Genomic DNA, 105978 nt, shown 5'->3' with positions numbered 1-105978 from the left:
CGGTGCATCAACAATAAGAGAAAGCTATAGTAAGACTCTTGCCTTATTTGTGTCTCGTTAAATCAGTCGTACATACAGTAGCTATGGTGTTGCTACAGTGTTTGTTTGCGCTAAATAGCGCATCGTGCATTGTTATCAACTGGTATTGCTAACAATGGCTTACTTGGCTAGAACTACAAAGATCAGGCTCAAGTGGGTTTTTCGCCTTATGTTTCTGGAACGCAGTCAACGCTGGTGTGACGTCAATCCCGACTCCAAGTTCCTACTTCCCAGGCAACTGAAACACAGCATATGTTCTGGAAGCTCTGGCAAGGATGGTCCACCTGAACTTTGAATCATGTTAAGAGAAAAGTGATTGAGAGCAGTGTTCACCTCTGCCATCAAACTGAGAAATTGACCCCTCGCCCAAAAGGGCACTTTGCCTCACAGGCCCTCTAGGAGGCCATTACAAATAGTACTGTTAACTCCAAAAAGACACAGAGACCTGACATTTGATCTTGTGGCAAGCAGTAGATCTTGGTTGGAACTGACTCACTTTGGTATTGGCACAGTAGCACAATGCATAACACGGTTGCCTCACAGCAAGAAGGCCCTGAGTTTGATTCCCACTTGGGACACTGTTAGCACTTGTGGGTGAGTTCTCCCCAGGGTTGTCAGGTACCCAGGTGGGGTATCTCCCAGGCCTTTCTGTGTGGAATTTGCATGTTCTTCCCATGTTCACAAGGGTTTCCCCCATAAAAGAAACAATACAGTAAAAAACATGCAGCTCATTGTCCGTCCCTGACGAAGACGGACAGGAGCACTTGGATTGGTCCCCATGCGCGGCTCATGCATGTGCCTACTGTCTGCTCCCGGCTGCCCTTGAGGGAAGGACGACTGGATGGGTCAAGAGCAGAAGAAGCATTCCATCTGCAACGCTAATGTGTGTGTGTGTTTCCTGTGTCACCCATTACACTACACGTGTGTTGAGTCAAGTGCACTGCATACTGTATGATGAATGAATTGTTCTTCACCCTAATGGATTCTTCATGCAGGAGTAGATCCAAGGTGAGTAAAATGTAACTCAGCTGGTTAGGTATGACCTGTCTGTGATCTGGTCTAGAATTATGGGCAGGAGTGGTCAACTTGATTAAACTGTATTCTTAGTACCTGTAGGCCTACCAGTCACTTAGAAATTGTGTATAAATTCATAATGTCATAATCCTATCTAGCATATCTGTAAATTTTCGAACAAAGTCAGGAACCATACTCAAAAGAAGCTCAAAACTGCCATTTTCTGGAGAGTAGGGAGAGATTTCAGTCTTTTCATCTCTTCCTAAAATGGTGGACAGCAGCAGCTGACTTTTCAGCAAGTGTTCACCTAGTGGTGGTTATCAAGCTTTCTCCACATGCCTTCTCCACACCCAAGCCCCAGAAACAATAACCTTGGCGGGTTTAACAGAAAAAAAGACGTGATACATTTGCATAGAACTGTGTTCTACTCGTGCATGGATGTGTCCAGCACACATCCACAGCATGGCAAAACTGCCTGCTCCGGTGCAAGGGCGCCATTTCACAGGCTTGCAGCTGCAGTGCTGTAGTAGGACACTGGCGCAGCAGCAGGCGTGCTCAGTGCGTTCTTCATGAAGCCGCGAGGTGGATTGAGCGCACAAACGGTGCCGCGCAGCCAAAGAACGCAGAGGGGCGGTTCCTTGTAAGGTTCTCCTACCATCTTATTGGTTCTCCAGCGAACTTCCAGTTTCCTGTGCCCAAGGTTCAGACACATTGTTCAGGCACATAATGCGCAAACAAGAGAGAAAGTACTGCCACATTGCTCTGAAATAAAACAATACATTGAGATTATCTATTGTAAAGAGTATGTGGTAGCGTTATATGATAGTCTAAACAACTGCCAGAAGGACTGTGGAACAGGATCGACGAGAGAACCGGAGAAACGACGGACGGTGCATCTTCAGAGTGGTGAGGGTCTGAAGTAGCTAAACGTTAAATCGAGTTGTTGCCGAGAAGCCATTTGTAGTTCGTTGTTGCTAGCTAGCCCACGGCTAGCCAGCATGATATATAGCTAGTAAGCAGTTTAATCTGAACGGTAGCCTAACGTTGCTTCCTGATATAGCAAACGTTAACTTACACATGTATCCTGGTCATAACAACGCGGACTGTCCAGAACATTATTTAGGGCCACGTCCTTACACTCACGCATACCATCTACGTTATGCTACTGTAGACGGATGATGCTAACGTTAGGTAGTTAATCATCACAATTTTGGGGCAAAGGCCAGTGGCTGACCACATCGCAACGATGCTGCTGGCTGTGCTACCTTATGTAAAATAGAATGAAATAACGTTACGGTCGAGTCACATCAAGTTGTCGGATTTGTCTTTGTGCTACTTATAATTGAAATTAAATGTTTGGTAGCTAGCTATCTGAAATCCAGCTAGCTAGCAAGTATGTGATTGCTACAGTGCATGTCACTCTCGCAATGTAACCTGGCGGGCTCAACCTCTTCTGACTTTGATGACTCTTGTTCACAGTGGCATTGCAGTCCCTGTTTTAGTTGTAAGCTATAGCTAACTGGTAGCATTATTAGTGTTCATGTTTGTTATATCCTTATTTTCAGTTGCTGATTTGTGCATTGCCTTCTTGTTTTATAATTGACTAGCCCATCGTGTGGTCAGTGATCTTCAGGGGTGTGTGTATGCATATATAGACAACCACTAGATATCCATCTTAGCCCTTAATGCTTCAATTAACATATACATAAATATCCTTACAATGTTAAAGGCCTGTTTTTATCATCCTGATCAAGTAAACTAACAAATAACCTATTACTGCATGCTTAATTCTATTGCTAGCACTTAACTGTCAACTGAGTTGTTTCTGATCATGTTGTTAAGTAGCCTAGTATTTGCATGGAACAATGTTGTTTGTTGTAAGGAAACTTTAAAATGACGTGATTGTCTAGCCTACCTACTTTGGAATGAGACACAAACCAGTTGGCTATTAGTTTTAGGTGCCTCTATGCATTAGGTCGTATATGGATTTGTGAATGTTGAATAAGTCTATAATAGGCCTACCCGTTTCCCAGTGGACAAAAAATCCACTAGCACCCAATAACATCTGGGTTTTGTCTTCATTGAGTAAGGGTGCACTTAGCCTCGCGTCACCAGTCTCTCCTCGGGGAGAAGAGCCTGGTGTCTATTTACTTCACTGCCTTAAGCCCGCCCCTTCTTCCGGCTCGAGCCTGTAGAGCCCGCCTCCTACTTCCGCTTGCTTTATTGTTAGTAGTTCTCCTCGCATCTTCTTTTACAATTTTCGTCGGTGTTACGCCTGGTGATGCCATCGCGAATGTTATCTACTCGAAACTTCACCGTGGGCAGCCTACAGTAAAAACATTACAACAACTGTTCTTCCGGTCCAGACCGGATTATGCGATGCGTCATCGCGCTTCTGCTCTAGACCGGCGAACGAGACAGGCCCCAGACTAGGGTGCACTCGGTATTCAATCTCGTGTCTGCCGACTCTGCAGGAGGCACAGGTATTTCTCAGCTCCAGCTCTGATCTGCAGCGATGTAAACATGAACCCCGGGTAGACCTGCTGATTTTCACCACTTTTCCGCTTGTTGAAGTTGTCTGTGCGGAGGCAAATTGCATAGTAGACAATCATATTCCCGTGTTGTTCAAATGAGCCACTTTTGCCTCCTGTAGATTCTAAGCTTGTTTATTTTATCATGTGTAGGCTAGGCTTGTAAGGGAGGGAAAGTGAAAACATGCGCCCCTAGCGGATTTGTTCCTATCGGAGAGGAGTTTCTAATGTAAACTCCCATAGACCGGATTTTCTAATAATTACTACGAAGCCATTACGGTGAAGTTATCAAAACAAAAACTTGAGTGTCTACAGTAATAACCTACTAACCGTGAGAATTTCAAACAGTATTTCGCCTTCTTTCAAATTTTCGAAATTGCTCCATTCCTCCAGTCAAAGTCAATGGAATTTAAGAAAAATATTTTCATAATTTCGGATTGTGATTGAAAATCAACTATGATCACCAGAATCATTAAGTTTGTCTCCAAGTATTTGCCATTTAAGGCATTCTACTAACTTTTCGGTGTCGACCAAGATATCATTTTTCAAAAGACGTGTCTATGAAATCCCATTCATTCTCTCGGCATTAGGAACGCTACCACTAGGGGGCGATGAGATTACTTTCCCTCCCTATGCCGACCTTACTTTCACTTCACTTTCGAATAGCTGTTAATCTATAACTCTTGAAAACCACTTCCAGTTCGGTTTTATAAAATATATTTTGTACCATGATAAGCTAGAGGCTGGTAGCCTACCAAAATCAATCAAAAACTTGAAATGGCTTTTAAAACATTTTTGGCAGTTTGCTACCAAATAGCCTAGTCTAGGGCTGTGTCTGAATGTCCATACTGCATGCTACATACTATATAGTACATACTGCAACTCACCTGCTACATGCTATTTAGTACATACTACTCCACGAAAACATGTTTAGTATGCAAGATAAATGTAGCATGCTTCTCGAGTCATCCAGCGAAAGTGACGGGCTAGGGCTGGCATACGATTCATGTTAAACTTACAACAATATTGAGCCAGCCAGGCATTGGAATTGGTCATCCAACAGGCTCGATCCTCACTTATCTGTATTCCAAACTGTGGAATGGCTGTGATAATAATCCACAAAATTATGTTCATTTGCCTCATTTAGCACCAGCTGCAACACTCCTCCAAATTCATTATCTCCGTTAGCAGGGCTAACGTTGCATTCAGTAGCTTGTGCTTATTATTATTGGGGTTGGTGAGAAGCTTATGCAGTGGAGGGGTTCTTTTGGGGGAGTTAGCCGTTGGATTGTTATGCTTAAATTATGCTAGCCAGCTATTTCTCAAGATTGTTTGATACCGTTATTTGATTCAGACATAACGTAGGCTGTCTTGTACAGTCCACTGACCAGAACTGATTAGCTACAGTATGAGAGGCAGGATCCCAGCCGACCGTTGAATCCCCCCAACCTCCAACGGAGGGTTATCAACTGGGCTGGGACTCCCCCTATCATTGCTAACCAGCAACTGAGCCAATTGAGCTAAAGGTAGTTAGCTAGCTCGATCGTAAATTACTCAAACTGAATAAATATGACACCGATAAGCACGACACCGATAATCACATCGATGCGAATAGTTATCTTAATCTTGATAAACTAAGACATCTCCCCCCCAAAAAAAAATCCACCGACAGATTTAGCTACAATGTCCACGAACATTTAAGATAGGTTGGCGAATTACTGTCGCCTCAACTAGGGCTGCTCGATTAATCGGATTTTAATCTAGATTAAGATTTGGGCTGTCAACGATCATTAAAACTAAATAATCGCCATAAAACTATTTTGCACAAATCAAGTGCACCCTACACTGCAGAGCTATACTGTGCTTGACCCCTCCCCCACTCCCCAAAGCCCCAAAACAAACACTTGACGAGTTGTCAAGCGAGGCGCACGCATCCTCCTCTCGAACAAAACACGACAAGAAGAAGATTATGGCAGCAGAACGAGAGGTGGACAAGAGAGCTAAAACAACGTCAGTGGTGTGGAAACACTATGGGTTCGCGGAGACAGATTTGGACCAAGTTGACAGGTGTGTAAAATTTGGTACGCAGTCGTAGCTGCCCCTCAAAGTAGCCCTTCTCAGTCCCGTTGTTGCATTACGCTCGCTCATGCCAGACAACAGTCCTTTCCCGCTCCATTCACTTTGCCGTCAAAATAAATCGGTGTCGGCCTATTTAGGAGAGGCGCTCATATTTACAAGTGTCAGATAAACATGAAACGTAACTTACCTAAGCAAAAGGGTCTATTTGAACAAATGCTTTGAAGCCTCGGCGCTAGCATTAAATAACTTATTTAGACGTGTTCTGTCCTAGTGAAATTATTTTTCCGAGGTAGTCTTCTTCTGTGGTGGTGGTGGTGCTTTGAAGCTTCTTTATTTATCAGTTTTGGCACTTTTATTAATTTATTTATCAAGGTCAAGGTTCACTATTTGTCTCCCATGGGAGAAATGTATATAATCCAAAGAACATTGTTCAAAAGAAAAGCCACTGTCAACATTTAATAAATTAATTGTTTGTCAATAATTTGATTTGTTAAGAAAATAAGTTAAGAAAATGTTAACTTTTGATTAAAATAAATAAATAAATGAATAATCGTGTTAAATAATCGTGATCTCAATATCAATCAAAATAAGTGATTCTGATTTTTGCCATAATCGAGCAGACCTAGCCTCAACTTCCATCAGTTTAATCAAACTGAACTCTACGGTGATGTGCTGCGACATTTCACTCAAATCGGCATCTTGTTTCCGGAATAGCATCCTCTCGATGCCTGCTAAATTTTGGGGGTAATTTTGTGAATATGTAGTATATATTATATAGTATGCCAGATTTAGTAGGTGAGATTTTTATGTAGCATGCTGCATCTGGCGTACTATATAGTATGTACTGCATACATAATATGGACATTCTGACATGGCCTAGGACTTTTCACAAGCTGTACTACACTACTGCTCACTCGAACACTTGCCCCTCAGAACTGATGCTGCTGTACCTTCTGGTGGGAGGGGGAGAAGAGTGAGTGTGCAGGGGGGATTTTGTCCATGGTGACGCCACATGCCATGTGGAAGAAAACTCTTCACTATTTGTGGCTTCAGGTAGGCCTAATAGAATACAAAAAAGACAATGTCTTTTGTCAATGCAAAATCTCTCTGAAGAGTACTTCCCCTTAAGATTACAATACAGTAGCACAAACAAGATTCTCAGCTCTACAATAGTTATCAAAAGCAGATAGTGGTAGTGGGTACATTTAATCAAGGTCACATATTTCTCATTGGAGTAGATGTCCTTTACGGGTGGAGCCGGCCTCCCGTGATGGACTGGGCCAATTTCACCACCCCCTGCAGTGCAGTATTGTGGGTGCAGTAGTTACTGTACCGTACCCTGTAGGCCTCCCTTTGGTGGAGACATAGGAAATTCCCTCAGCTATCTGAGGAAGTACGGACGTTTGGTGGGAGGGACCAGTCCAGGTCATTGGTAATATTGACTGCAGTGTTTCCCCTAGGATTTTTTCAGGGGGGATGGTAGGCCCCCCGAAACTAATGTTGTTGAGGGGCTGGCATGTTACATGGTCTCAACAGTGTTGTTATCGGTGAATTTCTCTACACAAAGGAAATGAGTGCACATAATTTGGGTAAATATATGTGAACAATGTTAACCATATTTATTTACAAAAAATAAAAAATAACATTTCTAGGGATGCACGATATTATCGGCATTAAAATGCAAGACCGGAGATCGGCCAACACGCCGATCAACTCCGATCTTATTTTGCACCAAGAATGAATATTACATAATTTTAAGCTTCATTTGCATTTGCTGGTGGGCCAACACGATAAGAATATGCATAATAATAATACTGTAGGCCCTATGTTAATTCCACTACAGAAGAGATTTTATGATCTCTGCAATTAGGTGTAGGGATCGGTATCTGTTATCGGCCAAATGAGTTGGAACAGATTGGCGGATCGGATATCGGCCGAAAATCCAGTATCGTGCATCCCTAAACATTTCCTGTGGAAAATGTGTGTGAATGCTGACCAGCTGAGAAGAAATTGCAAAAGCATTGCAGAAAATGCATAGCCATGGAGAAAAAGGGAACTGACCCATTTAGTCCACAACACATAGCTAATGTTAGATTACAATGTATGCTCTACTAACATCAGAAGACATACATTTAAGTGTGGCTACAGTAACAAAATTTTTTTTCATTTCATCATCTGTCACTCAGTCAGAAAGTGACCACTAGCCGTGCTGCTAATTTTCTCTATGTTAAACTCCAATGATTTATGCCAAAAATATACCATCTAAAAGGCATTTTTTTTGGTCTTTCATGAGGGGCAGACCGCCCCTCCAAGGCAATGGTAGGGGAAACACTGGACTGTGACACCCAGGAATTTAAAGGTGGTCTTGATCTTCACTGCTGCCCCAACAATATGGAGGGTAATGTGCTTGCTCCTGCTTCCTCAAGTGGACAATCTGCTTTTGAGAGGTGTCTCATTTGTGCTCCACATATTTTTATATTAATTTTGGCCTGTGGAAAGTATGAACCAAGGTCCCTATACCAATCAGTTTGGGCCAGATGCATACCGTTACTCCCCCATGAATGGGGGATAGTGTTCTTTTGCAAGACATTAATTGGGTTCCAGCAAAATACTTGGCATTAAAGTTTGCTGACCTGAGTTTGGCTGTGACGACTGCATGGGCTACCCCTCTGTATTGTGTCACCTGTAGTGTATCCCACCTTGAGGTGTCTGCCACATGTGGTGCCCCCTCTCTTCTGTCCCTCTCTGTTTGTCTTTCTGTGCTTCCCATGCTATTCCCCCAATCTGCATACCTCACTGACTGCCATACTGCATTCAGTCAGGTATGACTGCAGTGTGAATGTAAAATATCCTATTTCAACCTGTAGGCCTATAGCAATGTGTCAAGTTAATAGCCTACCTCACTCGTGAGCTTGTTGTTAGCCTCTGGTTCTAGCTAGCTAGCTAGCTAGCTAATAGATGTGAGAATCTTTTGTAAAAACAAAAAGGATGACGGCAACAGTTTTAGCTATCAGTAGCTAACTAATGTTAGCTAGCAGCATTCTGCTCTCATAGTTAACGTGCCTGACAGGGCTAAGCCCAGCCAAGTGACTCCTACACTATATGGACTGAAGTATTGGGATACCTACACATTACACATACAGGATCTTTTATGACATCCCATTCTAAATTCATTAATATGGAGTTGGTCCCCCCTTTGCAGCTATAACAGCTTCCACTCTTCAGGGAAGGCTTTCTACAAGATTTTGGAGTGTGTCTGTGTGAATTTTTGCCCATTCATCCTGAAGAGCATTTGTGTGGTCTGACACTGATGTTGAACGAGAGGGCCTAGCTCGCAATCTCCATTCTAGTTCATCCCCAAGTTGTTCAATTGGTTTGAGGTCAGGGCTGTAGTAACTAGTACTGTCGCCTCACAAGAAGGAGGTCTCCGGGCCTTTCTGTGCAGAGTTTGCATGTTCTCACCATGTTTGCAAGGGTTTCCTCCCAAAGAACCCAATATGAAAAACATAGCTAGCTACTAGATAGCTAGCTTGCTTTTGCACTTCAACAAGAACCTTATTAGCTGCTTAAACTAAACTAACGTTTGCTGACTCATTTCTACCTTTCCTTTGGATTCGTCTAAGTGGCTTAGTTTCCTTTGCCATTTGCCTGACCAATCAGTAGTCTGCAGTGTTTTCACGTCACCTTTTGGCTTGCCTCAGCTCACTTGGAACCTTGAAGGAGGTGATGCGAAAAAAGGCTGCTAATGATGGATAATGTCATTGTTTGTCCCATACCAAAGCGTTTCTGTTGTTTTCTGCCGTATGTACATTTGTAAATGAGGGCCAATATGATCAGCCTCATTGCCACAAGGGCCGATGCATCATTCGTGGGGGACAACATGTTTACTCTTTTTTTTTTTTTTGTCTCATTTTGCAGGTTCCCCGTGTAGATGAAACTCCAACTGTAACTTGGACCCTGTGCATGCCAAAGCGGACGTGGTAAGTATGCTCTTTATGAGATATGTAATACGGCCAAGAGAAACTTATCCAACCACTCATCCAATAGCCTCATCACTCTCCATGAAAAGATCCTTGCAGTCCCGGAAAACCCTCTTGCGTCTCACAAGCTCGTAGAGGTCTTCTACAGAGCCAGATCTACCATTGCTGAGATTTGATGACTGTCAAAGCTCTTGTTTAAATAAGTGACTGAATACACGTCTAACCTGTCACATTGCGAATCCGTTGGCCTACCCATTGCTTTTAATTTGTTAATTTTGATCAGCAGGGTAAAACTGTAAAAAAAAACTTTTTACACTTGCTTCCACTAGCTCATTGCCACCAGGGCCGATGCATCATTCGTGGGGACATGTTTACTGTTTTTATTTATTTGTCTAATTTTGCAGGTTCCCCACGTAGGTGAAACTCCAACAGTAAGTTGGACCCTGTGCATGCATGCCAAAGCAAAAGGGGTGAGTATTTAGGTCCGCCAATCATGTGCATTATAAAACAAACTATCATCAGTTTTTAAACTAACCAGCTCCATATTTTGTTCTAGCTTCTATGATGCAACTCGACCACCAACATAGGACCATCCCACACATGCTACACTAGTAGTAAGTAGTTTAATTTGCATTCTTAAAAAGACTGCCAATAACCTTGTTAAATTTTCCAGTCTTGTAATTTTTCTGTGGCATTAGATCTTATCTGTTTCCAACATAACCTTAACCTTTTGCCGCGTACATTCTAGATCTTATTAACAGTGTACATTCTAGATATTAATACGGTCCTCCCAGCAGTTCCTTTGTTGTCACTTTGTCACCTTTGATTGTCAGTGTTTATCATCATCAGTTCTTCAAAGTCAGTTCTTATCAATCAAAACGTATCCGCCTATTGGCATTGGCATATCAGGGCATATATCAAAACTGCAACCAAATTGGTGGCATTTGCAACCTTTTTTTTTGGTAGTGTGATATAAAATTTGAATGGGTCGCACCTGTGCGAGTAACAAAAAAACGGTCCATCTCTCACCCTGGAGCCGTATTCACAGTGATCATCTGTGCAAAGAGCTGCGCAGATTCACTGATATTTACAGCATCTGATCACATTTGTTATAACGGGGATGTTGTAAAGATCAAAGAATCTGCGTGAGACCGCTCGTAGGCTAAAGTTAACTAATTGCAATTTGGCTAACTTCATTTTAGAATGATTGTCAATGATCGCAAACATTGCACAGGCTAACTTAGAAAATAGAAATAGAAAATCACATTTTTGGCCCCTTCGTTGATTTTATCCCACCCCTTGATAGTAGAGGACCTGGCTTAGATGTATGGGCTTAATTTAGGAGAGAATATCTCAACTGTTATAGACTAATATGAACCTAAGGAACAACGTGGGATGTGTGCAAAAATCTATCAGGGATGAAACACCTGAAAATGACCACGCCCTTTTTAAGGGGAGACACTATACAGGTGAATAGTTTTGTTCCCTTTATTTTCCTCCAATATCTCATGAAATATGCGTATATTTGCATATATTTCAGTACCAAATATCTAAACAATGGATAAACTGTTATAGGCTAATATGACCCTAAGGAACAACTTGGAATGTGCAGCAAAATCTCTAGGACTTGGAGCTGTAGATTTTCTGAGGTGCTCAAAATGTTCAAAGGAGCATGGTGTCATCTAGTCTCGCATAGCCAGACCAATCTCCACACTTCCCTGTAGAGCAGGAAGGGGCGTGTCAGCACACTGTTGGCAGCACGTAACTCGAGAGGTAGAGCGAGTTACATGCGGCCGGCTGAGCATCGCAAGGTTCCTGATTAGAACCCAGCTCCCGGCAGTGTGCCAAAGTGGAAGACACTGAACCCCAAAATCACTTAGGTGCGGCACGGTGGCGTAGTAACTAGTACTGTCGCCTCACAAGAAGAAGGTCTCTGGGCCTTTCTGTGTGGAGTTTGCATGTTCTCACCGTGTTCGCAAGGGTTTATTCCCCCAAAAAACAATAAGAAAAAAATTCAGAACATGCTCTTCAGTCCGGTCCCTGGCCAAGACCTGGACTGGGCACTTGGACTTGGTTCCCGGGCACCATGAACGATGGCTGCCCACTGCTCCTGGCTGCCCATGGAGGAGGACAGCTTGGATGGGAAAATGCAGGGAACAATTTCCACCAACTACACCTGTTGTGTGCCATGTTGCCATCACTGTGAAATGTGTCACTGAGTGGCCAAAATAGAGGCACTGCCTGTGAGTGTGCTGGTGTGAGCTTCACTAAGGTTGAGGCTGAGGTGTATTACTTCCTGTATTAACTGTAGACACTGCGGGAGCTGTCCCAACACCTTTACTGGTTGTCTCCTCAGAAGCCAGTCCCTGGACAGCTTGGAGGGGACTTTAATTTCAAGATTAGTGCTGTTGAGCTCATCTTGAGAGAGTGTCATGGAATTTTAATTATAAAGGGAGATTGAAACCTAGGGGTTTTCAGGGGACTTGATGAATAGAAAAGATATGAATCTGAATAGTCTTGAGACTGTGTGTTAAATTCCATGACAAGAGACCCCAGTGATATTTGTAGTTGAAGAAGAGGTTGATAGGGAGGTCAGTGCTGTGACACTAACAGGCAGTTACCACATCCCTGGTGTGCTGGGCTGCAAGGTCCCGTTTTTGGTGGAAGTTTCTGCCTCAGTCAATTTAGGCTGGAGTGTGGTCGCAGTTTGAGAAAGTTTTGCTTTTGAGAGCCTGACTGCAGACTAATAGTCTGCCCCTTGTGTTAAATGAGCATGTTAAATGGCATATATTTATGTGCAGCCTCTCCCTATGCCCTTACTGCCCTCTAGGACAATAAGAGTGCTACAGCAGTGCTAGGCAGGCCAGGATTAGTTATGATTGTTAGTTTAAAATCACATACTTTTAATACGGTTTATTAGTGGGTCCAGTAAGGAATGACGCTATCTCTGTGGGAAGTATGGAAGGTGTGTTGCCTCTTGAGAGTCTGTGAGTTTGAGTATGTCACTGACCTGGCGCATCCCCGATAAAGAAGGCACCAGGTGAGCTAATCAGAGAGCTAGGGCTGCTCGATTAATCGGATTTTAATCTAGATTAAGATCTGGGCTGTCAATGATCATTAAAACAAAATAATCGCCATAAAACGATTTTGCACAAATCAAGTGCACCCTACACTGCAGAGCTATACTGTGCTTGACCCCTCCCCCACCCCCCAAACCCCCAAAACAAACACTTTAGTTCAGAGCGAGACAAGTTGTCAAGCGAGGCGCACGCATGCTCCTCTCGAACAAAACACGACAAGAAGATTATGGCAGCAGAAAGAGAGCCGCTGGTGGACGAGAGAGCTAAAACCACGTCAGTGGTGTGGAAACACTATGGGTTCGCGGAGACAGATTTGGACCAAGTTGACACGGTGTGTAGCCCTTCTCAGTCCCGTTGTCGCATTCCGCTCGCTCATGCCAGACAACAGTCCTTTGCCGGTCCATTCACTTTGCCGTCAAAATAAATCGGTATCGGCCTATTTAGGAGAGGTCAGATAAACATGAAACTTCACTTACCTAAGCAAAAGGGTCTATTTTAACAAATGCTGGGTTTTGAAACCTCGGCGCTACCATTAAATAACTTATTTAGACGCTGTTTTTCCGAGGTAGTCTTCTTCTGTGGTGGTGGCGGGGCTTTGAAGAAGCTTCTTTAATTATCAGTTTTGGCACTTTTATTTATTTATCAAGGTCAAGGTTCACAATTTGTCTCCCATAGGAGAAATGTATCTAATCCAAAGAACATTGTTAAAAAGAAAAGCCAGTCAACATTTAATAAATGAATTGTTATCAAAGTCAATGTATAATTTGATATGTTAAGAAAATTTTAAAACTTTTGATTAAAAAAAATAAAATTCAATGAATAATCGTGATCTCAATATCAATCAAAATAATCGTGATTATGATTTTTGCCATAATCGAGCAGCCCTACAGAGAGCTGAAAGTCAAGTGGCGTGAGCCGAGTGTTGAATGGTGCCGACCAAGGCAGTGAGCGTCGCAAGGAGCGACTCTTTTGATCACTCACAGGGACTATTCTATGGAGGCTTATTTCTTACTGGACCTGGAGCTGAACCTTTTAAGGACGGATTTTAATAAACCCTGAACTTACTGAGACAGAAGATGGTGACCAGCCCGAGGCGCTGAGACAGAGGACGCAGGGCTGTGACAGGGAGGAGGAATACTGAGGTGGTGTTCTAGCTGTATCATATTCCTTAGATGGACATAGTCAGGCCTTGTATCAGATGGGAGAACCCAGCCCCTGTCACGTTATTGTTGGGTGTGGTCATTAAGAAAAAGGGCGTGGTCATTTTTGGGTTGTTCATCCCGGATAGAGATTTTGGCACACATCCCAAGATGTTCCTTAAGGTCATATTAGTCCATAACAGTTGAGATCTCCTAAATTAAGTGCATACCTAAGCCAGGTCCTAGACTGAGTCCAGTGAGGCGTAGCAATGTACCTAGGTCTAAAATGTGATATCTAAACAATTACAAAAGCAAAACAATCTAGATTGTTATACCAAAGACTGTAATTTAGACCATGAATTCGGACTGCAGAGATAGGCTTGAGTGAATGCCTAAATGATCTCTTGCAAAGGCATGGATTCCTTTGTGGCATACAACAGGAAGAACTGCATCGTTGCAGTAAGTAAAACCATAGGAAAACATTTGGTAATACTAGGAGATGCCTACACCAGAAGCATTTGTTGCGTAATCTGAATATTCTGTTCCTAATGTTCCAATCACACGTGTGATCATATGCTGCAAGGACCACTCTAGAATGATCACACGTGATCATGCGCGTCCAAGCATTAAACAGGATTCTTCATTTTTTTAATTGTTTAAATGTAGCTAATATTAATTCTAATGCTGTCCTCTTGTTTTGTGTTAATTGTCTTTAAGGAAAGGGTGAATGTAGACTCTTGTTTTGTGTTCAATGTCTTTAAGGAATGGGTGAATAACGACAAAGACGGAGAGATCCAATACGCCTTTGGAAGTTGAGTATGGCTCATGGATGGAATTCTTTTATTCAGTCTCTATCATCGGACACAAGTACTTTGAGAGTGCCTTTGGATACAGAGGAGAATCTGGCCCAACACATAGAGAGCCTCATCGAACATAATGACCTTTCCAACTTAGTGGACTCACAAGAGGCCCCGTCTCCTGAAACAAGCTTGAATTCAAACTTCTACTCAGACCCCAGCACTAACTCAGACTTGGCACAGCAGAAATACTACAATGACCTCCCATGGCCTGAAGAAGGGGGGCAACAAGCAGTTCAGCAAGACTGTGATATGTTAAACCCATCTTTTCTGGAGGAGTACTCCGATGTTAGCAGCTCCTCAAAGTCAGATGTTGATGACATCAAGCCTTTCTGTGATGAGTTAAATAATGAATCACATAAGCCACCTAAATCCCAAGAAATTGGCAATACTAAGAATGTTTCGCTCAAGGAAAGTTTATGTTCTGGCGTGAGATCAGAGTCAGGGTGGGCAGAAGGACTGTCTGTCCTAGAATGTGAGCAAAAGGAAGCTCTGGATGGTGCACAGGAGATAGATGGGGAAGAAGAGACATGTACACAAGAAGATCAGCCCTCCTCTGCTTCATACAGTCCATGCAGCTTGGAGAGTGAGAAAGGAGATCAGCCCTCCTCTGCTTCATACAGTCCAAGCAGCTTGGAGAGTGAGAACAACAACTGTGTGGAGGAAAAGGAACAGGAGGAGGTGGAGGACAGGAAGGAGTCACACATGAAAGATGAACTTCCAGATACTCTATCAGCAGCCTTGGGATACACATGTGCCTCAGAAAGTGGCAGGGGAGAGGATATGGACGATGTGTCACAGGACTGGGAACAGGAGGAGAATGACGGTGTGGCAGAGAAGGAAGAAACACATGTGCAAGCTGACCACACTCCCTCTGTTGCCATCAAAAACTTGTCTGCCTCGGAGAGTGAAAAAGATGCAGAAGTGCTTGATAATGCACAAGAGAGGGAGCAGCAGGAGGTGGATTGTAAAAAAAAGAGCATGCAAGAGGAACACGTTTCTGACTCTGTCTCAGGAACTTCAGCAAGCAAGTCTGTCTCACAGAGTGAAGTGGATGACGACAAACAGGAACAGCAGGTGGAGGACCAAATATGGGTGAGACGAGATGATATACACCCGATGACCTCCTGTAGTACCCGAGAAAGCCTGACCGCATCTGTCGGCGAGACGAAAGGAGATTCTAATGGCAATGAGCCAAAGGATCAACAGGTGGCATGCAGTAAGCAAGATGATCCATACTCAGATGTCGGCTTGAACTGTGAAAATGAAGAGTCCATCATGGGAGAGTGTCAGAAAGAGGAATATATGCCTTCATCAATCCGAGAACATGTGGATTCGCAGACTATCAAGATCTCAGATGACCAAGATTCTGCTCAAGAATTGAACGACAGTAAAAAAAAATCTTTAGAGCACTCTTTAGGCCCATGCAATTCAGAGCGTCAGTCCCAGCCGGAACATGAGTGGATTAGCCCTATTGAGGAGATGGATACATCCTCACATTTGAAAAGGGACCAGAACCAGACATTGCAAGAGCACTATACGTATCACACAGAGCCGCCAGACCTTTTCAGAGCTGATATCGAAAATGCAAGGGGGCCATTTCCTGAAGAACACTTAACAGATGATGGTCAAGAACCCCCCTTTCTGAGTGTATGCTATGGTGAACCATTGTCAGGAGAGGATTCTGTCAGTGGGCCTGAGAGCAATAGTGAGGCAATATCTGAATCCTGCCACGATGAAAGAGAATATATTGCTGTAGACAACACGAAACACAAAAATCATTTAAAAGACCTGGCACCTCAGTTGAAGTCTTCAGGGGAAATGTCAAAATGCTTGTACCCTATTGTACTGCTGAAGACCATGGAAGTGAGGAATAACACTGAGGCATTTCACTGTGCAGAGTGCCAACATGCTACACTAAATGTAGACCATATAATTGAACATCAGCATAGTAAACACTCACAGTACAAATTCCAGTTTTGTCAGACCTGTGATACCTACTTGACAAGTAATGAACTTGCCGAGCAACATTTGTGTGGTGTTTGTGATGCAACTCATCGTGTCTCCTTAAATACTACACCACAATTGAGAAAACTGGCCTTGCCTGTTACTTACAACTGTAGATATTGCAGCAAAACATTTACTGGACGTAGAGAGCTCATTACCCACTCAAGGAGCCACAGACAGGGAGGTAACAGGCGCTCAACCCCAACACCATACAAGTGTCACAAATGTGGCTATTGTTTTGCACAGAAAGGTAACTTGAACAAACACAAACGTTTGGTTAATTGCCTGCCTTCAAGTTCACAATTAGCTACAGAGAAATTGGTTGATCAAGACGTGGGTTCCATTAACAAAATCCAGGCTGTGAAGCCCCATGTTCTTCCAAACGACAGCCCCAATGATGATCTTCCTGATTGTTTTGTGAAGCTTATTGACATCTGCAAGAACAACTTCTGTCATCTTTGTTTGAAAAGTTTCCCAACCAAAACAAAGCTAAAGAAACACGAATACAATGTACATAGGAATACGTTTGAAATGCCATTCACCAAAGCTGAAAAACAAGAGAGTGTTCCCAACAGGACTGAGCAAAGGAGCGTTCCCGAAGAGACAGAGAAAAGTGAGAAATACAAGTGCCCCCTCTGTCTTCGAATCTTCAAATATTCATACAACAGGGCCCGGCATATGCGTGAGCAGTGTATTAAGAACTTTACACGTGGGGACAAGGGAAGAGTTGGCAAGAAATTTAAATGCCCCTTGTGCTATGCCACCTTTAATCATTCATCAAACAGATGTAGACACATAAAGTTGACATGTATGAGGGAATATAATACCAAGCAGTTCAAGACAAGGACAAACTCTATAAGGACAAATTCTGAGCACAAAGAAGACAGGCAGCAGACTGAACAGCAAAGGTCACCATTGATGACACCCCATCACAATGAACTCTATAAGTGCAAACTGTGCCCTGCCGTGTTTGCTCACTATTCTGGGCTTTACAGACACATAAAGAAACATGAGCTATTCAAAATCACAGGGAAAGTGGTGAAGTACCGAAGATCATTTATTGCCGAGCAGTCGAAAGATACTGATGCATCTCAAAATGTTCTGTCTTTGAAGGAAGACCATAGCCTGTCTATCTCCTGTCAATTCTGCGGGAAATGCTTCAACACCACCTACTCTCTTAAGAAGCATATGCGTAAACACAGGGGTGGGAAACCTTACCGTTGTCTGGAATGTGGGAAAGGTTTCCGGAAACAAACATATCTTCTTGCTCACAAAAAGGTTCACCAGAGAAGGATACAGTGCACTGTCTGCAAGAAGATTGTTCCAACCATTACGGAACTAATTCAACATAGACAATCTCACATTAAGAAAGGTGTGCTTCAGTGCCCAGACTGTCCAATGCAGTTTCAGTACCCTATCTATTTACTTCGACATATGGCATCACACCAACCCAAGGGAACAAAGCAAGATCAAGCAAAGCAAGATCAAGCAAAGCAAGAGGGAGTACCAAGGAATTGCCCCATATGCAAAGAAGTGTTTGAAAGTGCCAGAGCACTGAGAATTCACTGTCTTAAGCACGCTGCATCCACTTCACGTGATTGTCCATTCTGCAAACGCCGCTTCACTCAACGACAGTCAATGATCCGCCACATGAGTCTGCATACAGGGGAGAAACCATATTCTTGTCAGATTTGCAAAAAAATGTTTCACCGCAAAGTATCTATGAAAATCCATCAAAAGAATTGTCCAGGTCCTGAAGCCAGTCCTGCAGTCATTGTGAGCAAAGGTCTTCAAGCCAAGCCTGCAGTCACTGTGAGCAAAGGTCCTCAAGCCAAGTCTGCAGTCACTGTGAGCAAAGGTCCTCAAGCCAAGCCTGCAGTCATTATAAACAAAGACAATAAAGGGCGCAAGAAATTCAAGTGTTCATACTGCCCCCGGGAATTTGAACGAGTTAATCGATATAAGAAACACCACCTTAGCCACAAGTTGAATTCATTAGTCGCCTGCCCAAAATGTGGCTCTTTCTTTGGGAAAAACAAATTTAAGAAACATGAAGAAAATTGCAATACTATTTTGCATCCTTGCAGAGGTTGTGGGAAATGCTTTTCCCGAAAGTGCAACCAGATTATTCATGAAAAGACTTGCAAATCCTTGAGTTTATCACAGAACTCTGTCAGAAAAGGGACTCAGAGCAAAGACAAGCTCCAGCACAAATGCCCCCACTGTCCAAGCATGTTCAGGTACAGGAGTTATCTCCTAAGGCATCTTCAGACACATAATAGAGAACAATTTTCCTGCATGCACTGTGGTCAGAGGTATACAAATCAGTATAGGTATTTACAACATGAAGCTTTCTGTGATGGTGTCAAGAAACAAAAATCTAGTAGTGTGACCACAAAAACATCGCCTCCTCCGTCAAGTTTCAAAGAGGCAAAAAAGCAGTCCCAAGGAGATGTTGAGGGTGAATACAGGTGCAAATTCTGCACAAAAACCTTTATGAAATCTCGATACTTAAGGCGGCACATTCTAACGCACAATGAAGTCAAGCCATATCGCTGTAAGGCCTGTGACAGCTGCTTCTCCAGACACGATCATCTTAAGCTACATCAGACCCGGTGCAAAGGGAAAAGACGACGATTAGAAGTGTGCATTGCCAAAGTTAGTCTTGATGACATTGGAAGAGGTTGGCAAAATAAAGTGAACATGTTGAACAAAGATCAGCTAAATGAATTAAATTGCAGCTCATGTTCAAGACGCTTCTCAAGCCAGACAAATTTAGCCAGGCATTTCTCCTTGCAACATGCTACTTCAAAGCCATTCAGGTGCACCCGCTGTGGCAATTCATTCACTCAGGAGAAATCTCTTCGAAGACATAAGAAGCTCAACACATGTGTAAGGGCATCAACTAAAACAGGATCTTTGCTGCAGTGCTTAAATTCAGTAAAAGAAAGTACCAGGATTAGAGAGTTGCCAAGTAGAGAGACAAATGGACTTCTACAGAGGAACCAGCTGCCATTTAAAAGTAGGCTAAAATACTCCTGTAAATACTGCCCTCGTGCTTTTAAAGGTTGTGAGGCATTGAAGGTGCACCTCCGCTTGCACACTGGGGAGAAACCATTTGGCTGTGCCGATTGTGGAGAGAGATTTATTCGAAGGGACTACTTGCAACGGCATTTGATCAAGTGCAACTTCAGAGGAGGACATCTGGATACAGCTCTCTGTGAAAGATGCGGTGGGGTGTTTTCATCAGACAAACTTTGTGAACATCAAAATACCTGTACTGTCAAATCTACAGCACCCAGACCCAACTCATGTGACACTACGTATAGAAGCCCACCAAGGGGTTTCTCCTGTGCAAATTGCAGCTCCCGTTTCCTGTTGTTCTCACAGCTCCAACAGCATTTTCTTAACACACACAGAGAGGAGCCACCTCTGAAGTCAACTAATCAGACTCTGCCTCTACATCAGCAGTTGTCCAACATGAGGACCATAAAGGAAGAGCCTTTGGATGACGGATTTGGGGACACAAACCTGAGTATAAATAATGACCTTGTGTTCAATGAAGATGTTGATTCAGGTGAAGCGATGGCCAAACCCTTTTCATGCCCACAGTGCAAACTTCTCTTTGTAAATAAAGGCGGGTTGAGCATGCACATGCACGTACATTCAGGAAAGCTTCCATTTAATTGCAAAAGATGCAGGAAAGGCTTTTGGAACAGAACTTTTTATCGTAAGCATCTTGGGAAATGCAACAGACTTGGAAATATGATCAAAGTAGAGCACAGCACTGACATTGTGATGACCTCTGAGATAGGTTCAACTCTAAACGATACTGTCCTAGTCTTCAACCAAGGTTCGCAAACAACAGGTACAGGGGTTCTGCAGACAAATTTCTCATGTAAAGATGAGTTGAATGCAACTCAAGATGATTCGACAAGAAATCAAAGGAAAGGAAGCTCATCTGATAAGAATAAAGCTGTCCAGTACCAGTGCTCAGAATGTGATCAAAGTTTCACAGATGGACTAATGCTCATAAGTCACCTTGAGGACCATGGGCGAGAGGAGCAACAGCAAAAACTTGCTATCTGCCAGAGGTGTGGAAAGAAATGTTCCAGTCCAGCAAATCTAGAAAGGCATATGAAGGTGCATGCCAATGATAAATCCTACTCTTGCCCAGAATGTTCAAAGAATTTCTTCTCTTCTTCTGAACTTGATATTCATAGAACCTGTCATGACCCAAATAGACCATTTGCCTGCATAGAGTGTAAACAGAGGTTTTGGAATAGTCAGTCTTTAGGAAAGCATTACACCGAAGCTCACTCAGCAGACGCATATACTTGCCATTTTTGTAATAAGAGTTACAAAATGAGGGGTTCCCTTGCTAGACATTGTAGGATGAGGCATCAAACCCAACTGAGTGATGAAGCTGATGGTCCTATTAAGGAAAAGGAGACTACAGGTCAAGGATTTGGCATTAAGGTAAATGAAAAAAAGGATACAAGTGACGTAGATGAAACGAGCAATGAAGATGAAAATGATGGCAGTGAGGACAATGACTCAGACTCTGCACCCTATTTCCCCTGCCATGTGTGCGGCAAGACATTCCTCACATCAGAAAGCCTAGAGGATCATCAACGGTGTCACCTTGGCGAGAAACCCCATGAGTGTGCTGAATGTGGGAAATGTTTTTTCCAGGCAGCTCAACTGCAGCAGCACCAGAGGAGCCACAAATCTGAGTTTCAGTGTCAGACGTGCGGCCGAGGCTTTGTGTCACTCTTTGCTTTGCGCAAACACAAGCATACGCATGGAAAGAGTCGTCCACACCGCTGCCCAAAATGCCATCTCAGCTTTACAGGACCCTCACAACTTGCAGAACACTTAGCCACCCACCGTGAGGACAACTTCCCCTGCGATATATGTGACTGCACCTTTTCATGTAAAATGAGTCGAGCTGAGCACCGGAAAATTCACACTGAGCAAGAGGATGCTCCACCATCTGTAACTGCACCAGAAAAAACAGTAGAACCCTCACCTCCTGCATCCTCCTCTGAAGTTGAAGACCTCAAATATCACTGTAGTGTGTGTCATGAGCATTTCAAAGATCCAGAATTGCTCTCAGAGCATGATTGTATGGCTGCCGGAGAGGGATCTTCAGAGGACATTCATGCCCACAGCCTAGAGAGTAATAAGCATTCCCTGACTGGATCCTCATCATCTCACCAAAATAAACCTTCATCACAACCATACATATATACATGTAATCAATGCCACATGAGTTTTGCATATCGTAGACACTTCCTCAATCATTTAAAAAGACACAGTGATAGTCAGGCTACAGCAGAATTCCTTGGAGGAGGTACAGAAGCAAAAGCAGCAGAAGCTGGGGGAACAGCTGCTAAGATTTACAAATGCCCAATTTGCCCTCACAGTTTTGCCCAAGCCATGGAACTTTGTGCTCATCTTTCAGTACATTCTGAGAACATTTACGAATGCAAAATTTGCAAATTGACGTATCCTTCCAAAAGCAAACTTGCTGAACATGAGCGCTGCCATATGACTGCAGCTACACAATATGAATGCACAGAGTGTGGCAAGAGCTTCTTGGGAAGGGATGCGTTCCGCCAGCATCACTGTTCTCGTCGACAGCGTGCAAGTACAGACAGTGGAAGTCCGCATCCTTCTACCAGTAAGTCCACAAAGACTTCAAAACAAGCAACTGAAGAGGAGGAGTTGGATGTTGGTGAGGACTTCTTTAATTGTCTTGACTGCTCCAAACGATTCTTTTTAAAACATGATCTCCTGGAGCATCAAAAGAAATATCATCCAAGTGAACTGCTGTTCAAGTGTAAACATTGTGGAAAAACTTTCCCTCAGAAGAGATACCTTAGAGACCATGAGCGCAGGCAGCATAAGACAAAGGCAGATCAAGCACTGCATAAGGAAAATAATCTATTAAAGTGCTCTCACTGTCCCAAATCATTTGACTTGCCACAGGACCTGCAATTGCATATGAGAATGCATGCAGAACAGGAAGTTGGAGAACATCGTTGTGACATGTGCTACAAATCCTTCAGTCTGTTGTCTCGTCTAAGGCAGCACCAGGAAAGTCACGTGGGGCAAGTTGTATATGAATGCACAGAATGTGACAAAGCTTTTGCTTTCCCCCATCTCCTGGATGAACACCAAAAGACTCACATTGTATCCAATATATAGCCCTTTGTCCTTACCTCCAAATCTTATCACTGACTTGTTCAAACAAGTATTCTTGTTTGAAAGCCTTCTCCTCTGTCTGTTGCTCATCATTGTTTATAATACTAGTACTGTATCAAGTAATATTTGATGTACCATGTAGTCATGGCAGTTTTGTCTCCTCCCATGTTGGTTTCATGCAAGAATGATAGAGGTTCCGAAATGTTGCAAGTGCTTTATTTTCGCTTTTTTTATATTTACCACCTGCTCTGCAGATTTTCAATGGGTTCTACTGAACTTTGTATACAATATGTCCCAAACTGCTATTGTTTTCAGGCTGTTAAAATCCTTACTGTAGAGCTGTAGGCTACCTTGTAAGACATGATACTTGTGTACAGGTGTTAAAATGTTTTTATGTGTGTACTAAACAAATCATTTTGGTGACGACAGAGAGGATAGATTGATTTGTTTTTGTTTTTAACTGTAATCTAGTTACTGTTCTAAATTTTATTTGAAGTATGTTTCTGTTCTCCTTTTCTCTACCAATTTTTCTAAAACATTTTGACTGGACAGTATTGGGGCATCGTGATTTTTACCTATGTCAAACTAGTGTTCTCAAAGTGTACTCGTATATGATGTAAATATGATTGTAATTCATGTGTTTACCATGATATTTGCTACTGTACGTCAAATGCCTTATCTTGGTCCCACTTAATGGAGGGACATATTGGTTTAGGCCAACATTTGTACATATTGTTAACATTTAGAAATCATCTTCCCACCTTTGGTATTACTATTTGTATGAAGGGATAATGATTGACATTCATGTATATTAGCTAAATAAACCAGTCATATGGAAACATTCTTAATTGTCTTTGTTTTGACAACATACCCTGGTCCATACAGTAAGGTGTCTGCATATGGCCCCACCCAACGTTCTTAAATTGGCGGCAGTTGTTAGAATGCTGGAAGGTTAAAATTCAGCTGCAAAATCCATCCAACGCCAACAGTCACCAACATGGCATACCAATCCAACGTTGGTGTTGGTTGCCGTTGGTTGGGGCAGTGTGCAGACACCTTTAGAGTTATACATTTTAGCATTGTCATGGTTAACCCAATTCATATATTGAATAGAGTAATTATTGTGGGATAGGTTCTCAACCTGTCAGGTATGACCCCTACAGTTGTAGTATGAATAGCAGCATAATGATAACCTACTATAGAATCTAGATATTTTGCAGAGGTTGTTTCTTGTGGTGTTACTCCTGATAAAGGTGAGGTGGGTGAATGGCTAAAGCAGTTTGAGACCACACTATCAAGAAGAAATGGTGCTCGTCGTCAATTTTAAGTCTATACAAGTTTATTTCAGTTTAAAGTACACTTTACAAAACACTTTACAAGAGGTTAAAAACTTTTTAAAGGACAAAGGAAACAATCAAAAGAGGGGTGATAGATTAAATCACACTGTAATACCAATGATAAATAAAACTGGAGTCACAGGGAAGAGGGTGGTTAGGTGTAGAAGTGGGTCATGAGTGTGGGTCTCCCTGGCACAAGCTGTAGAGATGGGTCTTGAGTTTGGTATAAAAATGTAGACTCAGATTCCCTGATATTGATAAGACAGACTTCCAGAAAATGGGCTCTAAACAGAAGAACCTGCCACACATGTATTTTTATCGGTGGGTAAAGTTAGGAGCCTGGTGTCGCTGGAGCATCATAACAGTCTTACTGAACTGCTTGGCCCCCCTTCTCGCCATGGGAGGTCAGGTCATTGTAGCCTAGTAGCCTACATCTGCTATGAAATAAAACTTCTGATCTTTAGCAATGATTAATGATTTTTTCTCTGTAAAAAAATGCTCAGCCAGTGGTTGTCATTTCATGGTAGCCTTTAAAAGAAAATTACAATGGTATGAAATGAATAAAAACGTTGGATCATTAGCTGAATCAGAATTTGTTTATTGCCATTGTACTTCACATATGATTTTTTTTTAGACACTGGTGCTTACAACAATACAACAATGGACAAGTGCAAGGACAGGACAAGACAGGACTCAAAGTGCAGTGATACAAACATAGTGCAAAAAATAGTGGTGCAATTGGACTACACGAGTCATTGCAGTAGTCAGTTAACTGCAGGGGAGAGAGACCAATGGGATCCATTTTGATAAGGTTGGTGACTGTGGGGGGAAAAGTTGTTCCTGTGTCGAAGTTTTAGACTTTAACGACCGCAGCCTCCTGCCAGAGGGGAGCGATGTGAAGAGCCTGGGCGGGAGGGGTCGGCCATGATCTTTCTGGCCCACTTCAGTGCCCTGGGCTGCGTTCCGAATCGCATACTTCTACTTCTTACTACCAGTACCTACTACAGCTGCGCTTAGAAAGTACGTACTTTGCAAGCAGTAGGCATCCAATTGGGACATACTACCTTGTCATAACATTGCGCCTTGAAATTAGCCCACATCCGTCGCTGTCTATAACGCGACATTCGTCTACAGCTGTCAACTCGCGCATGTGACGCACATTACCGCTGCGCAAAGGATTGTGGGTCAGAATAGCCAGAAAAGCCTGCTGGCGTGCATACTGCAAAATACGACCGGATGTAGTAGGTCATCCTGGTACTTTTGCCATACTGCATGTGGCATACTATGTATTGGGACATACTACATTCTGTTTTGGCATACTATATAGTAGGGTAGTAGGCGATTCGGAACGCAGCCCTGGAGTCATGCGGGGCCTGGAGGGAGGGAAGGGCGCACCCTCTCCGCAGAGCATATCACCAGCTGCAAATTAGTCTTGTCCTTGACTGTAGCGGAACCAGGTGGTAAGGATGGACTCGATGATGGAGGTGTAGAATTGTACTATCATGGTCCGTGGCAGAGGGGGGGGCTGAGTTCTTCCTAAAGTCGACCACCATTTCCACTGTCTTTAGAGCATTAAAGGACAATGCTCGTTTTTGACAACCTGGACCTTATTTACGGCATATTATAAGACGTTTGACTCACCGAGATCACTTTGGTGTAGTTCGGAGGCATGTAGAAGAAATTTAAAATCCAGCGCGAGCCAGTATATCCATGTAATGTCGGTGGTCGGGGGAACCTAGAATGCAGTTTCTAAAAATCTATTTTCTGCCGCGAAACGGTTTCCATCAATCTGTCTTCATGAATCGCTAGTTGTGCTTACATAGAGCATAATCCTGTGGTGGTTTTTCACATGCCTCTGTAATATGATCTTTAGAAACGTCTTTCAAACGAAATGGCTTCCTCGCACAGCGCGCAATCGTTGCTCCAGCACGCTGTGCGCATGCGTGCTGGAGCAAGTGAGGAAGCTATATCGTTTCGAAAGACGTTTCTAAAGATCATATTACAGAGGCATGTGAAAAACCACCACAGGATTATGCTCTATGTAAGCACAACTAGCGATTCATGAGGACAGATTGATGAAAACAACCGTTTCGCGGCAGAAAATAGATTTTTAGAAACTGCATTCTAAGTGCCCCGACCACCGACATTACATGAATACACTGGCTCGCGCTGGATTTTAAATTTCTTCTACATGCCTCCGAACTACACCAAAGTGATCTCGGTGAGTCAAACGTCTTATAATATGTTGTAAATAAGGTCCAGGTTGTCAAAAACGAGCATTGTCCTTTAAGCTCCAGGTTGTTCCGGCAGCACCAGGTCAGCAACTGTTCAATCTTCCACAGGCAGACTCGTCCCCCTTGGAGATGAGTCCTATGAGGGTGCACAAACTTCAAGAGCTTCATGGACTGATGGCTGGAGGTACAGCTGTTCGTGTACAGTGAGAATGGTAGGAGGGAAAGAACACAGCCACTGCTTTTATATATTAAATACTGTAGCCTATGCTATGTTGGCTAAGCTACTAATAATAATAGCATCAATATAGTGTTTTTTGTGAATTCATTTGTTTTCTTGAGTAGAAGGATGCTTGGAGGACAGTTCGTTGCATATATCTGCTCCCTCAATAGCAGGCAAGTCTTTCAGTTCAGTTCATGTCTAACTCTAAACCAAAAGAGTACGGGTTGTCCTCATCTTTGCTCCATTCGTCCATTCTGCTGTTCACTTCCTGACCAGACCATTCTGGCGCGCCAGATGAGGAATGAAGAATCCTTTACCGCCGTCTGGATTTCGCGCGTCATCGGAATCACGTGATTGCAAACAACCTATTGGATCGCGCAAGTCAATTCGAGGGGTCGAATGTCTTTAGTAGGCTATGGATAAAATTGATGATAGACGCAGAGTTTCAAAGACTATACACGTTTACATTTGGAGGCAGTTGTCAGAACGTGTTAAAATCTCTTTATAATAATACTTAATTACAGCACAGGTTTACTAGCGCAAGTAGAAAATCGAGACCGGCCCACTTGCTGTTCTGGTCTCCTCGACGGAGCTCCCCGGGGCACGCCTGCTTTTCGCACGGACGCATTCAACATAGGATGACGGTAGTACACTAGAAGACTACTGCTAAGAAATTCTAGTCAAGTAAGTTATGTATGAGAAGAAATGTGTTTTACCCGTCTGGATAGGTATCTTGCACCGAAGGGTTTCCAGTCATATATTACGTTTATTGATGTAAACAGCTGAACGTGGTAGCTCGCTAGTTACGTTAGATAGTACTGCATATCTAGCTAACGTTAGCTAGGCTAGTAGCTAGCTTGCTAGTAGTCGGTCACATCAGGCTTGACTTGCTAATGTTGCTAGCTAGCTGGTGCAGGCATGTTTTGGCAACCTTGTTGTCATTGTTCCCTGTACTCTTGGCTTGCATTTGCACAACGTGATAGCTAACACGCGTTATCTAGCTAACGTTAGCTAAGATAGATTTCTCGACGTCAGAAATTGCATTCTCACAGATTTAAAGCTAGGTCGGCCTAGCTTTAACGTTATGTTCCAGTGTTGCATTGAACTGCATCAACGATTAGTAGGCTGCACACACGACGTTAGAAAATGTAGGCCTGTGTTATTTTTATCCACCGTTTTACCACAGTACATTGTGTAGTCCGGCACCTAGATTACCAATCAGAAATCTGAATTCTGATAGCTTGATGAATACTTTCCCTGAAATATCAAATTCAGACTTATTTTTATACCCCATTTTCGCCACGTTCTACCGCTGTAACAAGGTATAGGAGCAGACGGCACGCGACTCAGGTCCCGGTTCTATCAGACGGTTCCTTGTCATAGTGTTTTAAATGTCTTAATTCGCGGGAAAGTTTCATATTCTAATATGAATCGGAGTGCATACACGCCGCCTCTAGAAGGGACATGATCAGGGACATGATCAAACTATGCACGTAACACGTTACCCAGTCACAGTGAGCAAACTGTTTTGAATGCTGAGATTACTGAAGGAGTATCGGTAGGCCTAGTATTGGCCCCCATGTCATATACAGCCAGGGTGGAACCTTTGTATTGTTCACGGTTGAGGGAGGACATATAAAGAAACGGGCTAGTCGAGTCGTCTCTCCTGTAAGGTTTATTGTTTTACCTATAAACAATCGAACGTGGTGTCGGAAGTGGCATTACAGGTAATAATTAATTGTGTAATACTTATAACAATACTGACAAATTTTTTCATTGCACCCGAGGTCTTAAATTGGAACCTTACAAACCATTTTACCACGGAAAGGGTTGTAGTCATGTTGCCACAGCTATTTATTGCAGACTTAATCATCAAAACATAAATAACTTTACATTATTCATTTATCTCAAATTTAGGACTACAAAAGTAGTTCCCAAACATCTAGTTTTATTACCCTACATTTCAGTTTTAGTAGCCTAAATATTTGTGCCATTGTCACCTTAGATGGCCAATAAGGGAAACCCTTCCACTATGTTCCTTTTTGTAATACTTAAATTGAGATTGTATAATTTAATGTTGTGAGACCTTATGTTTGAAGTCTTGGCTAATAATGAAATTTGTATTTTTCAGGCCAGTAACAACCCCGATCAATTTGTGAAGAGGAACGCCAAAAGATCCAACAATGCTTGGGCTTCAGGGGAACACCTCATCCCCAAAAGAGTACCGCTGTGTGGCTTGTTCAGCCACCTTCACAGGACTGGCGTCTTTGCTGGTCCATCAAGCCTCCCATGCAAGTAGCATGCCTCTGCTTGCTCCGCAACCGTCCTGTAGTGCACAGATTGGTTCCGGGTTTGCAAAAAAGGATTTGTCCGACCAGCAACACCGCGCCGCTGTCCTGCCGGAGTCTCCTGCTCCCGCTCATTATATCTGCGACTGTGGGTGTGAATTCAAGGACTTCGATCTTATGCTGGAGCACAAACGGACACATGTCGCAAAGCCTCAACTGCTGCCCTCCCAGGATATTACCGCTGATTTGTCCAGTAAAGGAGAAAGTAGTCAGGATGATAACCTCCAGTCTCCCTCACTCCAGCCAACCCTGAACCAGTCCATCCCTGGCCTGTATCCCCCCTCCCATTCCATGCCCCCATCACCTGACACTTCTAGTCCCATCTCCCCACTGCTCAACAGCACATTTCCAAATGCTGAAGTTGACTCGAAGGCGGGGCTTAATATCCTAACCATGCCTCCAGAGTGCATCTCCTCACCAAGCCCAGCTGAGCAAGACCAGTGTTGGTCTGGAGACGACATGTCTGGAGATGACATACCAGACGAGATCTTTGCTCCAGAGGACCCAGAGGACCCCTCACTGCAAGCCAGCGAGGACGAAACTCCAGAGAGAATGAGCCATTCTGTCCACAGCAACAGAGACCACTCGCCTAAAAATAAAACCATCATGAAGATGCTGGCAACGGCTTACATGAAACGTTTCCAACCTGTCCAAACTCCTTCTTGCAAGAAACGCATGATCCCTAAAACAGAGATTATACCATTGGAGATAACATCAGCATCAAAATCAGAACCAAACCCACCAAACCCGAGTTCCACTGTCGGTCAGCTTAGGCGCCTGCTTACGAAGTCTAGTACTAAAACAAAGGCCAGTGCAGCTAGTAGTCAGAGGGGGGGGAATATTGTAGCTCTAACTAGGACCTTCTGCCCTGTGGTGCTTCTTGAAACCCGCCAAAAGCTTATCGATTCCAGCAATATCGCCACACAAGGGAGCTATCAGTGTGGCCGTTGCAGAAAGGTTTTTCAGGACTCGGACAGCTTGACAGTGCATCACTCCACACATAGAAAAGAAAAAGTGAAATGTTGTCGACTCTGCAAGGAACTGGTGATTGGAAAGCCATCCCTCCCAGATTACCACGTCTGCTCCCAGTTGTCAGACAAGACCTCTCTTCACTCGTTGAGAAATAGGTTTACCTTCACCAAGAAAACATCATTCCACCATCAAAGAGCCCATCACTTTAAGCAGCAGCAGAGAGGTTATCTACATGCTAACACAAGGAAGCTTTTCTTTTGTCCATTGTGCAAGCATAGCTACACGCGTAGGTATAACCTCACAAAGCACAAGTGTCTAGGGCAACCCCTGTCCCATGCCTCTCCTCCCCCCCTGCATAAGAGTAGTGTACTAGGGGCAAATGGTAAAATGAATAGCAGTGTTGCGAGCAGAGTAGCAGAGTTTAAGCTGAGGCCCCCAATTTTCAATAGCGTCTCCGTGGGCACTGATATTTCTCGCCGTACCATTAAGAGGGAGGCGATTGGTACAGATACAAGACCAGGAGCCCACTTGCCAGGTGGACCCTGGTCTGGTTCGCCCAAAAGCTTCTTGCCCTTCTACCCCAGATCTTCAAAACATGTACCGTTGGGCAACATGGAGGGATCTGTGGACATGGGATCTGTGGAAGACAGTGACGCTGCTCCGTACAAGACCGACCAGAGAGCGGGCTCAGGAGGCGTGGACGCAGCCAGTTGCTCTCAGCCAGGAGAGAGAGATGGAGAGTGGACGGTTCCTCTGGATGATGAGACCGAAGTGCTTATTGATGCTGTAGATGCTGACAACAGCGATGTAGAGCACCTCGATGATGAGACCGCAGTGCTGATTGATGCCGGAGCTGTGGACATCAGTCACATAGAGCAAGAAAAACCTAAGTCCACTGTCAACTCCCATCCGATGCCCTTCTTCATTAAAGATGGTGTGAAACGTTACCCCTGCAACAAATGTCACAAGACCTATAGTCGGGGAAACACTTTAAGACGACATCAAAGGCTGTGTGGTCTAGTAAGGTCCCATATCCCACAAGCTGCATTTGGGAAAGTACATCAGCAGGCCAAACCTATGTTTGATTGTTTTGTCTGTGGCAAGAGCTTCAACCGCCGAGATAACATGCTGGTCCATAGGAGGAAATGTCAGTTGAAGAGAACTGTGGGGGGAAGGGACAGTGAGCACCAGAGCTTCTCAGCGAGCAAGTCTCTGTCGCTCCTGGGTGCCAAGAGGGGAGTGTCAGCCCAAGACCAGGGAGATAATGCGGCAAACTGGGGTATTATGTCACTACCATCCGTGCTCCCGAGGAGGGTGACCTGTGAGTGCGGGGCTGGTTTCACTTCTCCACAACTCCTCCTGGAGCACCTGCAGAAGCATGCGCAGGAGTCTTACACCTGTCCCACCTGTGGCGAGACTCTCGGCTCCTGGGCGGACTACGAGGTCCATCTGCAAGTACACATGCAGCCACACCACCAGCTGTATCGGGGAGTGCAGCTGCAGCGCTCTCAACCTCTGCTCCTGCGATTTCAACAGAAGGCTCAGCCGCCATCTCTGCCCAAACAGCAACCTGGACTGAAGAAGCAGTTACTCTCTGTGCAACGTTCTCTTCCAAATCAACCGCCTCTGCCTAAGGGTAGTAAACCGCAGCAACGTAGTGTCTGTATACGATGCAACAACACCTTTGGCACTCGCAGTGCACTACTAAAGCACCTTTCATTGAATCGGTGCAAAGGTAGCCAAGGCGCGGCTCATTCAAAGACAAATCAGTGTTCCCGTTGCAACGTTGACTTCCCCAACACTCTCAGCCTCAAGTTTCATCAGAGAAGTGGAGCGTGCAAGCCGGTGTTCAAGCCCATGCGCTGCCCTGTTTGTGTGCGCTGGTTTGGCACTGTGGAGGGGCTGCAGAAACACCTGCTCACACACAATCAGTCCAATTCATTCTCCTGCCTCATCTGCCAGCGTATCTATCCCAGCATGAGGTCACTGAAGGACCACCGCAGGAAGGTGCATAAAATTAGAGCAGGGGAGATGGCAGAAATCGCACACGTTACAATTTAATCTGTCTGAAAATCAGTCTTGGACTGAAACATTGGGTAGATTAATGTAGATAAGGGTGTAAAAAGCATTTTCTGTAGTACTGTAGATTGAGATTGTGACTAGTAACCCAACATTATTGTACTAATAGTGTTTTGATTCTACAGCTAAACAGTAGTCTTGAGTGTACATTATTCAAACGGTGTTGTAAAATGTGTGTTTAGGTTGAAAACTTTGGTGTTAGCCATAAACACCAAAATGTGCCAATCGTTATTCATATCCATCCAAGTTTGTATTTCCTACAGCAGACAGATAAAAATATATCTGATTATGACCACTTGATGAACATAGTTAAACAGTTCAAATGTCTCTGTATACAGAACTTGCTGTGGCTTGCAATTGCTTATTGTAGACTTATCTACTTTTTTTGCCTCTTGTGCAAATGTAAATAAAAGCTTTGTGCCGAATTTGTGGAATTTGTTTTGCTTCAATAGCAGTACCTTGATTTGCTTTTTAAATTCAGTTAAATTGAATTGAAATGTAGCTGCCAGAGATGAGCACACTTGAAGTTCAGATTGTGTTACTGTAAGTGGGGGCATAGTGCAGGCAGTAGTTAACCTGGTTGTAGTAGTACTTTATCACCAGAGGGGTTGGTATCTTAATTGCTCTGTTAATATTTGTAATAATACAGTATCACCAGAGGGGTTGGTATCTTAATTGCTCTGTTAATATTTGTAATACTACAGTATTACATTGGTGATTTAGCAGATGCTTTTGTCCCACGTGACTTACAATACAATATAAATGGTCTTCATATATTTATACTTCCTTAATATACTGCAGTTTTCATATAATACTGAACATCCTCCGACCAGCAGGGGGCGGTGATACCGGCATGAGAGGTCTGAACAGTCGAATGTGCTGCAATACGTCCTCCGACCAGCAGGGGGATCATGCCTGTCTGCACGCTGCTCAGAGCACATGGCTGAGACCAGGGTTTGAGGTGCTGCAGTTCCACCACGCGGCCAGGGGGCGCTGTTCAGGCGTGTGGGGGTCCTTTTCGCGATTCAAACGGACTCCTGTAACGTTACGACAAAGCGTATATGTGCGTTGACTGTCGTCTTTTCTATCGTCACGCAGGTTGGTACAAAGTGTATAACTAGGTATCTAAAATGGTCATTTAGAGTCAAAGATCAATAGTTAAGTTGTATCATGTTATTTTGGGTCCAGATGCTGTGTTTTTGTTGAAAAATGCATCCGTCGAAAGGTGACAGCCCCGAGCTAGCTAGCTAGCGTCTGGGCATCAGCATTCCATTTTGGAGTGACTATTCTTCCGGCGTCTTTTGTATTGATTCAATGTAGTGGCGCGCACCGCATCAATTTCAAGCGTTTAGCCATAAATACATATTTGAGTTATGGGTTAGTGTTGGGGTTGAGAGGCCATAGAAGCTTCCTCTTAACGTTACTGCCGTGGGGATAAAGAAAGGTGAAAATGCCCAACGAACAGCATATGTTTGACATGCATTAGAAGCGAATGTGAGTGTAAATGATTTGTAGAACACCGTTGAAACTGAGTTGTAAGAGTTGATTAAGTTATACCTTTGTATGAGAAGGTAAGTGCTGAATAAAGAAATGGGTAAAGTAAATGCAAATGGTGACACATTTGCAGTGGTGGACCATTCTAGCATGAGCAAAGGTATAGGAAGGGAAAGTGAAAACATGCGCCCCTAGCGGAATTGTTCCTATCGGAGAGGAGTTTAAATGTAAACTCCCATAGACCAAGATTTTCTAATATTTACTACGAAACCATTTCGGCGAAGTTATCAAAACAAAAACTTGAGTGTTTTTACATTAATAATCTACCAACTGTGAGAATTTCAAACAGTATTTCGGCTTCTTTCAAATTTTCGAAATTGCTCCATTCCTCCAGTCAAAGTCAATGGAATTTAAGAAAAATATTTTCATAATTTGGGTTGTGATTCAAAATCAACTATGATCACCGAGTTTACTGTTCAGAACATAACTAAGGAAGTGGAGTTGTTAGTTGAGTATTGAATGCGTAAATGCATTTTATTTAGTGTATTTAAGAAAATGTAATAATCCACAGACAATAGCCTGTTGAGGTTATGTGCATTGATTCTCGTCTCTTCTGTCCTCGCGCAGGATTTGGTGTACCACACCCTGACTGAGCAGGTAAGGGTGGTTGGGCGACACTAACATGCTGCAAGACAGCCGTGCCAGACGGGAGCAGATGCGCGAGGCGGTCCGCCGTGCACGAGCAGCCGAGTCAGACAAGGCACGTCACGTACGCCTGGCTCGGGACCAGGCGAGCCACAGACGTGCGCGAGACGAGGGACGCGGGCAGCGAGTGGTGCGACAGGCGCGTGACCTTCGACAACTCTGGCACTGGAGGCCAAGCAATCAGCCATTCCTAACAGGCACGTTTTGGAACTAGTACGTGACAATGACAGCTGTGATGTGCCAGATCTTTTGCTCACTCTGTGCTTTTTTAAAGATATTTTTAGAGCATTTCTGCTTTATTGGGTAGGACATTTGAGGGACAGACAGGAAAGGTGGGAGAGAGAGAGGGGAAGACATGTAGAAAAGGGCGGGGTTCGGATTCAAATCCACCCCGCTACGGTAAGGACTAGCCTTTACATGGTACGCGCCCCAACCCATTGAGCCACTCTGTGCATTTTTGAGGAAGGTTGTGGTGAAAGACGCACAGGCCCCCCTTTACCCACCCTCTGTGCGCTATGATCTATAGTGTACTTATGTCTGTACACGAGCCTTGGCTTGTTACATCCAATACTGTTATCAGCTTTGGTGAACAGAATAAGACATTAATGCAATTACTTCTTTCTCTGCTTTTTTTCCCTTTTTCCATATTCCATACCAGACTCCAGACATATGCCTGGATACGGCAACTTGAATCAACACACCGGGGGCTTCATGATGGAAACAGAAAAACATATAGAACTTAACAGCACTTCAACAACACTTTTCAATAGTGTGCCCTTCTGCTTCAGCTGTGAGGAGCTGTTTGCAGACCGGTTGTGGCTGGAGGAACACGTGTGTCCAGCGATGACGTACATCTGCTCCTGTGGAACGGAGTTCTCCGACTACATGGACATGATAAAACACAGCAAAGAGCATGAACCAGGTCAATCAGTACTCCATCATTCCACCATACAGAGACGCCGGGCGGAGACGCAGCAAAAGGAACAAGAGCAGCTAAGATCGTTTGATGGACCAGCCAATATGAAGCAGGACCCTCTACCTGTACCTGTGCTGTCCGCTCCTCTGTTAATAGCACCTTGGCTAGCAGCCCCTAAGGCACCTAGTGTGCCAACAATGGACCTCTGGGCTCTGTACCAGCCTGTGGTAGTGATAGAGACTTTGCGTCGTTTTGATAGGGAAAATCCTTTCCAGTGTGGCACCTGTGAGCAGGGCTTTAGATCAAGGAGTGATCTCATAAAGCACCACAGTTTTCACATTCGGCAGAGAGTGATTGGCTGCCTGCAGTGTGGGATGCTCTTGCCTACCAACAAGTCGGGGTCAGACCCCCATGTGTGTCACTCTTCTTCCACAGTAACGCTTACGGACAGGGTCACAACTGCCCCAAAGGCCATGGTCACAACTGCCCTGAATGCCACCATCACAACTGCCCCGAAGGCCGCAATCACAACTGCCCCCTCTTTATTGAATAACAGGAACCCTTTGGCATTTGAGAACAAAATTGCTTCACCCAAGGTAGCGCAGGTGCACACCCTCTTAAAGCACCAGGCATGTGAGAACGCTGCTGACCAAGCGCCCTGGAGGGGGGGCTACTTGTGTATGATGTGTCAGATACCATTCCAATCTGTTCTTTTGCTTCAGAGACACAAGTGTGCGGTAGCAGCAGACTATGAGAAAGGGCAAGCGTTGATGCCCAATAATCACAAGAGATTGAAGAGGCTATCTAGGCCATATACTTTGCCTCAGAACGTTGACAGAGGACTTGCAGCCAACCGCCAAGTTTCCAGAGATGTGGCATACCAAGACAAGGCCGTGGGACCGGACCGGGCTGTAGTAAAAATGGAAGAGGATTCTGATAATGACTGTTATGTGATTGAAGACTCCTCATCCGAACCTTCTCAGCTGTTTAAAAATCCCAACGTCAGCCCTCTCCCAGTAATAAAAACTTGAACTGTCCTATAAGCATTCTTGAGTGTGCGCCCAGTGAGTTGTGAGCTGTGATCAATGGTAATTAATGACTCTTGTCTTCTGTGAGGTACCATATACACAGCTTTTGTCCAATTTTCCCCAGAACAAGTAGACGTGCTGTATGCAATATCCAAGTGCATGGTTAAGAATACTGCAAGTCACTGTATGATAGTATTGTTCTTTGATCATATTATGGTCTTAGTAGCTCTGCAAAATGTGTGGTTTGAGCATTGATCACATGATGCCTTGCTGCTGTTAATTTGTTTATATTAGCTTTTTAAATGTTATTTTAGCTGTTTTAAAATCTTAATTATATTGCTTTAAATAAACACACATTTTTCACTTTTGGCTCTCAGTGTATTGGTTTTGATACGTTTGTAATTCTTACAGAGCTCTACTATTTTTTTCAGTTTGAATTGGCCAATGCTGAGATTTTAGATGGTTCCATGTGTGTAGGGGAAAATAAACATGAAAACGTTTATGGCATGTCTCAGCTTCTATATCGGAAGATACAGTTCAACAGGTCAAAGTAGATTAGGAGCCATGTGCAATACATACTGTCAATAAGTTTATATATATATATATATATATATATATATATATATATATAATTAAATATATATAAAATAAAATCGAGGGCTTTGTAACACCCTGATATCGGCTACCCCGACTCAGTGCAGTACAAAACAAATCTCGCGTACCGGCGCCCCTCTAGCAGCAAAACGAGTATACTCTTGCTGGTCGATTGTTGATGATGAAATTCCTGGACGCGACTCGTCCTTACCACGGAGCACAAACCTGAATGCTTAACAAAGTAATGTGCGGAGGGAGGCTATCATTCAGACTTAACGAATAATTTTATGCCCCTTGATCTCATGCAATTTGATCCATGGTGATATGTGGCAGTTAGCTAACCAATAGCTACGTTAGCTCTAATAGGCTAGCTAGCTAGCTAGGTAACGTTAGCTAACATTAGCTAGCTAGCTGCCCGTTAAATGAGGCTCTTAAACCAATGCCAACAACAACAATATTTCACACAGTATAGCTACATATGGGTGAGTATGAACAAATGAATGAAATAATTCGAAATAGTATGTAGCAAGCTACTATTGCCAGGCAACATGAGTAGGCTACCTTAGCAACGTTTCATGCGTGAAAACATAATCGATACTGTCACTGTCCCATCTCTGTTGTGCCAGATCATGTTTGCCTCGGGAACACCAGGACTTTCGAAGTGTTGTTCATAGAGAAAACACGACACTAGTCATCATACCTGATAAGGTAACGTCATACCACTGCTCTCATAATTCCCCATTATGTAAAAAAGGGTTATATTTTAAATCATTAAGGCCTGTGGTCCTGTGCTCCTGTCATCGTGCTTCTCAATAATTGCAGTAGTTGTTGGCCTAATTGTAGTGCAACAATACCTTAGTCATCACGATCTCACCATCACCTCTCTTTGCCTTAGCCACAGCCCGACATGGGAAGTAAGATGTCTCTCACTAGAAGAGGTACTAAAATAGAGACATGCTCACCTGCAATTGCCAGTGACCCTACCAAGCCCCTGCATGTCCAGTCAGGCAATGAAAAGGTGGGCACTTTTTCAAAAAGAAATAAGAGAGCATCCGTTTAGTTGAAAACATCACATATTTTGACATTATTTTCTTAATTAGAAGTGTTTTTGTATATTTTTGTTCCTTATCACTGTGTCGAGTACACAATGTACCTTTCTCTGTTGCAATGGTTGGTAAATAAGTAAGTCCAATCTTATTTTTATTTTAGACATCCGGAGAGAGATTCTTCAGTGAGGGAGAAAACAGCCTCTTCAACCCTGAGAAGGAGCACTCTGGTGAAGTTAATGACAAACTCGAGAGAAATCACAACAACCCAAGGAAACGCACAAGGACCCAGGCGAGAATGGAGGAGAAGGCTGGAAAGTCACCTGTAATTCAGCACCTCCCAAATGAAAGTGAAATTGCTGAACCTAAAGACACAACAAAGAACTCTACCAGAGAAATGCAGGTGGAAAGGTCAGCAGAGGAGGGTGAGGTACGTAGGAAACGTGGCCGTCCTCCTAAGAAAAATAAGATGCTGAACACACCGTCAGAAACTGAACATAGTCCTACTATTTTAAAAGCAGTAGAAGCAAAGAAGTCAGGTGAGACATTACCTGGCTTTAATGCTCCTCCTTTAAAAACAACAAGGTGTGTAAAAGGCAGTGATAGGAAATCATGCAGCACTTCTGATGTAGAAGTAGGAGCTCCCCTAAACCATGAACCTGTCCACTCTGAAGGGCCTGTCTCTGATTCACTCACTCCACACAGTAAACCAGCTGATTCTATCCCAGTGGTGCTGAAAAGGAAGAGGGGTCGACCAAGAAAAAATGCAATTTCAGGGGTAAATACAGCTGATTCTGGTACACCTCACGCTGGAGCATCTGTGAGTGAATCCATTAAGCCCCCGCCACAGAGTCAGATCTCTGATGAGCATGACGGCAGAGCTGTCGACCCTGCGGGGAGACTGAGGAGAAACAGAGGGATGTCACATCCTCCCACCTCAGAGGGTAAGGAGTCCTCGGAAGTTAACATATCTATTCCTAAGGGTATTTCGAGAAGGCCTAAGATTCCTAATAAGATAATTACCGACAAAGTGACCAGACTTCGAAGTACCGTTAAGGATGATAAGGTGTGGCGTAGTTCTGCCAGTGGTGAAAGAGTAGAGAGTACCATGCCCAGGAAGAGGAAACAAATTAAACGGGAAGATGTAGTCGTGGAACAGAAAGTGAACGCTGATCGCCAGCCTCTGGAGGATGTAAAACCCAGAGTAGGGCGATCGCAGAAGAAGACAACGGTCGTGAGACAGATGGCGCTGGCAATGAGGAGACTGCGTTCAAATGTGGCAGCTGTGACTTCCAAGGATGTCCCCTCAAAATGTCAGAAGACAAGACGCAATCTTGGTTACACAGTCGCTGATGGGACCGAGACTGAAGAGTCCCTTGATTTTAAAGTTAGTTCTATGTCTGTGTTAGACAATAGTGTTTATTCTCCACAGGCCATCGGCACCCCTAATGCCTCCCAGAGAGTTAAATCAGCAGAGAGGTCATCTAGGAGTGCCGAGATCCTCTCAAAAGTGAAGACTGAGGAAATTGAGATTGAGCTAGGGGATTATAATTCAGTGTCAGAGTCAAATGGTCTCATGTCTTTACAATGCTACACTGACAATGTGAAGTTCCCCATTAGTAGTTGTGAAGACGCTGAATTTAAAAGGCAATCCAAAGTTGACAAACGCAGAGGGAATTTCAAAACATTAAAGGAAGACCAAGATGTTCGGACCACAGAAACTCAGAAGAAGCCCCGAAGCAGAGCCTTTGGCAAAAGGACACGCAAGAGAAAAAGGTCTTGGTGGGACAACAGAGGGAATCTCCAAAGTGTTATCGACTTGAAGGAAGATCCAGAAGCAGACTGTGGAGGAGCGAATGCACAGGAGGGTGGCTCAGATGGTAACCACGCCAGTAGGAGGAGGTCAAAGGATGGAGCATTAGAGATGGACTCCGTGACTGAGTTCGACGTGAAACCCGACACACCAGAAACCTCCTCATTTGACTCGTATTCCAAGTCAGATACTCCGTTAGTTGAGGAAATGGAACAGTCTGGAAAGGATTATGAAACTCGAGATTTACGCCGCCGTCGCCGCCGCACAGCAGTGAATTTGGAATGTGAGGACTGTGGTCGCTTTTTTAAATATATGTCTCTGTATATTATCCACAGACGTAGCCATACAGGGGAACGGCCTTACAGGTGTCCCGATTGTGGCAAAGGCTTTGCTCAACATTCTAACTTCAAGACACATTTGAAGAAGCATAAGAGGAGCGATCAGCGTCTGCAGTGTACCGTTTGCAAAATCAAGGTGTCGAGCGCTGATAAGTTGCGTATTCATTGTGAGACACACTTCAAAAAGGATGAGGACGAGACCAGTAGCAGCACAAAGCAGAATCAGAACGATGCCACTCGTAAACCCGGCGTTTCTTCAAAAGGCAAAGCTACTTGCTCGTATTGTGGTAAAGTATTTCGCTTTACTTCGGCACTTAGAATTCATTTGCGCGTGCACACTGGGGAAAAGCCATACTCCTGTCAGGTGTGTGGTAAAAGCTTTAGTCAGGGCCATGTCCTTCGTAATCATGAGGTGACACACTGGTCTGTGAAGCCTTATTCCTGCAATAGGTGTGGGAAAGGCTTCGTACTGCGCAATCTGGCAGAGAGGCATGTCTGCAGATCTTCTGACAAGTGGACAAAGCCGTCGTTATCTTACACATGCCATGTCTGCAAAAAGGTTTTTGCTACATATAATCAGTATAATGCCCATCTGCAGACCCATACTGGTGCAAAGGTTTTCTGCTGTTCAGTCTGTGACCAGCTGTTTGGGGAGGTGTCGGAATTCAATGCACATTGCCAACTGTGTTTCCATGGGGAAAAGACAGCTTCCAGATCAGTGTTCGGTGGAAGACCTAGAGCAGACAGCCGGCAACGATCTCACTCTCAGCCGTCACTGCCAAGCATCAAGCGTCAGTTCACAGTCACACAGCAACACACCTCACCTGCTGTCAGTCAGCCTGAACAGCAGCCCGAACCGCGCTCCACATCATCTGCCTCATTACAGAGCAGTGAACCTTCACAGCCTATAAAACCCAGAGGTCATCGGGCCTCACGGTCCCAACCCAGAAAAGTGGCTTCTTCTACCTCTGTCTTACCCTTCCAGACAAGTGTCATATCCTCCCATCAATTTTCCCACTTTGTATCGAAGCTAAATAAGCTAGACAGGAGATCAGATCCGAGGAAATATCTATGCCCTCGCTGTGGACGGCTGTTCAGGCACATGGGGAGGCTCCGCGCCCACATGCTCACTCATGCCCGCGATCAGACTTACACCTGCGGCCGTTGCGGCAAGACCCTGGGAAACTGGAGGAAGCTTTGGCGACACCAAAGTGTACACAGACAGAGATCGGGGCGTTTCACGTGTCCCCAGTGTGGCCGGGGTTTCCGCTTTGTAGGGTCTTACATGAAGCACATGAAAGAACACCCAGAATACCAGTGGATTCAGCAGAGGCCCAATAGAGCAGTCCCAGGCTCTGGACGGCAGCCCTTGTCTCTGCCTTATCAGTGTGAGGAGTGTGATGCCAGCTTCAACGCTCTAGATTTGCTCTTCAGTCACCAGCTTTGTCATTCTCCACCACAGGACACTGATAACAGCAATCAGTACCTCTCATCAAAAGATTACCGTAATGCACACTCAGGCGTAACCATTACCCTTAACCCTCACGTGAACAGTTTTGTAACAAACCCACGTCCGGAACCTCACTCTACCAGCTACTACCCGTCTCCATCCGTCCAATCCCGTAACTCTCCCGGAAGTTCCTGCTGGCCCTATTTCCCGTCGGATCCAGCTGACCCGCCTCACTCACTGTCGCCACACTTATCGGTGCCTTCGCCACTTCAAAGTCCAAGTGTCAAGCAAGGACTTGAGCCCACAAATTCTCCTCTCTACACACAGGCAAAGACCATTCCTAGACCACACAGAAATGAAATTACTGTATTTGGGAAGTCTATTAGAAAGTATGAGAAAAAAACACAGAAAGCTAACAGGGACGGTATTTCTTTCATCAGAACAAGGGAGTCTGAAACAGCAGGGGTGGGTATTAAGTGTGTGGAGTGTGGTTTGATGTATTCTGCCATCTCAGACCTGTATGACCATTATTTGCAGCATGCCAGAGGTGAGCTGTGATCTCCATATGCCCTGGTCAAACCTTGTCTGTTCAGGAATGCCTTTTTGAGCAACTCAGAAAGTTTGATCTGTGGGTTTCACTGGCTGGTTCTAGGGGGTGGCAAGGGGTGGCGGTCGCACCCCTGTAAAAAGCCTTGCCACCCCACTTGCCAACTCTGAATTTCAAATGCGTATGATGGAGATAACCTCTGATGGAACCCCTGCCACCCTTTTGCAACCCTAGGTAAAACTTGCTGGAACCGCCACTGATGGTGATGTCAGGAGTTTTCTGACTGTAGAGAGACATAGTGTTAAGTTGGGGTCAGTTTTTGTTCTTTTGAGACTACACTACATGTATGAATGACAAATGACCACTAAGGATTGTGCAGTCTATTATTTCTCAAATATTTCTGACATGCTTGAGAGTCCTCGACTGGTTATCAAATAATGTGAAGTGATTCTGTCTTTTCTATTTTGTTCTTCGTTAAATAAAAATAACAAGGCTATTTGCTTCAGTTGTGGTTAAATGTGGCTTAGTATTGTGGTTCAGTATGATTTGCTAATTTAACAAGACAAATGTGCAGTCAAGACTACTGCAATTTTAATGTTTTTTTAGTGTACAATATTCAAATATTCCTGAAAATCAGTCGTTCAGTCAATTTGTATTCCCACCATGTGTCCATCAATAAAATCCACATTACTGTATTTCTTCATTGTGGCAGTTGCTTTCATGGAAACAGTGGGATTAGACTGATAGAACAGAGTTCAGAATCGTTCGTCACACATCTAAGGACCTGAGCCTCTTCAGGAAGTAGAGTTGGCTCTGTCCTCTCTTGTAGATGGCCTGTGTTTCCTGTCCATTCCAGCCTGTTGACCAGGTAACTGGACAACCTCAACATCAACCCCCTGGATAGAAACTAGGGTCTGCTTCTTCCTGAAATCCACCACCAACACCTTCCCCACAGTTAGCTGCAGGTGAATCTGCTCACACCATCCAACAAAATCCTCCACAAGGCATCTGTATTCCTCCTCCTGTCCTCCTCTTACACATCCGACAATAGCAGAGTCGTCTGAGTACTGCATATAATAATGAGAAATGGTTTGGGGTGTTGTGAAGATTGTTACTATTACTTCTATTTTATAGATTATTATCTATAAAAGGTCGCACTGTTGGCCTCGTGTCACGTGACAGACGGCACATTTCCTTCCTCTTGCTCACCCGTGGACACACAACAAGTAGAGTCTGCCCCCTTGTGGCGGAGAGGAGAACATGGAGGGGGGGATAATGAAGGCCCCAAAATAGATGGTGCTGATAACTTGGTCAATTTATGTCACAAGTTATATTTAAATTCAGATTTCTTTTCCTCCAGATACGGCCATTGACAAAATGGTACTGGTCAAAATCTGAGCTGTGTACACGGTCACCTCTTCAACAAAACTCATCAGTATCACATGATTGCTAAGCACCAGCCCTCTCCGTCAACAGCTTTGTCAACTGGTGAGAGAACAGGATGTCTTTCCCTTCTTTCAAAATCAAGAGTTCACCTGAGACACAGACTCTGGAGAGAGATTCATCCAGGAGTGCTCCCTGACCAAACACTACCTCAGACAACTGCCAACTGATGAGGAATGGAGACACAACAACAGTCATTTAATACACGGAGAACACCTTATGCTATACTTTATCTCATGCTATAAGCATTTCATTAATTTCAGTCTTTCAGTGTCTGAACATCACCTGTGACAGTTAAGAATTGACTTTTTACTCATTAGTGGAAGCCAAAGACGTAAAGCGAAGGGTTACAGTGAAAAACAAGGTTTTATTTTCTCATAGCAGATGATGTTTCCATGGGTTCCTGTTTTATAGAGATGCTTCTTCCTGGATGATTTAGTTGGAGGACATGGTGCTTTGGATCCAGGAGTTGTAGTTGCAGACCTTGGCGTAGACACCAGGCTTGTTCCTCTGGGCACAGCCGTATCCCCAGGACACAACACCCTGGAGCTGACCGTTGCACACCACGGGGCCACCGGAGTCACCCTGAAAGAGAGAGATGGGGAGAGATTTTAGTCAATCTAGAGTAACAAATGGCGCCTAACCTACTAAAGAAAATATTTGTTGAAACATGACTGCTAGACTTTGACTTCCACTCACCTGGCAAGAGTCCTTGCCTCCCTCAAGGAAGCCGGCGCAGAACATGTTGGAGGTGATCTGTCCAGGGTAGGCGGACTTGCAGCTGCTGTCACTCAGGATGGGGGCATCCAGGCACCTCAGAGTGTCGGGGTAGTTGTCTTGAAGGGAAGAGATCAGGAGGATCAGTCACATGGTTGGTTTACTACATTGTCTTGGAGCTTGGCTTGGTTAGATGCTTTTGAAAGCAACATTGTGTTTTGCTTTATTAAGAGTAGTTTATCATTATCCTTATTAATCAAATTAATGTTAATTCTCTATCTGCTACTTACTGCCGCTGCTGGCGATGTTGCCCCAGCCAGAGATCAGACAGCGGGTGCCAGAGCCAGCACAGCTGGAGGGCAGGGACACGGTGCGCACGTAGCTGTTGAGGGAGGCGGGTTTGCTCAGCTTGATCAGCATGATGTCGTTGTCCAGGTTTCTGCTGCTGTAGCGGGGGTGCTTGATGACCTTGGCAGAGTTGATGAACTGCTCGGTGCCTTCGTTGACCTCAATGTTGTGCTCACCAAGACGCACCTGAACGCGGCTGGATGTAGACAGAAGACACGAGGGTTGGGGTGTAAGATAACACTTTAGTAATGCCCAGGGGGTGGGGGTTCAGGTGTTACAGTAACAGAGTGATAAAAAGTGCTGAATACAAAAGAAGAAAAACCAGAAATAGCAGAGAGTACATAATATAATATTAATAATAAGCAAGGGAAAGTACAGGTGTACATATTAATCTCTTTTTGTTGTAAGTTTATGAACCTGTATTAACCCTTTAGTACAGTAAGTACAGTGCCAACATTCAGAATATGAATTGGATTTTCCCTATAACACTAGAAATGGTAGTTTCTCAACTTTCAGGAAGTGTTGGAATTTTGTAGATCTTTTTCATTTTTGGGCGGGATTCTTTTTTTCTTTTTTTTTATCTTGCTGGCAAAATGTTGTAGTTTGCAGAAAGAAATGTTTAATTACTAAAGTGAACAGAATCAGTATATTTTGTGTTTTCCTCAGTGTGTGCACTTACGACTTGTAGCAGTGAGCAGCAGACACCACCCAGGTGCTGGAAATCAGGGAACCTCCACAGAAGTGGTAGCCGGAGTTCAGGGACACCTGGTACGCTGCAGAGTGCTTCCTGCACTCATACCCACCCACGATCTTGTCATCCTCCTCAATGGGGGCAGCAACTGATGGAGAGAAAGGGTTACTTATTGTCAGTTTTACAACACAAAGTTTTGTTGCATTTTATAGAGTACACAGAGTTTTACTGTTTCTTTTCTACCTTCAGTGCACTTGAACTGCTGAAACTGACAGATTGATTTTCAGAAGCCTGTTACATTTTTTTCTGCTCAAGCGTTAAGTAGCCTATACTCACATGCCACTGCGAACAGAGCCAGAAGAATGAAAGCCTTCATGATTGCGTCTCTACTTGCCTCAGTACCTGAGCTACTGTTGGGCCGCCCTTATAAACCCACTGTGTCCCAATTTGTTATCTCTAGGACCCAAGGACACACGTATTGAAGACGTTTTTGGAGCTCTTTCAAATAGTAACTTGTGTGTGAAATGACATATGGCAAGTGAGAGGGCCACATACTATTGTGTTCTTAGGGCCAAGCTTATACTGTCTGTTCCTGCTTTATGTTCACAGTAAATGTTGAACTATAGGCTACTTCTGATTTTTAATATAAACTATACATGTGTCAAACTATATAGCGATCTTTTATTAATGCTATGCATTAACCATACATTTCATTATGGATTCCATAATGAGATGTAGGTGAAATAAAATGACAAAGTATCGAAATTAGTCTTGCATTGTTCTGAGGGTAGCCATGTTTTAACCATTTGTGCAATGAATCCATGCTCAGTTGGTAGAGCGGGTCGTTCAATGATCGAAGGGTCAGTGGTTCGAATCCAAGTTCCGACTGTCCACATGTCGAAGTATCCTTGAGCAATACACCTAACCCCAAATTGCTCCCAATGAGCAGGTTAGCACCTTGCATGGCAGCTACTGCCATTGGTGTGTGAATGGGTGAATGAGAAGCCATCGCTTTGAGTGCCGCTAGGGTGGAAAAGCGCTATATAAGTGCAGTCCATTTACCATTTGGTTTCTGTTTGAAGGGTATATATCTTTCACAGTAAAATCATTAATGATTTTACTGTGAAAGATATATCCTGTAGGCCTAACAAATCAACAGATACAATTAATCAATTGGATTCATTGCACACATGGTTAAAACATAGCTACCCTCACAACAATGCAATACTAAATTTGATATTTTATTTCACCTACATTTCATTATGGAATCCATAGCATTAATAAACGATACATACAGTATCTCACAAAAGTGAGTACACACCTTAAATTCTTGCAAATATTTTATTATATCTTCTCATGGGACAATCATATTGAAATTAGACTTTGATATAACTTAATGTAGTGAGTGTACAGCTTGTATAGCAGTAGAGATGTACTGTCCTCTGAAGATAACTCAACACACACAGCCATTAACACACAGCCATTAATGTCCACACAGCTGGCAACAAAAGTGAGTACACCTCAGTGAAAATGTCCAAATTGTGCCCAATTGTGCCATTTTCCCTCCCTGGTGTCATGTGACTCATTAGTGTTAAAAGGTTTCAGGTGTGAATAGGGAGCAGGGCTGATAAATTTGGTGTTTTCTCTCTCATACTGGTCACTGGACGTTCAACATCGCGTCTCATGGCAAAGAACTCTCTGAGGATCTGAAAAAAGGAATTGTTGCTCTTCATAAAGATGGCCTAGGCTATAGGAAGATTGCCAACTCCCTGAAACTGAGCTGCAACACGGTGTCCAAGATCATACAGCGGTCTACCAGGACAGGTTCCACTCGAAACAGGCCTCACCATGGTCGACCAAAGAAGCTGAGTCTACGTGTTCAGCGTCTTATCCAGAGGTTGGCTGCAAAAAACAGACGTATGAGTGCTGCCAGCATTGCTGCAGAGGTTGAAGAAGTGGGGGGTCAGCCTGTCCATGCTCAGACCATACGCCGCACACTGCATCAAATCGGTCTGCATGGCCGTCGTCCCAGAAGGAAGCCACTTCTGAAGCTGATGCACAAGAGAGCCCGCAGATGAGACTAAGATGAATTTATTTGGCTCAGATGGTGTCAAGCATGTGTAGCGGCATCCCGGTGAGGAATACAAAGACAACTGTGTCTTACCTACAGTCAAGCATGGTGGTGGTAGCGTCATGGTCTGGGGCTGCATGAGTGCTGCCGGCACTGGAGAGCTGCAGTTCATTGAGGGAAACATGAATTCCAACATGTACTGTGACATTTTGAAGCAGAGCATGATCCCCTCCCTTCGGAAACTGGGCCGCAGGGCAGTTTTCCAACATGATAACGACCCCAAACACACCTCCAAGATGACCACTGCCTTGCTAAAGAAGCTGAAGGTAAATGGACTGGCCAAGTATGTCTCCAGACCTAAACCGAATTGAGCACCTTTGGGGCATCCTCAAGTGGAAGGTGGAGGGCCGCAAGGTGTCTAACATCCACCAGCTCTGTGATGTCATTATGGAGGAATGGAAAAGGATTCCAGTAGCCACCTGTGCAGCTCTGGTGAATTCCATGTCCAAGAGGGTTAAGGCAGTGCTGGATAATAACGGTGGTCACACAAAATATTGACACTTTGGGCACAATTTGGACATTTTCACTGAGGTGTACTCACTTTTGTTGCCAGCTGTGTGGACATTAATGGCTGTGTTGAGTTATCTTCAGAGAACAGTAAATCTCTACTGCTATACAAGCTGTACACTCACTACTTTAAGTAATCAGTCTCATTTCAATAGGGATGTCCCATGAGAAGATGTAATAAAATATTTGCAAGAATGTGAGGTGTGTACTCACTTTTGTGAGATACTGTACATGATTTGACATGTATGGTTTATATTAAAAATCAACAGTGTACTGTATATGTGTATATATTAAGATCAACATATCATTTGAACATTAAGAAGGAACGGACAGTATAAGCTTGGCCCTAAGAACTCAATAGTACAGTACGTGGCCCTCTCACTTGCCATATGTCATTTCACACACAAGTTACTATTTGAAAGAGTTCCAAAAAACATCTTCAAAACGTGTGTCCTTGGGTCCAAGAGATAACAAATTGGGACACACAGTTGGTTTATAAGGGCGGCCCAACAGTAGCTCAGGTACTGAGGCAAGTAGAGACGCAATCATGAAGGCTTTCATTGTTCTGGCTCTGTTCGCAGTGGCATGTGAGTATAGGCTACTTAACGCTTGAGCAGGAAAAAAATGTAACAGGCTTCTAAAAATCAATCTGTCAGTTTCAGCAGTTCAAGTGCCCTGAAATTAGAAAAGAAACAGTAAAACTCTGTGTACTCTATAAAATGCAACAAAACTTTGTGTTGTAAAACTTTGACAATAAGTAGCCCTTTCTCTCCATCAGTTGCCGCCCCCATTGAGGAGGATGACAAGATCGTGGGTGGGTATGAGTGCAGGAAGCACTCTGCAGCGTACCAGGTGTCCCTGAACTCCGGCTACCACTTCTGTGGAGGTTCCCTGATTTCCAGCACCTGGGTGGTGTCTGCTGCTCACTGCTACAAGTCGTAAGTGCACACACACTGAGGAAAACACAAAATATACTGATTCTGTTCACTTTAGTAATTAAACATTTCTTTCTGCAAACTACAACATTTTGCCAGCAAGATAAAAAAAAAAGAAAAAAAGAATCCCGCCCAAAAATGAAAAAGATCTACAAAATTCCAACACTTCCTGAAAGTTGAGAAACTGCAATTTCTAGTGTTATAGGGAAAATCCAATTCATATTCTGAATGTTGGCACTGTACTTACTGTACTAAAGGGTTAATACAGGTTCATAAACTTACAACAAAAAGAGATTAATATGTACACCTGTACTTTCCCTTGCTTATTATTAATATTATATTATGTACTCTCTGCTATTTCTGGTTTTGCTCCTTTTGTATTCAGCACTTTTTATCACTCTGTTACTGTAACACCTGAACCCCCACCCCCTGGGCATTACTAAAGTGTTATCTTACACCCCAACCCTCGTGTCATCTGTCTACATCCAGCCGCGTTCAGGTGCGTCTTGGTGAGCACAACATTGAGGTCAACGAAGGCACCGAGCAGTTCATCAACTCTGCCAAGGTCATCAAGCACCCCCGCTACAGCAGCAGAAACCTGGACAACGACATCATGCTGATCAAGCTGAGCAAACCCGCCTCCCTCAACAGCTACGTGCGCACCGTGTCCCTGCCCTCCAGCTGTGCTGGCTCTGGCACCCGCTGTCTGATCTCTGGCTGGGGCAACATCGCCAGCAGCGGCAGTAAGTAGCAGATAGAGAATTAACATTAATTTGATTAATAAGGATAATGATAAACTACTCTAAATAAAGCAAAACACAATGTTGCTTTCAAAAGCATCTAACCAAGCCAAGCTCCAAGACAATGTATTAAACCAACCATGTGACTGATCCTCCTGATCTCTTCCCTTCAAGACAACTACCCCGACACTCTGAGGTGCCTGGATGCCCCCATCCTGAGTGACAGCAGCTGCAAGTCCGCCTACCCTGGACAGATCACCTCCAACATGTTCTGCGCCGGCTTCCTTGAGGGAGGCAAGGACTCTTGCCAGGTGAGTGGAAGTCAAAGTCTAGCAGTCATGTTTCAACAAATATTTTCTTTAGTAGGTTAGGCGCCATTTGTTACTCTAGATTGACTAAAATCTCTCCCCATCTCTCTCTTTCAGGGTGACTCCGGTGGCCCCGTGGTGTGCAACGGTCAGCTCCAGGGTGTTGTGTCCTGGGGATACGGCTGTGCCCAGAGGAACAAGCCTGGTGTCTACGCCAAGGTCTGCAACTACAACTCCTGGATCCAAAGCACCATGTCCTCCAACTAAATCATCCAGGAAGAAGCATCTCTATAAAACAGGAACCCATGGAAACATCATCTGCTATGAGAAAATAAAACCTTGTTTTTCACTGTAACCCTTCGCTTTACGTCTTTGGCTTCCACTAATGAGTAAAAAGTCAATTCTTAACTGTCACAGGTGATGTTCAGACACTGAAAGACTGAAATTAATGAAATGCTTATAGCATGAGATAAAGTATAGCATAAGGTGTTCTCCGTGTATTAAATGACTGTTGTTGTGTCTCCATTCCTCATCAGTTGGCAGTTGTCTGAGGTAGTGTTTGGTCAGGGAGCACTCCTGGATGAATCTCTCTCCAGAGTCTGTGTCTCAGGTGACCTCTTGATTTTGAAAGAAGGGAAAGACATCCTGTTCTCTCACCAGTTGACAAAGCTGTTGATGGAGAGGGCTGGTGCTTAGCAATCATGTGATACTGATGAGTTTTGTTGAAGAGGTGACCGTGTACACAGCTCAGATTTTGACCAGTACCATTTTGTCAATGGCCGTATCTGGAGGAAAAAAAATCTGAATTTAAATATAACTTGTGACATAAATTGACCAAGTTATCAGCACCATCTATTTTGGGGCCTTCATTATCCCCCCCTCCATGTTCTCCTCTCCGCCACAAGGGGGCAGACTCTACTTGTTGTGTGTCCACGGGTGAGCAAGAGGAAGGAAATGTGTCGTCTGTCACGTGACACAAGAGGCCAACACAGTGCGACCTTTTATAGATAATAATCTATAAAATAGTAGAAATAGTAACAATCTTCACAACACCCCAAACCATTTCTCATTATTATATGCAGTACTCAGACGACTCTGCTATTGTCGGCTGTGTAAGAGGAGGACAGGAGGAGGAATACAGATGCCTTGTGGAGGATTTTGTTGGATGGTGTGAGCAGATTCACCTGCAGCTAACTGTGGGGAAGGTGTTGGTGGTGGATTTCAGGAAGAAGCAGACCCTAGTTTCTATCCAGGGGGTTGATGTTGAGGTTGTCCAGTTACCTGGTCAACAGGCTGGAATGGACAGGAAACACAGGCCATCTACAAGAGAGGACAGAGCCAACTCTACTTCCTGAAGAGGCTCAGGTCCTTAGATGTGTGACGAACGATTATGAACTGTGTTCTATCAGTCTGATCCCACTGTTTCCATGAAAGCAACTGCCACAATGAAGAAATACAGTAACGTGGATTTTATTGACGGACACATAGTGGGAATACAAATTGAGTGAAGGACTGATTTTCAGGAATATTTGAATATTGTACACTAAAAAAACATTAAAATTGCAGTAGTCTTGACTGCACATTTGTCTTGTTAAATTAGCAAATAATACTGAACCACGATACTAAGCCACATTTAACCACGACTGAAGCAAATAGCCTTGTTATTTGTATTTAACCAAGAACAAAATAGAAAAGACAGAATCACTTCACATTATTTGATAACCAGTCGAGGACTCTCAAGCATGTCAGAAATATGTGAGAAATAATAGACTGCACAATCCTTAGTGGTCATTTGTAATTCATACATGTAGTGTAGTCTCAAAAGAACAAAAACTGACCCCAACTTAACACTATGTCTCTCTACAGTCAGAAAACTCCTGACATCACCATCAGTGGCGGTTCTAGCAAGTTTTACCTAGGGTTGCAAAAGGGTGGCAGGGGTTCCAGCTTGGGGGGCAGAGGTTATCTCCCTCATACACATTTGAAATTGAGTTGGCAAGTGAGGTGGCAAGGCTTTTTACAGGGGTGCGTTCGCCACCCCTTGCCACCCCCTAGAACCAGCCAGTGAAACCCACAGATCAAACTTTCTGTGTTGCTCAAAAAGGCATTCCTGAACAGACAAGGTTTGACCAGGGCATATGGAGATCACAGCTCACCTCTGGCATGCTGCAAATAATGGTCATACAGGTCTGAGATAGCAGAATACATCAAACCACACTCCACACATTTAATACCGACCCCTGCTGTTTCAGACTCCCTTGTTCTGATTAAAGAAATACTGTCCCTGTTAACTTTCTGTGTTTTTTTTTCATACTTTCTAATAGTATGAAATATAGTTTTAAGCCATACACTATAACATTCCCAGGAAAATGTATTGTCTATATCTGTACTAAAGGCATTTTCCCTGAGAGGAATATGAACATAAAGGATGGGTAAACATGAAATGTTCAGAATACTGTTACCATTCTATTAATAGAATGGTAACAGTGCTGTTTAATGTTTGTTATTTATGTTGTGTGTGTGTCTGTGTGTTTTATAATGTGCTATGATATAATTAATATAATCAACAAACTGAATGTATGTATACTGTATAGGCCCTCATAGGCAGGTAAGTAGGCTATAGGCCTCTAGCTAGTGAAACATTTTCCATCAGTTTACTGTCTATTGTTTAATGTGTTCTGTAATGTGTTATGTGTCTTATAATGTGTTAGTTACATGTATGTGTTTTATGTGTTACCAGGCACTTTGAGATTGTCTGATAATGAAAAGTGATTTATGAATAAAATGAAGTATTATTATTATTATTATTATTGTGCCTATGTAGCTAACATGTAATCAACATTTACAAGGAGCTTAATTGATCTTCTAATTGAGAGAGGTCAGGGAAGTTTTTACAGCTTCTCTTTTATTGGCTCAAATGGGTGAACTGTTTTTTTGCTTCCCAAAATGCGGGTCAGGGATAGTAGCTATAGAGTGTTTTCTGAGAAGCGCATTGTGTGACTGTGTATGAAATACCCTATATAAATAGAGTGGTCACTTGGACAGAGAAGACCTTATGCTATACCTGATCTTATGCTATACTTGATCTAATGCTATATATTGTTTCACATTCATTAATTTCAGTCTTCACAGTGTCTGAACATCACCTTTGACAGTTAAGAATTGACTTTTTACTCAGTTGTGGAAGCCAAAGACTTAAAGCCAAGGGTTACAGTGAAAAACAAGTTTTTATTTTCTCATAGCAGATTATATTTCCATGGGTTCCTTGTCTTAGAGAGATTCTTCTTCCTGGATGATTTAGTTGGAGGACATGGTGCTTTGGATCCAGGAGTTGTAGTTGCAGACCTTGGCGTAGACACACAGCCGTATCCCCAGGACACAACACCCTGGAGCTGACTGTTGCACACCACGGGGCCACCGGAGTCACCCTGAAAGAGAGAGATGGGGAGAGATTTTAGTCAATCTAGAGTAACAAATGGTGCCTAACCTACTAAAGAAAATATTTGTTGAAACATGACTGCTAGACTTTGACTTCCACTCACCTGGCAAGAGTCCTTGCCTCCCTCAAGGAAGCCGGCGCAGAACATGTTGGAGGTGATCTGTCCAGGGTAGGCGGACTTGCAGCTGCTGTCACTCAGGATGGGGGCATCCAGGCACCTCAGAGTGTCGGGGTAGTTGTCTTGAAGGGAAGAGAGGATCAGTCACATGGTTGGTTTACTACAGTACAAACAAAATAAACAACTTTTATTGTCATCCAGTGGTTTTTACAGAGCACACGGTGATGACCCGCGCACACACACACACAAACGGAGTGACAATAGTGTCCACTGATGAAATTCTTCTCTGCTCTTAAGCCATCTCGTCATCCTTCCTCCACGGGAAGCCGGGAGCAGACAATAGGCAGCGTGCAGGGGACGCGCCTCGGGGACCAACCAAGTGCTCCTGTCAGTGTTGGCGATCTATTCTTCTTCATGTTGTTCATATTCACATGAGCCCTTGTGAACATGGGGAGAACATGCAAACTCGGCACAGAAAGACCCAGGACCTTCTTGCTGTGAGGCGATAGCCTCAGACAGGGGGGGGGGGGGGGGGGCTGAGCGATTATCCCAGCCTTGCTAAAGAAGCTGAAGGTAAATGGACTGGCCAAGTATGTCTCCAGACCTAAACCGAATTGAGCACCTTTGGGGCATCCTCAAGTGGAAGGTGGAGGGCCGCAAGGTGTCTAACATCCACCAGCTCTGTGATGTCATTATGGAGGAGTGGAAAAGGATTCCAGTAGCCACCTGTGCAGCTCTGGTGAATTCCATGTCCAAGAGGGTTAAGGCAGTGCTGGATAATAACGGTGGTCACACAAAATATTGACACTTTGGGCACAATTTGGACATTTTCACTGAGGTGTACTCACTTTTGTTGCCAGCTGTGTGGACATTAATGGCTGTGTTGAGTTATCTTCAGAGAACAGTAAATCTCTACTGCTATACAAGCTGTACACTCACTACTTTAAGTAATCAGTCTCATTTCAATAGGGATGTCCCATGAGAAGATGTAATAAAATATTTGCAAGAATGTGAGGTGTGTACTCACTTTTGTGAGATACTGTACATGATTTGACATGTATGGTTTATATTAAAAATCAACAGTGTACTGTATATGTGTATATATTAAGATCAACATATCATTTGAACATTAAGAAGGAACGGACAGTATAAGCTTGGCCCTAAGAACTCAATAGTACAGTACGTGGCCCTCTCACTTGCCATATGTCATTTCACACACAAGTTACTATTTGAAAGAGTTCCAAAAAACATCTTCAAAACGTGTGTCCTTGGGTCCAAGAGATAACAAATTGGGACACACAGTTGGCTTATAAGGGCGGCCCAACAGTAGCTCAGGTACTGAGGCAAGTAGAGACGCAATCATGAAGGCTTTCATTGTTCTGGCTCTGTTCGCAGTGGCATGTGAGTATAGGCTACTTAACGCTTGAGCAGAAAAAAAATGTAACAGGCTTCTAAAAATCAATCTGTCAGTTTCAGCAGTTCAAGTGCCCTGAAATTAGAAAAGAAACAGTAAAACTCTGTGTACTCTATAAAATGCAACAAAACTTTGTGTTGTAAAACTTTGACAATAAGTAGCCCTTTCTCTCCATCAGTTGCCGCCCCCATTGAGGAGGATGACAAGATCGTGGGTGGGTATGAGTGCAGGAAGCACTCTGCAGCGTACCAGGTGTCCCTGAACTCCGGCTACCACTTCTGTGGAGGTTCCCTGATTTCCAGCACCTGGGTGGTGTCTGCTGCTCACTGCTACAAGTCGTAAGTGCACACACACTGAGGAAAACACAAAATATACTGATTCTGTTCACTTTAGTAATTAAACATTTCTTTCTGCAAACTACAACATTTTGCCAGCAAGATAAAAAAAAAAGAAAAAAAGAATCCCGCCCAAAAATGAAAAAGATCTACAAAATTCCAACACTTCCTGAAAGTTGAGAAACTGCAATTTCTAGTGTTATAGGGAAAATCCAATTCATATTCTGAATGTTGGCACTGTACTTACTGTACTAAAGGGTTAATACAGGTTCATAAACTTACAACAAAAAGAGATTAATATGTACACCTGTACTTTCCCTTGCTTATTATTAATATTATATTATGTACTCTCTGCTATTTCTGGTTTTGCTCCTTTTGTATTCAGCACTTTTTATCACTCTGTTACTGTAACACCTGAACCCCCACCCCCTGGGCATTACTAAAGTGTTATCTTACACCCCAACCCTCGTGTCATCTGTCTACATCCAGCCGCGTTCAGGTGCGTCTTGGTGAGCACAACATTGAGGTCAACGAAGGCACCGAGCAGTTCATCAACTCTGCCAAGGTCATCAAGCACCCCCGCTACAGCAGCAGAAACCTGGACAACGACATCATGCTGATCAAGCTGAGCAAACCCGCCTCCCTCAACAGCTACGTGCGCACCGTGTCCCTGCCCTCCAGCTGTGCTGGCTCTGGCACCCGCTGTCTGATCTCTGGCTGGGGCAACATCGCCAGCAGCGGCAGTAAGTAGCAGATAGAGAATTAACATTAATTTGATTAATAAGGATAATGATAAACTACTCTAAATAAAGCAAAACACAATGTTGCTTTCAAAAGCATCTAACCAAGCCAAGCTCCAAGACAATGTATTAAACCAACCATGTGACTGATCCTCCTGATCTCTTCCCTTCAAGACAACTACCCCGACACTCTGAGGTGCCTGGATGCCCCCATCCTGAGTGACAGCAGCTGCAAGTCCGCCTACCCTGGACAGATCACCTCCAACATGTTCTGCGCCGGCTTCCTTGAGGGAGGCAAGGACTCTTGCCAGGTGAGTGGAAGTCAAAGTCTAGCAGTCATGTTTCAACAAATATTTTCTTTAGTAGGTTAGGCGCCATTTGTTACTCTAGATTGACTAAAATCTCTCCCCATCTCTCTCTTTCAGGGTGACTCCGGTGGCCCCGTGGTGTGCAACGGTCAGCTCCAGGGTGTTGTGTCCTGGGGATACGGCTGTGCCCAGAGGAACAAGCCTGGTGTCTACGCCAAGGTCTGCAACTACAACTCCTGGATCCAAAGCACCATGTCCTCCAACTAAATCATCCAGGAAGAAGCATCTCTATAAAACAGGAACCCATGGAAACATCATCTGCTATGAGAAAATAAAACCTTGTTTTTCACTGTAACCCTTCGCTTTACGTCTTTGGCTTCCACTAATGAGTAAAAAGTCAATTCTTAACTGTCACAGGTGATGTTCAGACACTGAAAGACTGAAATTAATGAAATGCTTATAGCATGAGATAAAGTATAGCATAAGGTGTTCTCCGTGTATTAAATGACTGTTGTTGTGTCTCCATTCCTCATCAGTTGGCAGTTGTCTGAGGTAGTGTTTGGTCAGGGAGCACTCCTGGATGAATCTCTCTCCAGAGTCTGTGTCTCAGGTGACCTCTTGATTTTGAAAGAAGGGAAAGACATCCTGTTCTCTCACCAGTTGACAAAGCTGTTGATGGAGAGGGCTGGTGCTTAGCAATCATGTGATACTGATGAGTTTTGTTGAAGAGGTGACCGTGTACACAGCTCAGATTTTGACCAGTACCATTTTGTCAATGGCCGTATCTGTAGGAAAAAAAATCTGAATTTAAATATAACTTGTGACATAAATTGACCAAGTTATCAGCACCATCTATTTTGGGGCCTTCATTATCCCCCCCTCCATGTTCTCCTCTCCGCCACAAGGGGGCAGACTCTACTTGTTGTGTGTCCACGGGTGAGCAAGAGGAAGGAAATGTGTCGTCTGTCACGTGACACAAGAGGCCAACACAGTGCGACCTTTTATAGATAATAATCTATAAAATAGTAGAAATAGTAACAATCTTCACAACACCCCAAACCATTTCTCATTATTATATGCAGTACTCAGACGACTCTGCTATTGTCGGCTGTGTAAGAGGAGGACAGGAGGAGGAATACAGATGCCTTGTGGAGGATTTTGTTGGATGGTGTGAGCAGATTCACCTGCAGCTAACTGTGGGGAAGGTGTTGGTGGTGGATTTCAGGAAGAAGCAGACCCTAGTTTCTATCCAGGGGGTTGATGTTGAGGTTGTCCAGTTACCTGGTCAACAGGCTGGAATGGACAGGAAACACAGGCCATCTACAAGAGAGGACAGAGCCAACTCTACTTCCTGAAGAGGCTCAGGTCCTTAGATGTGTGACGAACGATTATGAACTGTGTTCTATCAGTCTGATCCCACTGTTTCCATGAAAGCAACTGCCACAATGAAGAAATACAGTAACGTGGATTTTATTGACGGACACATAGTGGGAATACAAATTGAGTGAAGGACTGATTTTCAGGAATATTTGAATATTGTACACTAAAAAAACATTAAAATTGCAGTAGTCTTGACTGCACATTTGTCTTGTTAAATTAGCAAATAATACTGAACCACGATACTAAGCCACATTTAACCACGACTGAAGCAAATAGCCTTGTTATTTGTATTTAACCAAGAACAAAATAGAAAAGACAGAATCACTTCACATTATTTGATAACCAGTCGAGGACTCTCAAGCATGTCAGAAATATGTGAGAAATAATAGACTGCACAATCCTTAGTGGTCATTTGTAATTCATACATGTAGTGTAGTCTCAAAAGAACAAAAACTGACCCCAACTTAACACTATGTCTCTCTACAGTCAGAAAACTCCTGACATCACCATCAGTGGCGGTTCTAGCAAGTTTTACCTAGGGTTGCAAAAGGGTGGCAGGGGTTCCAGCTTGGGGGGCAGAGGTTATCTCCCTCATACACATTTGAAATTGAGTTGGCAAGTGAGGTGGCAAGGCTTTTTACAGGGGTGCGTTCGCCACCCCTTGCCACCCCCTAGAACCAGCCAGTGAAACCCACAGATCAAACTTTCTGTGTTGCTCAAAAAGGCATTCCTGAACAGACAAGGTTTGACCAGGGCATATGGAGATCACAGCTCACCTCTGGCATGCTGCAAATAATGGTCATACAGGTCTGAGATAGCAGAATACATCAAACCACACTCCACACATTTAATACCGACCCCTGCTGTTTCAGACTCCCTTGTTCTGATTAAAGAAATACTGTCCCTGTTAACTTTCTGTGTTTTTTTTTCATACTTTCTAATAGTATGAAATATAGTTTTAAGCCATACACTATAACATTCCCAGGAAAATGTATTGTCTATATCTGTACTAAAGGCATTTTCCCTGAGAGGAATATGAACATAAAGGATGGGTAAACATGAAATGTTCAGAATACTGTTACCATTCTATTAATAGAATGGTAACAGTGCTGTTTAATGTTTGTTATTTATGTTGTGTGTGTGTCTGTGTGTTTTATAATGTGCTATGATATAATTAATATAATCAACAAACTGAATGTATGTATACTGTATAGGCCCTCATAGGCAGGTAAGTAGGCTATAGGCCTCTAGCTAGTGAAACATTTTCCATCAGTTTACTGTCTATTGTTTAATGTGTTCTGTAATGTGTTATGTGTCTTATAATGTGTTAGTTACATGTATGTGTTTTATGTGTTACCAGGCACTTTGAGATTGTCTGATAATGAAAAGTGATTTATGAATAAAATGAAGTATTATTATTATTATTATTATTGTGCCTATGTAGCTAACATGTAATCAACATTTACAAGGAGCTTAATTGATCTTCTAATTGAGAGAGGTCAGGGAAGTTTTTACAGCTTCTCTTTTATTGGCTCAAATGGGTGAACTGTTTTTTTGCTTCCCAAAATGCGGGTCAGGGATAGTAGCTATAGAGTGTTTTCTGAGAAGCGCATTGTGTGACTGTGTATGAAATACCCTATATAAATAGAGTGGTCACTTGGACAGAGAAGACCTTATGCTATACCTGATCTTATGCTATACTTGATCTAATGCTATATATTGTTTCACATTCATTAATTTCAGTCTTCACAGTGTCTGAACATCACCTGTGACAGTTAAGAATTGACTTTTTACTCAGTTGTGGAAGCCAAAGACTTAAAGCCAAGGGTTACAGTGAAAAACAAGTTTTTATTTTCTCATAGCAGATTATATTTCCATGGGTTCCTTGTCTTAGAGAGATTCTTCTTCCTGGATGATTTAGTTGGAGGACATGGTGCTTTGGATCCAGGAGTTGTAGTTGCAGACCTTGGCGTAGACACCAGGCTTGTTCTTCTGGGCACAGCCGTATCCCCAGGACACAACACCCTGGAGCTGACTGTTGCACACCACGGGGCCACCGGAGTCACCCTGAAAGAGAGAGATGGGGAGAGATTTTAGTCAATCTAGAGTAACAAATGGTGCCTAACCTACTAAAGAAAATATTTGTTGAAACATGACTGCTAGACTTTGACTTCCACTCACCTGGCAAGAGTCCTTGCCTCCCTCAAGGAAGCCGGCGCAGAACATGTTGGAGGTGATCTGTCCAGGGTAGGCGGACTTGCAGCTGCTGTCACTCAGGATGGGGGCATCCAGGCACCTCAGAGTGTCGGGGTAGTTGTCTTGAAGGGAAGAGAGGATCAGTCACATGGTTGGTTTACTACAGTACAAACAAAATAAACAACTTTTATTGTCATCCAGTGGTTTTTACAGAGCACACGGTGATGACCCGCGCACACACACACACAAACGGAGTGACAATAGTGTCCACTGATGAAATTCTTCTCTGCTCTTAAGCCATCTCGTCATCCTTCCTCCACGGGAAGCCGGGAGCAGACAATAGGCAGCGTGCAGGGGACGCGCCTCGGGGACCAACCAAGTGCTCCTGTCAGTGTTGGCGATCTATTCTTCTTCATGTTGTTCATATTCACATGAGCCCTTGTGAACACGGGGAGAACATGCAAACTCGGCACAGAAAGACCCAGGACCTTCTTGCTGTGAGGCGATAGCCTCAGACAGGGGGGGGGGGGGCTGAGCGATTATCCTAGCGGCCACCTGGCGTTATTGCCGGCGGCCGTTCTGTGATTCTCCAGAACCTACATATGGCCAGCACGACCCTGCCTTGCGATCCCCAGCTGTTGCTTTAGAAAGCAACATTGCATTTAGCTTTGTTTAGAATAGATGATCATTATCCTTATTAATCAAATTAATGTTCATTTTCTATCTGCTACTTACTGCCGCTGCTGGCGGTGTTGCCCCAGCCAGAGATCAGACAGCGGGTGCCAGAGCCAGCACAGCTGGAGGGCAGGGACACAGTGCGCACGTAGCTGTTGAGGGAGGCGGGTTTGCTCAGCTTGATCAGCATGATGTCGTTGTCCAGGTTTCTGCTGCTGTAGCGGGGGTGCTTGATGACCTTGGCAGAGTTGATGAACTGCTCGGTGCCTTCGTTGACCTCAATGTTGTGCTCACCAAGACGCACCTGAACGCGGCTGGACAGGCAGAAACGGGAAGGTGAATGCACACAAAAGTGGCCGTGTTGAAATTTGTATGTGCCGTCTCTAAGGTAAAGCTCATAATTTGCTTGATGTAGGCTAAGTTAAACACAGCTGGATGGACATCAGAGATCAATAACAAATTAGCCCATCTAAATACTTACGACTTGTAGCAGTGAGCAGCAGACACTACCCAGGTGCTGGAAATCAGGGAACCTCCACAGAAGTGGTAGCCGGAGTTCAGGGACACCTGGTACGCTGCAGAGTGCTTCCTGCACTCATACCCACCCACGATCTTGTCATCCTCCTCAATGGGGGCGGCAACTGATGGAGAGAGAGAGAGCAAAGAGGGGAGGATTTAGTTATCATCACACACATTTGCTACACGAATAAAATTGGCAAACAGTTCTGTGTGGAAAAAAGAAGAACTTACAAGCCACGGCAAACAGAGCCAGGAGAATCAAGTACTTCATGCTTGTTTTGTTCAGCGACTACACAGGACTGGTTCACGAAGAGGAGCCCTTATATAGGCCTACCCCCTCTGACAGCTACTACAGTATCTGATGTTCTCAAGGATTTGTACCTTTCCATGTACTGAAATAGAGAGTAAACATTATCTTGCCTGGGAAATGACAATATGGTCACTGAAATCCACTCTGGCAAAATCCCATTAACGTATCACAGAAATGTTAAGCACATAATACTTTCATTAGAGATTAATTTTATGTATGGTCATATAGTCACTATTTTGTGTCATTTAAAAATTTAGATATTCAGCTAGGCTATTAGTCTACTGAAAATCCCTATATGACCTAGTAAACCCAGAAATGTTGTTTCTTATGAACTTTTATGATTAAAATGTCATCTATAGGCTTAGCAGATGAGATAAAGCTTGTTTGCTATGAGTTGTATGTTGAGCAATTTTTATGATTTCCATAATAAGCTAATTGATCTGGAAATGGCTATAATTTTGCTTCTAGTTAATTTAGAAAGGTGATCTAAGAGTCTAAGTCCATGTTTGTGATGTCCAGAAATTCACCATGATGCAATCATGCCACCTTTCCTAATTAGCATAACTTGCATAGATTAATTAAAATCAGGAAATTGCTATATTTTCCCTTTTAATGTCTAATTCTATGTTTTGATGTCCAGAAATGAATCATACAGCCCTTCCTCATCAGACCTCTCTCCCCCCCCCCACTACGCTCCACTTGACTCTCCTATGATGCTCCATAAATACCCACAATGAATGATAATACTTCCAGAAAGAACATTTCCATCTGGAACCGAAGGGCGTAAAGGTTACGCGGGAAAAAAGTGCCGGATAAAGGAAAATTTACAGGGAAAAAAAGAGTGCAGGATAAAGGAATATAACTGTTATGAACCTGTAGCTATGTTAGTTAACTCCCCAGAGGTCTGAATGTCTGGAAGTCTGGAACCAGGCTGGATGGAGGACCAGGCAGGCTGGAGGTCTGGATATCTGGATGGAGGACCAGGCAGAGAACCAGGCTTCTGAGGCTAAGGCAGGCTGGAAGCCTGGACGGAGGACCAGGCTGGATGGAGGATCCTTGTAACCTTTTGTGTTCCCTGTGTTCCTTTGTCTTGTCAATAAATTTGTTTTGTCAATTTCCCCAGGACAGACATACATAAGCTTGTAGCCTGTAGGCCTACTCCTGTCTTGTAGGCTACATAGCCTACAAATAAAGACCCTTGGATCCTTGAAATTGCTACACTATCTCTGTAAAATACAGAATTAATCCCATATAATCCCATACAGTAAAACACTCCGGAGAATAATAGAACAGAACGACCTTTCATAGCCTATCCATTCGGTTGAGAATAGACTGCGAAGTGTAAAGAACAGAATGTTTCAAGAACCTACGTCTTTTGAAACCCCTTTGACAGGGCATACTAGGTGACGTCAATATTCCGCGACGCCGCAGGGTTTGTGTACATTTGTAGCCTTACAGGAGGAGCTGAATGCATCTAACGTGTTTTTATTTTGTTTTGCCTCCCGCGTGTAGTTATCGTGAGGTGAGTAAAACTAAATGGTTCTAGCCAGCAAGGCATATCAAAGTTGTAAGAGGTTAAAACTTACAACTAGATTTAAATTAGCCCCGCTAGCTCTACATGAGCTCCCTGGCTAATGTTATGCGGAATGCGCAACCATTGCGGATGTGGTGCAGAAAAATAGCGCATTGATGCGACAAAACGCGAAGGTGTTTGATGTTTGAATTGCCTGGCTGTTTAGACATACTATTCGTCATTCCTACAACGGTTATGTATATAAGACGTTTTTGTATTGTTTATTTTTATGTTACAGACGTTATATTCCCCGCCTCCTCCAGTTTACTGATATGTCTGGCATGATGACGATGACCGCTGGGATGCAACATTTTTAGCATATAATTTGTCCTTGTAAACATGTGCCTTATGCTGTGACAGAGTAGGCTAGTGCCCTGTCAGATCAGTAACTACCTGTATGCAGATAGCCTAATTCGACAAAAGTACAGCAGTGTGAATGGAATGCTTAGTGAATGCTGTGTGAATGGAATAGTTAGCCTGCCAGCCAGCCAGTCTGTTAGTGAACTAGGGCTTGACTCATGACTGAGTACTATGAAGAGGGAGGGCTTCTATATGAGCAATCACCTCCCATGCACATCAAAGTGGAGTCTCCGGAGGGACCCTTAGGAGGGGCGGCCTCAGAGGACGGTTTCCCCAGGGAGGATGAGGACTCGGAGGGCAGCTGTGACCACAGCAGTGGGCTGCCTGGGGGACTTCCCTTCAATGTGGTTGTGGTGCATCCCAACATCATGGCTCCGGGCATGTCCTCAGACGACCTCCTGTCCATGGAACAAAGTAGGATGAGTTCAATAAGGAAAATATATACACAGCATGCACAACACAACAAAATGTATTTGACATATATGATAAATGGTGCAAGATGTATAAAAAAAAATGTCACCAGTGAAATATATCTGAATACTATTTTGTATCTCTTTCTGTGTGTCTTTCTCTCTCCGACGGCAGACAGGGGTGTGTCCTCTGCGCTAGCGGCAGGTGGCGTGGGTAAAAGGAAGAGTCGTTTCAGCGGTGCGGAGCTGGAGGTGCTGGTGTCCGAGGTGACACGCTGTGAGGGGGAGCTCTTCGGCCCAGCCGGGAGGCTCCGGCGTCGGGAGAGAGAGCGCATTTGGGCGGGCATCCTGGAGAGGGTCAATGCTGTCTCCAGGGTCCCACGCACTCTCCGGGAGGTCAAAAAGCGCTGGGACGATTTGAAAAGACGCAACGGGGGCAGGTTGGCAGACGCCCGCCACCGCAGCTGTTACCTACCGCCCAGCAGAGGGGCATCTGTGTTTGGCCGGCCGGCCCAGGCGAGCCCCAGGCTTCATCATAACAGGCATAAGCATAGCACCAGGGGGAAGACCACGTTCCCCTGCTTCACAGATTCTGACGCAGGTAAAAAAAAAGAAAAGGGAAAAAAAAACGTGTAATAAAGGATATTGGTTTGATTCATACAAATCAAAATACTTGATAGATATAGCTGTTTCTGCAACCCCCAAACATGTGATGTGCATGCAAATTACATGCAAATTAGCTAATACATCATCCTCACACTTTTTTTGGGGGGGGGGGGGGGGGTTACAAAAGACAGCTGCGTCTATAAAGTTCTCACCCAAATAATGACGTTTTTATTTTACATTATTATTGGTATTATTATTGTCATTATTATTATTATTATTATTGTTGTTGTTGTTATTACATATGCATGGTGGATTGATTAAAGTGCCCAACAAAGTTGTTCTGCTACCTACTCCAGCAGGAGGGGGAGAGGGATCGGAGAGAGATGGCTTGGAGAAGGAGGAGGATGTTGGTGAGCGGGAAGGCGAGGCAGGCGAGCCGGAGTGTGAGGGTGCAGAGAGCAGCATGGAGGACAAGCTGGGGTTAGGACTGGGACTAGGCATAGGGCCACCCCCGGCCTCAGAACGCTGGCTGCCTCCCTCGCCCCTTTACAGTGCTCCTTTCCTCAACGGGAGCCCTCAGCCGAGCCCTCAGCCCTCCCTCGGGGCCCAGCAGGGTCCCCTCGAAGCCCCTCCCCGTGGATCATGGCTGGAAGATGAGCTCCGAGGGCTGGGGGATGCAGCTCTCCAGCTCGGAGATCGAGTGGAACAAAGTCTTAGGGAGTTCGGGGAAGGTTTCAGGCGCGACATGAGAACACTAGTGGCCTCGCAAGAAGCCCTGGCACACAGTCTGCAGCAAAATAATGTCCTGCTGCAAAGGCTTCTGGGTGTTCTCGAGGCGCAGCACCAGCCTCAGACACAGCCGGCGCCACAACATCGGATACAGCAGCCACAGCCATCTCATCAGCAGATATCACAGCAGCCTCAACAGCAACAACAGATACAACCACAACAGCCACAGTTACAGCAGATACAACCACCACAACAGCCACAGCTACAACAGGGGCCACAGCAGCAGTTACAACTTCAGCTGCAACCACTAGAGCATCAGCCACACATACAACAAGTCCCTCAACATCCAAGCAATCAGCCAACTTTACCAGTGTCAACCATACAACCACCTCCCCCAGATATACTTGATGGTACCTTCCACCCTGACCCGCCCGCAGGCATAAAAGGAACAGTCCAACGGCCACGGCGGGGGAGAACTGTAGATCATAGGCGAAGGCGTCGGCGCTAGATAGAAAACTGTAAATGGGCTTTGACTAATATTATTTAATTTTTTCCTGTTTTGCAATCTCTCTTTCATTCACGCAGTTATTGCAGTTGTATTACTAGATACTTTATCTACGTATGTGTAGTGTTTGCTTTTAATTTTGTAATGTGTGCCTGTCAACAAAATAACTAGGATACTTTATTTAAATCTTGGCTGAATTGCAGTGTGCAATATAGATACTTCCACCACAGTGCAGCTGGTCATTAACATATTTCCCATAGAGAAACTGTTGTTGATAGTTGAAATGCTTAAATATAAATATTTCTCTGCAAAACTTGGTTATTACATGACCTACCAGTTAATAATGCACTTATATTAGGTCAAATCATTGGTTCTTTAAAGTTAGGAATTAATTTCAGTGATCCATGACTCTGGGCTGATATACAGTATACTGTACATACTGCATGTGTTCATGTACTGCGTGAGTCAGTACAATACAGCCAAGATATTCTAGGTATGTACATTTACAATAGTGTCTGGGATTTATTAGAGTTAATTCCATTTTAATTCCTGTTCATCTGCAGATTCTATTGAATGTGTCTGGAGCTAAAATCTTGGCTGTATTAGTTCTGCTTCAAGAAAAACAAACCTTGCACTTTATTTGATTTGTGAACAGTTTGTGAAAGATTTTCCAGACTGAGTTTCCAGACTGTTAGAAATATAATCAAATTGATTTTATATATATATATATAATCAATTTAATTATTGAATTATAATTAACCCTGTACTGTCCATAATTGTATATAGACAATCATTACATTGACATAAAGAACTTGTGATATGAACATGTGATGTTCAATAAATAGTCTGCAGTATTTGATACATAATTGAAGCATACTCTATGCATTGTATGCATAATTTTGCTCAAGAAAAATAAAAAATTTGACCATCAGCAAGCATTGCAATGTAATGCAGTGTATGAGCCTTCACTGTGTTATTACTATTTAGCCATGATAAATACATGGTTTTGAGAAATGCAGGATATTAAAATACAACACCTAGAAATACATGTGCCATATTTGATGGTGAATTGTTTACTTTGAACTATAATGTTTTACACCAAATGTTTCTCAATATAGTTCTTCATTGGGCTCCTTAAGCGGAGATTCTTGACACTGCTGGATGATAATTTCTCATGGATTTAATTAATTAAGCATATTAATCGGCGTGGAGAGCACTATAATATTGCATGCGGCTTAATGTGTAGATGCTAACAAAATGCAGACAATCTGCAAAACAATCATTTGTGTAGGATTACATTTGGAAACTATAGCCTATACTTTGTAAATAGCTGAAATCTGTTCAGCAGAAATGTATTACCTAATGATTAATAAAGGCAACCATGAACAAATATTGTAAGTTTTTTGGGGGTTCATTCTCATAAACTCCCAATGTGTAGAGTGCAGTCTCAAACATCTGATCTGACATGAGTGATTGGCAGCTAGGTGACTGATATTAGGCTACTTCAAGGTGGAGGGGGGGGGGTGATGGCAGATTTCAGGGTATTCTAATCGAGCCACTGATTCATCAATGATCACTGATTTCATCCTCTTTTTTTTTTTTAAAGGCGCGAGCCTCCTTCATCAGTGTGCACACCGTACTACGTCAGTGCTCTCGATTCGATGTCCTTTGATGAGGGAGAGAGAGGCTGAGCTGAGCCGGGGATGCATGGGTTGTAAAACATGGCCGCTGTGCACTCACCAGAACCACAGGGACAACAGTACATTCGTAGTCAGGACCTGGAAGAACCCGGGGGTATGATAGAGAAAAGCGAACCAGAGAGTACATTAGTACAGTCTAGTGCAAATGAAGACACTGTAATTCCCGAGGATTCTTCTCCTAATCGAGAAGGATCCATTGGTGGAGGCGATGGTTTCGCCAGGCAGACTGAAACTGAACCTCTTAGCAAGTCGAAAGCTGGGGGTGATTGTGCGCCTAAAGATGATTCAGTGGTGGATCTTACATCTGACGATGAAAAGGCCCTTAACACAAACATTTCCCCCGACAAACGCCATTTCGACTGGTCTGAGACGGAGGAAGAAACTGGGAATGCACAAGAGCTCACGAAAGACAATGGAAACAACGGTATGTGGTGCGATTAGCCACAGCTAGCTATAGCTAGCTAGCTACTGTGTTGTTTTGAGTAGCCTAGTGTCGCTAATGCTAACGTTAGCTTCTGTAGCTACATTTGATGGATTACTTGTTATTGAAATCCATATTAGCAGTTTATCATGAACTAATCTAGTGCTACATTTTATGACGATTTAATAATTTGTGTCCCTCAAGCAAGGCATAGTAAGGCTAGTGTGATCTTACTTAATGAATGAATAACATTATTGTAGCAAAGGTTGGTCGGTCAGCTAATACCATAATAATTCTTTAAAGGGATATTGCAATCTATGACTTTGTGGCCATAAGCACGTGTAATTGTGCTTCTTGTTTTATTAGTATACATAAGCAGGCACGAATTCGTAATAGCGGCGTCCACGCACGCGCATGTGCAGCCAGATCCAGTTTTTATGAACCAACTGACAGATTCAGAATAATTATTGCCAAGTAGGTTTGCATCTATGAGGAATTTGCCTAGGTTTGTTGGTGCATGACAATAGTACATATAATACTAGTAATAGGCCTACTAGTAAATACCAGTGCAAGAACAAGACAGGACAGTGCAAAATACAATAATGAAGTGATATAATTAGGCTACAGTGCAATATATTTGCAATTCTAGTGCACAGTGCCCGTGGAGCCTTCGTCATTGGCATAAGGAGTCTCTGAGCACTCATGTGGCATGTAAGACTAAAGAGAAAAGGCGTTCAACACAGCTTAATCAATTGGTGGTTAAAAATCTTTTGTTTCAATGTAAAATAACATTTGAAAGTCTGGTAACCCTACCCACACAGAGCTAAAATGATACAAACATAGGTTAGTAATTTAAAGCAATCATTAAAGCAAAGGTTGATGATTCGCCAGCTAAAATACAAACTACAAATTTAAAAGATTTCGCAAATTTTATAATGCCCTTTTTTTAAGAGAAGATGATTGAATAAAATATTGAAATATTAATGAGACATTTTTCTATTTATTCCGGGTAAATTAAGTGTTTATCTATTAATATATTAATTGAGCAATAAAAAAATGAATCATTAAAATAATAGTTAAATTAGTTGTTAGATTAATTGACTAGTTAACTAAAATAATAGTTAAATTAGTCGCTAGATTTATCTATGCTGCCCTAGTTCGGTCAATTAGATTTGAGTGACTAGTGTACCCATTAGGGCCCATGCCCGTTCTGCGCATTCCTTGCCTGTGCCCATTCTCTAACTCAGTTCTTTATAAGGGCTATTGCTATCCACCATTAACCATATATACATTTTTGCACTCAAATTAATTTACTCATACAATAGGCTACTTGAAATAACTCCCCTTCCTTAGTAGTCTTTAGAACAAATAACCCAGTAAAGATCTTTTTCCCAAGTCAATTCACTCACTACCATATTCGTTTGTAATGTATCAAACATATCCCGACATTAGGACTCCAGTACCCAGAATGCACCCAGAATGTTACTATGCCTGCCCTCACAGACAGCTAGTTTAGTGCAATTCATTATTTGTATTCTTAACCTAGTCATGAAAATACACATTCATACCAAGTATGAATATAATATCTATGTCATGTCCGTTACCCAGGTTTCACTGTTTATTAGTGGTGATGTTGTCATTTTGTAGGCTTTAAGTTAGCATTGCCGCCATGTGTAGTCTAAATTCCCTGTTGGAAAAATTAATGGGATTTGCGAAAAATGCCGAAAATAAGGTCCGTGTTTAAAGTCGCACTGAAACGGATGTTTGAGATCATCTAACTTCCGTAGTTTGCCGTATTTCCGACGCAAACAAGCTATGAGGGTGGGACATGCGTTTAGAGGAATTTGATTGGAACATTGACAAGTGGACGGGTTTTAAGAACTTTAGACAGATTCGATAGAAGGATAGCGTTGATTAACGGGTGGATGTCGTGAGATTATTGGCCTAAAATCGAAGGTACCTGTTGTCGTCATTGCACGTGACCTACCGTTTTCCAGGAAGTAAGAAATTATATACTTTGATATAAGATTACACAGTGTTTCCCACAGGATTTTGGGCAGCTATGGAGGGTGGACCTCCGACCCTCTAGGGGGGTCCGGGGGCATGTCCCCCCGGGAGAATTTTTAACATTGTTAATTTAAAGGCATCAATTTGGCGCACTTTGAGAGCAAAATCAAGAAGCCATAGCAATTTAATCATCGGACCACATTTGGTCATGAAAGAGGATGGCAAAGAAGTAGTCATACACAAATCATGGTAAACGAGACAGGACTTTAATACATAATAATCAATATTAAATAACATCCAGTGTCGTGCCCAGTCTTTTTTAATGAAAATACAGGTAACACCCTGACAAACAACTCAATGTGCCAAAGACCACATTTCCGTCTACTGTACAAAAGGCTATTTAATGCAACATACTGCGGACATGAGCCCTTTAAAATGTCAGTTCTGAAAAAGAAAAATCTGGGAGAAAATGTGCCTGTGGAAACTGAAATGACTGCAGTTGCTAAAAGGAGCCAGCTGACCATCATCTAATAGAGATCCCTCAGAGATGGCAATCATGCAGTCTGAACGAGGCTTCCCCTCTGACACTAACAGCTGCCACACACCAGGGCAGAGGGCCTGGACATCTTACTGGTCTAATATCTCCCACCCTCTCTCCCTCCTTCCTACCATCTAATGAGCCTCTGACACTAACAAAGTGCGAGTGTGTGTGTGTGTGTGAGAGAGAGTGTGTGTGTGTGTGTGTGTGTGTGTGTGTGTTTGTGTGTGAGAGAGAGAATGATGAGTGAGAGAGCCACCTGCCCTGCTGCCTCTACCTGCCCTCCTGCCATCTGAGAGTCAGAGTCAAGTCCCTCTCTCTCTGTCCCTCTCTGAGAGACTGCTGGATGGAGAGTAAGCTCTCCTGCCTGAGAGTCAGAGTCAGTCCCTCTCTCTCTCTCTCTGTCCCTCTCCCGCCACTGGCTCTGCTGGCTGCTGGTTGAGGCTGCTGGCTGGAGAAGCAGTCTCTCCTGTTGTAAATAAACATTTCACTGTTTGTTAATCCACTTTATTTTTTGACAAAAGCGTATGAATAATAATTATTCATAAGCAATTCATAGGCAATGTTTGGCTATTGACTTGGCATCTATTGCTACGTTATCCTAGCTAGCAAGCCAATGTTACCTCAGGCTCCGCAGCAGTTTCTTCATCTGCTTCTACTCTCTTCTTCTTGAAGAATGTATATATTGGTCTGGTACTCATGACCTGAAAGTCAAGAGTACAAACATATTAGCTAAGCTTAAGACAGTCCCGTTTTTCAATGACATTGGCCTGACTAACGTTAGATGCAAATCAAGGGGCCAGGAAGCGATTAACTTCCTGAAACATGAAACGCAGTTGTGCTTTTCTCAGACCCCGCCGCGTTCACGAACAGTTTGTACGTTCCTGTGGATTTCCAATGCGCATTCACAGCTCTCCCCCACTCTTGTTAGTGTGTCTGAATTAGCATTAAGAACTAGCTTGCGTAAAATACTGATTCTGTCAAATATATCGTTTAGAAAAAATATTTCTTTATCCAGGCATCTTAGTTTTAACAGTTTCATTATAGCGGAACAGGTGCTATTTGCTCATATGTGATATTTTTTTCGGTTCACAACTTTGCGATCGTACAGCCAGGCTACAGAGCTCCAGAATCCCCTATGCCAAACCGAGCTGCATCACATTGTGGCCGGCCCAGAGAGCTCCTGTTGCAGGTACAAGCACAGGGCTAATAGCTCAATTTGTGGTGCTATTTTCCATTTGCTGAGTACGGTTATGATAATAATAATATGAATAATAATAATAAGAATGAATATGTTATAGATATGGGTTTGTGTTAGGATTCATCAAGGGCGAATGGAAAATAGCACCACAATCTCCCTTATTAGCCGCGTTCCTGTACCGCAACAGGAGCATTCTGTTCCAGCCGCTCCTCTGCTATGGCTACGGTTTCTGGAGCTCTGCTCACGAAGTTGTGAACAGAATAAATACCACACACGAGCAAATATAACCTGCTCCGCTATAATGAAACTGTTAAAACTAAGATGTCTGGATAAAGAAATAATTTTTCGAAACGATATATTTGACAGAATCGTGATTTGATGGCAGGTACTTAACAATGCTAATGCAGACACACGCAATACAGCGGGGAGAGCGGTGAACGCGTATTAAACATCCACATGAATGTGTAAACTTCGTGGACGCGGCCAGGTCAACAAATCACGTGGTTAAAAAGCACAACCTGCCTATGACGCAAAAAACCCACAACTGCGCATGTCAAAAGGGGTCGGTGGACCCTTCAAAAAGCTTCACTCTCAAGAACGAGGTGTCAACGTAGTCACCGCATCCAGTTCTATTAATACATCCATGATGCAAACCTATATAGCTAACGTTAGCTAGTGCTAGCCTAACTTTGGCTAGGTAACGTTGCTGGTAGCTAATTAACAGTCTAGCTTGCTAGCTGGAAAATTCGCGTTATAGACTGGAAAATGAACGTTGCAGCATAGCCCAAATTATGTTTGGACAAGTAGACAACTACAGTGGATATTCAATATGGATTGTATTGTATATATTGTAAGTAGCTAACGTTAACTTACCTCACACAACCGTATCTCAACTCCGTGTGAAATTCCAGCGTGAATCAATGCAGCTGTGTGCAATTCACACTTCCAACAAGTGTGATTTGCACGCGACCTATTTCAATCCACGCGATTTGCGGGGGATGGGGAGGGGGAGTAGCCCAGCAGAGCACCATCAGCACAGCGCAAAACACAACAGCGTTTGAGTTTTGTTATTTATTTAGAGAAGTAAAAACGTTTGATAACCTAAATGTTGCAGCTATGGCGGGACAAATTCATCCATGGCGGGCCGTGAATTAAATGGGACAGCACTTCCAGCGGCGTGCCAACGATTCCCAAGCCAGTTTAGCTCAATGCCCCTCCCACTTCATTTTCATTGGCTGCCACGTCCCTCCGACGCAGAGGCTGCTCTGACGCTCCCCTCAGCTCTCCGCTCGGCTCTGCAAATTGACCGATTGACGTCTGTTTTAATTTAATAATAATTTTAAAAAATTATGTTGGGTGGGATATGTTTGCAGCATGTGGATTTCAAGATAAATGTTGTGTTATCTGCAAATCAGATCATGACTAGGATACACTCAAGCACTGTGTCACATGAGACGCGGTGGGCTGTGGGTATTTTCTGCTCCCAAGTCCGCAAAATTGCGGACTTTCGGTAAGTGCGGTTAAAGTGCGCAAAATGGCGGTAGTGACGCACTTGTGGACCTAGCAATTCCATTTTGGGACTACCCTGAGCCCTTGTGGACTTAGCGGGAACGTGCATGTAAGGCCACAAGGCCGGGATTCAGCTTATGACCAATTATGTGAACCAAAATGGGACAGAATGCTTTTTTCATTTCAGTGCGACTAACAGAGGAGTGAGTCCTGTCTGGAATCACCATCACCTATATCTTTGTATGGGGCTCAAGTTTGAGCCCGATGTTGTTTTAGGGTGTAGTATCCCTTTAAGGTCATTGGAAACTTCCCTATTTGTAACTTGTGATTATACTGCATAAAATTTTTCAGCATGTTAAATAGGGCTGCTCCCTGAAAGTCAACAAGTCGAATCATCAGTCGGAGACCCTGAAGTCAACTGAGATTCGAGTGGGGTTTTTTTCTGCACTGTCGAGATGCACTGGTGGGCTGCCTTGTGATTTATATGGGAGAGCCGATCATTCGTTTTGGACCTAGGCTATTACCGTAGCTATTTGTTGTGCAGTAAAAGGAGACTTAAGACTGATATAGTGGAGGGAAGAAGGCAGGGACCTCTCTTCCCTTTGCTATGCATCTAGCCTATGCGGCAGCTATTGTGTGCATTTCCCAAACGGAATATCAGAACACAAAACTGCTTTCCTAAGATATCCGCCGGAAAAAATACATTTTCCAATAGACAGATTGAGCTCTAAAATCCGCGAAAATGCTTCAGTGACAGCCACAACATTTCCTTCTGCTGCCCAAGGCATGAGCCTATTCGCGCACACGCTTTGAAATGCGCAGTTGTGGAGACTATCATCCAACCCTAATGTAGGCTATGGGAAACACTGCATAAAAACATGGGAGCATCTGAAATGGATGGACAATGTGGGCTAGATAATTCATGTTTAGCAAGAAAAACAGGCGTGTTTTATTGTGCTGTGTGCAAGTTTGTGTTTAAAGTTTTACAGCTGTCCCAACTCCTGCGGTCTCCCCTCAGCCTAGACATAGCCTATGGGGGGAAAAGGAGGAACAAATGAATGAACGAATCGTCTAATCTCTGGTTTGAACAGGCAAATCCCATTCGACAAAATTCAGAGTCGGGTACAGCCCTAATGTTAAATGCATCTTATTTAATTACACAATCTCACTATCATGTCTTGTTTTCTTTTGACAGCACATGAGGATGACAAAGCTGTTGAGATGCGGGATATTTCGAATACAGAGGACACTGGAAAAGAGAAATCACTTCCTGATGAACAAATGAGTCCAGTGAAAGGCTTGTGTGAGGAACCGGTGGGAGAAGAAGAGGAAGGGGAGGGAGAAAGAGGTGAGGAAAAACCTGTTGTCCGGCAGAGGAAAAGCAGGCTGATATGCAAAGAGTGTGGGAAGAGATTCACCCGGCGCGAGACGTTCAACCTGCACCGCCACACACACACACACAAAAATGAACTCGCCACCCTCACCTGCAAAGAGTGCGGCCTTAGCTTCCAGCACCGCAGTAGCCTTATCAAACACCGCAGCGAGCACAGAGAGAAGGAGGAGCAAGCTATGAACCAGGAGCAAGCCATGAACCGGCAGAGGGAGACCCAGCTAAGGTATCAGTGTGAGCACTGTAGAATGACCTTCTCTGCGCCGGCTAAGCTGAAGGCCCATGTCTGCAAGGTTGGCCCCGAGAATCCTCTACGCTGCTACAGCGGCTCTGAGAAGCCTTACCGCTGTCCCCTGTGCCGTAAAGAGTTCCTGTTCAAGTGGTCCATGACCAAGCACATACAGTCCCACTCCATGGGGGTCCTCTTCCACTGCCAGGAGTGCAACAAGGGCTTCACGGACGGAGTGGCCCTGCGCTGCCACCAGCGGTGCCACTCCGCCCTGAAGCCCTACGAGTGCCCGGATTGCGGCATGGTGTTCAGGCACCACTCGGTCATGGAGGACCACCGGGGGAAGCACTCGCGGCCGGCCCGCCCACACCAGTGCCGTATCTGCGGGAAGACCTTCAAGTACGGCAGCCTCCTGCACCAGCACCAGTACCTGCACACGGGCCAGAAGCCTTTCCGTTGTCTGGACTGCGGTAGGACGTTCGCCTTCGCCCAGAACCTGAAGGCTCACTGTCGCCAGCATAAACTCCGCCCGCACACCTGCCACATCTGCCCGCTCTCTTTCTCCGACCGGGATAGTTTGCAAGCTCACGTGATCAGCCACGAGACAGGAGGAGGAGGAGGAGGGGGGGGGGCAGGCAAAGAGAATTCACACCAAGGGTTTGAGCCAAAATGCATATTCAATTTGGAGCCAAAGCACATATTCAACTGCCCCCTTTGCCCAGAGACTTTCCCCACGCCTGCTGAACTACGTGCTCACATGCTCATCCACGAAGCTGAGTACGAGAGACTGGAGCACAACACCTGGAAAAACTCCTACAGCTGCCCCCACTGTCCCCTCGCTTTTGCAGAACAGGGACGTTTGCGCGCCCACGTTGCGACCCACACGTTTCCACCAGTCAATGACGATAGGGTGCGGAAGGAGCTTAAGTCAATTAGGAGGGCGGCTCCACTCAACACTGGCAATCTGCCGGCGAGATGGAAGGCAGATGACATGACTATTAAGCCATTAAAGTGTCCCGATTGTGGCAAGGCATTCCGTCACCGCTCAGTATTAGAATTGCATATGCGCATCCATTCCAAGATCAAGTCTTACCAGTGCAAGGTGTGTCACAAGTCCTTCAGATTCAACAATTACCTGCAGCAGCACCTCATCATCCACACAGGTGAGAAGCCATTCAAGTGCTCAGATTGTGGGAAAGGCTTTGCCTTTCTCCAGAACATGAAGACCCATCAAAAGCTGCATCAGCAGAAACCGTTCCGCTGTACTCAGTGTCGTAAAGGTTACAGCGACGAGAATCAGCTTCAACGCCACATGATGTCACACACCGGTGAAAAACCACATAAGTGCAATGTCTGTAACAAGAGCTTCGGGATAGCGTACCTGCTGCGTGACCATATGAACACCCACACAGGTGAGAGGCCCCATCGCTGTCAGGAGTGCCACAAGTCCTTCACCTGGATTAGTAGCCTGCTGGTACATCGGAAAATGCACGCTCAAAAGCACCAGGCGCAAAGCCAGCCCTACTCTTCTCCAAAGGGTATTAGGATTAGAAGCAGGGGTAGCAGGGGGCGGAGGGGGGGCAGGTTGAGCTGGCCCAGACTGATTGGAGGGTCCGCTACGCCCACCATGCTCCAGCACTTGCCCCCGTATCAAGTTCCAGTGTCGAGAGACTCTGAGTGGGAGGCGAGGACTGGCCAGCCGCAGTCGCCACAGGTCGCCCAGATGGATTTACAGTTTTCCGATTCTGATTCCGACGGCCGACAGCAGCCAGAGCAGTGGATGCCCGAGGACCAGCCTCCACCGGTCCAGTGGCAGGTGGAAGGTGGACAGCTGAGGCCGATGTCAGGGCCTCAGAATCACAGAACGGCCCCGCAGCAGATGCTGTCAGCGGTCAGCCCGTCCCGATCGGCCCCCCAGCGACAGAGGAGTCCGGGCTGGGCCGTCCTCCCCTCGTCTCTGAAACCCGGTCAGAGTTCAGCCCAGAGTCTAGAGCCTCGTCACGTACGGGAGAGCGGGACCACGGTGTACTTGACCAAACCCCTCCCAGCATCTGTGCCGAAGAGCTCTTCGGTTAGAGTGAGTGAGTCCGAGCAACTGAGGCAGCCCCAGGTCATGAGCTGGGGTAGCATACCCACATCGACACCATTAAGCTCTTCTCAACATATCTTCCATGTCCCCCCCAGTTTTTTGGACGGAGCAGCACTTTGGGGTGTTAGGACCTCTACAGCCGTGCCAACCTCTCCTCAGAGCTCGGCGATGAAGTTCAGTCAAGAGCCTCAGCTGCCAAGGTGGTCAAGCATCCCTATGTCCTCGCAAGGTACCGGGAGCGAATCATCCACACTACCAAAAAAAGTGGACACCAGAGTATGGAACCTCAATGCCCCTCAAGATCTGCCTCAGACTGTTAAGCCATCAGAGGTGCCCTGGAATGGACGGGAGCAGCCGAAACGGTGGTCTCCCAGCTCGGCCAGTGTATCCGCCTCAGCTCAGATGGGCCAAAATACTGTTATGTCGAATTCATCCACACCTTCGTCTCATATAATGGGAAACATCTCATTGGATTTAAAAGAAACACAGATGCACAAGACTCTAAGCCCCTCCGAAAAATCAAGTATTAATCATGAGTTGCTGCAACAGCAGCTGTCCGCTGGTTGGAACAATGTTTCAGCATCCACACACAAGGGTCCCATTACAATCCAGTATGAGCCACGCCGTTTCGGGGCGGGAACAACTTTATGGGGTTTCCAACCCTCCCCGGTTGGCCCACAGACCCTGCTCACAGGACCGATGAAACCCCGGAACGGACAGGAGATGCAGCAGCAACCTATGATGGCAGGTACTCAAATCATCATAAACCAGAACTCTCCTTTTCTCACTCCTCCGCTCGCTCCGTTTCCCCCTTTCGCCTTGCCTGGCCCTCACCATCTCCACTCTGTAGCAGTCGGTTCTCTTCCGAGACCTCCACACCCAAACATTTTCTTCACACCGCAGGCGATCATGAGCGAGAGGCCGCAGATGCCACAAGCGATGCCACTACCTCAGCTGGCCCCTCGGACCGAACCTCATAAACTTGGGGGCCGTTTGCCTTTTGCCCCAGACCGTCTACTCCAGTGCATGATATGTGGCTGTTCTCTACCCAGGGAGTTGGACTTGCAAATGCACTACCTGCAGCATGCGCAGGGAGAAATATGAGCTCAGCAGAGACTGAGCAACTGCTGTAATATTTTCCAAAATTATTTGTACAAAACGTTATGGGATGTAATATAGTATATAGAGTGTCTTCTTGATTATTTCCATGAGGGAATTAACGCAGGTTAGCTTTGGTCTTGATGAATTTAAAATTTTCAGAATGCCATACTTTGCATAATCTTGCATTTACTGTACCATTAGTCTGCATGTTTTTTTCTATAGCTGTCAAGTGTTTTCTTATGTTTTATCAAGTGTTTATCAATGTTGTATGACTGAGGAGTTATTTTTCAGACCTAACTACACTTCACAGTATTGAAAAACATTCTGTTCTTTTTGTGCTTAATTACTATGATAAATATGTCCTTGCATAGACCATGTTTTCCTAGTTTGCGTTGGATTAGTTAGGTCTGTAAAGTCAGATGCATAATTAAAACACATGCCCATTTACTGATTATACCATGATTGCCACATTGTGACATTACTCTCTCCGTTAGTTTGTCTGTTTTAGATTATGGAGAATATTGATGATAAATTAAACTGTAGACTGAATTGCTGGATATGTTGTCAGAATTAAAGCAGAATTCAGACTCTGCATTATATCATTACAGGCATTATTGTGAACATTATTATTGACCACCTACCTGCATAATACAACATAATAGTGCCTCAGTTCAAGCCTCAATATAAAATGTGTTGTATCCACATATAAGGGTGTAGCTAAATTATTGATATTCTGAATATTATACATGTCCAGGTCCACCTCAGGATTTAATGCAGGAACTTCGTAATTACAGCGAAGCTGAGGAACCGTAATTGTTAGTTTTATTATGATTTTCCTTTTTTATTTTTTATTTAATAATATTTTCCTTGACACTGGCAAATATCCTTTGTAATTTACATGCTGTAAATTTAGACCATGTATACTATGGCATAATGGCCAAGATTAGTCGATAAGTGGCACTTAAATCAACGATTTTAAATGCACAAACTTGGGAGTACACACGCTCAACCTTCTTCTTTGGAGATGAGGACCGGTGCTTCTCAGAATAGGACCAATATCTTCAACCGGAGAGAGACTGGAGCACTCAGGTCATCTTAAAAACGTTTTATTAGTTTTTTTAAATTTTATTTGCACCTAATAATATGATGACCCGGGTGCTCCAGTCTCTCTCCAGTTGATTTAAAATGCACATTTTCAAAACGCTGTCATTTCTGCCCTATTTGACCAAGAGTCATGAATTTTGGTGTATACAGTAGGCCTATGTGTTATTTCTAATGACGAACAAAATTTTCTCAAGAACCTGTTGTGCGCACTAATCGATTTTTCTCTATGTTGGAAATTAGGAATAACCTATAAAACATTACTTATAATCAGTCCAATTGGCATGGAATTTCTTATGTATGCTCATGGACCATGTGTTCCCACATTGTCATTCTGAATAAGATATTGTGGAAGATGGCAGAAAGGGCCATTATATCTGTTGCAGACGGCCCTACAAAAAATGGTTTCAAGTTCCCAGAATGCACTGCAAATCTTTTAATCTCTTGAAAGAAAATGTCGGACAGCGGTACCTGTAATTTCTACAAATGTAAGTATTGATTTCTTTGTCCAGCCAGCTGTACTACCAGAATATCACAGCGTACAGTGAAAAGTACAGGACAGAAGGAATGGCCCACATCTGTATATTGAGCATATTTATCTAAATAACTGCTTCACAATTTCCACACACTGCCCTATGGTACCTGTGCTGAGGGGGGCCGGAGCCCACTGACCTGCTGCCGCAGCCCCTGCCTCGTCTCTGCCCCGCCCTGTTGGGTCAGCCACTCAAACGAAGGAGCCGGAAGAGCAACAAAGCAGTGCTAGAATTCCTGAACAGAAGAGGGCGCCATGAAGCCAACAAGGCCAAAACAGCGCTTCTGAGCCCGGTTTCAACACATGGTCGACAAAACGCCAGGACAAGGTTCAGCTGAATTTACTTTATTAGTAGGCTAACCATAGGTAGATTTGTTTTTTCAGTAGTCATCCATCTTGGCACACAACAACACACAGACAAACAAACACATAAAAGTACTCAAAGTTCCAATCCTCACTACCACTAATAAAATAAATATCTGTCTGTGCAATCTTCTTAATTTCTTTCATTTAAATGTGCAGTAAAATTCCAACACTCGACTAGTCACGTCCCCATTAGGCTACCTGCGTAAAACAGAAGTACAGTCACGGAGAAGTGTTAATTGTTACATGTTGGATACAAGGATAGGCGTTTGGCGTCACTATGTGAGAAAACTAGAGCCAGGAATAATCATCACTAATCAACATACTGTAGTCAATTTGGAAGTGTTTGCAATGTAGCCTATGCATAGCAAGTCTCCAATGGCAGCTTCACCTAACACAAGTTGCCTCGGTTTTGAACAGATAGCCAGACAATGGACAGCTGTAATGATAGTGTTGTTGTGGGGTGGGAATGTCACGGATGGTGTCTAAATAGACGTGCATAGTAGGTGTTTATCGGTGCATTCCTTTACACCAGGGGTCTCAAACTCGCGGCCCGCGGGCCATTTGCAGCCCGCCACACCACTCCATCCGGCCCGCGACATGATGTCAGAAATATCATGTAATCCGGCCCGCAAAATAATATATTGTAAACGGCGCCGGCAGGCAGGCCTACAATGCAGAGCGCGAGGTGAATGCTGAATACAGTCACAGGTGCAACCAATCTGCAAGCGACTATGAACTATGAACGGAATGCAGCTCGCCACCGAAAGGCTGTTTTCATGGTGAAGTAACGTTAGGAACACAGACAGTTTCAAGAAATATTGACATTTCAGTATTAGTATAGAGTTCAATGGAAATACTACCTGCCTGATATGCAAGAAAAAAGTCGCCGTTCTAAAGGAATATAATGTCAAGAGCTATTCATTACTAAACATGGAGAACAGTGTCATAGGGAGACGAGAGGAAAAAACGAGCCACACAGCTGAGAGGGCTAACGTCTCAGCCGTCTTTCAAGATAAGTGTCTGGCAAGAAAGAGAGTAGTAGCCTACAAATGTATTTAAGTGTCTGGTAAGAAATGGAAACAAACTTGAACTTTAATAAATGCAAGTACAGGTCCAGGGCAGGCTTACAGTAGTGATGCATCTTCTAAAACAGAGTAAAGTACAAATGTAGGCTATTCAAGATAAAATAAAAGTAAGGAAAAAAGATTTGCAGCGCTAACTGTTAAAATATATTAAAATGAATGGAAACTGGTTTGAATTTGTATGATGAAAATGTTAGTTATGGAATAGTCTTGCAACATTTAGAGATTGAGTTGTGAGTCTAGTTATGGAAATGAAAAATAACATTTTCCGAAATATTGCACTTTCTTATAGTTAGTAGTAGTTGAAGTTGACATTGAAGTGGCCCTCCTATGAGTTGACGAAACCAACAGTGGCCCCAAGCCAATTTGAGTTTGAGACCCCTGCTTTACACAATGGAAATGAGTGCACATGACTTGGGTAAATAAATATTAATATTTATTTACAAAAAATAAAAACATATTACTAGAAAAAATAACATTTCCTGCAGAAAATGTGAATGCTGAACAGCTGAAAATAATTGCAAAAGCATTGCTGAAAATGCATAGCCTAAATGGGGGAAATCGGAACTGACCCATTTAGTCCACAACACATAGCTAATAATGTTAGACTACAATGTATGCTCTACATAGTTACTAACATCAGAAGACATCAGCTGTGGTTACATTAGACCTATGTAGCTAGCTACAGCAACAGAAACTATTTTCATTTCATCATCTCTCCCTGCGCTATGAAAGTGCGTGCTTCTTGCAGGTATATTTTATTTTGTAACTATTACTACTACATACAAACTGACCATGCATGAGGTCTGTCGGGGATAATGCATTCTGATTCGCCTCGCGCCGTTGCGGAGGAAAAGCGTCGAGGAAAGGGCTGCGTTTCAATCCAGAAAGGCATTAGCTGATGTATCCTCGTGTGGTCCTCGTTCACTCTCCTCCACCACAGATCAAACGTGTTTTGTTAGAATGAATCACTGATTGGAAATCCGTGGATGTAATTTATACCAATCCCTATCAGAACCTAATATACAATCTTGATTAGAACTGAAGATGAGTGAATTTTCTCAATGTTGAGTACTTTTGAAAGAGGAGAACGTTAGGAAATGAGACCGGTTCTGCGTTTACACGTGATGATGTAGGCATTTTCAGTTGTTTCTAGCCACGTTAGCTAGCTGGCTAAGCTAGCTGTTGTTGGGCTGTTGATGCGGGACGAGACATTAATTAGGTGGGTGAGGGCCCTTTGAAATCAGCCAGATTAATATGTTATTTTGTCGTTCGTACTATAATTAAAATAACTGAACTGCAAACGACGATACGAATAGCCGTGGCCTAATATTAAACAGCCCGTCAACAGGGTACACCGAGGAGACGGTACCACGCCGAGGCTGCAGGGATGGAGGGGGTCACCGCCATCGAGACATTCGAGATAAAAGAGGAGGAGGATGGTGTCGAGGAGGACGATGAGTCGGCCGAGGAAGTGGAAGAAAATAACATGCCAGAAGCCGAGTCCGTCGCGGATTCCAGGGACGAGAGTACTGACTGTAAGTATAGTGTAATTTATTCGTTTAACGCAGCTATCTGTATTATCTTCGTTGCTAAGCTAGCCAACACTTCCGACTGGCTAACATACGTGGTGTGTTGGTCGGTCAGGTCCTTCTTTGGTGTTTTGATCGATGTTTTAACAATATTTACTTCACAATCAACCAATAAACGTTGTATGGGGATTGCTAGCTGCGTGCTAGTATTACTAACCTAATGAATCGTCCGACAAATGTTTACCAGCTAACTTAGCTAGCTAACGTTACCTAACGCTAGTTAGCTGGTAGCTAAGGAGTTAGGCCTATTTAGCTAGCTGGTTAGCACTAGCTATGCTCGCAAACTGACGGTGGTGGTGTGCTGCTAGCTAGGCCAGCTATCTAGAATGCACCACTGATTGTACTAGTAGCGTAATGTTGCATAGGGGTCGTGTGGTTGTTTACGCTGATGGTCCCACATCGCAGGAAACTTAGAGGTGAAATACTCCTAATGTTGATGGCATTATCTACAGAACATTTAGTCCATTTGCATAGGAACGTAGCTAACGTTCTCCGAAGTGTGCAATGAAGGGGTAGGTTTATAAATTAATATTGACATAGATCAGATCCCAGTGATATTACATAGGCACGTTGCCATGTAACGTTAAACGTACAATTAAAAACCGTTTTTGGGACGAAGTTAAGCTCACTGTGTCCAAAGGCATTAATCACCGAAGTATTAATATACAAGGCTTGACAATCTGGTGAGTTATGTTTTTGTTTACGATGGTAGGACTTCATGCAAATAAAACTTTATTTGTATAGCGCATTTCATACACATAGGCAACACAATACCCTTTCCAGAGAACAATAGGGGGGTAGGCATAGGTCCCATCCCTACATATTCTAGAGGGAAGCAAAAAAAAACAGTTTCACCCAAAAGGTGAGCTGTAAAAATTCTTCCCTCACCTCTCTCAAAGAGACGATGCCCTGGCAAATGTTTGTCTATTGGCTAAGAACATATACAGAGCAGTACACATGGGCTAAATACTTCATAGGAGAGACATGACTATCAGTAGAGTATACAAATAGTTACAGAGATGTTGCCTACATGGTAGGCTATTGTGTTAGCTACCCCTGTAGTCTACAATATGATATTTAAGTGAATTATATACCAAAGCACAATAAGCACTTAGCAGAACAGGCTCATAGAGAATGTAGAGTAAATTGGGTATAGCCGCGAAGCAGAGGTGGGAAGACAGAAAGCAGAAAGCCAGTAAAAACGGGGTAGGTTTGGCTGTATAGGGACAGCTGGCGACACAGAATGGGAAGGAGCTGGACACGAGGAAGGCAGGGGGCCTGTCCAGGAGCCATGGGGAGCCATTATGAGGACCTTGGCCGGGGAGTATAATTGAACCCCTGATGCAGTGTCACTGATTACCTAATACAGGCCTAGTGGTAGACTATGCATTCGTATCTAGAATTGTAATGACCATTCAACAACAGGACATGGGGCCTATTGATTGAACATCTATAGCAGCGAGGCAATGCACTTTCCAGATGATACAAATTCAACACAAGTACCAGCTTTGTATAGGGCTGCATTTTCCATCATTTGGCCTAGATAAAGTTGTGTTTGTTGTAACACAACTTATCGCACCGTTTTCCAAATTCACAATTGGGCTATGCTATTTCGAGACTTTGGGGGCCTACTAATATTCTATACAATGCATTTTTGCCAACATGTTTCTTCTATAGGCTAATATTGTGTCCTTGTGAAGACCAATATAATCTAGCCTACATACTTGCCTGTGTTTGGTGAATTGGAATAGAGTACAATATTAAAGGTGGGTGATGATAATGTGTTCTTTTGACTTTTGAGTCTCTGTTTTTAGACTAGTGAGTGGACTGTAGCCTAGTTGCAATGGTAAACATGCCACTAAATGGCTTAGGAGTGGTTGGATAGTGATGTGAGATTAATATCAAGGTGTTTTCATATTCAGGATGAGTTCAAATTCAGATTCGTTTTAGCAACACATGTAGTAGTTTGTTAAGCCTACTTCAAAAAAGAAATATTTTAATACAAAATACATAGGAGTAAACCAAATTCATCCATGTGAAATCCTTTACATTTTATGATTGTAAACATTGTCTCTTATTTATTGCTGCTCTGTTTTGGAAACTATAATTTCAATAAAGTAAAATAAATGTGTGTTGTGTTTCTTTTTTCCTTCTTTTTTTTTGGCAACAGGAGTCGCCCTGACCTCCCCTTTTCCCCTTTCTATTTCTAGGGGATGGGCTTTTCCGCTGTCTGCATTGTGAAGAAGTCTTTGAGGAGGAAGCGGCCTACCTGGAGCATCAGCGTCTCCATGATGAACCCATACTCAATGTAGACATGGCTGCTCAGTTGGACGGCTTGCTTGTCTCGACGGGTGAAGGCCAACAGACATTGTGCTGTTCTATGTGTGGGCGCATATTCTCAGACTCGAGGGGTTTCTACTCTCACATGATGAAGCACCGCAGCGAACTTTCAAAAGAGCCTTTCGCCCCGGAGCCTAGCTTGCGGGTGAGCAAGCAACACATCTATGAATGTGAAGACTGTGGTAAATCCTATGCTGCAATTGGCCATTACCTTAACCATCAACGCTCACACAAGCAAGCCTCTAAATCTGTATTCCATCAGTTGGCACACCTGAAAAAGAAGTCCTTTCAGTGCCACACTTGTGGTCGCAGTTACTCACGGGCTTCAGCTCTTGATGCCCACCGTCGCTGCCACGAGGTTAAACTAGTCAAGTCCCGCAACAGGGGTGTGGAGAAGACATCTCCCGCTGAGGGGCTGGTGGTGACAGGAGGAGCAAAGGACAAAGACAAGCCTGAACAGGCAGACGATACACAGAAACTTCATGAGTGTTCGTGTGGCAAAGCCTTTCATGCCCAGTCTGGTCTGAGGACGCACCAGCGCTTCAGCCGTAATGAAAAATGTTCCCGCGAAATGCTGAAAAGCGAACCAAAGAGACTACCGTTCCACTGCACTGAGTGTGAGAAAACGTACAGTAGCCGCGTTGCCCTGTTCAGCCACCAGCGTTGGCATAAGAACCGCTCACTCAATGCTGCCGAAAAGTTTTCATGTGAGGAGTGTGGCAAAGTTTTTACGACTCTAACATTTTACTACAAACACCAGCGTTTGGCTCATAGTGAAGAAGAGACCCCCTCAAAGTCATTCCTTCATCAGGTCTGCCAGCTACAGAAGAAGGCTTTTGAGTGTCAGGATTGTGGACTCAGATTTTCACGGGCCTCGGCTCTCCAATCCCATCAACTTTCTCACGTCGACGTCTTCAGAGAAGCTAAAAAGTTATCCACGGAGCCAACCTCCCCACTACCTCAACATGAGCTCCTATCGGGTAACAAGGAAGAAACTGAGCCCCAAGTCAGTTCACAGGACAACATTCACGCCCCTTTAACGGAGATGGACGCCAACGAAACTGATGGGGACATGGATGATGTTGAAACTGGGGATTTCAATGTAGAAGTGATCAGTGTAAGTGCATCTGATGATGAAGAAGAAGAGACCGTTCAAGACCTTAACCCTGATCTGGAATTACTGTGTGAATCAGACCAGGAAGGAAAAGAAGAGACGGAGAGTGACTTTTACCAAACCGAGATGTCACCTCGCACACTTCAGTCCAAACCAGACATTGGTCTGAAGATTGTCGAGATTGACTTTGACCCACTTGAGGACCGCTTAGGAGAGGAAATGGAGACTGGTGTTGAAATCTCCAAAGAAAAGGAGGGTAAGCACATCCAGCCGATGACTGTTAAAATATACACATGTGACATCTGTGGGCATGAAACAAAACACAAGGCAACACACTACAATCATCTGCGAAAACATGAGGACCGAAAACCCTATAAGAATGTATTGTACCAGCTTGCTGGACTGGAGAAGAATAGCTTCAAATGTGAGGAGTGTGGGAAATGTTTCTCTCGTCTGTCTGCCCTGCACTCGCACCAGCGACACCATCCGAAAACCAAACCTCATCAGTGCCCAGACTGTAAGACGTCTTACTCTCACGCTAGTGGTTTGTACTACCACCGTAAAAACTGCAACGCTAGACAGAAGCCCCAGGTTGACGATTCAGACTCTAAAAAAGAAGAGTTTAATCCTAAGAAGACACTCCTAGGACCAAAGGTCTATCATTGTGAACAATGTGGGAAGGGTTTCTGGTCTTTGGGTGCTTATGCCCACCACAAGCAGAACCAGACGCAGTGTGGCGATTCAAAGGGGAGGATTGCTTCGACGGCGTCAGCGTCGCGTCCCATCTACGGCCATCCGCATGTCCAAGTTGCCTGTCCTGTGTGTGGAAGGAAATTCCGTCACAGAGGAGTAATGAAATCTCACATGCGGAAGCATGAAAATGGGAATCATAAATGTGAGCTCTGTGGCAGGTTGTTTCGTCTGTTCTCTAGCCTCCTCCGGCACCAGGTTGTGCATAACGCTGAACTCCTCCCTCCACCTATCAAGTCTTTTCAACACCAAGTAGAACAAGTGAAGAAGAACATGTACTCCTGTCCCGACTGTGGAAAGCGCTTTTCTCGGGCCAAGGCGCTTCAGTTCCACATGAAAAGTCACGGTTACGAGACAGGCTACTCGCCTTCGTCCCCCAGGTCTGCCCTGGAACTAGGCGAGCTGCAGTGTGCGACATGTCACGCCCATTTCAGCAACAAGTCCTCGTTGCAGTCTCACCAAAAGCTGTGTGTAAAGAAGGCGGCCGGTCAGCCCGATGACGTCACACCTTCTGTGTCCTCCTCATCTAAGCATGCTGCCAAGGAAAAGACTGTAAAATGCCCCAACTGTTTGTCTCTTTTCACTAGTTTACTCTCCCTGCAATATCATCGTAAACAATGCAGCAAGCGCAAGTCAACTGATGGAGGCTTGGCCGTGAAGAAAAGAGGTCGAAAGAAGAAGTCCCTTGTAGCTAATAACGATCAATTGGACAGTAGAGAGAAAAATGAGGTGGATGAAACAAAGTCCCAAAACGTAGAGAGATCTGCTCCATCCAGTATAACTGATTTGAAATACAAATGTAAAGAGTGTGAGAGAAGCTTTGCAGTCGTGGGCGCGTTGAATTTTCATAAGAGAATTCATCTCCAGGGTCACACGTCTAAGGCAAAAATAAAATTACAAACACCTGTTGTCCACAAGAAACTCAAGCAGATGGTGGAGCCAAAGGGACAGTTTTTCTGTTCAGAATGTGGAAGACGCTTCATCACTAATGCTGCCCTTGGCACTCACAGAAGATGGCACACAGATAAAAAGTTTGCCGGGTCACTTGTTAAAGATGAAATGACAAATTCAGTTAGACACAAGTCACTTGACGAGGGCCCGTTCCAATGCAACAAGTGTGGAAAGGGATTCTTCTACCTGTGTGTGCTCCGCCGTCACCAGTTATATTATCCCCCATGCCAGACCAAAGCAGAACCAGAGCCTGAAGCTGACACCAATGTAGGGGACAGTAAGCCCTCGCATACTGAATTTGCATGCCCAGAATGTAACAAAACCTTTGTACGCGGCTCACTTTTAGCTGCTCACTACGAAACCGATCATAGTAAATCCTCTGAGCGCGCAGATCTTCAGGAAGACGGGTCTCAAGCCGTGTCCAGTTGCGAGGTTTCAGAGGAGCCCGCTGCAGCACCCGCAAAGTCTGAGGCCACTCTGTCGAAGAAAGAAGTCGGAGTGAAAGCTCACCAATGTCCTCATTGTGACCTGAGCTTCGTGAAGATAAGAGGCTTGCGTGCCCACAAATGGCAGGCCCACTCCAGGCGTGTGATGAAGAACAGTGAGGGTATTTTGCCTGTTGCCAAGAGAAATCAAGTTACAGAGGAAGATGGCACGGAGACGACCAGAGCGAACGTCACAGCTGCAACGTGCACACAAACATTTGCCAAGAAAAAGAGAACCGGGGGCAAACGAAGAAAAAGGGGTCGCCCCAGTCGCCCCACACCTTACAAATCTATCCAATGCCTTGATTGCGGAAAGCGGTACAGTTCCCCCGGGGCACTCTATAATCACAGGAAGACGTGTTTAGTCCTCAAGCAGGAGATAAAACCAGTGAAAACTGTTCCTGAGGAGCATTCGCCACCCAGCCGTCTGTCAGAGTCGACAGCCAAATGCTTCTTCAAGTGTGACAAGTGTGGCAAAGCATTCCCGACGGAGGAGCAGCTGGGAGTCCACAAGGACCTGGCCAAGAGCAGACCTTACTGCTGTGCCCTATGCTGTCGCGGCTACTGGACGGAGACTCAGCTGCAGCAACATCTCGCTTGGCACGACGAGGTCCGACGCCGTCTCCCCGCTGAGCTCAGGTACAGGCTTAGCGCCACCATGAGCTCAGACCCCGCCCAACTCGACTTCCCTCTCTATGATAAGAAGGCAAACTCACCGTCACTCAAACAACCTGCCACACCCAACCCTGTCCCGCGATCGCAAAATAGCCACAAGTGCCAGCACTGCGGCAAAGCTTTCCTGTCGCCGGCCGCTCTGCAAAACCATGAGGCTCAGCACAACAGCGACGACTCCTACCGTTGCTCCCTTTGTCCCAGGACCTTCAGTGAGATTCGAGACCTCATCGATCATCACCAGGAATGTATGGGGGAAGACAAAGGGCCGATCGACGCCCACGCTGCTGTCAGGTTCAGATATACGGATGGCCTTACTTGCCTTGAATGTGGGATTTCTTTCAGCCGTGAAATTGAGTTGCACCAGCACTACATTGAACATGCTCGTGGAGCCTATTAGATAAGATTAGCATTAAATAAAATAACAGGAAATATTTGACATTGTTTGGGCATGAACTGATCCCAGAGATCTGGCTGATTTAACTGTATCCTCCAAGCTATATAATACTGGTTGTATTGCCACAAATATTTCCCTGTAAGAGCGCTTAATTCAGACCTAAACCCCCATTACTCTCAGGCTTTCTCTAACACTGGACGTGTATGTGTATATAATGTAAATTCTGATATGTCCGCTTAGTTCACAAATGCATAGGTTTGATGAAGGCTCATTTAGAGAATGCTAACACCTGCTTGATTTAGAAATTATTTTTCTGTATGCTGAGATACTATTACCTCAGAAAGTACAGTTGTGAGTTTGACAAACTTATGTTTGAAAGAGTATGCAAAGAGGGTAAAGTTGAACATGTACTTGACTCTTAGATATTTATAGTTTGGTTATTACCACTTTCTTGCATTGATTTCCATTACAACTAATAGTTCTTATCTTGATAGAAAAATGTAATGTTAATGTTTCATACTGTCACTACTATGTTTGACCACACCTCCAAGATAATATGTCATTAGTTAATGTATTTGTGTTGCTGTGGGTTGTTGTATTTGTTTAAAAAGAATCTTTGTCATTTAAATATTGTTTTCTCCTTACTTACATTTTTGATCATTAATCACATAACTTTATAGTCTGTGTACCTTGCAACTATTAATTTCACATTTTGACAGTAAATTTCTAAACTGGTTTATTGTGTTGAGTGATTTATTGACAAAAGTGGGAAGGATGGCTTATCCCGATGTTTTAGCTTTGCGCTTTGCAGTCATTGGATGCCTAGTAGGTCCTGTTTCTTGAACAATAGGTCTATGATAAATGAATAATGTAGCAATTGCATAATTTCTTTTTTTTTGTCAAATGATTGTTCACTGAAATAGTTGAAACCAATACATTCAACATTTCTTTGCTTTGATACTGTAATGAGATTTATCAGGTATTTTTATACAGGTTTGTCAGGTTATGGCCGCAGACTGGCAAATGACATTCCTGATCACAATACTGGGTAGAGTACTTTATCAGTATTGATGCATCCCTACATAGATGTGCTCATGCTGCAGTCAACTTCCTAGTAATCAAGCATGCATCTAGTGATTGTATCCTCTGTGGAAAGCTTGGTTTCAGTCAGGAGTGTAGATTGGGGTTTGAAGGGACAGTGTTTGTGGATGAGCATGTTGATCCCATCAGTGAAGAGAACAACTACAGCCCTGTAAGTTTGTGTTTTCTGTTGCACCTCATACAATATTGTTGTGGCAGTAGGGGGTGCTGGATCTTAGGATCTTTTCCTAAAATGTGTTCTTTAGGATGCAAATGTTGCATGTCAGTCCTCTGAACCTCATGTAGTCAACCACTGAGGCTGCTGTGAGTGTTGATACAAATATGGCAAAATATTATTCAGGTTGAGATAAAATTTGAATGCTTTACACAATGTACACACACACATATATATATATGTATATGTATATATATATATGTTTGTGTATATATATATATGTATGTGTGTGTGTGTATATATATATATATATATATATATATATATATATATATGAACATACAAGCTATGAAATTGTACCGTGCTTGAATGTCTGTAATATTAATGTTTTCTCTCTCTCTCCAGTGAAGCTGTGCAGCATGAGGTGCCAGGACTGCGGTCAGCAGTTCACCCGCTGGGAGGCATTCAAGACTCACCTGCGCATGCACGTCCTCGAGGAGGAGGAGAGCAGACCGCAGAGCAAGAAAAGAAACGTGGAGGACGGTGGCCAGAGCAACACCGGGGAGTCTGTTCCCAAGAAACGGCAGAAAACGAGCGATGAGGGCGACGCTGAACAAGACGCGGAGAGCAGCGACGTCGATGTAGACGGTTTTGACGATGACATTTTTGACAGTTCCTGGCAAGTTAAACCCTCCGAGATCATAAAGGTTCGTCCCCGTGTTGCTATGCTATCGGTAGAGGAGAAGCCTGTCTTCACTAACTCCAACAGAGTATATGCTTGCTCTATCTGCGGGAAGGTGTACTCCTACCTGGAGTCGTTTAGAAACCACCAGAAGATGCATGAAAACAAAGCCTTGAGGAGCCAGGAACACAAGTGTCCGGACTGTGGAAAGTCCTTTGTTCGTCCATCGCTCCTAATGGCTCACCTGAAAATCCACAGGTCACCCATGCCGACGGAGCCCGGAGACTTGAAGTGTGACCAGTGCAACAAAAGTTTCAACTCTATGCAGACATGGATGATCCATATGGACATTCACAAGCAGAAGCCTTTCTGGTGCCTAGCCTGCGCCAAGGGCTTCAAGGATGAGATCTCACTGGACAAACACCTGCAAGGCCACAACCTTAAGCGGCACCAGTGTAACATTTGCTTCAAGAATTTCCGTGTACCTGCCGAGCTCCGCTACCACTACAACACCCACACGGGGGACAAGCCCTTCAAATGCACGCTCTGCAAGAAGAACTTCTCCCAGCTTGGCAACCTCATCACACATCGGAAGAAGCATGTGGGGGTTTACGTTGGTACTAACAAAATTCCCGTGGGCCGGAAATTGTCTGGGAAGAGGATGGTGACTGAGATGAAGAAGCTGATTTTCACCAATATTGATGGATCCGAGAATTTTGAGTTTGAGCAAGAGGAGGGTGAAAATGAAGCTTCTGCATCTGCAGTGTCGTCAGAATCTAGCTCTGAAGAATCAGGGTCTGAATCAGAATCAGGGTCTGATTCTAATGAATCACCAGAGGGGGAACCGGGTGCAGGAAAGGGTTCAGACGTGGCGGAGAGAAAGCAGAATGGACATGGAGAGTGGGAGTGTTTTGAATGTGGTATGGCGTTGGATCAGGAAGCTGAGTTGCACCTGCACTATATGAAACATGCCAGTGGGGAGCTGCCAGTTCATTAACGATAGGCGACGTGGGAGGGTGTTGTAATAGGTGGTGTGGGGGCAGGTAGTCTGGGAGGCAGTTGTAATAGGTGGTGTGGGGGCAGGTGGTCTGGGAGGAAGTTGTAATAGGTGGTGTGGGGGCAGGTAGTCTGGGAGGCAGTTGTAATAGGTAAGCTGTTAGAAAGGCTATTTTTCTTAATTAGTCCAATACTGTAACCAACCTGTAGTACTCTTTTTGTTTTTGTTTACTAGTCCATTCAGGGAAGGTTTTCCTTTTATGATTTTGAGATAATTGGATGCTGTGAAAAGGCAATGTTCTTTCAGTATGAATTTCAGTCATATTTGTTATAATGCCATGAGAAATGATATTCTTGATTTACAGTAGTAGTTTGAGATAATTGGATGCTGTGAAAAGGCAATGTTCTTTCAGTATGAATTTCGGTCATATTTGTTATAATGGCATGAGAAATGATATTGATTTACAGTAGCCTACCTTTTTCACACCCTATATCATCCAGATTCATGTGTAGAAAATGCTTTAAATCTTTCTAATGACCTACTATATTGATCTACTGATGTTAATCAATTTTGTTTTGGTCCTGCTTCACATGTATATTTTTTCCAATGACGCTTCATTACCACACCATGTTATCTTGTACACAGAATCTCATACCTAATTACGCCATTAACCGCAGGCTAGCCATTATTCAGCCACGCGTTGTTTTAAGTCGCTGTATTTTTTTCCAAGCTAAATTGTGAAATAAAGCTGATGCATTTGAATGTGGTGGTGTTGTATTGCTTGTCATAATTTCAGACCAAGGTTCAGATGATGAAGTTTCAGATGCGGTGCTGGTTGTGGGATGTCTGGTGGGATGTTGTTTTTTTTATGAAGATGAAAGGTCACTCACTCATTTGATGCTACCAATTATCAATGCCCTTAAATATGGTCCTGTGAGTTTACATTGATATGGGACATTTGGTGCTCTGTTACTAGAAGTCCCAACAGCTCCAGCTACTGGTGACTCAACTCCTGTTCATGATTTTGCTTAAATGCATGATGAGCAAGGCTGAAACAGACAGTTTTACTGTTTCTCATTCTGAATTGCTCTCAATTTGTATGCTGTCCATCTAGTTAAGCTATAGCAGCATACAGAACACTACCCATATGCCTTCAGCAGAATAATGCTTGGCCCCAAACACTGACTGGAAATGCATTATGGATATTCTAAAGATACATGGATGGAACCAATATTATATAATATTAGCAACAAATACTTTTTACATGGATGGAACCAATATTATATAATATTAGCAACAAATACTTTTTTATATAGATTGCAGATTGTTTGGCATGCTGCCAGGTTAAAAGGACAACGCGTAATCCATGTGTCAGTTCAAATTCATCATTCTCAAAATCCAAATTCCAGATAAAAAAAAAAACATCTAAAGGAACAGAAACAAGTTCATACTGCCCAGATGGAGTAGATGATTCTTCGGACTGCTTCTCCTTGTCTCTAGAGAGGGTTGAGGAATCCCTGTGAAGGAGCGGAGTCTGAGGTCTGCAGGTCGGAGGCTGGATTGGCTCTCTGTACGCTGGCTGTCTTGAACTCGGATACCACTTGAGCCACTGTCTGGCCAATGGTCTTCCAGGCATTGCTGCACTTGTCCTGGCTCTTGTGTTTGTGGAATTGGGAATGGCTGCCAAAGTAAGTCCCGCAGGAAGAACATTGCACATACCGAGGGATGCACCTGAATGGAATAGAACAGGATATAGATCAAGGAAATCTCTACAGTAACATTTGGTGTGAAGATTCAGATTTTATTCATCACATGTATATGGTATAATGTACAGTGAAATTTTACTGTTGGCTCCATGATGTGCTCTAAAAAGATTACAAATATTTACACAATTCACAAATTACACTAATACATCAGCCATTACACCAAATGGACTGTATGCAACACCAATAGAAACATGTTGACTGTAGAAAACAGGTACTGTACCACAAAGCAGTGGGTGTAGTGGAAGATATACGGAGTATATCCACTTCTTTTTTATCCATGGACCTACAGTATACCTACTTACTACTACTACCCACCATTAATGTAAAAACTAACATTTCTGCTACAGTATACCCACTTCTTTAGTCACTACACCCCTGCCTCAAAGCATAGCCTACCTGTGTTTCTGGAGCAAGCCAGGTGAATGGAAGCTTCGAGAGCAGGCCTGGCAGACACGAGAGTGTTTGGAGCGGCAGAAGGGTTTCCTCGTCTTGAGAGCACCACATTGAGTCCGAGCAGGAGCGGGCTTGGAGGAAGCAGGGACTGGACTGCAAGGATGAGGTGAGTGGGCATAAATCTGGTGCCGGGCCAGTTTGAGTGCCCCATGGAATGTCCGGCGACACATGTTGCAGGCGTGTTTGTGTCTAGCCATGATGTGACAGTGCAGCAGATAAGGCATAGCGAAGGAGAGCTTGCAGAACCGACACGGATGGAAGCCCAGAGTTTCAACATCATCAGACTCAGATGGCTGTGCAGGCTGGGGAGGAGGAAGGGGCTGGGAAGAGCTGCCTTGGTTCTCTGAAGTTGATGTTGAATGTTGATCAAGAGATTTACCCAAAGAGGGTTGATGGTGTAATGGTGTGGCATCCCGCCTAGAAGGTTCAGGCGCCGACTCGGAGCAGACTTTGGCTGGCTGAACAGATTTGGAGGACGCAGCAGGGGAGCTCTGAGATTTTAACTGAGGGCACGTGGGCAGGAGATCCCCGGGTGATAATGGACTGGAGCCAGGGTTGGGGCTTTCAGAAGGGCGGGGCATGGCTGAAGTGTTCTGGAAGAACTTCTGGCTGGAACTTTCCTGGCTCAAGTTTGGTCCCATTTTGAGGGACAACTGGTGATATGAGTGGTCCAAGACAGGATCTGTATCCACAGGGCAATGGGCACAGCTGGGTGGCATCTTACACTTCCTCCAGCCACAAAAATGGCAGAAGATCATTGGATATAAGTCTGATGAATGTTCCGATACCAAGGACAGAGCAACAGAATATCCTGTCAATCAAAATAAAATCACGGTGTTATTGATGTAATTGGGTGTTTAGGCTAATAATTTGGATGTAATAGGGGACAGATCACAAAATAGTGTGGTAACTTCTTACGTGTTGGGAATTCTAGATACCTTTAATATAATGAGACACGCGTTTGTCTCTCATTTTTGGTGGTCCAAAAGGAAATGACATTCCTTGATGTTGGTAGCCTATCTAGTAGGCTATTAGACAAGGATCAGCCAAGGTTGAAGCTGTGGAATTCAGAAAACACTGACGGATGCACAAACGTCATATGACTAAATAACGTTATAGCTCTTATACTGTAGGCCCTACTAATGACAATTACGTGGTATTTGTGTGTTGTGTGTGGATTAAATAGAAGTTATTTAGTCATCTCAGTGATAGCGCGCAAAGGCAAAATACATTCAAAGACTAGGAATTGTTACAAACAGTAGAGGGCGTCGTAGCCTATACATTAACGCATATCCTCGTTTATCAAAATGCCCAGTTGCACCGTCAAAAGCAAAAACAAATACGGGTAATAATAATGAAAAATAATAATAATAGCCTACAAAAACATAGGCTAGGTGAGAGGAGCGACTAAATTTGAAATTGGCTACTCTACCTGCGGGGAGTGAGCGATTGAATGGGTCATAGGTGGCATCCGCTTGTGTGAGGAGTGCTCTTGTCATCTGAGAAATATTCCCTTGCCAACGTGTTAGAATGTTTCTTTCTTTAAAAAAAACCTTTGCATCCATAGTTGCTAGGTGTTATTCAATGTCATAGAGAAGAAGCCTACATTTGACTGATTCATGGGGTTTTGCGCGTTACCTTCACTGTAATCTGTCATAATGCTGTATCATACATTTAAGTTCTGAAAGACAGGCGTCGCTACTTCCATCTCATCTGAATAGTTCAAGTCAACTCAACTGTCATATCCATTAAATAGACGTATATATGTTATACACAAAGACAGCAGATTTCGTTTTGTTGCAACCCTTGGGGCAGCTTCCTTTATTACGTCTCGGGACGTCCAGTCGGGTGTCCAGTCATGTTGCAATGGGAAGAAAAATAATCCATGAGATCACAATAATGACAGCTCTTTTCAGGCCACTGTGGTCACTTCAGCTTGATGTATACAAACTTGATAATACAAACCATGTCTGGTTCATTTGAACACTTGCATATAAAAATAGTCATTAGGTTAAGAGAGTGGCAGGATTAATTTAGATTTAGTCTGCTTTGTGCAAATTCAATGAAATTGTGACAATTATCTGACCTAATCAAACGAAATGAGTAATACATTTTGATCTGTACATAATGCTCTACATTTAGTTAGATAATTTGGAGGTTAATCACTCATAATTGAAACATTTTATCTTGCAAATGCACCACTACCTGAATCTGAAAAAAAGTATATGTATACAGTACATACATTTCTCCTTTTACAAATTGCTCATTTAGATATTCCTATCCGCTTTGTAAATCAGACATCATTTTTTTCAAATAGATAAATTACCAAGTCAGATGTTTCCAAAATGCTAATAGATGCAGTTCATTTAGTTACAACTATAGAACTAAGATTTTTTTTTATATATAATTTGAGGGGAGCCTCCTCACTCAACATACATTACACACATATCACACAAGCACTTCTAAAATATGAGCCATAAAACACAACACTGTTATAATCAAAGTAAAATCAATCATAAAATGCAGAAACAAACATGATGCCCATTAAGACAGTTGTATGACAAAATAATACAGCTTTTGGTTAGTCTGTCAAGTTTGCGCTAAAACATATCCAGTATGGCAAATACTCAAATATGAACCCTAAGAGGATACCGTAACTCGGGGGCTGTACTCATTAAACATTTCATCTTACCACTAAGAGTACTCCTAAACAGCAGTTAAAGTTCCTAGCTAAGGGTCTCCTCTTCAAACCTATTCACAAAGCTGCGAAGACCAATCTTTACTAAGGTATTGGGAGAAATCTTAATCTAGAAGAAAGGGTGGGGTTGACCTTGTTACTATGGATGCGTTTCATGAACAAGCTTACTCACTATGCCCACAGTGATTGGCTGATAGGGGTTGGTCTCTGTCCGTGATTTCATCGTAGAAAGAGGGAATTTATTTTTTTGTGTAACATTCTACTGACGGACAACTGAGATAGTTTGTCTAGTTTGTCTGCGCTGTATAGTTGCATTTGCCCTGTGGCCAAGTAGAGTTGTCAGAACCTTGATCTCCGGTGAAGTGACTGTATCCCTGACTAGCTCTATAATAATCATAATACCCCCAACATAAAGGCAATACCTTTTGATTTGGAAATATAGGAGTCCTAAATGTCCATTATTTTAAAATTGATCCTAAAACAGCAAGTTAGGAGCTACTTTTAGCCTTAAGATGTTTTGTGAATATGGCTCCAGATGTCCACCCGTTATCAAATTTTGACAACATGAATTGTATGTATCACATTACAAAAACACTCCAAACTCATCTAGGTCTACATATCTTCTCTCAAGCTTTAAAAACCCACAATAATAATAATAATAAAAAACATATCAAATTTCAAAAGCCCAAGCTTCTCTTTGCCTGCTAACCATTTTCTAAAAACACCCCCCGACCCCTGAATTATCTCTTGCTGCGGCCTGCTGTCTGCTTCTCCGGGTGGCTCTTCTGGTGGGCCTTCATGTTGCTCTCACGACCGAAGCTCTTGCCACAGGTAGGGCAGGCGTAGCGGCCCGTGGTGTGCACGCGAGCCTTGTGGGCCTCCAGCTGCTCGGGACGCGCAAAGCTTTCCTCACAATCCCCGCAGGGGTGGGCTTTCCTCGGGCTGTGCTTCTCCTTCTTATGGGCCCGGAGCTGAGCCAAGGCAGGGAAGGTGAGATCGCACTCGGGGCAAGGATGCTGGCGGGACGGGACGGGAGCAGCTTTGGGATTCTTCTCCGGTGCCTCCGCCTGGCTGGCGTCTGCGGTGGCGTCCTTGCCCGCCGCTGCTTTAGACGGACGGCCACGCCCGCTCGCTTTCCCTTTGGGCTCGGCTGCAGCCGCCGCCTCCGCCTCCTCTGTGTGATTGGTCGTTTCAACCTCTTCAGCCCCCTCGTCCCCGTCTTCCTTTTTCTTCTTCCTCTTCCCCTTTTTCTCGCCGCCCGCTGCATCCTCTGGTTTCGGCGCCCGTCCGCGCTTCTTGGGCGTGGCGCCACCGTTGCACTGCTGGTCTCCCGCGTGGTTTTCCTGGTGGATCACCAGCTCCGGCTCGCTCTCGAAGCCCTTGCCGCACTTCCCACAGCGGTGGGTCTTAGCGGGGTCCTCCGACTCCTCCCCTCCTGCCTCGGCCTCTGGACGCGGATGCAGGGCCAGACGGTGGGTACGCAGCTGCGCCGGGCTCCGGAAGGTGTGATTACAATCCTTGCATATGAACTGCCGCTCCGGACATACCTGTCTTCTGTGGCTCGTTAACTGCGAGAGCGTGACGGTAAATAAAAAGTGAGACATGGTTTATAGAGGGCTACTTAGTTCCAACAATTATACCTCTTTCTATTTCAAGATTTTAGACAAAGAGGAGTAGCCTACACACAACATCCCTGTTGTGCACTGACCTCAGAAAAGGTGCGGAAGCTCTCCTGGCAGTGAGGGCACTTGAAGGGCTTGTCCTCCTTGCTGTGGGTGGGCTGGTGTTCGGTCAGCTCTTCAGAGGACAGGAAGGTGCGGTCGCACACGTAGCACGTAAACAGTGTATCTCCCTGTAGCGCAAACACAACGCAAATGGTGGGTCACAGGGAAAACCAGACAATGTTTGGTTTGTATCATCACAACACTTTTTTAATGGCTTTAGAAGCACTCAAAGATGCAGAGCATTTAGCTTTTTTGTGTTCTCACTGAGTGTGTAGTAGAGATTATAACGTTAAAAAATGTAGAAAGCTCAGAATCTTGGTAGTGACCATTCAAAACTGCTAGAGACCCAAAGCCATACATTACATTAAGTCATTAAGCAGATGTTTTTATCCAAAGTGACAAAAATTGCATTTAACGTGGGTAGTCAGTGTACTACTACTCACCAGAACTCAAAAGTGCATCTCCCTTCTAAACAAGAGACTAATAGCATATTCTAGCACTAAAGTCTTATATACACCAATTTATGTAAATACTTTAATATTAAGTAAGTTCACCATCATGTGGAGCTGAAGCAGATGCAGTAGGAGGATACCTGTTGGAGTTGTTGCTTGTACTCCTCCCGGTGGCTCTTCTTCATGTGTCTCTCCTTGGCTTTAGAGTTGCAGAAGGTGATGAAGCATTGGAAACACTGCAGATTTTCATGCTGGTCTGTAAGTATATAAAAATCCCAATAACTATGTGCTTCTCTTAGGATACAACTGGTATTATTCAACCCAGAGACAACTGATCTTTTTTTGTGCTCCACTCACAAGGTTGGATGACAGAGGGTGCAGGTGGGGCCTTGAAGGTGATGGCTGTGTAGGGTTCCCCTGCCTTTGTGGAGGCCACTTCAGCAGGAGGGGGTTCTGGAGGCCCCCGCCCCATCACTATTTCTTCTATGTTCAAAATGTCCGAGTCCATCTTGAGGAAACTGGGTGACTAGAGCAAGTACCCAATGCACCTATCCTATAAATAGCAAGAAGCAAGCAAATGAACACGGTTAACTTCGCTTAGCTAACATTGGCCAGCTAGCCAGCTTATCCGGCTAGCTAGTTAGCTTTGGTCAGCTAGTTAGTCAGCTAGCCTAACCTGACGACTTTCGCTTCATGCGTCCCCGCCAAAAAAGACACGATTGTAAAAAATATTGATACCGTCTGCTACCTAGCTCCTAACTACCGGCATTCACTTGCCTAGCTGGATAACTAATTAATTAGCGTTACATTTGTTAGCTGGCTAGTTAACGTTTTCCCAGATGAAGTCACAACTTGGCTAACGTTAGCTAGCTAGTACAAGCTATGCGAGTCGACGAGTCCGAGTCAATAGAACAAGGCCCGATATTTTACTAGCAAGCTCCTACTCCATGGTGCTAGCTACACACCGGGTGTTACACAAAACACAAACATGAAAACAGGGTTGTTGGCTTGTGCTAGCTCCATATAACACAAGTAATCGTTAGCTAACCTCACCTAAATGTCTTTGCCAGAAGTTTGTAGCTAGCAATGTGTCCGTCTAGCTAGGCAACGTTAGTTAGCAGGCTAACCGCGGACTTTCAAGGCTTACGCTAGCTAGGACCATTAGCCTCGGTAGCTAGCAAACGTTACGGAAATAACGAATATCTAACGTTAACAGTAGCAAAAACATATTCTAATAGCGAAATAACAATAACACGAACATTAGATATCCTAATTATGGATATCCTCGTGTCTTGTAGTACTAATCTAAAGTTTGTGTAAATAAAGTTAACTAGCTAGCTATCGTTGTGGCCACCAACCTCAAACGCTGTGTCCGTTTTTGGGCAAGTGGGCAGCGTCAAGATCCAATCCGCACTGAGGACAGCACGCCGTAGAACACAGGAGGTGTCAACTAACGAAATAAAGTTTACAATGTTTACTTAACTAAATTGAGAGCAGCTCAACTCTTATTTTTTTCTTTTTTTTTTTAAGTTTACTTAGGAATTAAATCAAATAAAACACTTTCTTTTTTTTAATTAATTTAAATTGAAGTAGACAAATCAATTCACAGGTTCTTGGTAACAGCCTTTCTACACTCTTATGGCCATTAATTCATTTTTCATTCATATTATATTTTCAAGGCAAGTTGTTACATAGGTCTTCTACACAAACAAAATCAATAACCAAGAGGACAATTATAGCGGCTACATCCAAAGAGCTCGACAATTACTGCAGAACAACTAGTCAAAATGCATCTTTTAACTGAATATCACAAAGTACAGTCTGACGGGGAAAAAATGGGACCGCGGCAGTCAGGGGTGTAGTGATGACTACAGAAGTGGGTATACCCCGTCTACACTACACCAGGGCTGGGAAAGGACAAAAGCTGGCATTGCAAAGGGAAAGATGGTGAGAGTGTGGAGAGAGAGAGTTTATGTGACAAACAGGAATGAGGACACCATGGGAGAATAGCTGAAATCTGAACAGTCAAGTCTAATTCAATGAGGGGAACTCAATACTTTTAACTCAATACTTTGAACAAAAATAAACAACTCAAGTTGGTCAGAGATAAACAAGAGTGCAGTGTACATTCAGAAACTCCCACGATTGTGGAAATTCAAGAAACAGTTGTGGTTGCGAGAGATGCAAAGAAAGACACAGCACTTCAGGCATCGCACTTGTGACGTTCGCTCGCAGCCTCCGAAGCGACACCTGCCCCCTTCTCCCTCCCCAACATGCTCTGGCCAGTGGCTCAACCCGTCGTAGCGCACAGCTGAATCTGGCAGAGGACCTTCCTGCAGCAGACCAGGGCTTGGAACATGCGACAGACCAGGATCAGGTGTGTCTGGGGTGTGCAATTTCTGAGCCGGGGGTTGAGGAGGAACTGAGTCCTGGGTGTCTGAAGCCCTGGAGAGGATCAAGGCCTTGGACACTTCTAACCTAAATGCCATAAGGCTCAGAGGCCCGGGACCATGATGTTGCCTGTAATGAAGCCACGAGTTGACCAGAGCCACATCAGTAAGGTACCAGAGGACAGCTTGGGGCCAGGAGGACGGGGCTGTGGCTGAGCGTGGGATGCTGTAAAGGCTACATAAGTCTCTGTTAAGGCGGGCCGCCCTCCGGGCTTTCTCAAAACTGCTGATCAAAGACGCCATGTTGTGCTGGCCCTTCCCCACGGTGGAGAGGATGAAACCGTTATGAGACCTACGCAGCATCAGCTTCCCGTCCGAACTCACATACTCGTCCCCGACCTCTCCTCTCGCTCCCTCCACTCTGCCTGCTCCGTGGACTCCGGCCACAAGGAGGCGCTCTAGCATGGCGGGGGTAGAGAGCTCCTGCTTACAGAGGAACACCATACCGTCTCTGGGAACCATCTTCTCAACCGTGGCCTCTTTGTCTGAGAGGTCCAAATTGAGATCCAAATGTAGGATCATCCCAGACGATCCAAGTAAGACAGTACTGTGCAATGAAGGTCGGTTGTTATTGTTGACGGCCCCGGCGGTCAGATGAATAGGATATTGGTCAACTCCATGGTCCCCCACTCGCTCCAAAGTCATGCAGCCTGCCTGAATGCGGTCCAGTAACGATCGAACCCTCCAAAGAGGGTCGATTTTCACACTAGAGTTCTGGCCATTTCTGTCTGCGACTGAGTTTCCCGGTGTCATCCTCTTTGTGCCATGAGCATGAACTTGACTGTGGTTGGTATGACTGTGGCCACTGCTGCTGTGGGGTTCAGTTCTCATTGTGCCAGCTATGGGAGTAGTTGGAGTCTCTTGGGCTTTGTCCTCACCATATGTATCGAGTCCCTCCTCGGGACTGTTACTGTTACTTTTGTTCCCAGCTTGGTGTGTACCTCTAATATCATGGTTGTGTCTTACGTCCTTAACATTGTCTATGGCAGGAGATGCTAGCTTCAGTTTGTGAGAAAGCTGTGTGAACCTGGAGGCGGACATGGTGTCAGCAATCAGGGGCACCCTGGTGGAGTCCTGCCAGTAGAGTCTTAGACTGGGAAACTGAAATATAAGTGAATAGGAAGATTATCATGAGAGATAAACAGCTTATGGTGAGAGATAAACAGTTGATGGTGAAAGATAAACAGTTGATGATGAGAGATAAACAGCTGATGATATAAACAGATAGTGGTCACTAATGCTAACCTTCAAAGTTCCCATTGCAATGTGGATTCCGACAAACTGGCAGACGTCTTTGGGCGTGACCGGATTTGGCAGGTTGGACATTTTATTTGTACAGTTGGCGATATCCTCCCATGTGTCCCATCCAAGATACTTGAGGAAGTAATCGATGGGTTTCAAACAGCCACTCCCCTCTCCGTCTCCTTGTGCGTAGGATGACTCAGCTCTGGGTCTGGGATGGGACTGGTTCTCAGGGGGTGACACACTACGAGAGAACAAGACGATCACAGTATGTTTACTGGTCAACCTAATTTAAAATTATTGTGCACATGCATATGGGACAAAACTTTAAAGACAATTTTTTTAACTTTATAAAGAATATCACTAAAATGAATGAAAAAATAAGGAGCCACAATACTAACTTGTTTGGTATTTCATTTGGATGACGTCGACCATTGTTTTGACCATCTTGGAAATTGACCATAACCAGTACCTCGGGGTCAGGTTGAGGGTCAGATAATTCAAAAACATCAGAATCTTCGTCGCTAGAACTCTGGAGGAGAAATTCCTGAAGCTCAAGTGTGTTCTGATGCTCAATTTCTAGGTCACCTGCAAAAGAAATAAACATCTGAATATAAGCATAACAACAACTGAGGACTTATGTTTATCAGTGAAGCATACAATCCAGAAAAACGATCATGTCGTTGTATCACTCTGTGCAATATTATAACTAACCCTCTCCTGTGTTGCCAAAGTCATTCATCTCTGCCTCTCTCACTCTGGTCCCTTCATATTCTTCCTCTGCAGGGGTTCTTTCATCTGTTGGGAACAAAAAAAACAAGATTGGCCACCCAAGCTGGTGTTCTGAGGGCGTATCGACACATCAAAATTGAAAGAGTGACAGGTCGTAGCAGCAAATGAGAGACGCTAGCCCAGGTTAGATGGGCGGGGCATATCTACGGATGGGAGCGCCTGATCGCAAAAGTCGTTACTGATTGGTGTCGCCGGGATCCCGACACTACCAGTGAATTGCCAGGATCTGAACACCAGATTTCTGCATGTAGTGACCCAGACCCCATAGAGTGATCTGCAGCATGCAGTAACGTAGTTAGCGTAGCTTACGTAGTGTATCAGCGAAAGAACTCTCATTGGTCTGGCCTTGAGACTAAGTTTATCCCAGTTACTGAAGCCAGACTTACACAGTCCAGGTAGCATGGCCTGATGTTCCACAGGCTGACCTGGCGGTGTGGATTCTTCTGGCACTGAGAGGGCTGAGACCCCCGGGGGACTCTGAGAGGGCTCCAGCAGAACCTCTCTCTCCTCCTCTTTCACTGGGTAGAAGATGCACTGTCTGGCACCATGAACCACAGTACTGTCCGCTGTCCGCTCACCCACGTCTGTCTCTGAGAAAACATAGAAGATGATTAGGATCATGATTTAAAAAAAAAAAAAAACATTGCTAGAAGATTGGGGCTTAATCTTTCTGACTAAACATTCTCCTCATACTTACGTGAACCTGGAGCATTGTGAATGTCCACTTGCTCCACATTCCATCTGGTGGGTCTGTAGCCTTGTGTGACCTGGGGGTTGATCAGGGAGAAGCTGGTTTCCTGCTTCACCAGAACTGACCTAACGCTCCCCTGGTGCTGGTGCTTCTCCAAACTCTGTCCACTCTGAGAGGTGTGTGGTGTAGGAGACGAATCAGAGAGGTGCTCCTCGTCCCCTCCCTCTCTCTGTCTCGAGGTGAGGAACCTTTCCAGTATGATGCCTGGAGACTGGCCGGTCTCTCTGTCCTGTTCCCCAGATCTTTCTATCCCCAACCCCTCCTCTGACTTCAACATCTCCTCCACACTGGTGGTGACCGACTCCAGCTCAAAAACAACCTGGTCGTCCGGCGACTCCTCCAGGGAAGGGGGAACGTTAGTTGCGGACGTAGTGTGGGCCACGTCTCCGTGGGTCTCGGGCGTGGGGCCGATCTCTGGCTGTAGACCGGGAGCTGCCGACAGACAAGTCTGGGAAGCGCCGGCTTCTGCTTCATCTTTGATCTCCGAATCGTTTGAGGGTGACCGCTGCTGGAAGACTACCCTACATTCCCCCTTGTCTTTCTCGGAGTCTGTTTCTCTCAGTCCGTCTCCATCTGAGCTCCCCCTCGACACAGCACCACGGCCCGCCGCTCCGCGGGCCGAGCCTCTTCTCCTGCCCCTAGCAGGGTTTCTTCTCCCTACTCCCTTCTTCTCATCTTCTTTTCTCTGTACTAGAATCTCTTCCTCCTCTTGCTTGATCTCGGGCTGTTCTGTAGAGCTGGAGCAAGCCCGTGAGCTCGGCCTGGTTCCGGCAGTCCTCTCTTTCTCAGTCTGGACTTGATCAACGGGCGATGGGATGCTTTTTGCTTCACAACTTGACCCTTCTTGAATCTGACTGTCTGTTAGAATCCTTTCAGAGCCGCCATTATGAGCCGAGCTCGCGTTTTCTCTTCCATTTTGCTCCCCGACCGTGACTAAATCCACCTCAAGTAGTAACTCCTTCTTAATGTCATCGTCTATGGGAGCCTGGTGTTCAGAATTGCAACCAGGAGGTAAGAGAGCATCATGTGTATCCAGGCTGTCTGGCTTATCCTCCTCTGCCAGGTGCTCCCCTGTCTCAATGTGGGCGGTTTGGTGAGAGCTGTGGAGGGGTTCTACGGGTGTAAAGTGCGGAGGGGACTGACTGCCTGACAGGAGGGTTTTCGCTTGACCAGATACAGAGAGACCTGGGGAGTGAGATGGAGCAGAATGCTCCGGAGGCATCTGGCGGCTCTGGACGCACCTCTCTTCACATCCGTCCCCTTCAACGCCAGCCAGAGGCAGAGAGGGGGAGGGGTTTAGGGCCGGGAAAGACACTCGCCCATCTTTGTCGCCCAACGCCATCTCTCCCACCTCTACCTCCATATCCCAGTGTGAAGCAACATCCATGCCGAATGCGTTTTGATTTATTGTATTTCCTGTTTTTTCTTCGCTGGCTTTTGGAGGCTGGAACAGATCTGACCCCATGACGCCCTCAAAGATGTTGCCGTCGGCATAAGTGAGGCCGGGGCTTTCCACAGCATGCATAGCGGCCTTGTGTCCTTGGAGGGAGGACACCTCAGTGAACGTCTCTCCACAGTCCTTACACACCAGGGCCCCCTGGGAAAGAGAGGAGATCACGCCCTCGGTTTCCACGTTGGAGGGGGCTTTGCGTTTT

General features: G+C 44.2%; 10 protein-coding genes and 1 pseudogene across 18 annotated transcripts; 7 read left to right on the top strand and 4 right to left on the bottom strand.

Annotated features, from left to right (window-relative positions):
* The first annotated feature begins 1788 nt into the window (after nt 1-1788).
* znf1035 (zinc finger protein 1035) lies at nt 1789-32451 on the top strand. Of its 3 annotated transcripts, XM_084442225.1 has the most exons (6): nt 1789-1959; nt 9582-9643; nt 10048-10113; nt 10200-10257; nt 26616-26719; nt 28859-32451. In XM_084442225.1, exon 6 carries the CDS (start codon nt 28911-28913, stop codon nt 32106-32108), a length of 3198 nt encoding a protein of 1065 aa, XP_084298351.1. In that variant the 5' UTR covers nt 1789-1959; nt 9582-9643; nt 10048-10113; nt 10200-10257; nt 26616-26719; nt 28859-28910; the 3' UTR covers nt 32109-32451. The 3 variants fall into 3 exon arrangements, with proteins under 3 accessions (XP_084298351.1, XP_084298350.1, XP_084298352.1); XM_084442224.1 differs by lacking the exons at nt 26616-26719; nt 28859-32451 and adding an exon at nt 14625-23757; XM_084442226.1 differs by lacking the exons at nt 1789-1959; nt 9582-9643; nt 10048-10113; nt 10200-10257; nt 26616-26719 and adding an exon at nt 27347-27411.
* Nucleotides 32452-37151: 4700 nt separating this feature from the next.
* Nucleotides 37152-42651, top strand: LOC311312307 (uncharacterized protein). 3 transcript variants are annotated; one of them, XM_084442228.1, is made up of 4 exons: nt 37152-37345; nt 37490-37571; nt 37765-37881; nt 38073-42651. In XM_084442228.1, the coding sequence occupies exons 3-4, from the start codon at nt 37771-37773 to the stop codon at nt 42066-42068; spliced, it is 4107 nt and encodes a 1368-aa protein (XP_084298354.1). In that variant the 5' UTR covers nt 37152-37345; nt 37490-37571; nt 37765-37770; the 3' UTR covers nt 42069-42651. The 3 variants fall into 3 exon arrangements, with proteins under 3 accessions (XP_084298354.1, XP_084298353.1, XP_084298355.1); XM_084442227.1 differs by having other exon boundaries at nt 37759-37881; XM_084442229.1 differs by lacking the exon at nt 37765-37881.
* Nucleotides 42652-43901: 1250 nt separating this feature from the next.
* On the bottom strand, nt 43902-45637 carry LOC311312310 (trypsin-3). Its single transcript, XM_084442232.1, has 5 exons — nt 45593-45637; nt 45245-45404; nt 44508-44761; nt 44200-44336; nt 43902-44085 (listed from the first exon to the last, which is right to left on the bottom strand). Exons 1-5 carry the CDS (start codon nt 45630-45632, stop codon nt 43936-43938), a joined length of 741 nt encoding a protein of 246 aa, XP_084298358.1. The 5' UTR covers nt 45633-45637; the 3' UTR covers nt 43902-43935.
* A 2804-nt stretch (nt 45638-48441) lies between these two features.
* LOC311312488 (trypsin-3) lies at nt 48442-50178 on the top strand (the record flags this gene model as incomplete). The annotated part of the gene is made up of 5 exons (XM_084442449.1): nt 48442-48481; nt 48673-48832; nt 49319-49572; nt 49744-49880; nt 49995-50178. 5 exons carry the CDS (start codon nt 48442-48444, stop codon nt 50142-50144), a joined length of 741 nt encoding a protein of 246 aa, XP_084298575.1. The 3' UTR covers nt 50145-50178.
* Nucleotides 50179-53085: 2907 nt separating this feature from the next.
* LOC311312487 (trypsin-3-like) lies at nt 53086-53859 on the bottom strand (annotated as a pseudogene). The gene is made up of 3 exons (XR_014631352.1): nt 53811-53859; nt 53420-53556; nt 53086-53305 (listed from the first exon to the last, which is right to left on the bottom strand). The product of XR_014631352.1 is annotated as a trypsin-3-like (transcript).
* A 167-nt stretch (nt 53860-54026) lies between these two features.
* On the top strand, nt 54027-56532 carry LOC311312486 (trypsin-3-like; the record flags this gene model as incomplete). The annotated part of the gene is made up of 5 exons (XM_084442448.1): nt 54027-54222; nt 55027-55186; nt 55673-55926; nt 56098-56234; nt 56349-56532. The coding sequence occupies 5 exons, from the start codon at nt 54027-54029 to the stop codon at nt 56496-56498; spliced, it is 897 nt and encodes a 298-aa protein (XP_084298574.1). The 3' UTR covers nt 56499-56532.
* A 2907-nt stretch (nt 56533-59439) lies between these two features.
* Nucleotides 59440-61356, bottom strand: LOC311312269 (trypsin-3-like). Its single transcript, XM_084442160.1, has 5 exons — nt 61233-61356; nt 60964-61123; nt 60543-60796; nt 59793-59929; nt 59440-59678 (listed from the first exon to the last, which is right to left on the bottom strand). The coding sequence occupies exons 1-5, from the start codon at nt 61270-61272 to the stop codon at nt 59529-59531; spliced, it is 741 nt and encodes a 246-aa protein (XP_084298286.1). The 5' UTR covers nt 61273-61356; the 3' UTR covers nt 59440-59528.
* A 1797-nt stretch (nt 61357-63153) lies between these two features.
* LOC311311939 (uncharacterized protein) lies at nt 63154-66175 on the top strand. The gene is made up of 3 exons (XM_084441758.1): nt 63154-63658; nt 63830-64255; nt 64617-66175. The coding sequence occupies exons 1-3, from the start codon at nt 63403-63405 to the stop codon at nt 65495-65497; spliced, it is 1563 nt and encodes a 520-aa protein (XP_084297884.1). The 5' UTR covers nt 63154-63402; the 3' UTR covers nt 65498-66175.
* A 7976-nt stretch (nt 66176-74151) lies between these two features.
* On the top strand, nt 74152-77682 carry LOC311312485 (uncharacterized protein; the record flags this gene model as incomplete). The annotated part of the gene is made up of 2 exons (XM_084442447.1): nt 74152-76560; nt 77482-77682. 2 exons carry the CDS (start codon nt 74152-74154, stop codon nt 77680-77682), a joined length of 2610 nt encoding a protein of 869 aa, XP_084298573.1.
* A 4139-nt stretch (nt 77683-81821) lies between these two features.
* Nucleotides 81822-92019, top strand: LOC311312454 (uncharacterized protein). 3 transcript variants are annotated; one of them, XM_084442415.1, is made up of 2 exons: nt 81822-82298; nt 90722-92019. In XM_084442415.1, exons 1-2 carry the CDS (start codon nt 82151-82153, stop codon nt 91993-91995), a joined length of 1422 nt encoding a protein of 473 aa, XP_084298541.1. In that variant the 5' UTR covers nt 81822-82150; the 3' UTR covers nt 91996-92019. The 3 variants fall into 3 exon arrangements, with proteins under 3 accessions (XP_084298541.1, XP_084298539.1, XP_084298540.1); XM_084442413.1 differs by lacking the exon at nt 90722-92019 and adding an exon at nt 84563-89645; XM_084442414.1 differs by lacking the exons at nt 81822-82298; nt 90722-92019 and adding exons at nt 82941-83035; nt 84563-89645.
* Nucleotides 92020-96019: 4000 nt separating this feature from the next.
* On the bottom strand, nt 96020-100463 carry znf576.2 (zinc finger protein 576, tandem duplicate 2). 2 transcript variants are annotated; one of them, XM_084441828.1, is made up of 5 exons: nt 100447-100463; nt 99446-99641; nt 99229-99344; nt 98621-98764; nt 96020-98480 (listed from the first exon to the last, which is right to left on the bottom strand). In XM_084441828.1, exons 2-5 carry the CDS (start codon nt 99594-99596, stop codon nt 97653-97655), a joined length of 1239 nt encoding a protein of 412 aa, XP_084297954.1. In that variant the 5' UTR covers nt 99597-99641; nt 100447-100463; the 3' UTR covers nt 96020-97652. The 2 variants fall into 2 exon arrangements, with proteins under 2 accessions (XP_084297954.1, XP_084297955.1); XM_084441829.1 differs by lacking the exon at nt 100447-100463 and adding an exon at nt 100142-100198.
* Nucleotides 100464-105978: the final 5515 nt, after the last annotated feature.

Source organism: Borostomias antarcticus, assembly GCF_949987555.1.
Source record: "Borostomias antarcticus genome assembly, chromosome: 8".
Lineage (NCBI taxonomy): Eukaryota > Metazoa > Chordata > Actinopteri > Stomiiformes > Stomiidae > Borostomias > Borostomias antarcticus.
Note: the sequence above shows the minus strand (reverse complement) of the source record. Positions and strands in the feature narration are given on the sequence as shown.

Bases quoted from the DNA above. Each gene is read 5' to 3' on its own strand.
- znf1035 (XM_084442224.1), top strand. From the start codon at position 14,681: ATGGCTCATGGATGGAATTCTTTTATTCAGTCTCTATCATCGGACACA.
- LOC311312307 (XM_084442228.1), top strand. From the start codon at position 37,771: ATGGGAAGTAAGATGTCTCTCACTAGAAGAGGTACTAAAATAGAGACA. The intron at 37,882-38,072 runs GTGGGCACTTTT...TTTTTATTTTAG, and splicing joins TCCAGTCAGGCAATGAAAAG to ACATCCGGAGAGAGATTCTT.
- LOC311312310 (XM_084442232.1), bottom strand. From the start codon at position 45,632: ATGAAGGCTTTCATTCTTCTGGCTCTGTTCGCAGTGGCAT. The intron at 44,762-45,244 runs GTAAGTGCACAC...GTCTACATCCAG, and splicing joins GCTGCTCACTGCTACAAGTC to CCGCGTTCAGGTGCGTCTTG. The intron at 44,337-44,507 runs GTAAGTAGCAGA...CTTCCCTTCAAG, and splicing joins CAACATCGCCAGCAGCGGCA to ACAACTACCCCGACACTCTG.
- LOC311312269 (XM_084442160.1), bottom strand. From the start codon at position 61,272: ATGAAGTACTTGATTCTCCTGGCTCTGTTTGCCGTGGCTT. The intron at 61,124-61,232 runs GTAAGTTCTTCT...TCTCTCCATCAG, and splicing joins GGCTCTGTTTGCCGTGGCTT to TTGCCGCCCCCATTGAGGAG. The intron at 59,679-59,792 runs GTGAGTGGAAGT...TCTCTCTTTCAG, and splicing joins GAGGCAAGGACTCTTGCCAG to GGTGACTCCGGTGGCCCCGT.
- LOC311311939 (XM_084441758.1), top strand. From the start codon at position 63,403: ATGACTGAGTACTATGAAGAGGGAGGGCTTCTATATGAGCAATCACCT. The intron at 63,659-63,829 runs GTAGGATGAGTT...CTCCGACGGCAG, and splicing joins CCTCCTGTCCATGGAACAAA to ACAGGGGTGTGTCCTCTGCG. The intron at 64,256-64,616 runs GTAAAAAAAAAG...TACCTACTCCAG, and splicing joins CTTCACAGATTCTGACGCAG to CAGGAGGGGGAGAGGGATCG.
- LOC311312454 (XM_084442413.1), top strand. From the start codon at position 82,151: ATGGAGGGGGTCACCGCCATCGAGACATTCGAGATAAAAGAGGAGGAG. The intron at 82,299-84,562 runs GTAAGTATAGTG...TTCTATTTCTAG, and splicing joins CAGGGACGAGAGTACTGACT to GGGATGGGCTTTTCCGCTGT.
- znf576.2 (XM_084441828.1), bottom strand. From the start codon at position 99,596: ATGGACTCGGACATTTTGAACATAGAAGAAATAGTGATGGGGCGGGGG. The intron at 98,765-99,228 runs GTATCCTCCTAC...TTTGCGCTACAG, and splicing joins ACAAGCAACAACTCCAACAG to GGAGATACACTGTTTACGTG. The intron at 98,481-98,620 runs GTCAGTGCACAA...ACGCTCTCGCAG, and splicing joins GCTTCCGCACCTTTTCTGAG to TTAACGAGCCACAGAAGACA.